Source organism: Platalea leucorodia (genome assembly GCF_965183815.1).
Source record: "Platalea leucorodia genome assembly, chromosome: 1".
Lineage (NCBI taxonomy): Eukaryota > Metazoa > Chordata > Aves > Pelecaniformes > Threskiornithidae > Platalea > Platalea leucorodia.
Genome location: NC_138823.1, coordinates 66,030,277 through 66,142,862, shown reverse-complemented (window position 1 = coordinate 66,142,862; position 112,586 = coordinate 66,030,277). Strand labels below are relative to the sequence as shown.

The 112,586-nt window shown below is 45.8% G+C and overlaps 2 protein-coding genes across 4 annotated transcripts; one reads left to right on the top strand and one right to left on the bottom strand.

Moving 5' to 3' along the window:
- Positions 1 to 21,001: 21,001 nt before the first annotated feature.
- On the top strand, positions 21,002 to 91,665 carry RIPOR2 (RHO family interacting cell polarization regulator 2). 2 transcript variants are annotated; one of them, XM_082322115.1, is made up of 22 exons: positions 21,002 to 21,280; positions 55,255 to 55,381; positions 56,635 to 56,790; positions 57,425 to 57,503; positions 57,722 to 57,745; positions 58,788 to 58,841; positions 61,744 to 61,893; positions 62,846 to 62,909; positions 67,066 to 67,109; positions 68,506 to 68,631; positions 69,892 to 70,040; positions 71,102 to 71,231; positions 73,279 to 73,968; positions 76,619 to 76,803; positions 78,660 to 78,828; positions 79,866 to 80,001; positions 80,945 to 81,106; positions 82,103 to 82,261; positions 83,320 to 83,522; positions 85,056 to 85,139; positions 87,194 to 87,284; positions 88,715 to 91,664. In XM_082322115.1, the coding sequence occupies exons 1-22, from the start codon at positions 21,217 to 21,219 to the stop codon at positions 88,813 to 88,815; spliced, it is 3,147 nt and encodes a 1,048-aa protein (XP_082178241.1). In that variant the 5' UTR covers positions 21,002 to 21,216; the 3' UTR covers positions 88,816 to 91,664. The 2 variants fall into 2 exon arrangements, with proteins under 2 accessions (XP_082178241.1, XP_082178242.1); XM_082322116.1 differs by lacking the exons at positions 76,619 to 76,803; positions 78,660 to 78,828 and having other exon boundaries at positions 88,715 to 91,665.
- Positions 91,666 to 96,246: 4,581 nt separating this feature from the next.
- GMNN (geminin DNA replication inhibitor) lies at positions 96,247 to 102,479 on the bottom strand. 2 transcript variants are annotated; one of them, XM_082322156.1, is made up of 7 exons: positions 102,406 to 102,479; positions 101,778 to 101,841; positions 99,856 to 99,954; positions 99,337 to 99,475; positions 98,566 to 98,648; positions 98,381 to 98,491; positions 96,247 to 96,769 (listed from the first exon to the last, which is right to left on the bottom strand). In XM_082322156.1, exons 2-7 carry the CDS (start codon positions 101,832 to 101,834, stop codon positions 96,566 to 96,568), a joined length of 693 nt encoding a protein of 230 aa, XP_082178282.1. In that variant the 5' UTR covers positions 101,835 to 101,841; positions 102,406 to 102,479; the 3' UTR covers positions 96,247 to 96,565. The 2 variants fall into 2 exon arrangements, with proteins under 2 accessions (XP_082178282.1, XP_082178281.1); XM_082322155.1 differs by lacking the exon at positions 102,406 to 102,479 and having other exon boundaries at positions 101,778 to 101,897.
- Positions 102,480 to 112,586: the final 10,107 nt, after the last annotated feature.

Genomic DNA, 112,586 nt, shown 5'->3' with positions numbered 1-112,586 from the left:
GGAGGAAAGCCTGTTAGACTAGTTAGAGCCCAAAGAAACCGTCACTGGCTGTGACAGTCTTGAAGAGAAGTTTTTCTACTTGGCTACAACTGGGTTTCTGTAAACACAGATTGTTGTTTGATGGGTTCAGGGAGGAAAATGGTGGTAAGGGAAGGAATGCTTGTCTCCGAGTATTGAATTCTGCCCTTATGTATCTTTAAGCAACACGAAGATTTCCTTCTTCCCCCCCTTTTTTTTTCCTTTTTCTCTAAAGAAGGTGTTGCCAAGGGGTGTGCTATGACAGCAGTATCCTGCAGTATGTTATTTGCTTCCTTCCTAATCAAAATATTATGGAGTTGTTATTGCATATCCCTGCTGTAATTTTGGAAACGTAATCCCCAGCATTTGGGGGATCACACTCCTCCCTGCCATGTAAACTTCCTAAGCAAATTCTCTGCCTAGCTTTCAAGTGTTCCAATTTCAAGTTATTTTGATCTTATCTCTGTTGTGTTTCCTTATAGTGTCTTGTCATTAAAGGTCATAAAAAATTACATACAATTACACTCAGGCTCTGCGAGCACAGGCCATGCAGTCTGGAGGTCCCACATTTAATGAAGACGGAGCAGAAAGTTACCTGGCCTGCTCCAGTAACTCGGTTTGAGGAGAGGTACAGACTTCTAGCTTCAGTTTGAACTGCTGGAATTTGGCTCACCTAACTTTAACAGAGCACGTGTTACACGTCTAGATGGCCCCTCTAACTTCAGCTAGTTTGGAGTATAAATCTTACTAAAGATTGCTAGATTTTTCTAGTCTAAAAGCTGCAAAGTTCTGCCAATAGAGCCATGCTGGCACAGATAAAAAAAATGAAGAAGTTTTGAGTTGTGACTAGCGTCCCTGGCACAGGTTGCCCAGAGAGGTGGTAGATGCCCCATCCCTGGAAACACTCAAGGTCAGGTTGGACGGGGCTCTGAGCAACCTGATCTAGTTGATGTCCCTGCTCATTGCAGGAGGGTTGGACTAGATGACCTTTAAAGGTCCCTTCCATCCCAAGCTATTCTATGATTCTACGAATAACACAAATAGGTAACAAATGTCCCTTCCTGATTCCTAAAAGCTTTCTGTAGAGGTAGGGTGGCCTGAGGGAATTCCCCCGGCAGCTGCTTTTCAGCAGTTGTTGAAATGCCTGCCATGCGTAGCAAGGGCGTTGATGGTTTGAACTCCCTTCACACAAACTTGCCCGTCAGCCGTCAGCTGCGCTGCTAAAGACGGCTCCCGTTGGTGCCTCCCGGCCGCGCGGCTTGGAAGCACCAGCAGCAGCTCTGGCACAGCTGTGCTGCCTTCGCTGCTTGCACACAGATTAATTCACAGCCAGAGAAGAGCATGTAACACCCCCAATCTTTATGCTGATCCTGGGGCTTTTCTTCCTTAATGGGAAAGAACTTTGTGTAGTTTCGGATGATTTCATATTTGATGATTATTTTTTTTTTAAATATCTTTCCTGAACCGCCTGCTGTTCTGACCTCTTTCGTGGATATGAGGCTCTCGCAGCCTGGTGCTCCCGCAGCAGTACAGAGCATTGAGTGGCACTGGGAAGCACACTCATCTTGGTGAGACTCAGGCGGTGTAACCCAGGTATTCATTTGCACTCACACACTTGGAGAATTATTTTCACAGTCTCTGTTAAATTCAGGGATTGGCATACTTGATAGGAAGCATACCTTCTAGTATGGCTGTTTAGAAACATTCATGGCATATCTCAGGTCAATGAAACACTTCACACACCAAAATGATGTATTATGCACAAAGTACACTTGTGCAGATGTGTTCAGGTAGACAGAGGCAAAAACTATAACCAAGAAACTTATGGAAAACTGGCTTTAGGAGAAGAGCTTTGGCACCTCTGACCATCCCACAGAGCAGGTAGGAATTTCGGGCTGCTAAGGTCCCAGACAAAAGCACACAGTAAAAGCAGAGGGCTTCATTTATCTACCTTGGAAGCATTTCAGCTTGCTGCTCCAGAGTGCTGATGGCACTTGGCCGTGGCAAGGTGAGCACCACATGCTCAGCCAGACACTGAATGAGAGGCTGAAGAAAATACTCATACGCAGTAGGACATCTGTAGCTGCACCGTACCACACGCTAGTGAGGAAAAACTACTCACATCCCCCACAAAAACTGGGCATCACACCCTCATGAAGCAAGCAGCAGCAGAAACGTCCACATAGTTATTCTGAGTCCCGCCTCTTATTGCCATACAGGAATGGCTTTTCAATGTTTTAACAAATGTTTTACATCAGCTACAATCTTGATAATGCACAGAAAGACTCTGTTTGTGTCAAAACCTCCCTGCGATACTGAGGAGGCAAGCAAAACATTCATTTAGGAGAGTTTTTCTTCCCTGGGGGCTGCTGGGGTTGCTGGACCATACTTTGCAATTCGTGGGTGAGCGTTCCCTTGTTTACACCATCCTCCCTGGGATTTCAAACCTTGTGCAAAACAGCGTTCTCCTGCTGGGACTGTCATGTAAATAAACAACTTGCTGCTATTTTATAACTTTCCTTGATTTTCTCAGTGAGACGTTTCTAAGCAGCAATTAAAGAAAGCAATACCACATAGCATCATCTATTTGCACTGTTGGCTGGAGTGTTGTAGTGCTTGCAGCTGGGCACTGCACATTCCTGAATGTGTGCTGACTTAGATACGAACCTCTCTGCTTTTCATTTTCTCTATTACTGGTTTTAAGAAGCCTTTACTTACGTATTTTGTTTGCTTGTGAAAGCTACCAGCGACAGATGATGTGTGATGCTATTTAGACAACTGCCAGCGACAGATGATGCGTGATGCTATTCAGCTGAATCAACCCATTCATTCCCCACCACAAGTAACACATTTTTTGCCCCTCTTTGTCATGTACAAAAAGAGCTTTCCCACCAAGACCAACTCAAAACTGCTTCACCCAGACACGGCTGCTCTCCATCTCTCCCTGTACCTCACAGCAGCTTGCATCCCTGTTATACCTCATGTACGATGCGATATCAGATGCTCGCTAGCATGAGTGGCCAGCAACAAGCAGAGCTGAACCAGTGCCAAGCACGAGGGCTGCGGCAACACTTAAGCATCCGAAACCTCCCCTCCTGGCAGCAACAAGTATCAGGTGTGGTTCAGTCTTCTCATGCAAACCCAGCTGTGAGGTCAGGGCAGGACAGTGCGGGAGGAGCCCCTGGCAGGGCACGGAGAGGCGCTGGGGATGGGAAGAGGTGCTTGTGGGGTGCCAGGCAGCTCGGGGCTGGGGGACTGGGAGCAGCTGTGCCTTGGTTTCAGCAAGGGGTCCACTCACCCACAGGAATCGTCCTGCTGCCCTCCTGGTTGGGGTCCCAGAGCCAGCCACCCTGCAGCAAGCCCGGCCGGCCAACCCATCGCATCCACCCCTTGGCAAAAGCCCAGCTGTTTCTGCTCTGCAGCCCATTAGTATTGTAAAGTTGAGGGTATGATATGAAACCGCAGCATTCATTTCACTTCAGAAAGGGGATGTTTGACTCAAAACCATAACTCTTTTTGAAACGTGAATATTTTTGTTTCCTGAATCCATTTTTGCTCTTGTGTCATCCCTTTGACAAGTGACTGCCAACAAGAAATTCAGGGGAAAGGCTTGAGATGATTATTGTGAATAAAGGCTTCCTAAATATCTTGCTCAAGAAAAGTAAAGAAAAAATCCCTAATCAATATATTTCCTTTAAAATGCACATAAATCTGACATATTTGCTAAACGGTAAATATTGCATTGATGTTTCATCTTAAACTGCAGCAGGACAGAGCTAGGTTAGACTTTAGGCAACCTCTTCTCGGGTGGAGACTGTGGAGCAGTGGGACAGGCTGCCAAGGAAGGCTCAGATACCCGTCACCCAAGGTCTGAGGGAACAATTTAGCCAATATCAGTCTAGAGTGGTCTTGCCTTAGGGCAGGAGAATGAACTTCTGCAGGTCTTTTCCAGCCCTATTTTAATTTTCTACACTTCTAGATTTTTCCTCTGTACCTCTGTCCTTAGCTGATGTCCCCAGTCAGCGTTGGGTGGCAGCCACCAGCAGCTCCTGGCCCGGTGCTGAGGGGGGAGGCGGGTGCCCTGCAGGGCACGGGGGGGGGGTGGGAGGTGCTCCCAGGTGCTCACCTCCTCCTTGAGCCGCAGGGATGGCGATGGGCGCAGAAACACCGTCTCCCGCTGGGGAGACGCGGCTGGTCTGCACCACGCGTCGCGGGCTGGGAGCCCACCCCAGCCAGCACCGAGCGGTGTCTTCACCGCCTGGCTGGGCTGCTTTTATAATCAGTCATTTGTTGTGCTGAAAAATGAACACAAATACAAAACCATTCTCCTTTTAAGTTACTCCATGAATAAGATGGTCAGCTTTTAGTGGCACTTTATTTTCCTTGGCTGCCAAAAATCTGCTGACAAGGAAAAGAACCGAGGGTTTATTTTGTGACGAGAGGGCACACAATGTAGAACACACTCTGGGATTTCCATAAGGTGGCTGAGCACATGCTGCAATAATTTGTAATTATTTTACTGTGTCATCTTTCAATATTTTTCCTGCTCATTAAAGACTGACTGACTGTCAGGAGGAATAAAGTGTTTTCCATGAGGCAGAGGACTTGTTGTCTGACAGGGGCCTCCTGGCAATTGTGCTACCAGAGATGACTCTCGGCCATGGTCAGGTTCTGCCCTGAAAGGACATTTTGCCAAGTAGCTTCAGCAAGAAATCATTCTCTTCCATTCACTACCATGGATCTGTCTGATGACTGTGGGTAAACATTTTCCTGGTCCATGCCTGAGTTTTCTCAAGTCTCAAATGTTCACAAGAGAGTTATGTGGCTGCTGAGTGTTTGCTGGTAAAATGGGCCCTACCAACTGCACACACGACCACAATTTTCAGATTGAGTGGAAATTATACCTGATGGTCATTTTGGCTCTACCAGAAGCTGCTTAACTTCACTGAGATGGTTTTGCAAGATACAAAATTTCCTGTCAGACAGTTACTGGGGATCTTCTCCAAGAAAGAGATTTTCAACTTCAGGTTAACTTTAACTTTCATTTAGGATTTCAGCATCTCTTTCTGGCAGGAGTTGACTCTCTGAGGTCTCCTACCCAACTGCCAGCTCTCAGCTGGGCCAGAGCCTTTATATTTAGCTGATCCTACATGACTAGTTCTCCAAATTAATTCCTTCCTTGTCCCTTTTCTCTTCCTCCTTTCCTTCAGGGGAAAAATCTGGCACAGATGTACCCACAGCTTAGCTGGGGTACCCATGGGTCTCACCCACTCTCCTTGTGTCATTCTGTAACCCCATCACTTATCTATAAATTATGAATTGTTTTCTTGACAGCCATGTTTCCAGCCCATCATCAGATTAAGTGATTGCATAGCCAGTACGGGCTGGTGTTTGGCTAACGAGAGTGTGCTAACACAAGAAGCTGCGCTCACAGTTTTCCTCTGCTGGGACGCTCCCCTTGCCGACGAGCCTGCCAGAGCTGTCGGCAGGGCTCATAGCCCCCATCCGAGGTGCCGTCGCTCGCAGGACTGCACAGCCGGGGCATTAGCAAAGCTCTGCTGGACTCCCAACTGTGAGAGCAGGGCACAGTGATTTCATGGGATTTAATGGGATTTGCATTTGCTCTCCAGCATAGTGGATTTGTATTAGTTCTGTCACAGGCAGAAACAAAACCCTGAGTAAGAACGTTCCCAAACCAGGCGATTTTGAACTCTACATTGCCTGTACCCAAACGTAATGTCTTCTAACACTTCATTTGGATTTGGGCAGTAGATAGTAGACAGGAAAACAAACCCAGGTCTTTAAGGTAAGGATCAGATTAAATCTTTCATTTTATACTCTGTGCAGATTTTATCATCTCCTACATATTTGATTTTATCCCTTAAATGCATACTTCTTGGCTCTTCATTTTGCAAGGGATGAGAACAGAGCTAGTCTAGCAACTGTATATCTTCTGAACAGATCACACTGTATGCTTATGCTGGCAGTCATTGCTTCCTGGATGGAGGAAATGAAAGAAATCAAGTTTTTCACTGTCTCGGTGATAAGAGAAATTCAATACCTTCATTGCCTACGCAAGCAGAGTGTTTCTTTTTAATCACATAGTACTAAAAGCAAATGAGTCTACCTCCAGATCTCCTACCATGGATTCATAACACCTCCCACATTCATCACATAGAATAATGAATAAATAATGTATGAAAAATGCCTCCTAGCTATGAGTGGCATCCTTATTACAGGAACACATAGCATTTCAGACTGGGGAAGTCTGAGGAAACTCACTGAGATGAGTTCTAAAATAGCTGCCATAAAAATTCACAGAAGGCTGGTATGAAATAGAGATGGCTTTTTCCCACTAGAAACATTGCCGGGCTATTAGCAATGTGGAAAAAAGCTATTATAACTATCACAGAAATAGCAGGAGTAAGAGCCAGCCAATGCTGCGAGAGCACCTCGGCTGCCGCTTTGCTCCCGGCACTGCTGGTGGATTCACTGGGTGAGGGGTACGAGTTCACCCTGTTCCTGCAGCTGCTTCAGTCCTTGCTGGGAGGCAGCAACCTGGCCACTAGCTGTCAGTCACGCAGTACTTAGGCCCTTTATTACTACATTTTAATTACAGTATTCTCCGTAAAGGGGAACCTCCCTGTCTCTAATTTCCACACCCTCTGGATAAAGCAGTGAAGAGATGCCAACCTCACGTGAAATCTTCCTGGCTTTAACCTCAACAGTGGCACCAGGAGCTGGTGCACCTGGCTTTTATTGGTATTTTTAGGTTGTGACCTGGGTGCTACGCAACTGTTGCAGCTTTCTTTTGCCTCTCTCCAGCCCCTTAGACAACAAGTGGGTCTGCCCTTCTGCAAGTACTGCCGATGGCTGGTCTGGTGGGGCAGAGCCAAGGAAGGGAGCTGCAAGGAGATGCTGCGTGCACAAGGAAAGGCTGCCCTGTGGGCTGCGCCTCTCAACCCGCTGCTGAGCTACTGCCTTGGCAGGGTTTGCTAGGAATGACAAAAAAAACCCAGTTGCAAAAGAAAGCTACATTAATGCGCTGCTTAGGGTTATTCATTTATCTGCTGTTGGGTTTTGAGCAGTGAAATTAATAAAGACAATAAATGAAGAGTAAAATTTAGTATAGGTGGTTTATAGGTCATTCAGTCAGAATCCTATACACTGTTGTATGCGGAAAAGTACTCGTAGTAACGAGTCTTGTAGCACTTTCCTTGTTCATGAAGTTTGTGTGTTTCTTTAGAAAATATCTCCTCTTTTGTTGGTTCATCTCTTAAACTAGCTATGCCATATAGGCATCTTATGTTCCTGACACAAGCATAACTGCCTCGCTGCCATCTGCCACCCACAGTGCTCATGAAAAGGGTTATTTGTCCCCAGCTAGAGTGAGTTACTTGTCCAAAGACTGAGTCCTTCATGAGCTTCTATTTGTATTTTGATAATTCATCAAAGAAATTATTTAGCTGTTCACAATACATGAAAAGTAGCATCAATACAATATATCAACCCTTCCTGCCTTAATACACTTTACTCAATTTCCCAACTACCAGCTGGCTGCATGTCAGAAGGGAGTGACACCGCAAATGAGCAAAGGCCTCACTGCTGATGGAAACGAGTGGGATGATCCTCTGGGCTGCTGGAATTCTGACACTTTGGCAGACCATTTCTAATTGCAAAATAAGACGAAAGGACTGAAAAGGGATCTGCTGCTTGGTGAAGTCTGTACTACTGTTACTGAGAAATAGCACTGAAAATTGCCTTTGCTCCCGAACGGAGTCAGGATGTCACTGCATGGGGATCAGCTCATGTTGGCTGAGCCTCTTTCACAACAGCCTTTGGACTGAATGGTCTCAGCTTTTCACTGGCATATTGCGAGAATCCAAAAGGCTTTTTTATGTTGTTCTGGTTGAAACAAAATCTTCTCCTTGCTGAAAATTAATTATTGAGCCTTCTGCTGCTTTATAATATATTTATGTGCTCTTGGGAACCTCTTCCTTTTAGAGCACAGAAAGCATCATCTTAAGCACCGTTCAGGCAAGAGAAGTGCTCAGCTCTGCCTTGCGATGCCTTTCCTCCAAGCAGTTCAGGACATAATGCTATCCACAGACAGTGCTGTTATGCCCGGTACCAGAGCTTCTGAGCGTTGGCTATGAAACTGAAGATAACCCTGATGTTCAGGATGGGCTGCTACTCTTATGCAAAGCGCTTTGCTCAAAGGGCTTTCCTCAAATTCAGGTTAAGTGAGCACTGTGCAAGCCTGCAAGGAGCTATATTCCATTTTCTGCTGAGGTTCATGGCTGGGCTCGTGCCTACGGTGAGTGTGCCCTTCCAGGGACATGCTAGGCGGCGTGACTGGCATCTGCCATAGCTCCCTTATTCTCTTTTCCTGTCCCCAAAGGGGCAAGCGTGTGCAGTGGAGCGTTTTGTTTTGGTGACCTGTTTGCTTCCGGCTGTCAGGGTTTTTTAAATGAATGTAATTATACTGCTACGTGCGTGTTAGGAAAGGCCAGCTAATGAAGAGCAGTTCAGGCTGGCGACTGCGTCAAGAAAGCTCGCCAGCTCTTGCAGTAGTCCTCTCCATCGGCGTGGGGCAGCCGCTGAGGAACCTGCGTCTCTGTCTCAGACAGGTTCTGCTCTGCTCATTGGGCTGTGGAGCAAGCAACGGAGGGGTGGGAGCTCACCCGCAGTCAGGTCTGAGGGGCGGAGGCTGTCCTGCGCAGCCCAGCTCTGCTCTGCCTTCCCTGTTCTCAGAAAACAGGGCTTGAGCAAGCAAGGGTTGCTCACCCTTGCTTGCTCAAGCTCGCTAGGGCCAGGCGGAGTCACTTGGCTGTGACTGAGGGTGCGACTGAGATGAAGGAACAGGAGAGCATGGGGTAAAAGCTCAGTGTATTGCTGTTCTCGTAGCTCCCAAGAGAGAGAAAAGCAATTAAGAAAGTAAAACCCATAAATTCACAGGGCTGGGTCAGTCCTTCTGTTGCTGTTATGCCGTTAACATATTTTGTGATCCTCCTACACTGAGTTACTCTCTTCTCATACTTAACCTTGACCACTAAGGAAAAAAAAATCTGGCAGCTTCAAATTTGGTGATTCATTCGACACGTTATTGCATCTTCTAAAATGCAATCTACTCTAAAGGCTTAATTGCAGGCTTATTGCCTGCCTCAGAAGTTTAATTTTGGCCTTGAAAATGGAAGCAGCCTTACTCAGGCATCCTTACGGAGCTAGGCCTGCAAGCACAGCAGTGACGGATTGCTGACCTAACTGCTAACTTAAGTGGGGACTAGGGGGGATTTCATTACAACCTTCAAGACAAGACCATTTGCCTTGCTTTAATGGATCACAAGTCCCCAGACTCGGCGCAGGGACAAGCAGGCACTCTGGGAAGAAGTGTTTGGATGAGTTGGCGTCAGGCAGTGTCCCAGCCATGGGGAGCGAGGAGAGAAGAAAAAGAGTCAGGCTGTCAGTCGGACAAGGCACTCAGAGGGCAAATCTCAGTAAACGTGAAGAAATGAAGAGGAAAAACTCTTTGGAGACTTCAGTTTCCTAAGCCCTTGTGTGAGGAGGCGCACAGGTGTTTCCTTCCCACCTCCAGCTTCCCTGCCGCCCCCAGTGACGTCCTCCCCGCACGGCGATGCCTCGCCTTGTCTGCTCTGTTCGTCGGCTGTGAGTTGGAACAGCAAACCTTTTGGGTGGTGATAACACTGCTTGGATGCTAAGAGGAAAAAAAGCCATCGTCATTTGCTCTTAGGAAGGAAAATACAGCAAAAGCAGAGGGCTTGGTCCCACCTGATTCTTTATTCAAGACACAAGCCCTGAATATCAGCTTCTGAGTGTAACCAGGTTTGGTTCCTGGCCAGCTATGTACGCCTGGCTGTGTTCCAGCGGGGGGGCTTTGCCCGCTCAGCCCAGGTGTGAGCCCCGCACAGGAGGTCTGTGGGGCTGGAGGGGATCACCCCACGTTTCCCACAGCAGCCTCCCGTTTCACAAACAGCTTCCCAGGCACCACTGGCCACACCTGGAAACCCTAACATAAATTTGTCTGCCTAACATCTTTCTTTAGCCTCTTCTAAGTTTTAAATTTACCGGAAAACTTGCTGGCAAGATTCACAGACCAGATTGAGATTAATTTAAAATTTGGCCGACGAAAGAAGGCTCAGACGGAGCCAGCGCTGCACTGAATATGTCACCAGCTGCCTTTCTTCTCTGCTCCGCTCTGCTCTGCTCCAAAAGACAGTCTATCTACTTCAAACAGGCAGCCTTCATTTTCCACCTTTCTCAGATGTTTTTGAGCAACCTATTTTCACTGGAGAGCAGTCCACGGGGGTTGGGGTTTTCTCACTTTGAAAATGTGAAACCTTCTGGGCATCAGCTACCAGGAGCACGCCAGTCACCAAAAGCAGGCAGTTTTGGACAGTTACCAAAGCTGCGGCGGAGGCAATTCTCCATGGGGAGGAGAAAGGTTCACAAATTGTTCTCAGCCAGCTTGGTCCACACGGTGAAGCCCTTGCGAAAAGGAAACGGGCTTCCTACGTGTCAGTTTTGACATCGCCATCCTGTTTCTTGCCTGTATTTCAGCATGCTAATTGCTTGGAAAGGTGGGGGGTAAAAGATCTTATACTTAGATCTTCGTGTAGGTGCTGTTGCTAAGATGCACGATGAAAAAAAACCCATAAAACCTTTTTTCTTTTGACCTTGTATTTTATCCCCATCCTGGCCAGCCCCTGCAGAGGAGCAGGGAGGAGGGGTACCACCCCTGTCCTGTACCAGCTTGGGGTCCAGCGGGAGGGCAGGGTGCCACGGTGGGGGGCAGCCATCCACTGAGAGGTGGGGAGAGGCTCTCCCCGGGGCTCTGCCTCACACCGCAGTGATGGCAAAGGAGCCCGTGCCCGGGCTCCTCGGTCCCTGCCGCCCTCCCCGCCGCCCTCCCCGAGCGGTAGCATCACTCTGCCTGTCTCCAGAACTGTGTGGGCAGCACAAAGTCAATTTGAGACAAAATATACTCTTCTCCCCGACTCCCCCAAAGCTTTTTCACAGACTGTAGCACTGTCTGTGCAGAGAGCATGAAGTAGGGCATGCCGGTGTGTCTTCCACAATAGTTTCTTTGTCGCTCACTGTAAGTCGCCACTTTGCTGTCACCAATTTCTTGTCCCTTCTGCAACAGCGAAGCCTGTACCGAGGCTGTTACATCAACCACAGCACCGTTCCGTACTAGAGCAAAGAGTCTGTCCACGGAGATACGCTAGTTTGTTTCTGATTTTCCTTTTGGCCAGCTCATGTTATTTTCTATCAACCAGCCGTGAATATTATTTCTGAACTGCCTGTTACATAAAAAACTATAACTCATTAACACTTGTACTTCAGACTGAACCATTTTTTGTTTACTTTGAGAAGCTAACTGTTCCACTGCTGTTTAGGAGAGCCTTTCACTAGCCTCAATATGTGTGTGTGGGGGGGTGGTCTCTACACAAGAGTTAAGCTTGCTACAGAAAGAAAATTCAGGAGATGCAGACAGGAAAAAAGTAATAGCATAGAATGCCACATTTTGCTGAAACTGTTGTTGCTATTTTTATTTTTCTGTGTTGTTAGGCTCCCTCTGAAGTAGCTCTCTCAGCAAACAAGGCCAGGATGAAAGACAGGCTGATTAACAAAATCAAGGCTGCTGAAGAAACACTGATGCAGTGGGTGGTGATCTTTTCCTGAGCCAGCTAAGTATTAGTGCAGCAATGCAGCAGGAGGGAACCAAAATCCTCACCACGTACAGTCAGTGGAAGGCTTTAGGTGCACTTTACAAGTGAAATTTGTTCAGGATACCATGGTCAACAGCAGCTGACTTACGTACATGCTGATCCATCATTTGAAGGTGGGAAAGCTGTTCTTCACTTCCCGTCTTAAACTACTATGCCTTTGTGGGGTAGAGAATTGCAGATGCATGTAAATGTTTGCAGGGATTTCCACATTCTAAGATCCTCTACAAGTATTACCATTGCTTGTTCACCCAGCTGCCAGAATTTCTTCTTGGAAGGTATGAATGTAGCTTTTCACTTCTTTCTTTTGATGGGCCCCAAATTCACGTCCCTTCTTTTGACCCGCTGTGCTTTGCAGGGGAGGGAGAAGTGTTACTCTCCAATTAAAAGTAAGCAAAAACACAAATGCCAAATCATTCTGCTGTGGTCATTACACAGTTTCTGAGCTGCTAATCACTTCAACAAATTGCAGAAAGTGAGACCCTGTGCTAGAAAAAAAAAAAAAATAAAATAAAAAAAAAAAAATCCTCTTTCCCCTACTTTGTAGGAGTAAAAATGAAGCAATCCCTCCAGGAGAGCTATTACCAGCCCTGGCACATCCAGTCCCCGTGCATGCCCTGTGTCGCTTGCTCAAGGAGGAAGGCAAGCAGGGCGGGGATCCCTTGTGGTGAGATTTCCTTTACCACAGGTTCCGTTCTCAGCTATGCTTTTATTCTAGGGCTTCAGAAAAAGGAGAAGTAAATCCTGCTGTTGCAATTATTTGGAGAACTCGATCCCAGAGTGGCATCAATGTACCAAGAGATTGCAAATACAAAGCGGGGACATTTTTCAGAAAAAGTTCTCGAAACTTTGCCTGAAAACCAGAAGAGAATAGACCCATCTCAGCTCTGCATCCTTAATAAAAAAGCTCTCCTCTGCTATGACATGCAAAACAGGCAATACAAGAGAGTTTTTCCATCGTTCAGAACTGTTTGTTTATTTTTCTATAACCAGGATGCTCCGGTTTTAACGCAACCCCACAACTAACTGTGCCATGGTCACCTGCAGTGCATAGGTTGGAAAAAGCAACTGCGGAAGGATCAAAAGCTTGAGTGTTGGCATTGCTGTTAAGTTTGGACTTAAATGCTCAGACCCCCCTGGGACCTTGGCACCAGATGTGAGTGACACATGGCCTGGGAGAGAGCACTTAAGTCAGGACCGGTATCAGCAAAGGTTTCAGAGAAACAAGGCTGGGCTAGAAACCAAACTACCTCACTGGCGTCTCCAGCCTGTGGTGAAGCTGGTGTCACATCAGCTTTGCAGTTACCTGTGTGAGCTAGACTGAAATGATGCCTTTCTGCAATGCAGAGGAGGTTCAAGGTTTAGGGTTGTTCCAGCTCTTGCAAATAGAGATCCTGACAGAGGAAACCCTGCCAGAGAGGACCTGTGGTGTTTGAGCCCTCTCTGTAATGTGGTTTGGAAGCAGAGGCATGGCCTGAATTTCATACTTCTGCCTGGAACATTATTTGCAGCAGCAATTCCTTATGTCTGCCAGGCCCTGCTAAGTGGTGCTCTGCAAGAGAACTGCAGAATCACATTAAACAGGAATTTATAGCATTTCAGGGACTGAAGAAAAGAATTCATTGTGGGTGAGGGGGAAATGCTGAGACTTGACAGTGTCCTGGTGATGGAAGTGGCTAAGTCAGGCTGTCTTAGAGAAATGCACGCCTGCTCCTTTTGCAGCTGCCCCAGGCATGGTCTGAGCCATCTCACAACTGAAGCTGCCCATCTTACCCACAGTTTGTGGGAATATGGGAGAATGTCTTCAAAAATTCCTTTGGCAGAGAAAAAAAACCCACATTGTCTTGCAAAATGCCTGGGGTCAGTACTGTCAAGAACCATCTCACAGCCGCAGAACGAACACTGTGCTGGTTGGAGCTGGAAGAAGCAGAGGAGATGAGGGGAGAAGGCTGACTCCTGAACTCCTACCAGCAGCTGGAGAAATTGGAAATGGTGTACACAGCGAAGAGCCCCAAAACTGCATAGTCTACAAGCAGAATTAATTTAATGTGAAGGAGAGGTACTCATCTACAGGCACCATTTGTTTGACAGTGTGACCTGGGAGTCTAAAATAAACGACCCAGAGCTCTCACTCCATTTCTAATAGTCTACCTAGAGGGAAAGAAAGGGAACTCGCATTTTTATGGAAATATTACTGAAATATTGCTGTGAATCAACTTGCAATATACTTTGCCTGGGATGGAAGACGTACAGCTGAACAATGAGATGAGTTTCTTCCCTGTATTTCCTCCAACACCCGAGAAAAATACTATCAGGGAAAAAATGTTTGATTAACAAACGCTATGGTAGAGAAAACTAGGAAAGTCTTGCAGCTTTGGCATAGGCATTAGGAGATGGCATAGACCTCTTTTGTCAATTTTAGAATTTGTTCAAGTTGGTTAAAAGATCATATAATTGATGTGTAGCCCTTAAGGGTACAAAGGTAACCCTTAAGACATAAGGTTTTGACGCTTAGCAGGATTGAGCGTATTTGTTGGTTATGCTGGGGACAGCATCAGCTAGTTTGCGTGTATGCAGACTTGCATATGCAGACTGCTTCTCTGTAAGAATTTATGGAGACAATCTGAAATACTTCTGAGAGAAACCCATGGGATTTAATCATCAAAGGATGAAAAATCCATCATCTGTTCTTTGCTGATGACAATGACCTCACTGGATCACAGAGGAATAGGTGTGAAAATAACTAAGAAGAAAGAATGAAGGCAAAAGCAACCAGATGTGAAGATTTCTTACAGAAGAACAGAGGTGGTAGGAATACTTAAATTGGTTGAAACAGTGAAGATATTCCCATCGCAGCCAAGAGCCACTGGAATGTGCTGAACCCCTCAAGCAGTGGGACAACTTAGCACTCAGCTAAGTGTCACTAAGAAATAAATCCAACAAGTAGAAATCCAGCATTACTCAATAGCTGCTCTAGCAAAATAACATTGAGCCTAACCTCAAGACATCCCCTGCTCCCACCGCCCTTCTCTAAGGCAGACTCTTCTATTCTTATATTATTCCTAATAGCTACTTGTCTACTCTGTTCTTCAAAAGCTCTACAGATGCTTTGTAAGTCAAAGCAGCACTCTGATTCACTCAGCACTGACTCACCCAAGTACTCACTTTTGCTGCTTCACTGTCTTGACTGTCAGAAAGTTTTTTTCCTAACTTGCTTCTTCCTAGTTTCTGCTAGTTTGCTACTTAATTTGTTTCCTAATTTGCTTCCTCCATTCTGCAGCCTAAGTCTTGTGCACCACAGAGGTGGAGAAGGCGGCTTGATGGCTGCTTTTATCTCCTGTCTTGATCTTGTCTCCCTCAAACAAAGCAGTTCCAGTTCCTCCTACCTTTTCCTTAATTTCTTGTTTGCTAGCCTTCTGAACAGTCTTGTCGCTCCTCTCAGGACTGTCACCAAATGGTCTCTATCCTCCTTGAACTGAGACGCCTGAAAGCCGTGTCCTGCCTTGGCAGAGGCCTTGCTAACCCCCATCACAGTGAGAGAATCACCTTGGGTCTCTGCCTTCGATCACACCTGATGGCATGTTTTCTGCTGCTTTCAGGTGTTACTGCTGACTCACATTTGGCTGCCTCCAGCCCCTTTTCTGAAAAAAGTGCTCCTTAAGCAGCCATCCCTTAGCCTGCATTTAGGAGGTTGATTGTTCTTGCTTGAGCACAGTACTTCACAGCTCGCTCTCTTGAACTGCATTTAATTTTTTCCAGACCACTTCTACAGTTTGTCAATATTATTAGCTTGAATTTTCATTCTGTCCTCCAGTGCACGTACACTCCTAGGCAGCCTGATATCTGCAAATGTAATGAGTGTGATCATATCCATCTAGGATATTAAAGGATATATTGAATAATACCAGATCCAAGGCTAAGCCCTGCAAAATCACACATCATAGAATCATAGAATATCTGAAGTTGGAAGGGACCCATAAGGATCATCGAGTCCAACTCCCTGCTTCTCGCAGCACTACCTAAAAGTCTTTTGATAATGAACCACTGGGAACTACTAACTGAACACAATTTTCCAGATTATGTTCATTCTGTAAGGATTTCATCTAGGCTGGTTTGCTTCTTCCCTTTGAATTGAAACAGTATTTTGGTATTAGAAGGTAATGATTTACTTTCATAGGCCAAGTGATATTGGAATGAAAAATGGCATAAGAGAGTAGAAGAAAAAAGCCAAAGTGACCTCTGATGGGCCTGGCGGGATGTGCTAGGTATTGTGGATTGCAGTGACACACCTGAATTGACACACATAACACTTACCTCCAGGGTATGTGATGGGTTCACAGCATACAACATGGCGGGGAACATGAAGGGAGACAGTACACAACCAACAACACGTGCGTCATGGTTCCTGCTCACCACAATGTGCATGTCCGCTGCGGCATCGACTGTAAGGCCGCCCACAAAACTCTCCCCAAGCCCCCAAACCAAGGTGTCCAAGATGGGTGTGGGCACCAGCTGGGCTAGGGGAGCCAGCCTGCGGTTCTTCAGCCACCATGGCTTTTGCATAGCTCAAGTGCATTGAGCTACATCCCAAACTGGCACCATAACCTCCCTGGCACAAGAGTTCAGTTTTCCCAGAGGCCAGCTCATACACCCATCTCATCTCCACCATGTAACGCAGTACGGGGTCCTCGGGAACTGCTGTCCTCTCCTCTGGGTGAACGGTTCCTGGACCCTGCCCTTTTTTCAGCTCTCCAAAATACACAGCGTGTATTTTATAGCCTCACAAAGACTGTGCACAGGGCTCCTAAGGTCTGTGAAGCTGTGTGGAGTGAGTCATGTCTTCTACTGTCCTGGCCTGCTGATTCTCCTCCCAGACAGTAAGGGAGAATTTCTCCCAAGTTTTCTCTGGAACCGACTATCCCTGTCAGCCTAGTTTTTGGGGAAAAAAGTGCAAAAAGTTTCAAGAGTTTGGCGAAGAAAAAATTATACTAAGCTCAGTCAGTTACTGATACAGACTGTATAAACATAATCTAAGTCCCTGGAGTCCCTGCAACTTGCAAATGAGTTAACAACTAGACAAGCTATTATAACTCTGTCCTTCAGGTTTCTGAGGAGGATGTTTACCGGGAGAGCTGAAACTGCAGCAATATCCAGAACAAAACTTTTACAAGTGCTCTAAATCTATGTGAACACTCCCTTTCCCAAACTGACCAGTAACTGATGTCAACCACCTTTTCCTAAGTCCTTCATAGTGTATCCACCTTAGGGTCGTCTGCCCTTCCTTTATCTCTTTTTTTTCCTCCTTGTGTTCCATGTAGGTTATCCCCCAAATGCTATCTTCACCCCCAAAATAGCCCCAGAACAAAGCAGGGCACTAACTAACCCTCTGACACACAACTTTCTGTATCCTGGGAATCCTCCTTGTACTGGAGCAGGAGGAGACGTCAACAGGGCAGAAGCTAAGACACCTCCCTTCTGCACCAGCACAGCAAGGCAGAAAATCGCCAACTCGTCTCTCCTGCTGCTTGTGGAGGTGTTGATAATTTAAGGTAGGGACGAATTAAAAAAACCCTATCCAACACTGCTAAATGGCACAATTTTTTACACTTCTTTTTCATAAAGAATGTCTTGGCTTTTAGTCCTGTATCTGAAGAGAAAACAACAGAACACTTGATTTTTCTCATGGGTCAAAAATTCTAATAAAGTAAGTTGCAGGGGAAGAAGAGTAAGATTGGGGTGATTTAAAGGAGCTGTTCTAAAAGCTGCCTCCTCTTGCTTGATCCGCCCTTGTTTTTGACGTTTCCTCAGTCTCCCCCACTTTTTGTTGACAGGTTCTTAGAGGATGGGTGGTGGCTTTTTCTGAGAGCAGCATCAGATGTGGCTACAGCAAAAACACACGTGAGAGCTTTGCCGTGACTGAAAAAGTGATTTGGGGGTTGTTTTTGGTGTGGAGTGGGGCTTGATTAGCCAACAGGTGAAAAGAAAGGTTACTGTGTTTTGGAACAGCTCAAGAAGAATGAGATAAAAGTACTTCTTGTGGGTACAGAGGGCAAAAAAAAGCTGAGATGCTGCAAAATGAAGTAGGGAGGAAGCCACTTGGCTAGGCTGGATGGTTGAGATCAGTAAACAGCAAAGACACAGTCACGCAAACTGGCAGGGCAAAGTTATGCTGCCCCAAATGCAAAGATGGGGCAGGGAGAAGTGGGGCCCAGGCATCCATGCGAGGTGGGACGTTTTTGTCCGTGTTAACTTACCCTGTTTAGAGGAAAGATCACCGTGCTCCCCTGGGGGACAGATTTCTAGAGGAACGTCTCATGCTGCGGGCGATGTAGGTGAGGCTGCCGTCAAGGGACGATGGGGCAAGCGGGAATGAATCAAAGCGACTCCTCTTTGTGCATCTGCAATGGAGGCTGAGTCATTACCATTCATCACCAGCCCAGCTGGTGTGTTCATTCTGGTGACAGTTGTTTTCGGGAGAGAGGACAGCTTTTGATGCCTTTTAATTCCCGAAAATAAAAAGAAAAAAGGGCTGTGAAGGTAACAGGCATCCGGAGATGTTGACTGGAAACAGCGGGTAAGGAAATAACTTTAAGTCCCAGGGAAATGCAGCACAAAAGGGAGCTGCCACAATAACCACGACAGCGTGGCTTGCTCCTTCGTGTTTCTGAAGGAAGCAGTAAATGGCTAAAACTTCCCATGCTCGATTTACAAATGAGCTCCCATTGCAGGGCAACACAGGAAAGTTAGCATTGCTGTTGCAAGGTATTTTCTCTGGGTTTCTTCCTGCTAAGCTGGCTATGAATTTTGAGTCATTCACCTCTGTATGTGTAGCATTGCTAATCTTACATCTTACTCAAATAAAGACCAAAAAACCTCCCCCGCAGGAACAGCAAAGCCTCTTTTGGCCCATGCCATCAGTCAGAGACTGATGTGCTCCACAGCACCCATTGACTTTACAAAGGGCTCAAGATTTCTCCCATCCACCTCCTGCTATTTCAAGGAAACAATACAGCAGCGGCTGCCCATTGCCAGGAGCCGCTCTTGCCGGGAAGTTTTCACATGAGGTACGCCCTGTGGCTGCCTTTCCTTCAGCACTTCTCCTTTCCCTCACCCCCGGCAATCTTCTCACATGTTGGCCCTGCCAGGCTCTGCAAGCTCAGCGGTTTCCATCTCTGGCCCTGGGTGTGCTTTAGGAGGTAGCACCCAGGGAGGTGCCGTCCCCCTGCGTCAGCATCCCCTCCCTCCAGATCAATGCTTTTCCTCTGCAGCTTTCATGTCTCCATCTTGTTATTCCTCTTCTCACACCTCTCTTCTTTTCCTTACTGATCCCCTCTTCTACTCTGTTTCCCCTCATCACCCCGTAATGGTGTTTCTCTTTTTTTACCACTGTCTTCATCTACTCATCACCATGACAGGAGGGCCTTACTGAGGCAGAGGGACTCTCCCATTAAGTGCAATAGGGTGCAGCTACCACCTAATCAGAGATGGTCCTCTCCTGAAGAAATCACTTCAAATAAGCAGGGCAGAAAAAGGGGTGAGGGGGGAAGTCTAGAAAGGAGAAGTGACTTCCCCAAGCCTGTCCAGTGGGGCCAGAAACAAGTCCTCTCTCTTACCCCTTGGGCCAAACTGTTGTCTTTACTCCACAGGGACTTAAGCAAGTGTAATTTTAAAGCAAAGCAAAGCAACAGAGGTGCCTCCTAGGAACAGAGTTCCTCAAGGAGTCTTGCTGCTGTGGTGGAGGAACAACCAGGCAGTCAAGCCCCACTGCCCCACCAAAAACCAGTCCTAGGAGGCTCTTGGTGTCAGCCACATCCACCCAGGAAAACACAGCTTCCCAGCCCCGGCAAGGCAGCAGCCCCCACGTTGTGCAGCCGAGATGCCTGAGGTGACAGCAAGGGAGAGGCACGAGCTCCGTGGGATGCAGTGCCACTTTCCATGGACCGGGAGGCACCTTACCCTGCATCCACAAGAAGGCTATGCTTGAGCTGGGAAGGGGATTTTCAGCTTCCTACAATGACCAAAGTGCTGCCACAGGATTTGCTACAGGAGCTAATGCACACAGCTCTAAGGCCTGGGCCGGGATTAGGTCAGGTGCTCCAAATGGACCTGTCCCGTCTTCTGTCTTGTCTTCTCCATCTGGACTAGTTCAAGTTGTGCACTGCCTAGGAGACTAGCTGTCTTCTTTTTTCAGCCCTGCAGAAACCCACTGGTAGAGTTCTATAAAAAAAGCCACAGTAATTAGAGATGAGCTCATTATATCTGCTTGTGACTCATCTACTAGAAGCTGTAGTGAACACCGCTGCTGGGCTGGGAGTCTCGCTTTCAAGGGTGTGGCGACACATGCAATTACTAGACTGAGTAATCAAAACTCGGTACAGGTTTGCTGTCATTACACACTAATTTCTGGTAGCAGAGACGTGAGGAACTACCGGTGTTAGGCCCCACACCTGTATGTGCACATGAATATTGCCTGAGTGGTCCAATGAAGTCAGCAGGACTATGCAAGGCTCAGACATTACCTGAAGCCCAAATGTATTTTTGTGCAAGTCTAGAGTCAGTTAGTCTGTAGGCGTGGTCCTCTCATAAACTGAGAGACCTGGCAGGAGGGAGTCGACTTGCTTTATCCAATTCAGAAAATGCAGCCACTGAAGGGACCAGTGTGATGCAGAATTAGTAGTGACAGGGATACTAAAATAATATGCCTACTAGTGACAGAAAGCAAGTTTTACTTTGATGTTCTTATATTGTTCACCTGACCATCAGGAACGTACTTTGGTTTGGTAACTCACCAGACGGTGACTCAGGAAAGCCTAACTGCAAGGATCACGTCCCTGCTAGTGCATCTGCCCATGAGACAACTGGTGCCACCTATGGCTTTCCAGCTTGTCCACATGTCCTTTGTCATGGGTCACCCCAGCGTAGGTGAGAACGTGCTGTCATTGCTGCCGTGCTAAGTTAAAAAAAAATACTGTGAATACATGGCACTGAAAGAGCCCTGGGGGGTGACTCCGGTCAATCTGTTCCTTGGGTGAAAGCGAGCTGCTCTGCAGACGAGGAGGGCGAGTTGTTGCCCGGCTCTACCTCTGCCACCAGAAAGGATTCACATTCATATGCAAAAACCCTACACCCCAGGCTGACAGGGCTGCCGCTGCGCAGTAGCATTCGAGGCAACAGGGCAGGGTGCATTTTGAGCCCGTCCTGCCTTCCTCTGCTCTCAAAATCAACTTCCCTCTCAGCAGTAAGGACACCCCACCTCCAAAACTCATCTCAAAGGCTGTCCGTAAAAACAAGAAGCGGTATTCATATGAATGAGACTATTTTCATAAGTGCAGATGCGGAAGCTGTTACCACCACAATGTTTAGGAAACCGGTGAAAGGAAATAGTCGAGCTGTAGCGTAGGAACCAGTTCAAGCACTCGGCTCTGGCTGCTCCCCGAGCTGCGTCCTCACCATGATGCAGCACACCCAAGAAGATCCGACTGCACCCGGAGAAGAAGATGATGCCTTTGGGGAAGGTAAAGCCATCTTTTATTAAACTAATCCTTCTCCTACTCAGACTAGAGACTGATTTCTAGCTTGGGTGGTATTTCTTGGGTAAATCTGAAGTTGTCTATGGGCTCCAAGGTCACAGGGTGACCAGACTTCCTTTTTTTCCTAAGGGAATGGAGAACAAAAGCACCCCAGATACAATAAAAATAACTTTCACACTGTTTCAGCAGCTTTCTTCCTCGGCAAGGAGGTTACTGCAGAAGAAGAAAGCTGGGGGGACACCAAGTGTGTTTTCTACAGTGGCTGCACTACGCAAAGTAGTGTGTTGGGCATTCAACACTGCTGGTGCAGCTGTCATTAAAGTAGTAGGGGCTCTTTACAGGGGCTAAAGGCAACTTGCTACTTAAATTATCTGAGCAAAATTAGCTATCTCCTATCTGACTGCCACAACCCAGGGCACAGAGGCAGTGCCATAGCTTCTTATTCCTAAAACTTTCTGCCGGAGCTTGATTCCTCGCTGTTTGCATCCTGTGCCGCCGTTTATGCATGTACTGAGAGCTACCCGGTCAAAACAGCAGAGAGGCAGATGAGATGACCCAAAGGAGGAGGAAGAATCTGGCCCATGGTGTCTAATTTCTGCCGTTGCTCACTGCTCCCCTTTGCACTCGAGCAGGGGCCGGGGGGAGAACTTGCTCATGCAAATCTTCTCCCGGCCCCCTGCCCTCCACAGTTTCCAAGGGAGTTGAAGGCACAAAGAGCTGCCTGGATCCTCTCCAAAGACCGTGAACCTTTAAACTCACTTTCAGCACAGCTTCAGCAAACCTCATTTAAACAAAGCTCAGCTGCGGTTGGTATGGAAAACTTAGCAGTGAATAGCGCCAAATCAAGTTATCTGAGCCTCAGTGAAAGGCATCAACACAAGAAAGAAAGCAGCTTCAGTGATGTACTGTCTGTATGCAAATACATTTCTCACATATATAGGCCCCCAGTCCTCACCCTGTGTCCAGTAGGGCTCAGAAGGGCAATGGATTTGCAGAAAGGAGAGGTCAGAGTATTTGCATTCAGGAAAAAATCCTGATAGTCCAGGGAAGACCTGATGCCACTGGGCAAATTGCCTGGCATTGAAAGTACCCTGTTGCGTTCCCTGCATCCTGCCCTCACACAGGTGGATGCTGCTTCTCAGGATAACTGCCTCGATACGGACATTTTTGAGTGCTCTGAAGAGCCAGTGGGCTTTAGGCTTCCTTGCTGTTTCTGAAACCTCTAGCCTATGTTCTTAATCAGAAACGTAGGAGGGAAGGAGAGGAACGTGTGCAGGTTATTCGACATTTATATTGCATTATCTGAAGGGAAAGATACAGTGTTTAAGAAATCCTTTCCAGCTTCTCAGCTAAGTTGTTTCTGGCAGGGCTGATCCAGCAACAGCTAGAGGAGGCTGGCTTTTCAAAGGCAGGAACGTTTTAAAAACCTCTCCGTGACCCTCCTTGGAGCAGGAGGTTGGACTAGATGACCTCCTGAGGTCCCTTCCCACCTGCGTCATCCTACGAGCCTGTGAGTTGGTGGCAGCCTCTTCAATTCATCTCTGTATAACCGGGAACAAATCTACCCCAGCTGCTCTCTCGGCCAGAGGGTCTGTTGGCTCCCAAACCTGCCAGCTGGAAAGCCCAAACAACATAGGCACAGTGCTAGCCGTCCCCTTCAGCCCCCTCTCCTCTCTCTTGAATGGGTTAGCCAGGAAACATTAACTTTTTGGCTGCTATTTCTGGAGCAGTGTTGACCCTGGACAACCCAGCGCGCTCCCCGGGGCTGGGTGGGATGCGAGCGGGGAGGAGCAGCTCCTGTTTCGGTCGCAGGGCAGCCCCCACCCTGCTCACGCTGCAGAGACCCAGGCGCCGGCCAAAACCGAGCTGCAGATTTTCAGGTCAGACGGAGGCATGTGTCAGGTGCTGAACTCCAACTCCCAGCTCCGCACAGAGCACAGCTCTCAGGGCGTGGGCTTTTTTGGGTTTGTTTTCCACGTCCGGCTTGATTTGGAAAGGGGTGATGGCAGATCTCCCGTCCACCTTTTTAACTTGTCGCAACGGTTAGCTGCTCTCACAGTTGAAGACAGCTACATCTGACTTCTTCTAGTGTTGCTTGTCCAGTTTTTATTGGAGTTTGTTGCCCTCTTGTCCAGGAGAGCAAGGAACTCACTATTGCTTTTACATATATATGTATGTCTCATATAACTATCCACAGACTGTATTCAGACTGCACTTACCCTTTGCCAAGCAGACTGTTATCAATGACTGTTTCTTTATAAAATGCGAGTTTTAATCTTTTAAGCATTTTCATGGTTCTTCTTGGGACCATCCCCCTGGAGATGTGGACACCAGCATGGAGCCCTCCACTCCAAAGCTTATACCAGCAATAAATCCAGAAGTTATATGATCTGTTCACTCATATATATGTATATATATATATATCTCAAGATCAGTTCAAGGATCAGCTAATATGTACAAGGACTGCTTGAGTCCTTTTGGGTCCCAGCATCACGTGAGGGTCTCCTCTTCATCAGATTTTCCTCTGTAATCCTCAAGTCTTTCAGCGACAAAATTTCTCAGAGCAGGTTCAACACTATCCCGTAATTATGGCCCACCATCTCCTTTGCTCCCAGCTATGCCCATACTAAAACCAGATAAATCAGCCCACTTTCTCAAGTATCCTGTTCTTGGAGTGATTTACCACTTCCCCAGACATTGTGCCATCTGCATATTCAGTCACTATTTGAAGTTCCCTTTCAGGTCACTGACAGAAAGAGTTAAATCCCATAGGGACGGAACCAATCTGTGCAGGTCCTCACTAGAAACTGGCATCCCTGATGATTCCTCAGCTGTGTTATCTCTGTTATTTGGACTTAGTGTGGAGTCATTCAGCATGTTCCAAACTGATCTACTCCATTTCAAGTTTCTTAGTCAAGGTCTCATGCAGTACCAAGTCTTATTTCTTACAAAAGTCCAAGTACACTATCAACACACTTATTTTCTATAAAACCCTAATGAGTGCCGCTGATTGCATTCCATCACCTTTAATTTTGCTTATATGAGTCCTATATCAGCTATTCCGTAACGAGGCCAGGACCACTGCCGGGCTATCGCACCATTAGTGACACAACATTAACTCATAGCTCTCTGGAAATCCTCTGGTGTTTCAAGTTTTTCAAAAAAATCAACAAAGAGCTCCTTGGATACCTCTTTTGAAAGCTATAGTTTAAAATCCTCCTTTGGGAAAGATAAAGGGAAAAAATATTTTCCCATTGATACAGACCGTAAGCTGGCACTGATATTTTCCCACATGTAAACAAAAACATTTGTTGAAAAAATCCTTTTTCTGCACCATTATTGATAATTCCACCATTTTCATCTATTTATGCTCTAATAGCATCATTTTTCCTTATTGTGCATTGAAAACCCAGGTCACAGAGCTGGGTGTGACAAGCTATAGTATACATACCTTCACAAAAAATCAGGCTGACTCTTGCAATAGCTATTCAAAGCCTGAAAGTGTTCGTCCTCAAAGGAAATCTATTAGTTCATTTTCTTGTTTTCTAACAACAACCTTGCACTTACATTGTGCTATCTCCTTCAAAGGATCTGCGGAGACTTTGCGAGTGACTGGTTTCCTGAAGCACAACTCCCTCTCCTCTGCAGCGTGGCCATCGTTTAACAGGGCACAGCTGTACTATGCGAAAGTTTAGAGAAGGAACTATTTTAGCCTCTTGAAAGTACAGGCGGTGATATGTTTCGTTTCTTTTATGGCCTTACTCGCTGTGTTAATTCAAGGCAAGTGACTTCAGTTAGTCTTACACTTCTGTTAGGTCGAAACACCTACTTTGGGGAAAATGCTTTTTAATTTTTAGTGACTTTGAGTGCCTGAGATTCCGATGTTATATTTTGTTAAAAAGAAATCACTTCCACTAGCACAAGGCTTCCCCTCATCACTGCAGCCAAACAGGCGTGGGTTTTCCTTAGCTGTGTCTAAGCTGAAGATCCAGGAAGGCTCCTGCAGCTCCCAGGCCAAGGGAGGGAGGAAGATTTGGGCACGAGTCAGCTCTCTTGGCAGACCCTGGTTTCCCCCGGGAGGAGAGCTGAGCACTCGCACGGAGGCATGACGCCACTGCCCCAGCACAGCCTTGGACCGGGGCCGGGGGCTTGGCATAGCAGGAGCTGCCAGGTCGATGCAGACACATCCACGCACAGAGTTTGCAAGCACTCAGCAAACACAGCAAGCATATGGGTCCAGGCATTTCATTAGCAGTGATCAACATATCCAAACTGAGAATGCACAGGAGAAATAGAAATTAGACTGTGATTTATTGCAGATCTTTTCATACAGCTGCTCCACACCAACCTCTCCTCACATCTCCATCCCTGCACTTGTACCCGCGGTAACCACGACCAGAGGCCAGAGCCGACACAAAATCCCATCCATGTTGCCAAAGTATGGGGGAAAAAAGCAAAGCTGTCTTTTTCATAACATTCAGTAAGTAAGTGGGTGCTCCAGTTCAGTAGACCAGAGCCCGGCTGTAGATGGTGCGCTGCACGGTGTCAGAGTCCCAGGGCCCTTCTCCTTGCCCAGGACTGACACGCTGCCAGGGCACACAGACACGCTCCAGCACCGCCACCCATCGAGGCTCCCAGCAGAACAGTAATGGCATCAAACTTTTAAGGCACGGTTCAAAAAAGTACCAGATGCCTTTACATCCTTGTAAAGCCTGCCTGTCCTTTTTAAGAGAGAAAAGAGTTTTAGCTCCGGGGTTTGGGATCAGCTCTGAGGCTTAGCTGAAATGAAAGGTAGCTACTGTTCATGGTTATGTGAACCGCCTGGTGTATTGTAACATCGCTGCTGATGTTAGAGAAAAATGAGGATAAAGTCTTGGATGTTAATTTAAAGTTGAGACATGCTCGTTATTCAGCAACAACTCATGTTAGGCAACCTTTCTCTTCCCCTAAAGCAATACAAGACACTATGCTTTCCTCGGACATACAGCTGCAGTGACTTGTCTAAAAGTCACACGGGGACATCACCCGCCACCGCCAGCCCCACTTTGGCGAGAGCCAGCTCATGTATGTCCCCTCCCCACGGAGCGCATTAAACTGATGCAACTTTAAGCAAATTAGTCTTCTAAGGATATTTATGTGTACATATCGGTATGGTATTCCAGCAGATGTGTAGCTCAGAGATATACAGAGATACCATTTGTCCTATGTTTTCACCCCAAACAGTGTTTGACATATCTACTTTTTCCAGCATACGAGTGCCTAATTATCTGCAAAGGCTGTAGTAAAGATGAGCAGCCTTGCAATGGGAGCTTCTCCTCCCCGACTGCTGGGAGACCACAGACCGTTGTCCTGAAAACGTTCACAGGTCTTACCAGCCCTACCTGTCCTTTCAGTTTATCTCGCGTTCCCAGAGACGGAGAATGCGAGTACCACACTCGCTGCAGCCCAGAGTAAGAGAAGTCTCATCACTTCATCACCGAGGCAACAGTGTCTGCCTCAACCAGATAGATAGATCGTAGTAAGAGATGTTTGGCCTATAAACTCAGATTGAAGCACCTTTCTCCAAGAGCATGGGCAGACCCACTTAGCATGCTGGACAAGGGCGGCGTGGAAAAGAGGGTGTGCTTTTATGGAGCATTTTTGCTTATTCCTGTTTATGTTAAATGCTTTGCTCACCTGCTTCTCGCAGCTGCTTCTTTTTGGTTGCGGTCCATGGGCAGATACAGAGTTATGCAGATGGGTGAGAGAGCTTTTTGTGGTTGGAGGAGGCAGTGCGAGGCACCCGTCCCCACCCCGGTCACCCCCGCACCGACCCACCCGCAGTGCTCCGGCCCCTCGGCTCTTCCAGCTGTCCTGGGCAGCTGGAGGGCTATTTTTAACAGGGCATCAAGCTCCATAGTTGAAGCAGAAACAATTGAGTCCATGAGGCCTGAAATTAAAAAAAGATTGAAATGAGAGACACTTTATGCTTTGTTGTCTCCCTGTTTTTTAATTAAAGATCTTTGATCTTTTTGTTTTTTCCTTCTCCATGTCTTGAAGGCAACATGTTTGGTTTGTATTTGTCGACAGTATTTCTAGATCACTAATAATAACAACAGCGAGTGGAAAAAACAGGTCAAATAAACAAGTGGCATTTAACCAGCCCTCAGAGAAAAGAGGAAGGTATGTACAAGCCGGAGAGAAACCACTGATTAGGTGTGCTCAGGCCACCTTCTAGGCTTTCAAAACAAGTCTCTCACCAAAGGCTGAAGCAAAACTTCCTTCTTTTGCCCCCTCTTTCCCCCTCCTGTTTTTAGACAGTGTCTTTACAAAAAGTTCCGTGAAACACAAGCTTTTTGTCATCCGGTCCCATCATTAAAGTCACAAAATAAATGTGGCTTGGCTAGCATGAGCTGGTGGCATAAACAACTTCACCCCTTTAACAATTCGAGGCACGGCTCAGCCGCCTCTGAAATGAGCTTCCGCCTGCCTGGATGCTAAAACCAAAGCCTTGTGGTTGGCGTATCAAGGGTGTGACAGTCGCAAAACAACCGCGTCAGGAAGTGCAGAGTTAAAAGGCGAGGAGTGAAAACAGCCTGAGAACATGAATTAAAGAGAGAGAGGAGAGTAGTCAAGCACTTGACAATGTCACAGGGGCGCTAAAAAGTCGATGGTGGGATGATTTTCCCGTGGTAGGATTTCTCCTACATCTCACCATCGCTTGTGGGGTAAGGGGTGTTGTCAGGCCCCATGGAATTTTAAGTCTTGATCCGGCATCTAAGAGCAGGGAAATGGTTTGAAGAGGGGTCCCCCTCTGGCTGCCACCTAAGCAACCCTTCCTCGCTGCTGAAATTCACAGCTCGACCTACAGACCTTCTGCTAAGGGGGGGGTGTGCATTCGCACACCCAAAAAAGATCGGGTAGGAAGGGTGCAGGAAAACATTTACGCTGCGAAGAGCCACTGATATTCCTGTGTCTTTGGCAACTGGATAACAGGTGAAGCAAAACCGCTATGGAAATCCTGAGCACAATAGGCTTAACGCTGCATAACTTAGGGGGGCTGACGTTGACTTACTCTGGTTTAATTGCAAGTAGTCTGGGAATTGGAAAGTTCAGAGACTCAGAGCTTGGAATTGATGCCTAGAGTTTAAATAGTTGGTGAAAAGATGGAAAGACAAAAAGTGAGGTGGAAAGAAAGGAAGCCACAGAGAGAGAGAGAGAGAGAAAATAAAGTGCGATGTGGGGGAAAGTCCCACTGAGACCCAGCCCCTGCCTGAACAAATGGCAGGGGATAAACACAGCTGGCTGCACCCAAATTGGGGCAGTTCGAATCACCTCTATTCCAACTTTCTCAGATAGTTAGGGTCCTAAGTCCTCAAGCTGGCTTCCTTAAGTTCCCCTTATAGTCAATAGTGAGTGCATGTGTTGTGTGTGTGAGAAGGAGGGAGGGCAGGGGAGAGAAACAAGAAGCCCTGCTAGGTGCCAATTCAGAGCATGGAAATGGGGATCCTTTCTTTAATTACCTGCTGGAAGAGCCTGGCTCTTTCCCTGCCTGTGGCAGTCCCCTGCTGCTAGCCTGGCAGCAGCGGGCACAAGCATGGCTGGTGTCTGTATGGCAGCATGCATGTCCGTAGGGGTGGCTGGTCCCCAGGCAGGGTGACGGGAGGCAGATCCACTGCAGGAGCCAGGTAGCCTCATTTTTGTGGTAGCACGTCCCAGCTAGGAAGCCCTGCGGCAACCGCTTACCATTAAGGTGATGCTCTACTTGTAGTTTGCCTCTAAACGGGGCTCAGTAGCTAGGGTATTGCCTACACAGGTCCAGGGTTAGGTTCCACCAGTGCACAGCAGTGCTTTTAGTTTCGCCCCACGAACTGCTGGGAAAACTGCCTGCGCTTGGTGCTGCCTTGTGGCACCGTGGTGGGGGAGCTCAGCGCCCAGGTTGCTCCTGCAGCATCGCTCACCAGACCTGTGCCAGGGCATCGCCTGGCCTTTACTGCCCATGTCACGGCATCGCATGAACCTGCCTATAAGTAATAACAATCCATCCCACAGAGAAGAAAAGACACTGAAAATACCCCAGCCCCACAAATATTTAAGCCCACAATACCCTCCCCGACCCAGGTGAAATGACCGCCCTGGGAAGCAAAACCCAAAACTGCCCCAAAAACTCGAGACGAAACTGTCTGAGGCATGTGTAGCATCGCACACAGAGGCTTGCAACACCTCCCCTTTCATCACGCCAGGCTCCTCGCAGGGCCAGCCCTGCCTTCCTGCCCGCCCCACGCCCGGCCGAGGGGAAGTCGCCCGCAGTGACGAGCTTTTGTGCAAGTGATCCTCTCTTCATGCCATGCAACACCAGTGGGAGAAGCTCCCCGGGCTCCCCGGAGGAGCACAGCTATGGGTCGGGAGCAGTGGTGACCGAGCGGCGATCCAGGAGCTTCCCTGCAGGGGTGTCAGAGCCGCCCGCGGCAGAAGAGAGAGGGACAGCCTCTCTGAGGGGCTCGGCAGGATGGCTAAAAGCTCTGTGAATATATCGTCATTACCATAGACATTAAGTTTTCAAGGACTCCTCCTCCTCCCTCTTGAAGATGAGCTTATAACATCTTACATCTTTGCCCTGTGGCTCTCTGAAGTTTGTGATTAAGATGCCGGTGGCTAATGAGGCTGGCCAGCATTCAGGCTCCACGGCACAAATGGAGCTTCATTCGCATCCTTCTCACTTCATGGTAGCTCGGGGCAGTGGAAGAGCTCTGCTGTGAACATGGATGTGACCTACAAGGCACCGCGTTCATTTTAGCAGGGTGGTTGTGACTGTGTAGAAGTGGGGTTTGCCAACCGAGAGCTCCCTCTAAGTTGGAGTCCTGCTTGCTGGGTTTTCTCACTCAAGAAGGAAAAAGAAAAAGACAGGACAGGGCCCAGGTCATGTCACGGAGCTAACAGAGGTAGCACCGAGCAAGTGAGATCTTTTTCTGTCTCAAATATTACCCGCCAACCAGAGGTCACTGCAGTTTCTTAGTGGTGGTGATGTAAAGAGCAGAGAGAGCACAACCTGCTTCCTCTAGGGATTCCTTGAGTTACGGGGTGGCATCTGGAGAATCTGCCTGGTTTGTAAACTGGATGATTTGGGGAGTTTGGGTTACATCCGGACTGATGGATCAGGTAATAACGTGCAGCCTTCACACTGAAATTTCCTTCTCCTGAGCGTCTTGGAGAAAGGAGAGATTTTATAGATGTAGATAGATTTGAAGCTAGATAGCGTCTCTGAGATCCTCCTACAAACACGTGCAAGGAGTGCCACGCTAGCATACTAGCATACAGTTAACAAGTGAAGCCCTTTTTTTATTGAGAGGGGTGGGGATGTTGAAGAGGGTCCATATAAAAACATTCTCAAAGCGAAACAAAGCCACCCGAGGAGCAGAGCCCTCCAGCACTGCTGAGCTCAGCTCTGGAGTTGGATGGCTATAGTTTTCTTTTTAATTTTCCCATGGAAAAGCTGGCAGCTCGGGAGGTCCCGATCTGCTCTGCCTCTCCTGTCACTCTGGGGAGCTTCCTGCCCTTTCTATTCCTGATGCCTGTTGTGAGCCAAGGAAGAGTTAGCTTAATCAGCAACACCAGCCACTGATTAGTGCCAAGCTGTTATCATTAATCACTTCAAAAATCACTGCACTGAAAATAGTACCCAGGGTCAGATGTTCAAAAACTGGCGTGGCTTAAGCGGTGTCATTTCACCTCAGCCACACCCCTAACGAAACACTATTTCTTTGCTTTACATTACAAATACATTTGTGATTTTTTAATTCAAATCCACTCACAGCCCCATCGACGTGGCATGAAAAACTGCTCTTCACCTTTCCTAGAGGAAATTACTGCTGCGAGTGGTTAAACACCTCCAGGTGAAAGGCAGGATGGACTAGCAAAGCAACCTGTATCCCCCCAAAAAGACGCATAGGGGTACAGGCCTGAGGGTTTGGTCATGACCTTCTCCATGCTGCAGACCCCCCCCTCCTTTGGAACCTCAGTCCAAATATTTGGCAGATGCACTTGGGGCTCATCACGTTACAGAGGCAGCACGTTCGTTGCACTCCCCCGAATGGCATTTCGTGTGCGCTGCACTTGTTTTCTATTTGCTACATGTAAGCCACAGAAATATGCGCTGATGAGGAAAAGAGGGCTGCGGCGGTGTCTTGGAGGCAGGAAGGGAATGAAAATCATTTCTCAAAGCTGCAGTCCTCTGTGCAGAACGGTGGCCCAGGAGAAGGAAAGAGGAGCGCGGTCAGCTCGGGTCGCTGGCTGCACTGAGGACCCGGCTGGGTCACCCTTACTGCTGTCCCTCTGGAAATGATTTCAGGGCAACTCTGGTTTTATACTAGCGTAACTGAGGATGGAAATTGCTTGGAGCCTTTGCCCCAGGGGACTCATCCTGGGTTTCTATTATGAAACCACCATGTTAGGAACATGCAGGAATGTGCAGCACTGCAGGGTTCGTACATGGCTCTTGATTTTGAAACATGTCTGGTGTTATTTGCTCCTTTCCCTCCACCCCAGCCTTTGCGTCCTTCTCCTACCTGACCTTCATTTTCTCCAGACCATGCTCTTCATCCCTGCAGCTCCTCCCCTTCTTGCCGTGACCTGTGGGACAGGCGGAGCAGGAGGAAGGCAGAGGCTGTCTCTACGCTGCTGCTGGAGGGCACAGCAAGGCAGGCCAAAGTCCTGGGTGCTCCAGACCTGCTCTTTCAATCATGGACCTAGGATACCTTTCGTGGTGGCTAACATGTCCCACAGTGTCTCGCCCCATATAATAACTGTCCTTCATGATCCTTGGTCCTTCCAGGCCAATTGCCTGCTTCATAGCATGGGGTGGACGAGGATGGGGCTGGCCCAGCCATGCCGGGACTGCTAATCAGAGTGTGCTTGGGCATGTACAAAGAAAGGCTTTCTCCTCCTCTGTGCTTCAGAGCTTGCCTAAAATTTGCCTCTTAAGTGCAGGTGAGGCTGCAAGGGGAGTCTGGAGGTGAACATGGGCTGGGTCCACATTTGTCCTGCAGTCCTGATGTAGCCAGCAAGTTTCAGCAGCAGGCATTACTGGTAGAGATGGCATCAGTCCTTAAGAGACACCCAAACACAGCCTGCTGTCGTGATGGGAGGTGAAGTTTGTGGCAGGGAGCCAGGTCTGGGCACTTGAGAGCCAAGAAACAGGAAAGAGCCAAAAGATTACTTAATCAAGAGGATCCCAGTGAGGAAGCTGGGATCAGATCGACTTTCCGTCTACAAAGCCAAATCCTTTCCTGGAGACGGTCTAACAGGGCCTTCTTGATCTTATACATATTGGTTGTACTGGGAAGGGCAGCCCCAAGCAGGTATCTCATGTGCTGCAGTCCTGTGGGAAGCACTGCGTCCCACTCTCCACACTCATCCGGGCGAGGCGGGAGAGAAGGATTTGAGGCTGTCCAGCAGCGAGACTTCAAGCCAGCCCATCATCAACAGCATGGAAGAGGTTGTCTGACAGCCACGCTCCCAAAAAGCAGGCTGACAGAGCCATACCTGCCACTTCAGATCTCTGATCACTACCATAGCTTTGATCATCACATTGCGTAGCTGACTCCCAGCTGTCCAGGAAAGCAAAAATAAGTTTCCAGCAGTTTTTCATGCGCCTTAATTAGAAAACAAGGAATGCTTTTCAAAAACAGGAGAGGGGAAAAAAACAAGGCTAGAGCTGCAGTACTAGACATGCCATCCACACACTTGGCGCGCACTTAAGAGCGGCTCAGCTGGCCCTGGTTGCTAAGCAGTCTGAGAAACTGGAATGTGCAGCTCCCTCCAACCCTCCATGAACATTGCCACCCAAAACCTGCCCAGAAGAAGCATCGGGGCTGATTTTGAAATGGGGACAGTTCTGGCGGAAAAATATGCAATCAGTGGCTCCTTCGTCCTGCTCCCCAAGTTATATACGCGAGGGCAGGTAGGGTGTATGCTTGTGCATGTGCCTCCTGAAGTTAAGTTGCTATCTTTGAATGCTGCCAGAGGCACAGGCTATCGGTGGGAAGCGTTCTTGCTCTGAAGGCAGTTATCTCAGATCACCACAAATGCAGCAAGGTGGGACAAAGAAGAGATAAAAGAAGGATTACCTGTGGAAAGCATTCTCTCTTGCAGTATATTAAAAGCTAAAGGCAACTCCCCTTTCTGTCCCTAGCCCTCTCCCTCGACACCCATAGCTGTTCCTTGGTATACCAAGTGTGTCCTGACCACCATGCCACAGGGCACAGCCATTGCATTATACTTCAGTCCTTCCCAAAGATCCAGCTGTGCTGAGCATCTGGCCAGAAGTCACAGAAGATTCAATCTGTTCCTGAATCACTGCAGAAGATCGGCTCAAGTAACTTTTTCCCACAGAGTGCCCCAAGAGCTGCAGGTGGAAAGCTTTGCAAAAGCGACATCAAGAGAAATGAGGAACTTGAGGGTGGAGCAGCAACACAGTGATGGGAAGTAAAAGGGGGGAAATGGTTGCACAGTGCTTAGAGGATGTCAGCAGTGAAAAACAAGTGGGTATGAAACTCTTTCAGAGGGAGAGCAAGAAGTGTTACAGGATGACGATGAGCGAAAGCCAGATGTACTGGGCAGGCTCAGCTGACAGAGAAGGTATAAATATCGGAACAGAGTCAACCCAAAGAGCAGCATGGGCAGGGTGTAGTATAGAGAGTAGGAGAGTTGTGGCAACACTTTAATATGTTTAGCTGGAAAGAGTATTGGTGAACTCGCGTATGGTCAGCAAGTTAAAGCTCGCATCTTGCCAGTTGCTCATGACAGGGGTCAGGCTCTTGTCTTTTACCTCTCCCCCCTTTCCAAGGGATGGTTCTGGCACCCGCCGTGCTCCCCACTCTCAAATATGATCATTCACCTCTTTTTTTGGACCAAGGTCCCCAGGTAAGAGCACTCAGGTTTGCTACCTGTGTTCCCACAGAAGGCTTGCCTGGGTGTGATACCTGCTGGAGACATCCTATGAGGCGTCCATCAGCGATACAAAGCTGCTGCGTGCTCCCAGGCACCCCCTTCTAAGCAAGGGAGTTCCACAGAAACACAGCAAAGAGGAATTACAACAGAAAAAGCCCATCTACAAATTGTCTTCCTTAAAGGCTAGAGCAGGCCTGATCTACCTCAGACATCCAAAGCTCAAAGCCATGGTCTGCCCACCCGTCCCCCTGCCTCCGTTGGCCTCTTGCTGATCAGAACATGCTATCGAGAGACCTCCATGCGAATTGCTATCTGCATGGTCTGCTGAGCATCACCACCCTCCACCAACCCTTGCTTTCAGGTGAATGAAGTCACCCAGGACTGGGCTAAGTCTTTGTATCTGCATAACAGACATACATCCCCACGGTCAGCAGGGAAATTGCAGCAATATCCCACATTTTCACGGGGGTCCTCACAGAGTCCTCTCGCGGAGCATCTTGTGGGGGAAAGAGGGTTTCCCCCAGACCTCTGTCCAGACTACCGGATCCTGCTCCCCCTTTCCAGGTTTCTCTAGACACGTCTGCAATGGACCTGAAAGCCAGGTAGTCCTCATGCTCTGCTGATCCGGGGGATTCAGCGGGCTGCAGCCTGTAGAGCGATGGGAAAAGTGAAGGACTTCTCATTATATCCACCCCCCAGAGCGATGTGTAACTGATGCATATCAGCCAGAAAATCCTGCTCAGCCCTTGTGAGAAGCCTTCCAGGTGCCTGGGAGGAGCAGAGCATTTAGATATTCTCAGACTATAATCTTTTCTCTGATAATCCTGATTTACTCTTTACCCTGGGAGCAAAGGCTAACAGAAAGCAAAGTGCTCTGGCAAAGCCCAGCAGGTAATTTAGGAACTCTGGCTTAGTTGTCTCAAGTATAATGTGGGGTTACCGTTGCTGGGAATTAGTGTTTGTGAAGGTGCACTGGAGCTGGCACGGAGATGGAAGTGCAGCATAATTGGCAATTACTGGTTCGGAAAGGTCACTGTTTTCTGGAGACAAAGCTAGAATCAGCTGTTGTCACTTAGGAATTTCACTGGGGACATTCATGCTGACCTATTTTTAACGTAACAGCAGATTACACTGCAATACAGTGAATAATTTATAGGAGTAGTAGCATGATCACAGCCACAGTACAACGGCAGCTTTGGTTCCTGCCTAATTACGGAGGGAGGTAGAGCTCTCTGGCGTTTTCCACTGAATTAGCAAAACAAGACACACGTGGAATGACCAACCCGAGCCTTTCAAAAGGATGTGTGTCAGGATGAATACATGTCCGGAAGGACTAAGTGGGGCAAAGATTTTTATCTAGAGCATCCGTAAACCTATTCAGTCTCCGGGCAGTTTCGGCAAGCTACAGCACTGGGAGCAGGGAAGTGGGAATGTGTGTAGGGTTGGGGATGATGGAGAGGAGGAAATTAGCTTTCTGCCTTTGCTATGCAAAACTATATTGAGAAACCAAGAGAAACAGCTCATACATCCCTGGCACATGTATTTGCATAGGACAGAGAATATTTCCTTGAAAGAGAAGGCTGCAAATGAATGAGCTATTTGCATCTGCAACCTTAAGTTCAAAAAATCTTCTGCAAGATAAGGCCAAAAGGGCCAGAGGGAATTTGTAACAGGGGTTACACATCGAGTAATTGCCAAGAACTACTGTAGGAGGCCCAAGGTTGAAGTAAGATGCTGCAATTAGTATATGGCACTGAAAACCTTTAACAAATTAACCAGGCTTCCACAGTGAGAGCTGCCACCCCCTAAAAGGCTGAAATGGACTCAAAAGCATATTAAGTATGCATGATGAGACATTTATAGCTTTCAGCATTGCCACAAATATTCCCTCTCCTCTTCCCCTGGCATTCCATAGCCTGAAGCGCACAGCTGCTTTTTCCAGAAAGCAACTTCTCCGCCTTGGCCTCTGAGTTCACATCCTATGTGAAACACATGAAACAGGGGCGTAGTCGATTCAGTCAGAGACACAGAAAGGTCACCCTAAAAATTTCGCCTCACAGCTACAGCGCTAGCACTGTGTCGGCAGCAGTCCCTACATTTTTTCCAGCGCAGAAGTGGGTGCCTCTGGAAAAGCCACTGCCGTGATTGCTGTAGAGCCCATCTGAACTCAGAAACCTCGGAGGCAGCCCTTAGGCCCCAGAGCTCTGCATGCCGGTGTGAAGAGCATCCTTTTTCTGCTTTTACTGAATCTGGAGTCGTTCTCTCTCATTTCTACTTCTTAAGGCTACAGGGTGCTGTTTATTTTCAGCATACAATATAAATAACACATGTTCGTTATTACTGCTGAAAATTACTTAAGATGATAGGTCAGCTGGAATTGGCAGCTTGGATTCTTTATTCAGTGAGGGGTTTTTTTTCCATGCACAATGCTCTGTGAAACCCCAACTCTTATTCTTCATTGTCGTTTCCTACACTGCTCCATACAGTATCATCCTACAGGTGACAGGTCTGTGTGCTTCATGAAAAACATTTGCATTTGAAAGGGTGAGTCTTCCTATCCTGACCCAAACGGGGAAAGATACAGGCATGTAGGGAGAGAGTATCAGTATTGCCTCCCCAAGCTCCCTTCCAAATTGTGTCCATTTACCAAACCCATGGACTTGCCAGGGCTTCCCTCTGCCCCCCAAAAAGGAGCACTTCCAGCTGTTTAAGAGCCACAAGGGAGAGCTGGTTGAAGGAGCTTTAAATGTTGGAAGAGGGACAGCAAATCATATAGAAAATACGACATGGGTGATGGCTGAAGGAAAGTCCAGCATGAAAAAAAAGCTGCAGAAGAGAAATGGAGAAGTCCTAAGGCCAGCAATAAATATATGCAGAGTCCTGACCTCTATAGAGAGATGTATTTATAATAAGTAGGACTATATATTTTGGAAGGAAGACTGAATTTGAAGGAAATACCCCACAATCCCTGGGAAAATACAGCTTTCCTGGCTTTTTATCCTGCTCAGGGTAATACAGGAAAGATGCTCAAAGGAAGAAACGTAAGCTCCATTCATTGCAGTGTTCCTTCATTTATATTCATCTTTAACTGCTGTCTTCAGCCCTCCCAATATCCCAATTTAGAGCCTGCTTTCGCACACGCTACTGAAGGCAACGGTGGCTGCAGCGAGTAGCCCGCTGGCCACGGGGAAGGGGAGCGGCAGCCCGTTCCCTGCACCCTTCCCCCGGGGTATTTTGCGGCTGTCCCATCTTTTGGCCAAACCGCAAAAAGCGTCGAATGAAAAATGGCAGAGCCCCGCCGCCAACGCCGCTCCCAAAAAAGGTGCGGAGCCACCGGCAGCGCCGGCTCCGCTGCTTCCCGTCGGGGCGGGCTTGGGGGGGCGCCCGCGGGGGTCCCGCACCCCTCTGCACCCCTCTGCACCCCTCCGCCCGCGGGGGTCCCGCACCCCTCTGCACCCCTCTGCACCCCTCCACCCCGCACCGCCCGCGGGGGTCCCGCACCCCTCCGCCCCCCTCTGCCCCCCTCCGCCCGCGGGGGTCCCGCACCGCCCCGCACCGCCCGCGGGGGCGGGCCGCGGCCGCGCAGCGCCGCGCAGCAGCAGCACCAGCACCAGCAGCAGCAGCAGCGCCTCCTCCTCCTCCTCCTCCTCCTCCCTCCCGCAGCTCCGCAAGGAAAAGCCGGCAGCGGCTGCGCTGGCTGCCAGAGCGGCGGTGCGCTGCGATCGGGGACGGGCTGCCTCCCCCCTCCTCCTTGGGTTTTTTTTTGGTTTGTTTTTTTTTTTAATTTTAAAATTTTCAATTACTATTTTTTTAATTATTATTAGCTACTATTAGTTTTCCGGCTGCCGCCGGGGATGGGGGGCCGCGGGGCCCGAGGAGCGCTGGGCAGCGGCGGGCGAGCGGCGTCCCGGGGCGGGCTGTGAGCCGCGGCGGCGGCGGGCAGCCCCGCCGGCAGCAACAGGTACCCGGCCGCGCTGGGGGGGGCAGAAACACGCGTGGGGAGGACGGGGGGGCTCCCTGCTCCCCCGGCGGGACGTGGCCCAGCTGAGCCCCAGGGCTGCGGGGCTGAGGAGCCGCTGCCACGGCGGGGGAGGCTCCCGTCCCCTCTCCTCTGCCGGCGCTCCAGGTGTTTGAGGAGGGAAGAGGGGCTTCTGGGGGGCTGCTTGCGTATGGTTTTTGGGCTGGGAATGTGAAGGAAATCTTGGTTGCGGGTGTTCGCTGAGGGATATGAAAAGCTGTGTGGGGGGAACTGGTTTAATGTTTTCTCATAGCGTGTGGAAGTGTTTAGCCTAGTTTCCATAAAAAAAAAAAAAAAAAAAAAAAAAAAAATCTCGGCGTTTCCTTAGGTCTTGTCTTTCTATTTCCAGTGAGCTTTTATGGTATTACTGGTTGGAGGAAAGCTTAGACCCTCTTAAGTTCTCCTTTCAGGCTCTGGCTCATTCCCAAGAACTGATGCAAACATATTACACGCTGGCATTGCACTTCAGTTTACCTTTGAATGCCCTAGTTACAAAAGGTCATCCTAATCCTATGGCTGATCTTTCTGTTGCTGTGTTAACTGAGCATTTTGCTGTCTCTCATTCAAACTTTCAAAAAGCTTTCTGGAAACTGTGTGTGTGCGCGTTTGTGTGCGTGTGGCCATTCTGCCTTTGCTCCCTTTTCATACATCTCGCTGAGAAGAGCTGAATGTATTTTCAGCGTAATTTCTGCATTCATCAAGCTGGCCGTGCGTTCTGCCACGCTCATCTTAATTACCGTCTCTGAGCTGCTGTCACGCAGCTGGAGCCCGGGGCAGGGAACACGCTCCCAAACAGAAACATTAGCTTCATCTTCTCCAGTGGCTAATTAGGTTTCAAAAGCATCCCTCTCCTTCTGAATAAACGAAAACCAGCGGCATACCCAAACAGGGGGCTTGAGGAAGGAGGCAAGAGGAAGGTGTCTTTCCTGGAAGATTTCTCTGCTCGCTGGGCAGCCGTCTCTGAGATCTTCACACGCTGGGAAGAGAGATGATGGGATCTGGTTTATTGTGGCCAGATTCGAGGAAGGTATCCACTGGGATGGGTTAGGAGCCCTGCTTTATAACCGTAACGGGCAAACATGACAGGTTGCTCCACACTTAAGTAAGTATGGGTGGGTATGTATTAGACAGTGGGAGTCTAAAAGCAGCAAAATCTATCTTTCGTTCCGTAAATACAGCATTTTCTCACTCACTTAAGATGGTGTCTGTGCTGCTTGTGAATGCAGATAAGCACGTGTGCAATGGGGACTTTTAAAATCCCAGCATCAATAACCTCATGCTGGTTTAACTTTCGACACCCAAGCGGCACTTCTTGACAAGGCGTGGGCTTTGGGGCCGGTTGGTTGGTTTGATTGTTTTACTTTTTAAGATGCAACAGGTTGAATTTCTTTCCAGATCCTCCTACCTAAGGAACAGAGCAATTGGCTTTTCCATGTCTCTCTACTCCTCTCTAGAATGACAGTACAGTTATATCCTAGAGGTATTTCTGTAGCAGAATTAATATTTCTTAAACACTTGGGAATGTGTAAGGGGAGAAGTGTGTGGTTTGTGCAGGAGCATCCCTAAGTGAGAAGGTTGCTTTACCTCCTTGTGGTCTCAAGCCACATGACCATGTTATTCACCTGTATCACAGAGCAAACACTCAAGGTAAGAGCGGTACAAAGCACGGCCTCAAAACTCACAGCATCACGTTTACATGCCGTGCGGGGTTACCTTTCGCTGTTTGATATTTTTAAACCCAAGCAAGCAGAAAGGTAACTTCCGGACAAGGCACACTGCTGGGAAAGGTCCGGTTCTGGGGGAAGCTGCCTTGCTTCCCCACTGGGAAGAAGTGGGAGCGAGAACTAAAGGCAGCATTGGCTTTTTCCAAAAAAGGGATGGCTGGTCTGACTTTTTTTTTTTTTTTTTTCTCATGCTATACATGTGGCAGTGACAAGCTGCTCACAGACAACCCACTTACTGGGGTAGTTTTCATCAGTCAAGCTAAGGTGCGAGCGGGGGGAGATCGGCGGCTCGTGTCTGAGGCCATTCAAGCAGCGCGGAGCATCAGCTGAAAGCAGACAGGGAAGGAAGCGAGGAGAGCGATGCCTGAACGCACGCTCCTGGCACGGGCTCATAGGGCTGGGACGTGAATTAGTATCGCATAGGGGCCTGTCGCATCACTTCCAAGCTATGTGGTTCCTGGATGACTCTATTAACAAAATGGGAAGAAACCTGGTTATTTTCCCACTTGGCAGGAGCTTGGAGATCACTGTTTCGTTCACTCAGCTTCCCGTGCTCACTGCTCTTCTGGTGGCAGGGTTGTTAAAGAAGTTTCTCAGTAAGAGATTTCAAAATTAATCAGCAAGAGCATGCACTGACTGTTTTTTTTCCCTGCCAGTTTTGCACAGGTTGTGTCACTGACCCTGAGATGTGCTTGCCCTTATAGAAGGCAGAGAGAAAGAACTGGGCCCATTGTGAATTTAAAATAAAATTTCAAGTCTTTTGACAGCAGAAGCAATTTTGCCTAGGGGGACTTTGCAACCCGTGGTGGCTCCACTTTGTATGTGCAACAGTGTAAACAAGAATTTAATTTCCTCCCTGTAGCAGTTGCCAACATCTTCATTTCCCTCACTGTCCTTCAGAAAATTTAGTTTTGCCAGAGAAAGGCAGGAGGGCCGTCTGTGTGCAGAGGAGCCGGGCCGCTGCCAGAGGATGAACGGTGGGATGGCCTTTGCCAACTCCCCGTGAGAAGACTGGGAGGAGAGCGGCAGCGGGAGCCAACCCTGGATGCAATAAACCAGATCATGTTATAGCTCTCTGCGTAACATCAGGCATGGCTTAGCTCAGGCTGGGCAGCCAGCTGACTTTGAGCCCCACGACCATCCTTCCCCGCATACCCTGGATGAGAGCAGCAGCAGCAGCGTTCTCCTGCTGCAGCTGCTCAGCAGCTTCATTTCTGCTTCTCGGTGCAAACGCTGCTCTTGGCCTCACTTACCTGCACCCGGGTGGGCTGTGCGGCTGGGCTAGGGCTGGCTCACCCCTGTCCCGTCCCGTCCCGTCCCGCAAAGCTGGTGCTCTGGTTCCTGCTCCAGGCAGGTATTTCAAGGGGAAAGAAAGCAGCGGGTACCGGGTAATCCTCTCCCCGGAGCTGGTTTTACCCCCCATTTGGCAACCTAGAGACAGCTGCCATGCCAAAACCTGCTCGAGCATCCTCCTGCAAGTGAGCACCACTTGTTTGCTCCCTGGAGCACCTTATGCTCTTGCTTTATTGCGAGTGGGCAGCAGTTTTATCTCGACTTTGTGCCCGTACAGCCTAGGGCTGCATCCAGGGGATTTGGGTTCAATCCCCCGAGTTTTGGCTCTCCAACCCTAGCTTTGAAGTATCTTTGCTGCTTGGTCTGGTGCTGTTGGGAAGAAAGAGAACCTCCCTCTCCGACCAGGTCCCAGTGAATTAGGAAGCGGCAGTGAGGCTCCAGGAACTGGCTGTATCCCAGCTGTGATCAAAAAGCAGGTCCCAGTACCCGCTGCCCCGCTCACTGGAAGGCACGGAGAAGAGCAGGCTCCTTGGTGCTCCTGAGTTGCTTTTTGGCAGCCACAAGCACAGATCTTGCCTTGGTCTTCGCATGCAGGCTCTGCACCTGGTGGCCTCAATAGGAAGCGAGTCCTCTAAGTGTGACGCAAAAACTAACTGGTTTTTTTTTTCCTAAAGTTGCCTTTTTCTACTGTGTTTTTATATTACAAGGGTATCCTGTAATTTTTACCTCCCAACCAGCACAAAAGAAATGAGGGATTAGCACAGAAGTACGCGAGCATCTTTCTTCTTTTCAACAGGAGGAACAAATTGAAGCTGACAGTTCCCTGGAACCAGCGCAATACATGAAGTAGTCACAATAACACATTTTCTCTTCCAGCCCTTCTAAAGCATCAGAAGCTCTCCGGTCTCTGATGCCTCCAGTAAGCTGACCTTGGCTGGCAGAGCCAGCCACCTCATTACTGCTGTCCCACTGCTCACAGCCTGCCCTCCCGGCCCTCAAACAGCCCGATTAGCTGCAGCAGCTAGAGCTTCCCAGGTCAGGCAGCCTGCTGGTAACCCTTCACTGACACCAGATCTGTTTCAAATAATCTCTTCTGCAAGAAACCACTTTTTTTTTTTTTTTTTTTTTTAATTCAAAAAACCCATTTAGCTGCAACACCCAGAGATTTGTCAGACTAGATTTTGTCCTGAAAACATCACTGACAGGAAAACTTCAAGCCATCCATCAACTCCAAAAAGCTCATGGAGTTGCAGCAGAGAAAATCTATCTAGTCGTCATTGAGGTTCTGGTTTTAGCTTGTGCCTTCACGTCTACAAAAGACCAAGCTAGACTGACGCTATTTATTACTATTTAAACTTTTCTATTTGAGCTGACCAAAGGAAGGAACTCAATTACAGCAAAATCTGTTGGAGATAGACAGGCAAATAAGCACCTGCAAATAGCTGCAGGAGGTTCATGTTTCAACAGACGGGGCAAGGTTGAGCACCGCAGCTTCCTTTCTCTTTCCCCAAATTATCGTCCCACTGTCTGAGCAGCCGAAACAGCTTGGTTTCTCCCTCAATGAGGCGTCTTTCTTCTTTGTCAAATTTATCTTGCATCTGCTAGAAGTCTGAGGCAAAACAGAGGTAAAAAATATGGTTTGTAGTGAAGGTACGCCTTGAAGTTGCCTCAGAAGCCTTGGGGACTGGGGCTTGTGCTTGGGATGGAGACGGTGGCTCTGGGCCATGGTGCTGCCTCAGGTGGGACGGTCGATGTAGCTCTGCGTTCAAAGTCCGACAGGCATTTTCTAATTGTGTAACATGGGGGAAAGGGCCTTTTCCATAATTAAGCAACTTGACATCCTCTGTTGGTATTTAATTTAAAAGTGTTTAGTTTTAAAACTTTAATTGTGGCACAGAAGTAGGGACGTATGTTACATCTTTGTGCAATAACATCCCTGCAAGTAGTCTTTGGCCGGGGAGTCTCCCCAGCTGTGGAGACACCTTTTTCTCCACTCATCCCTGCAAGCATCACTGGATTATGGTAGCAACATCTACCCCTGTGCACTTTCCTAACCATACAGGCACGTCTGTGGGTGACGATGCTGTTGAAAAAATGTCACTGCTCAATTAAGTGTATAATGTGTCAAGTCCTGCATGACTGACTGTCCTTTCCTTGTCTCATTCGGTACATCCGCAAAATACCATTTTGTTAGTTCAAAGGAGGACTTGGGTTTTTGCACAGGGATGATTGTGGGATAGGAAGCAATTGGCTGTGAGATGCTCTTTGAACCATGAGGCATTTTCCTGAATTCAGTGTAACTCTCGCAGGCCACATCTGCTTAGATATACACAAAATCTTATTAATAAGAATAGACGTCTGCTAAAGTAAACAGAGATGATGATTGTTTAGTTTATTAGATGTTCAGGTTAATAAAACCAAGAGCTGGAAATGCTCACTAAGTCATCTGTGCTACACAAAGCCAAATCGAAGCCATATTAAAAATGCTAAGACTTCAGCTGAGGCTGGAGAATAATCAGCTTAAAATGCTGCCTGCATATACTAAGGTTTTGCTTTCTTTGAAATCAGAGGGAGATGCTGCCATCATCTCCCCAGATGGCAGCTGGACCACAAAGCCTTGTTTCCGTGCACGCAGGTGCTGGATTGGAAGTGCTTGCAATATATTTGATTTCCATGCCCTACGCTGAAAGCAGAAGCTCCCTGAAGGTTAAATGGCTTTTCATCTGCAGTTATCCAACAAGGGGTTGCTTTTTCCCCGTTCTTTCCTGGCTCTACCCTTAAAAAGAAAATAATCCTCCTTCTCCCTGGTAGAGAACAAGGCACCGCTTGATCCAGCGTAACAGCTCCTATGTGAGCATAAACCAAACGCTGTATGCATGCTTTCTCCAGTATTTCTTGTGGACGTGTCGTGCTGCCACCAGGGGAGGAAGACAATTGCTTCCCTTGGCAAAAGGACAAAACAGTTTTCCATCATCATATAAAACCATTATATCCTCCTTTTCCTAAACCCAGAATGACGGTCCATTACTATTATGTGAATCAGAAAATGCAGAAACCCCAACAGAGAAGGAAAGGAGAAAAGAGTGGGAGGGCAGCGGAGGACAAACTGGGGGGTCATTCCTATAAGCTGTTCATTAGCCTGCGATGGCCCCAGTGGGTTTTTCCTTTCAATGGTAGGCTGTGGAAAAGCAGGGCTGTGCCGAGATGCGTGCAGCCTTAATTTGTGCAATGAAAAGTTACGCAAGATAATTACCTTGTAGTTCAGCGACAATAAACGCTGTCAGATCTGTTTAATCCACGCTTGGTTTATCCGTAATGTCTCTGTATCTAAAAGACTCAGGTGGTAACTAATCCTATAGCATTGCTGGAGCGTTTGACATTTTAAACTCAAGATTTCTTTTTTTAACGTTCGCTACAGATTAAATTTACCAATTTAACCTGGCTAGATCTACTTACCATCTATTTAAGTGTTTCATCAGGTTTGCATTGGCTGTGTCTTTGACAGTAAACTATGGGCGTTGAGGATTGATCTCAGGCAGTAATGGCAACACGCACAGACCAGCCTGTATCTGTGGCAGTAAAATCCCCTCTCCTCCAAAAGAGGGAAGCACATGGAGACTGCTTTGGGAATGGTCCTTGGCCCACACCGCTTCCCAAACCATGCCCAGCTAATTGACCCAAGTCAAAATCATGCCAGCGATTGCTCAGATGGTGTAACCTCCTTTGCCCCAAGGAGCAGAAAGTCCTTGCAGATTCAAGAGGGAACAGCTTCTCTATAGAGTCTTCAAAGTCTTCTGAGAAATTTGACAGCTACTGAAATTAAACATGGTTTCAGAAAGTGGGGGCAAGGAGAGCGGTTCCCCATAAAATTCTAGATATTTTTTCAAGCGGTCCCTTTAAACGCTTGGGTGTCTATAAAGCTGTCCTGCTTTTTGCACTGATGGGCTGCGACTGCTCCATGTAAAACAGCAGCGTGGGGACAAGGAGCTGGGATACCTGTGCCTTCTGGCAGTCCGCACATAGCCGTAACCTTCCTGGTTTTGCTCAGCTGCCCCATTAGTTGCCAGATCTCTTCTCCAGTACCAGCCTCATTAACACAAGCTTTTCCAAGCGGTACTCTTTACCTAGCACAGACTCCCCTTAACCCTTTATCCTGCATCAAATCTCTTTCAGCTGCTTTTCACAGCTCCTTTAATGATCCTAGCTAGAGAAGATGGTGGCGTTAGATGTGCACTGTTGTCTCCTACACCTTTGAGAGTTTTTAAAAGTGAAAAGATTTTAGCTAGAAGAATAATAACCTCTGCCATAACTTTAAATAAAAGTTTTAGAAGTCATATATGTAAGATCTTCTCTAGCACAAGATTCAAGTTTTGAATTTAAATCAACTGAAGCCAAGAGACGAGAGAGTTACATGAGAGCACACAGCCTCTCTTGGTTGCGCATGGACGGCATTCAACCACTTCACGTACTAGAAGAAAGCTTCGGACACATGCTATTGCCAAATATAAATGAAGTAACGCAGGACTTTTATGGCAGTGCTCTTGAAATGGCCACACTTGTGAAGTGTCAAAAAGATTAAATAAATATGTTGCTGCAATATTCGTATCTGGGACAAGAATGTCCAGCTTTAAAGATGTTCTGTCCTAAAACATGTAGCGATGTGTCTTCAACAATATTTTAGTAAGCGATGTGCCATTAAGACACACCTTGAAATAGAAGGATCGTATAAACATGCAAGGCATTTTAAGTCACCCTAATCCCACTATTTAAAGAGGAGCAGCAAAGCCTTTGTATCTCATTAGCGACTGAAAGGATTTGACAGCAATGATGTTTTACTTTCCTTTCAGGGATGAAATGCCTGCCTTATTTGTTTAATTTAGCTCACTCCTGCTTATATTAGAGTGTACCTGGAGTGGATACCCAGTACAGCTACAGTTTGTCTGTCTTGGCCGAAGCAAAACAACTAATCTCTAGAGCAGCCCACTGGTTACCCAAGCCATCCTACATGTGTTTACTTGATGCATTTACTTTCCTGCAGATGCAAAGAGGTAGTAGCCTCAGCTCGCTGTCCTTGCCCGTGCTGCTGCCATCTGCATGAAAGGAGGGTTGTAAACAGCAGAAATACTGGTGCAAAGTAATAAAAGAAAGCAGCATTCTTAAGGATGATTTTATATGAAACACTGCTGGGTCATTGCTCTTCTCTCCTGCCAGTGAGAAGGTTTTCATGTTCATTGCTTACACAGTCTAAGAAAGTGAAGTCACTCTACTGCTTAGACTTGACACACAAATTTAGGTCACTGCTCACAGTCATCATGGATTTTGCCAAGAGACTCCCACTGGAGTTGCATCTATTGCCATCAGGGCTGGCTTACTCCACGTGTTCTCAGATCTTACTCATGGGCTCATCCAAATGTTACTGTTGGTCAGCAAGGGACAAGGGACACCACCAGCACCACTCATGGTTTCCTAGGCCTCCCCTACTGCTGATGCTTGCAAAAGTGCAGAACAGGTTGATCACTTTTTGTGATCTGAGCTGAGAAATTGAAATTCCATCCAACGCGTGTGGAACCCAACAGGGCAGTGTTCAGCGGCATATGCCGAAGGAGGTAGAGAAGGAGCCAGGCTGCTGCTGCTGGACAGAGTAATTCCCACAGCCCGTTTTGCACCCTGCTAGTCTTACTACTTCTCGCAAGATTGCTCCTTGTAGTTTATCTCCTAATATAGGGATAGATAACAGAGCTGCGTGGTCTTCCACGTTTACTCCCGTGTAGCGCTGCCGAAATGACAGCGTGATTCGTTATGTGCGCAGGTCACTCACGCTGAACTGCTGTTACGGATTTGGTGCACGGTGGGTTTAAAGCACGAGATGATCGTTCTCAGTTGATTTTCAGAAATGCTTTTTCTTTAGATTATTTGCTGGCACTTGAACAGCAGGGGGGCTTTGTTTTTAATTAATTCTTTAATTGATATAAAGAATAATCAATGATGAGTAGAATTAGAGTTGACTTCTAATCAAAGATAATTCTGCATACGGGGGTGGGTTTGAAATGAATGAAAGTCAACTCTAATTAGACGGCCAGATTCTGATTCCTCAGCCACGCTCATAGGTACTGCTACAGACCAAATTTTGCTTATCCACGCTAATACCAGCTGAATACGATTGCTCTGTATTCCTAGTGCTGTAAGGGAACGGCATTAGGGAGGGCACCGCGTGGGGTTCGTACGCACGCTCACTCCAGCTGCCAGCGCAAGACAAATGGTGGAACTGAAAAAAATGAGGTCAGCTACCGCGAACCCATCTGTTGTGCGCGGGAGCCATTTAAGATCAAATTTATTTTCCTTGGGTTTATTACAGTGAAATAACTCATTTGCATTTCCCTCTCCTTATGTTTTCGGCACGTGCTATACCAAGGGTAAGGAGCGGTGCTGTAGGTGTTTCTGTGAGGGGAGGTTAAGCAGAGGAAAGGGCACTTTGTGACTCCCTGGCTGGGGAAACGGGGCAGGTACCAAGAGCTCTGGTGGAAGGGTAGCTACAAAAAGGGCAGGAGGAAAACTAATTATGGTACAAGACAGAAGGGTGCTGCTTTTGCCTTAGCCACCGTCAGTCAGTATTTTTGTGCTAGTGAGGCGATGAGAGTTAGAGCCAAAGGCACGTTTTACAGTAAAAATAAAAGATGAAGTTAAAAGTCCCCACCTCGACTTTGACACCTGGACCAGTGTGAAAGACAGCCGATGCTTACTGAATTTATGGAGCTATATTGTGGTGGGATCAAGTATCAGGTCCTATACATTTACAGTCACAGATTCCTTTACCATTTTGCTATTGACCTGGATTGTTAGCTTCCTTCTTATTACTATTATTATTGCTTTTTGGTTTATGTACTTCATCCAATTTGGGTGGGAGGAGCAGAACAAACAGCATGAGCTATTCCAGATGGTAGACAACTTGTGTTTCTGCTTAGGGTGTCTAGTGATGAGCTAGCAAATACTGTAACATTTGAGTTGAAAATGTCCTTACATAAAACATAAAAAATGTTCTTAGGGAAATGAGACCATAAAGTATAAGTCTTGCTATTAGTATCAAGTCTTGGGAAAAATATTATTTGAAACAAAAGCTAAAATTTGGTACGGAAGTACCCAAAGCTAACATTTTCATTTATTAGAAACAGGTAACGGTGCCTTGTCCTCACTCGCAGGGATTTCTGCATGACAAAGTAAAGCTCCCAGCTACAGGCTTAAGTAGAGCTATAAAAGATGCATGACTTACATAAACACTTCTTTGTGCATTGTAAAAACTGAATCCACCCAAACTGAAGGTATTGAAATATGACTAATAAAAGAAGGAATCACTGCAGGCGGCACTGACGCAGATAAAGCCGTCAGTGAAAAGCGAGCATGAGCCTTCAGAGAGATCCTGCTGGATAGTCGATGGTGTGAGAGGCAAGGCTTGGATGTCCATGATGGGGGAAGAGACCCACCTCAGGCTGCCAGCAAGGGCAGCACAAGCTGCAGTGGGTTAAACTAAGATTCTTGTTGCTGCAAGAGATGGGGCATAAGTTTGCCTCCGTGTGCTGGGGCAGGAATACGTGGGTACCAAAGGCTTTGATGCCCACCCAAGCAGGACCTGGCTGCTCCCACCTCTCCCATTTGAAGGAGAGGGAGCCCTCTCTGGTATAGCTCCTTCTCTGTGCAGTACTGCTCTCTGCAGCCATGCTGGTAAGCCCACGTGGCTCTTTTTCTGTACACTAAAATTAACGTTTGAAGCTCACAGATCTGCTGGCCTTTCACCGGCTGATGTAGGCTTGGGAAGTGTGCTTGGCAGTATAGCCATATGCTGCTATTTAGGAATATCTTGGACTTTGATGGAACAAATGCACATGATTTTGTTCTGGCAACCAAGAATAGTTCTTCAGATGGAGCTCACATGTCTGTGCAACTCTGGCAAATGCTACCTCTCACAAGGAAGGAGCAGCCCAATCACTGGGAGCATAAAACGTGCCATGAAAGTCTTAATTCATGTAATACAATGACCAACAGCAGACACCCTTCTACGGGTGCTTCCAGGAGATCCCATCCCATGGAAGTGTTCCTGGCGCATTCAGGAATTATAAGCCTGTGCACTAATGCCTAAGAGTTTTTGTCCTAAAAGTGTAAAAACTTTTGTGACAGAATTAAATTTCTTGTGAAAGTTTTTATAATGCTCCTGAGCGCTCTTACCCATATATTATTGTCAATTTTTTATATTAAAAAAACATCCACAAGAACATCTACATTATCATCCAAGATGCATACCTCTGTGCCTTCTAGGAGTCTAGGGAAAATGGAAACCATAAATTCCAGGTGCTTATTTGGGCTACTGGCCATGCTGGCCTCATATCGCCAGGGCGATTCAATTAAGTCAGAAAGAAGAAGTTGGAAAATGAATATTAAAAAATGACTAGACTTTAAGCTACAAAAGCAAGTGACACCAGCTGAAGGTGTACTGAATGAGCTTAGAATTGAACTGAGCTTGAGTAAGTTTAGAATTGAATTGTGCTTTTTGGGTTTATAAGTGCAAAGCAGAAAGAATTGGCTGGCTGGGAGGAGGACGTGACTTCTCATGTATCATCAGTTTCTTCCATTATTGGATTTATTCTTTTGGAGATGCATGCTCCTAAATGGATCTTATTGCAATAAAAAGGTTTTATCTTTGTAAGCTGGCCAGCTAGTCTGATAAGCAGAACATAGACCTTGCCATAGACGAGAGATGAACATATTCTTTTCTTTCATTATTCAAGAAGATACTAGTTCATTTGTTAGACATACCCCAGGGTTTGCAGGTAAGAAATGTTCCTAGCATGCAAAACAGAATCAGTTGACTTCTGTAGCCATCCATTCGCATCAGTTCAGTGGACCCTCTCAGCTTACCTTAACCTGAATAATTATAACCAATTTTTAGCGGACAGCCTGCAAACCACAGATCAGCAGAAGGAACAACATACAAACCATCTCACTATAAGGATTGCAGCTCCTCAGATTCAGAATGGACCTTGAAACATGTGTCACACAAAAAAATAATATAGGAACAAAGGATTATCAAGGGTCCCTTCAGTCCTACCCCCCATTCCCATTTAATCAAGGGTTACACATAATCCCAAAGTGTCCTTGAAGCCTCTATTCCATGAACCCGCAGCTGCAGACAGCTCCCTAACACCCTACAGCAAACCCTAGGCCCAGAGCCATAACCGTAGCTGCTACAAGGAGAGAACAGGAGGAATCAGGGGCACCATCACTACTAGTACATTTATTGCAGCTTTACATGGTTGCTAGCACGTGTATAGCAAAACCAACTTCTCCTCATAATGTGGTGAACAAAAAATATTGGTCATGGGGAAAAAGCAAACAAAAAGGGACCGTGCAAAAGTCAGTCTAGATTTAGCAAATGTGTTTCTGACTGAATTTCCCCTCTCTTAGCTTGGATTGAAGTCCACACTGTTTATGAAATATTGCAGCATTATGGGAGGTGGAGGTCCCTGGTGAGGGTGATGAAGAGAGGGCAGCCCTGGGGAAGTGGTGGGCTCAACGGTCCCTTCCCCTCTCATTAGCTCAGGCTCAGCTGTTTCCCTGTTTTCAGACTGAAAGGAGAGCTGGGAGAAGGGACTTTTATTTCCCTGGGGACAGAGACATCGTCAATTATCTGCCAGTCCCTGCTGCAAGCTGTCAGTGAATAGGGCAGAGAAAGAGTACTGATGGGATTTCACCTTATCCCTTGATTCTGCTGATGGGCTCATCATTCAACTGCCATGCACTTAGCACGGGCAATACTAATTATATTACTTATGCTCCTACACAGCGTGTGCTTATATTATTAGCATTAAGCAGACTGGTGAATTTTTAAAATGAAACATCAGTGGTTCATTAGCTATATAGATTTAAAAATGGAAGCGTACTCATTGCATCCACTGCTGAGGTGGATCTCTTGAAGCTGAAAAGCATTTAATACCATTTTAGATGTGCGATATGCTTTATATTGAGAGCAAAATGCATACTGTATCTAGAAGACAGTAGCATTGTATTAGGTAACTACTAAATGCAGACTTAGAAACTTAGTCACTGCATTGGAGTAGCACCAAAATCCCCTTAGTAGTGTTCATCTGTAGGGATACTGGTCAGGCAACAAGAGATCTGGGTAAGTAAGTCCCTGTGGCCTGAGCCTTATTGAAATTATACTGGTGACTACATCTATGCGTATAATCAGAATACAACTGTATTATTAAATTCAGAGGTAGATTTATTTAGTCGATAGCACAGAGGCCTGTGAATGGTTTAAAAGACAGGAAAATAAATCGCCCTCTACAAAGTATATTACAACAAAATGTGACAAATACTCATCACTCAAAGTGTGTTTCCTAGATGTAGATATCATAAATACTCCATTGATGTGGTGCCCGTATGGGGCCACTGTCTGTGAATCTGGGCTACGGGGCTGCTGCTGCTAGGCAGAGTCAGTACGATTTTGAGAGGTCAGTTGGAAGTATCATCTGAGATGTCAGCAATGTAATTTTAAATCTTAAGAACAGAGTGTGTTTGTACAACGGAGTCAAGCTCTAACCTAACAAACTGAAAAGTAACTGAACAGAACTGGGAGATTTCATCAGTTCTGATTCTGTTACCTCCTTTTATCACAGTTTTCTTCTGTACAGAAATGAAACATACATTAATCACCAAGATTACATATAATATATATAGAGAGAGCACAAGCCTATCTGACCTCTGAGTTCTGACCATTTTATGCAAAAGCAAAGCAAAAGTAGCTCCAGGCAGGTCTTCAATTTGCGTTTCAATTGCACTTCTTCCACATTTCCTTCTGGTATCTTGAGGAAAGTCATAGCTACTAAAGCATTACAAAGCCATCTGAGTGCTTGAGCAAAATAAATAAGTAAATCCTTTTTCCAAAAATTACTATTTTTTTAAGTTTCCCCAAAGCAAAAGAAAACCTAAGCACTTCCGCTATGTGTGCACATGGTCATAAAGATTTTGTTTGAAGCAAAACCCATTCATCTTTCATTCACGTTAATACAGAAGATATTCGTTGTGTGGCAGTTGTTAGCATTTTGACAAGAGTTTTGAATCTAAAGTAATTATGTTTTTATAGCCAATGTGGTCATGACAACAACAACAACAACAACTTCAAGTTTGTTTTTATTCCTCTTGTGTTTTGAGGAATGGCTGATGTTTATGCAGTTAAATCTCCTCTGACTGTCAGTATTATTTAGCTTCTGCCCTCATAGGTCTCCACATGCTGTTGGTGGGGGTGTTAATCAGGGCAAGTGCTGAACACTTGCAAGGCATTTTCTGCTCCTTGGCACTCTGGACCCAACTTCTAATGCAAATCCTTGTATGCAAATGGGAGCATACAGCACGCAGCGTAACCGTCTTAAGGTTATTTGCAAAACCAAAGGGAACTTGCTGCATGGCCCCCCAGAGTACTGTGATCGGGTGGTTTCCACTTTGTCTCTTGGGAGCTGGTTCTCAGTGGGGTTTGAAGTGTTAGACGGCAGCTGGCATGGGTAGATGCTGTACCGTCTACTGGGATGCGGGGTTTGACCCTGGAAGCTGCAAAGTGGCTTCTGCCAAGAGCTGGGTATTGGCAAGCCTGAGCAGAGCTCAGCCCTGCAGAGGTGTGCTGAGAGCCTTGGGGAGCTAGGGGTGAGTGTAGGGCCAAATTTGGGCTCTCATTGACTGAAGACTCGAGTATCTCCGGCTGTGGCTGGAGCATGTTTATCCCTGTGCGAGTTAGCCGAAGCGCATCCTCACTGCGGTTTCTCCTGAGCCTGCAAGGAGCAGATGCTCCCGAACCCCTCCTGCTCCCACCCTCTCCCTTTCCCCCATCTCTGCTGGCCATGGGTTTCTGCCCAGCGTGGGTGCTCATGGCCCTGGTCTGCCCAAGAACAACTGCGTCCCAAGGGTTTATCCTTGATGTGGTTAAACTGGCTCAGCCCTGAGCTGGCCACGCTGCGTCCAGGCTCAGCTGGGGACATGAATGGTAGGGCACTGTTATCTGCTGGCCACAGTGGAGGAGAAAACTGGCCTTAATTGCAGCCCAGGTGGTATCTCTGAGGGCTGTCCAGTCACAGGGGGCAGCCCTCCTTCCAAAACAGAAAGATGTACACTGTTTTGGTTCTGCAATAGAGAAAACTTCACGTTACCAGTAGTGCTGGGACTGGAAGAAGTATTTCTGGCAGAGCTCTTGCAGAAATATTCCTGACAAAGCAGCTCCTCAGGCAATGCAGTCCTCTCCATGGAGAAGCAATAGCTCGCCATGACATCTACTGCTACCTCAGAGTATTTGCCCAGCTTAGCACTACAAATTAAATATAACTGGACGGCGCACAACGTTGCCCCACGTATTTGCTTTCTCCAGTGAGTGTTTGCTGTGCCGGCACCATGTAGCTCTGGTGCTTATCTTTAATAAATATGTTTGGTTGCTAAGGCTTACATTGCAAATCTGTGGCCTTCACAACTGGCTGCTTTTTTGGGCACTCGTGATCATTCCTCATCTGTGGGGATGAGAGGGTGGTTTAGACTCGCTGTCACCCCCTCAGCCCCGTAGGTCACGGTTTCACAGAGCATCAGCTCCATCGCCTGCAGGCAGCTCCAGTCCCTGCCACGCCGTCCTGCCTTGGTACCAAACTCACCCCTCAGCCCAGCTGTTTGAGTGAAATGAACGGGGGGCATGGGGCATGCCGGGTCCAGCTTTTAAAATAAATGGGGAAAAAAGTATTAAAAAAAATCCCTTTTTCATTTTTTGTCAGGTTATTTTTAAGCTGGCCTAGTTTCTCAATCCGCTTCGCAGCACGGCGGCGTTAGCAGCCGTGCTGGCATCCCGGGAGGGAAGGAGGCGGTGAGAGGACAGGTCCTGCGGGGCGGGGGACCCGGTCCCTGGCAGCATCCGCTGACCAGTGCCCTCTTCTCCAGCATCCCCCTTCCCCTCCCGCTCCCTGCCCTGCTGTCTGGTCTCAGCTGGCCGTGATACTCAGGTGGCTCGGTGAGGCCATTCACCTCGCCAGAGGAGCACAAAACCAAGGCCGCGGAAAAATCTGCTTTGTTGTCTGCCGAGGGCAGCAAGTGCTGGGGTCGAGACAAGGAAAACAGCTGATCAAAGAAGAAAGGAAGAAAGAAGCGTCCCCCTTTCCGCTCGTGGCAGCAGCAAGCTGATGGAGCTGTTGTGAACCACGGCACTTGTTTGCTATTTCTTTGTGGGTGGGTTGAAATCATCTTAGTTGGGTGCAGATGCCGAGCTGAGCATTGAAAATGAGCACACAGGCAGAGCAAGGGCTTCTTCCCGGGGTGCTGAGGCGACCCCTGGACACATGAAATGCACAGCATATGGTGCCTGGAGCTTGTTTACTCGTCTCTTGTCATGGTGGGGAGCATCCCTCTCTCATCACGGCATGCCGTGGCTGCGCGTACACCCACCACATCTCCTTCTCAGCAGCCAGGTGGGAACAACGAGCAAGGATCAAAGGGGAGCTGCAGGACTTGATTCATGCTGAATGAACCCTCTTTTTTTTATTTTATTATACGTAATAACACTTTGCGGTCATGGTGAGTGCCCCCTAAGAGCTCTGCACACTCCCAAAATAATCTCCAGGACACCCTGATGTAGCAGATGGGGACACCAGGGCTGGGGGAGAAGCATGCCAGGCATGGCAGAAATCAGGGATGGCATTGGGATTATCATGCTGAAGCATCTGGTTTCTAGTCCCACATTCAGACCCTCTGTGCCTCTGGCACATTTTCAGTAGACCCTGGGCCATAAGTCAGAAGTGAAAATAGGGCCATTTTATTTTTGAGGCGGGACAATTTGGCAACACAAACAGATTCATGCGCTGGCTTGCGGCCCCTCATGGGGTTCAGTTGCCCCTTACCATGACTGACGGACACCAGGCAGTCCCTGCCTCACTGCCTGTCTCGTACCCTCCATCATCACTGACCTGCTTTCTGTTGTTTTTCAGGAATATCTTACAGGCTCCCCGAAATCATGTCAATAGGATCACATTCATTCTCTCCAGGAGGTCCTAATGGGATTATTAGAAGCCAGTCCTTTGCTGGCTTCAGCGGGCTTCAGGAGAGACGCTCCAGGCAAGTGCTGTGCTCTCTAAGGGGAATTTCCAAATCAGGCCCTAAGGGAGCCCTGGGCTTTAGGGGGTGAAGGTGGAAAAGAGGCGAGAGAGGACTGCCTTTTCTCTGACTTGTCAAAGAAAGCCTTCTGGGCTAAAATCTCTCTACGTATTGTTTGTATAACTAAGCTGTTACCCTCTGCCTTAGCTACCAAGTGCCTGTTTGCCTCTCCCCCATTAATGCAGGGCTTCCTCACATGCTTCAGAGCTGTGAGAGAATTTCAGAGAATCATTTTAATTTACTAACTTATGCAGTGATCTTTTCAACATGTGAAATGTGCAGGAACATGATACACTTCCCACCGCCCCCATTTTAAGACCGTTGCTACCTAAAAGACAGTTTTCTCATTGCCACGCTGCTATGAATTCAAAACAACTCTGTTTCCCTTGCAGGGCTGCCTTCATGTCCTGCTGGAGATAGGGCAGAGCTCGGCTGCAGAGCCTTTCCTTGCACAGCCCTTTAGCTAGACAGGACTGAGGGCTTTGAGTCATGCACTTGCCAAGTCATACAGTCCCTGATGCCCCCAGAGGCTACTTTACAATTAATTTTAACTTGTGTAAAGTCTCCGAGTGCCAGACCACCAGTTGGCAATCGAGGAGGAACGGCAGGCAAAGGGTCGCCTTCCGTCATCAGCTCAAGTCAGTGATGGTTGTGAGATGCTGACCTACCCCCAGCAGAGCCACCAAAAAGAGGCACCTATATGCGGCACAACCATCCTCCCTTTGCCATACAGAGCTACCTATGGTCCCTGCTCAAGACCAGCGGCGTGATGCTGTCCTCCAGACATGCTCTTAACCGAGCCCCAGTCTTCCTTAGGAACCCCCAGGCTTTACGCCTGAGATTATCTGGGCTCCCCTTTGTTTTTAGCACCTGGATGTGGCTCAGCCCTTTTATGGCTGTGGCTGAGCAACGTGAGGCAGGGCAGGCATGGTATAAGACAGAGAAACGTCTGATGAACCTCGGACTCAGCCCGGTGTTTCCAGACCAGCATTCGTATCTCGGCAAGGCAGCTGGCACATCAAAAGCTGACAGCGCATGTCCCAGGCTGCTCAGACCTCTTAACCTGTAAACAAACGCAGTCCTTTAACTGACAGGCACAGAAGCAGATTCGTTTCTGCTAGCAAAGATAATATCAGAAGATTTCTTCAAGCTATGCTCCTTTGAGATCATTGTGATTTATAGGGCTTTCCTCCTCTTTAATGTTCATTTTGCAGGTGTAACTCCTTTATTGAAAATTCCTCTGCCCTCAAGAAGCCCCAAGCAAAGGTGAAGAAAACGCATAATTTGGGCCATAAGAACAGCACCACGCCCAAAGAGCCCCAGCCTAAAAGGATGGAAGAGGTTTACCGAGCCCTGAAGAGTGGCCTGGAGTAAGAGCCTTTATCCTGCTTGCTGATTGAAGCTTTCTGTGACATTTTAGAGCCTAGAGAAACATCTCACAGGAACAGGGATCCTTATTGATTGGAGAGGAAAATATACCTCTTGGAGCCTGGATTGTAAGACCTAGGATCTGAAATATTTGTACGGGAAACGGGGCAGAATCTCATTTCCATTCAGATTCCTAGGAAAGCTCCCAAAGTCTGGGATTTCAACATTAGATTTTTTTTTTCCCCTCTGAATTTCCTAGTGTTCTGTCAGAGGCTTGTATCGCCCTTAAGATAACGTCCCAGACGATAATGGGGCTTTTACCAGCCAGATACAGGAGCAGCGATTGGAAGGCACCAGCCCACAAACTAAGCAGCAGATTAGCTTCCTTGAAATTGGTTGTTCAGTGTAAGGAGAACACCGAGCTGTTATACACAGCTAAATAAGTGGTTCCTATTTATTCCCCCAAAGGCAGCAGGGAGCTGCTTTTAGGACAGATCAATGTAAATGACTGTTTGTCTGAAAACGGATCCAATGAGGAAAGCCATTTGTTGTCCAGATTTTCTTTTAGGGTGGTCAGCAGCCAGCTCGGTATGTGCTACTGAGCTCATGCATCCCTTCTCTGGTTTGTGTTTACAGCGAGTATCTGGAAGTTCACCAGACAGAGCTGGATAAGTTGACTGCTCAGTTAAAAGACATGAAAAGAAACTCACGCCTGGTACGTGTCACGCTTTATCATCGTGCAGATGCACAGTAACCTTCTCGAGGTGCAGGGGCAGCCACGGGGTGGGAGCGGGATGCAGGGAATTGGCATAGATGCTCTTCTTCCCTTCCAGCCCTGGTCTTGTTTGTGATTTCTATTGACTGACACACATTACTTTCTCGTGGTGCTGTTATGTTGCAAAATTAATCACAGTTTTATCTTCTCTGTTGCAGGGAGTCCTGTATGATTTAGATAAGGTACGTTACCTCCTTTTGACACTGGTTTTGCAAGGAAGCGTTAGTATCCGTACGGTGTACGTAGCTGGCATGGGAAACCTCTCTCAGCCGGATCTACACCCAGGCCAACACCATCGAGGGAGAAGTTACCCGACAATTTGCACTTACAAAGGAAGAAGTCCCGCTCCCCTCCTCTTCCCAGGGGCTCTGGTATTGCCCAGCGCCTCCGCCAGCCAGCTGTGCTCACTAACCCAGCATCAGACGTACCCCATCAGCCCTTCTGCAGCGGCTGTCGAGTTAACCTGGCTCTGGGACAGGCACAGGGAAGGAGGCAGAACCCTGCCAGGGGTGGAGGGAGGCGGAGGAGCGAGACCTCCTATTTCTGTTAGCTGCCAGCCGGTGAATCCATCGCCTTGTGCGACTTTGCCCTGCCAGCTCCAGGCGGGTGGCAGGCTGGCAGGGGCATGCCGGGGGTGGCTGTGGGAGCCAGGTCAAACCCCAGCTCATCCCTGCTCCTGCTGGTTCTGGGGAAGAAAAAACTGAAAATATTTTCCCCTGCAGGAAAATTTGGGTGAAAGAAAAGGAAAGCTTTCAAAAACGTTTCCTGAACAAGTCTGGCTTTTTTTCAGTCAAAATGCCAAGCTTGGTTTTGCTTTCAAAAACAGTTTGCTGAGGAAGAGGATGGATTTTGAAATGCAAAACCCCATCAATTTTAATAGGGGTTTTCAGAGTACTGAGAGTACTATATTTTGAACTAAAAAAGCTCAGACCCTTTTTTTTTTCTGAAGAATTCAAAAAACTAGGGAAATCCCATCAAAGTAAAACCTTTTTTTGTTCAAAAATACATTAGGTACAGAAGTCAGCAAGCTCCATTGTCAGCAGCAGATTAATGGTAGTAAGGTGGGAGAGCTAACTCCAGATTCATGGGCAACAAAACCCTGCATGTTTTAAGGAGGAGGTTCTCAGCCTCATGGGGACCTGAAGACCCGAGCAGAGCTAGCGTGGTGATGACTTACTGATTTATTTCAATCTGCCTCACCCTCTGCCTCTTGCTTTCCTTCAGCAAATCAAAGCGGTTGAAAGATACATGAGAAGGCTGGAGTTCCACATTAGCAAGGTAATGAGTGCTCCTATCATCTTTCTTCTGCATCTGCTCCTATGTTATTAGGAAAACAAACCCTTGGCCTCCTGCTACCCCTCCGCTCTGGGGAGGCCGCCTTGATGAAGCCTCTCCCAGATTCAGTATTTTTACTGCGATGGGCTGGTGTTGGAGCCAAAGAAAGGGTTTCCATGTGTTTTGTAGCCCCTGAGGTCCAGCTGTGCCACAAGACACTCCCGCCTGGCTTTTAGGTACAGAGAGAACACAGGGTCAGGCGCTTGCTGGGAAACATCTATCTCATTGCATGCTTATTGTTAAACCATAGGTAGAGGGAGAGTTGCATCTGAAAGTAATTTAATTCAGCAGTTGTCTCTGCTGTATGCAGCAGCTAGATTGGATCTGTTCCTGGATTTCACTGCTAACGCTTCTGCTGCGCAGTTTGGGGCCCACATCCACTTGATTACATTGGTGAGAATAGTCAGTAGAGGTACTTGTGATTTATACTAATACATTTTAGAGCTGGACAAAATCCATGGCATGTATTCTCTTACTTATAAACATATCTGCTAGCGATTAGTTGCTTTTCTGAGCCTCACAAAAGAATGAATTATTTTTGATGGATGAAATGTCTTTTGAGTGTCATTTGAAAAGCGTTCACACAGCTTGAACTGCTCCAATTATGACAACCCATCCAAACCTTTTAATTTCAGTCTTCTCTTACTCTTGGAGCTGAAAAAAAATATATAAATCATTGGGCGATAGACTGAAATTTGTTCCCCAAACGACCTCCTCTCTTGCTGGCAACATGAATGGCAAAATTAGTGCTTAAAGAACATTTCCATTCAAGTCCTTCCCACTCCATCCTGCTCAGAGCTAATGGTTTCAGGGCTTATAATAGGACTGAAAAGCACTGAACACAAGAGGTAATGCTGGTCAGTATTACTCAAGCTTGCAGAGTACATTAGTTCATTTTCCGTAACCCACAGCAACAGAGACAAAAGGAACCGAGCTGTGCTGCATTAAAAGGTACGGGCTTGGGCAGGTAAAGAAACATCTTTGTTTCCAGTGATAGAGAAGGTCTTTTTCAGCTGTACCAAATCAGGGCTGTAGTGATGCCTTCTGCCGTCTACCCGCCGGTGCTCTGTAGAGGAAGCAGAGCGAGGAAAATAGGATGCGCAGCAGCAGACCCCAGGTATTTAGGGGGGCAGATGAGTGTGCCCTAGCCGCGCTCGCATGGGCAGGGGCAGGACATCAACCCTGGGCTAACACTCCACCCGGTTGGCAGAAGTAAATACCAAGTGAGAGCTATTTATAGTAGCTGTCTTTAGCTTGCTGACTTGCAAGAGAAATAGGAGTGGATATGACTCCAAGAAGCTTTTTTTGTAACTTTGAAATGGCAAAATGCTACCTGTGCCTCCATTACCCTTTGCTGAACTCTTTCACTTTGCAAAGCAGTCCCTGTTTTGGTTAGGGATCCCTCAAGTCAGAGGCTTCGGCCACTGGGTATCCAAGCTGGCCTTGTAAAAGTCAACCTAACACTTTGAAGCTGTCAGGAAGAACAGTCCAGCTCCAGGCAAATAAGCAACAACAAGCATTTTGTTAGAGGTTAAGCAGGCTTGGAAAATGGGATTTGGAACACGCCTGGATTGTCACATCAGGCTCATCTCTAATGCAGCAACACGAAGTTGTAGATTGAGGAAGCCAAGGCGCTGGAAGCTTTCACAGAGAGAAACTCTGCTGTGAAAATCCACTACTGAGCAACAAGCACCATGGGGCACAGGGTGATGGCTTGATGTCAGAGATAAAAAAGGAAAAAAGTTATTCTAGGTAAAAAACAAATATCGTCCTATCTTAGCAAGGACTTTAGAAGCAGAAAGAAGAGACAGCTTCCTCTATTCCTTTCCTTCTCCTCACCCTGATAAAGTCAGATTAGAAAACCTACATCTCCTGTATCTGGCAGACTAAGTTTATGTAAATATATACCACTATATATAGCTGGTATATATACATAAATATACGCACCAGCTATACCACTGTAGACTCCCACCAAACAGCTCAGATGGAGTAAATGTATGCATTCAGTGCGGGGATCAGAGGGAAAAGGGAAACCAAAGCATGAGACACACGTAAACCCATTGCACTCTGAAGCTAGATCTGGGTGAGACTTTAAACTGTGTGTGAGTAGGTTTTGCAAAATTGCCAGAGTGCTTATGAAATGTTGGGTGCCTGAGTCGTGCCGAAGGACTTTAAGAAGATGACTAGGAAATTACGTGAACGCCTGTGGAGCTGGAGTTCAAAACTTTCTTAATTTGACATCAGCTTTTTCTAAGTCCTTTACTTGTGCTGATTCTGACTATGACTCCCAGTTTCTGGAGGACGGGCAGTGAGAATTAAAAAAAATCACTCCCTGCTTCCAATATTACCTATTAGTCAAATATTGCAACAGCCTCAATCCACAATTGGCATTAGCCATACAGGAGATATTGCTGGCCCTGTTAAATGTGCCATTTATGGCCAGTCCCCTTTGGCAGTGTGGATGTTGCAGTTGCCTTTGAAAGAGCTCTTCCACACCGATGTATTTGAGAAGCTTGCTGCATGCCTGCCCTACCGCTATGATTGTACGTAGCCCAGATAGGGGGGAAAGGGAGTAGCAATGGTTAAAAACATGCAGGGCAGGCAGGTGAATTGCTGGCGGCATCTGGTGTTGCTGTCATGAGATTTTTACAGTGCAAGTTATTTTTAGCTTGTGTTTCTTTTTCATAGACTGTAACAGTATCGCAGCTTCATTTGCTCATCCCTTCCAATGGATCTAACAGTTTGGCTTAGTTTTCTTGTAAAGCAAATGACTTCATTGTTTGTTAGTTTTATTTCGTTGGGTTTTCTCAGGTTTTTTTCAATGCACCCTCATTGTTTCCACTAGGTGGATGAGCTTTATGAAGCCTATTGTATCCAAAGACGTCTCTGTGATGGTGCCAGCAAAATGAAGCAAGCCTTTGCAACATCTCCTGCCAGCAAAGCAGCTCGAGAGAGTTTAGCCGAAATCAACAGGAGTTACAAGGAGTACACAGAGGTACATCCTCATCAGTTTAGTCTTTCGCTCTCACACTGTTTAAAGGCCATGGGAACTTTGCCACTGATTTCAGGGAGAATTTCATCCAAGGAAAAGAATTAAAAGCAAACTCAGCAAAGAAGAATCATTATTTATTTGTTTGTCTTCAGGTGAATACCTGATGACTTACAAAGACAGGTTACATGGGCCCAAAGAGTTCCTTGAAGTAATGTTTATGTTCAACAAGAGCAGGGTTATACCCAGGACCTGCTGCACATGAAAAAAGCCTAAATCTGCCCCAAACCTATATGTATTCTAACTATGTCTTTCCTACCCTGCAGATTTTGGGATGGTAGGTTGGCTGGAACCCATGTGTCTACAGACATCTGCTGCATCCTATCCAGTTTTACGTGCTGTGATCAGCATCTATGTTATTAAACAGGCAGTAGATGAAGAAAGGTCTAATAGTGTTGCAAACATCCCAGCACACAAGCTGTGATGGCCTTCTGAAATCTGAAGGAAGAACTAGAGAGGGTCAGGTACCCGTCTCCCACAGTCTTTTTTTTCGTAATGTAGTCCATGTTTCTTGAGAGATGAAAAACATACTGGGAGCCACTTTGGCATGGAGCTGCTGCTGGCACATGTCCTGACTGGAGAGGACTGGGACAGTGACCAGGTTATGCTTCAAGGGCCACAACTGCCCTCTGCCAACAGGAGGATTAGAGCACAAAGAAGAAGAGCACGGGGTTACATTCAGCTTCGGTGCGAGCAGCCATAGCTCAGCTGCTGTTTCTAGGGCCAGACCTAGCTAAACAGCAAGGATGGCTCTGGCAGATCGATTTCATTGCAAAATATCTTTCATCTGCATAACAGAATCTTTCCTTCCAAATAGACCTTAAAAAAAAAAAAGAAAAGAAAAAAAAAAGGCAGAAAGAGAGTTTGTCTGACGTCACTGTTCTCTTTTCCAACACAGAACATGTGTACCATAGAAGCAGAGCTGGAAAACCTATTGGGGGAGTTTTGCATCAAGATGAAAGGTAATTGCCTTTTCACCTTGCCCTTCTTTCTCCTGAACAGCAGCAGTTGCTGCACACCTTAGTGAGGGCATTGAGACATGCTGGTGTGACGTGTATTTATGATAGGTGTGGATTTCCCCTACCACACCCATTGCTGAGCCTTCAAACCCCCAACTTACACCCCTGCCCAGTGGAAACGATCACAGAGCCAGGAACATCAAAGCTTACAGAGAGACTTTCTGAGATACTGCTTCTTGTTTTCAGGGCTAATTACCTACCTCAAATGCTCCTCCCAACAGCCAAAGCAATTCCATTTCAAAGGCTGCTGTACCTTTTGCCTCTATGTCCATAATCCTTTAAGAAGATGGCTGGGAAATTATGTGAATGCCCACGGAGCTGAAGTTTAAAATACTTTCTTAATTTGACATTAGCTGTTTCCAATTCCTTTACTTTTGCTGATTCTGACTGCTACTATGTTTGAACAAATGTAAAAAAGCAAAGAGCTGGGGGTAGTTTACCATTTAAACACCTAGATAACTCAGTGGTGGCATTCACCTTTCCATTTTATTCCTTGTCTTTACGACAGGGAACTTTATGGGTTTGAATACAATGGAATCAGTTTTACCTGAAGCCTCAATGAATCACCAGGCATTGTGAATACTGTTATCCCTTTAAGACTCAATGTCTTAAAGAAGAGACTGTGAGGGGATATCTTTTTTGGATCTTCAATCACCAGCATGAAAATAGTTCTATAAAACAAAATCAGCATCTGAATATTCATGCACTCTTAAGTCTTCACTTGAAATCTTGCCATTTAAAAAATCCACAGTATTGCTGGTGGGGTTTTTAGAGCTCACAAATCTCATACAGGGTTTGGAGTCTGCCTGCCTGTAAGTTAGTTGTGTCCCGTGGTGGCACTGCATAAGGCCTGATCTATCTTAGATTAAGTTAAAATAGTTACTCCATGCTCCCATATTAGAGAAAACAAGTGCAACAGCTGTTAGAGTTCTCCTACCTCCATCCCACAGCACCAAACCTCAGGTTTTAAAGCCCCCACTCTTCAGTACTGGAAAGGCAGCCCAAGATGCATGATGTAAAGTTACAAGATGGACACACAGAGCCTGAGCCAGATGTTTCTATACAAAAGCCCACAGCAGAACCGCAGCGTGGACATGCTGAAGGAAACACGAAGTCACGCAGTGTAGAAAGGGAATTGCATCAGGCCAGGTCCCTCGAAGTGTGTCCTTACTTGCTGTAAATGCAGTGCAATGTACAGTTCCTGACAGCAGGACATGTTACAAAGGTGTCCGGGCATCACAAATGACTGGGCTGAAAAGGTCTGGCCCCTTCTTTTTTGTATGCCCAAATCCTCCAGCAAAGCTCAAGGGCCCTTGAGGAGCCAGGTGCTGCACTCACATGCGGGAGCAGAGCACAAACCCCAAACAAAAGCTACTTCTGAACACAGTTGTCATAACATAAAGAAGCCCAAATTAGAAAATTGCAAAGAGAAATGGTGTATCATTAAATATTCTGTAATTAGGACAGCTAAGATTTCTATTGAGATAGTTTTCCCTAGGAATAGGAATCCAATAGGACAATCCAGCCATTGCTATTGCTAAAGCTCACAACAGCTCTAGCACAAAAGCCTACAGATACATGCAGCAAGCTTCCCCCTTATGTTATACTGCAGCATATCCAGCTAACTTTAGGATCTAATTTAAAATCAAAGCATTCTTCTCCCCAAAGCTTATCTGTTCCTAGCCATTCCAGTGAAAGTTATTTTTATTTTCTGCCCTCTGTCACTTACACTTAAAGCAAGCCAACCTACACAGTGCTGTCGGGAAGCAGGGGACCCACACTGTGTTTTTATGACTGATATTTAAAAAAAAAAGCCTAATCATTTTTCAAAATAAAGATAATAAATCAAATCAAAATAAAAATCAAAGCCAGCAGGCTTTGATTACTGCTCAGGATTAATCAGCTGTTGAAATGAAACAGGGAAACCCAGTGTGGAAATTTAGGAGTCCCTGTATGGAATCTGCATGTCCTCTTATGATGTATAGGGAAGTGCCCCTATACCTGTTGGAAGTGCCAGGACAGCAGGAGGTAAAATGCTCGGTCGTTTCACCTGGGGAGAGCAATAGGCTGACCTGACACACCAGGGGCTCTGCAACATGGAGCCCAGCACCAGCAACCACCATCCACGTGTCCAGCATCCTGCACCTGAGCAGAGGTGTACATGTTGCATGAACTTCAGGTGGCCCTCCCAATGAAGGACGCTAGTGTCCTGCCACCTTACCACAGCCACGTAATGACCCTATCCCCTAATTACTTATGCTGACACCCCAGGAGCAACCTCCCATCTGACCTGCATTACAACCCCAGGACAGTGCTTTTACAAAGGCGTGACGTTTGAAATGGCACGATAGAGCCATTGGCTCCTGCCATACATTTAGTCCCTGAGAGCCATTCAGTTACCAAAAAGTTGTTTCCTCTGGAAGTACCTATCCCCTGTAATCAAGTCAGCACTTAGCCCCCTCTTCATCAGGCTGAAGAGGCTGGACCAGCGCCTACCACTGCAGGAGCTCCCTTCCAGCTTCACCTCTCTGTGTTGCTGCTTCCTTCCATGTCCCTCGGCCCAAAGCGGTGCCTGGTTGGGCCAGTCACTGCTCACAGCACTCGGCTCCGGACAAGGTCCGTGTGGCGTTTTAAGCCATGTTTCCCCTCCCACCCCATCCACTGAGCGAAGAAAGGACCTTTTATTTTCCTCAGATACTTTCAGAGATGTCCCAGCAGAGATCACATTCACTTATAAAAGCGTGCCTGGGGAGAGAGAAGCAGCAGCGGAGTGCTAGTAAGCTTAAATTATTTATAAACAGTAAATAAATTAGAAAGGAATTGGTAATACGAGCTCTGCGCAAGGGCCTCTCTGTTCTGCTAAACAGTAAGATGAGCGAAGAAAATGCTTTTCTGGTCAAAGAAATGGAAGAGGAGGATCAGCAGATCACAGGGACAGGCCATGACTGCATGCAGGGGTCTCGTTGCTCCTACAGTCCAGCTAGCAGGACTAATTCAGCCCAGTAAATAAAGCCAACATTAGGGTTCGTCTTACTTGCCTTGATTTTAACACACCCATGTATGTTCAACCACAGCATTTTAGGATAAATGCAGCCCAAAGACCCCGGAAAGTTTGTTTTCATCCCTTTCTCTGCCGCAGGCTTTGTATGTGTCCTCAGACTGGTTTCTTTGGGCGTCGCAACACTAGAGGCATAGTTTTAGGCTTACCCAGGCAAAGCTGAGTAAATTTTTGTACCAAAACAAGTGCAATAGCTAACTACTGAGATCTGTGAGAAAGGGGAGGTTCCCTCTATGGAAGCAGAGGGCTAGATTAGTGAAAACCAACCAGTTGCATCCAGTAGAAGAAGAGATCACAAGGCCAGGAGAGGGATGGTAATGTTCTTGGGATTTCAGGATGGTCACAAGCCTCAGGAAACTTTCCATTTCATATGCATGGTGCCAATATAGAAATAGCAACATTAATTTAAAAAAAAAAAAAAATCAAGCCAACATATACCACAAGTGCTTTGCTGCACTACTTCTCCCCCTCTGGGGAAAGATGGAATAAATCTCTTATTACAGGTGTCAGTCTTTTTCCTTGATGCACTTACTAGGATTGTATGGGAGCGATAATGTTATGGAAACGCCAAACAGGAGCCCCTCCTGTGTTTCTATTAAGATGAACTAAAAAGGAATCTGTGTTAAAATGTATAGCTTGGTCTGATTAGTGTTAAGCAGCAAGAATTACATGGTAATCAGCAGCTCGCCTACGCATCATGATAGTGAGGGTGCTAAGCACGGTTTCTGAAGCCAGATGACGTCGGGAAGCTGTTTCTTCTTTTTCTATAATTATTATAGAGTAATTCGTGCTGTTGTGGCAAAAAAAGCTGGAAAGTTCAAATCTTTGATATGCTGGAAAGCACAACCCACCTAATTGTATACAACAAAAAAAAAGAGAGAGAAAGAAAATTAATATTGGGGGGGTTAGTCTTGGTTTGGAGGGCCCTAAGGCAGCAGCAAGAGGGGGGTCAAAAACACCTCCCGGGGGCGGCCCCGGGGCACCCCACTGCCCTCAGCTGCCCAGGTCCTCTCACAGCCCCTCCGTTTCTTTCCTTCTCAGGTCTGGCTGGCTTCGCTCGGCTCTGCCCAGGAGATCAATACGAGGTACGTCTGGGTTGGTTTATGGTTTGTTTAATAGCAAAAGAATCAAAAGGAAAGCAGATTTCTGCTGCTTTTTACATTGCAATGAATAAAGCCTTTTCACATCAGCAACCCAAGAAACAGCTATTATTTTTCCTGTATATGCTCTGAAAAACCTTGCAGTTCTCTTTATGTCTGCCTATGTCAGGGCATCTGTCAGAAGCTGTCAGAAGACCTGAAAATTATATTCAGAGCACTGGATGATGGCTATTCAGAGAACTACAAGCTATTTTTTTTTTTATTTTAAAAATTTAAATTAAAAAAAAAAAAACCACAAGCAAAACCCCCTTATTTTTAAGTGTCTCCTAGAATGAGGGCATGCTTCTCACTGTCTTATTCATGAAAAACATTTCTAATTCCCCTAGAAAAAAACATATGTCCCATCACATGCACGCCGAGCAAATCAAACAAGTCCTTGAGAGCATCCTTTACTGAATGTTTAGACTTTACATCATCATAAAGCAGAGTAGCAGAAAGGCACAGGATAACCATTTCTTGAGACCCAGATGTTACCTGCTGTAAGGCTGTCTGGATCTCCAGTCACTGCGGTCTGCCAGTGGAGAACATCAAGACCAGGTTAATCAGAGATGGATTAAAATAAAAGCCTCCAGCTCTATCCAGAACAGAGCTAACCCTCCAAGAAATTCACAGTGATAACGGATCCCCCCAACCTGTGCTTCCCAGCTGTCTTGATCATCAGTTCATTTGTTCCCACTCTCATTCCCTGTGACAAATCTCTTCTGCTGCTTTCACACCTGCAAGCAGCGTATGCTTCCTCTGCGGGGGCGATTTGTTGGTGCAGGTCTCTCCTAGCTGGCCCTGCAGCCCAAAATGGGCTTGCTGCTCTTACCACTTCAAATTGTCTTACTGCAACTGTGGGTCTCTCTCATTTCCATCACCGGCCAGCCAAAGTCTTGCAGCTGGGGAGGCCTCTGGTGGGAGATGGTCAAAAGCTCACCTACCCTCTTCCCTGCCTGGGAAGGCAGCAGAGCCAGCAAGCTGTAGGTGTTAGGAAAGGCCAAGGGGGCTTTCATCCTGCCCTCCCAAATCTTCCCCCTGCCCCCCACTGCCGCTTTGCCTGTAATTAGAGTTAAAACTCCTGCAGCTTCTTTGTTATGAGTCATCCAGTTATGTGAAGGTGAAAGCTGGGGTGAGGGGTGCCTTACCAAAAGGAGCGATGAGGAGAGCCGAGAGGCAGAGATCCTGCAGGACAGACCTTTTCCTTCTGGAAGCAGAAGGGCAGCACCTATACCACTAACTCTTCCAGCCTAATTCAGACCCTTTCCCCAATTCTGTTTCTGATATTTGTGCATCAAGAGAGCAGACTTCTCAAGAAAATAAGAGGATTTTTCTTTTTCAGATTTTCATGCGTTATGGTCGCCAGCGGTGGAAACTGAAAGGCAAAATAGAAATGAATGGCAAACAAAGCTGGGACGGAGAAGAAATGGTTTTCCTCCCTCTCATTGTTGGACTGATCTCCATTAAGGTATGCATGCTAACTCCTTTGCCTGCAAGCAAGGCAGGAGTCAAGAAGCTGCCTTCTCATGCACCATCAGCAAAAACGCAGCAGCAGATCATTAAACTCTTTGGAAATGAGCCATCATTAGTATTTTTAACACACCTACTAGAATGAAGTGCTATAGTATTGTCCAGTCTAGATGCTACAAGACTGTAATCAGTTTGGGAGCCCTGTGGGAGTGGTTGTCCTAACTCTCCCCAGACTGGTGGCATAGCCATACGAACACGACCCTTGCCTCACATCGCTCTCCAGCAACTCAGATTATTTGCACCAAAGCAAGGGAATGGTAGACACCTGTTTGCTAACAGTATTCAGGAAAACAACAGCAATGAAAAACCCCAAACCAAAAAATCCCATTACTGATGAGTAATAAGAGAGATAAGAGAGCAGCATCTGCTGATCTGGAGAATTACATAGGGCTCTCATTTGAACACACACAGGGCCAGCTGGGCGTAAGCTGGAAGAGTCCTGAGGTCCAGTGTCACCACCCTGTGCAGCACAGCAGTGCTATGCTGTCAGGTAGCAGCGCGGTGATGTTTCTGCTCACAGTGAGATGGGGGTGCATAGAAAAACCACTCCAACTTTTTGGCAGCTTCCTAGAGCACAGCAGTTCACAAAATTTCATAATGAAAGTCCCTCTGACTCCATGCCCAGTCCCCCAGGGAAAGAACAACTTTTGCAACTCCTAGCAATCAGCAGCAATCCTCCTAAACCGGAGTCTTTCCATCACTGCTCCATCCCCTCATTGCCCCAGAGTTACAGGAGACAAATACATAGTATAGGGCTCCCTTGGGAATTACTAAGTAGGCCAGCTACATCAGGAGATTGCCTGACATGAAAATTGTCAATTGCTGAGAGAATATTAGACAGGAAAACATCCAATATGCTCTCCCTGTTCCTACTCTTCCTTTGGGCTCTGCTTATGGTCACTGCAAAAGACCAAATACAAGGTCGGATTGCCCCTTGGTCTGAGCCAGTATGGTTGTTCTCTTCTGACACCCATAAAAACATAAAGAAAACATAGAAGCATATCATATGCAATTATGCATTTATTAAAAAAATAATAAATCTGAATTTTCCCCTAAGTTATGAAGATGCAACAAACATAGTCATACTTCAGAAGCCTTTTAGGAAGGGGTCCAGGGCAGAAAATCAAAACCATTGCCTTGTAATTAAGGATTTCAATGCCTCGTGTTGTCCTAGATATCCTGTTCTTGTCTCTTACAGGTCACGGAAGTTAAAGGACTTGCTACTCACATCCTTGTGGGAAGTGTTACCTGTGAGACAAAAGACCTGTTTGCAGCTCGGCCCCAGGTGGTTGCAGTAGACATTAATGACCTTGGCACAATAAAGCTGAACCTTGAAATCACCTGGTAGTAAGTAGAGTTGGCCGGTCGGTCAGTCGTACCTGCACGCATGCAGTTGTAAAAATTCAACCAAAGAGAAAAGGTCCACGTGATCTTTTCTCTCCTTTTTTGCTCCCTGCTGAGGCAGATGGGGAAGGAATTGTGGCCCAAATCTGGGAGATGAGAAATAGTTCATGGTCAGCCACAGTATTGCTGTATTACCTGTGGCAAATGGGGTTGTACCCAGTTTCTTAGTTGTGCCTATTTCAGCTGTTACAGTAGGCCTGGCGAGCACTGACATTACGAGAGATATGAAACAGATCATGATGAGAGATCATAGAATTGACTAAAGTGTATAATTCTTCCCCAAGCTCAAGAAAAAGACATGACTGAGTCCATACATATTCATTATTTTTTTAAAATATTAGTGTCAAGTTCAGTGGAGTTGCCCTGGATTTATGCTAGCCTAGCCAAGATCAGAAGTTGGCCCACCTTTAAAAGCTGGCTTTTATGGGCTTTGTACATGGCCTGAGGGTGGTGGGAAATCTCCTAGCGTTGTCCATCTGTATTGCTGAGCATAGGTAAGCTGGTGGCATTAGGATTCAAACCCAATTCTCACAGCACTTTAATAAAATCGGTAACTGTCATTTCTGAAGAAGCATTGATGCTTTTAGCTTTTACAGTCATGCATGCTGTTTCTTGTAATGCAATAAACATGAAGCCAGCAATAACAGCTACTGGTTTCCTTTATAATGCAACAGTTCTATTAATAGTAGAGCACCTTTCTCATTAGTATGTGTGACACTTGCCAGCTCAAATCCAAGAGTACTTTTCATGTGAGAAGAATAACATCAGACTACGCTACATAAATGATTTCTGAGAGTACAATACTTTTATCAGAACCGAAAACCACACTTCTGAGCCTGCTGTCTAATTAACAACATTTTCTTTTAAACACTTCTGTTAAAAAACTTGCTACCTCTGGGTTTTGATGTGCTAATAAACCACCTTTTCAAAAATCCTTTCCATGGACCTGAAATTCCTTCTTGCTCAGCCTAACAACCGTTTTTTTCCTGCTTGTGTGTCTGTAGTCCCTTTGATGTTGAAGACTTGACCCCATCCACTGGAAATGTGAGCAAGGCATCTGCTCTCCAGAGGAGAATGTCCATGTACAGCCAAGGCACTCCAGAAACGCCAACCTTCAAGGACCACTCATTCTTTGTAAGCTCTCTTTGGCTTCATTTTTATGCAATGAGAAGCCCTAGAGCAGTTCAAACACTGCAAACGCTTCATTGCCTTACATGTCTAAGCTTTTTTTCCCTGGTTCCAGTGGGTTAGCCTTACAAATACTTATAAAGCAAGTGCATTTCTAGCTGCTAATCCTAAAAGGTGACTATGATCCTGGCATCTTTGAAACTATGTGGCTGATTATTGCATACCTATTCTTCTTGCCTGACTGCTATAATACTTGAATAATCATTATGGAATGTGTGTTCATTTTGTAACAGTAACAACCATTATAGCACTAGTATTTTTAATGGTCAAGTTTGCCCCTGTACCAAAGATATTCACAGGCTGCTCTTCACATTTTGCATGAATCAAATTCTGAATGCTTAATCAGGAATGTGTATTAAGCTGAATAAGCCATCTGTACAGATATGAATTTTACAAGTGCTGCATCCCATGCCTGTAATTTAGTACTCTGCTACAAAGCATTCCTTTAACTTGCCCTTCCTCACACCCTGTTTGCTTTAACTGTTGAAGAAATGGCTGCATCCCCTGCAAGACAGGCCAAAGTTGACAATCTTAGATGCTCTGCAAGACACTTTCTTTGACAAGCTTCGTCGCAGTCGCTCTTTTAGTGACCTGCCATCGCTCAGGCTAAGCCCAAAAGCAGGCCTAGAGCTATATGTGAGTCCTGGTTTTCATCTGGTGAAGGATTTTTTTCAGTCCCTGTCTGGCATCTCCATTCCCATGCATGCTTCACGTGTTGCTCTCTGTTGCAACTCACTCGTTTTGCTGACTGTTTAGAGGGGAGAACATGACCATGAGAGCCCATGCTGCTCGCATTAAATCAAAGTTTCTCTTGGTTTCTACAGGGATAATGATCAGAAGCCAATGATCTGTGGGTGGAGAGCAGGGCAGGAATACAAGCCAACATGGTATTCTTAAAAGCGGCCTGTACACTGATTGATGTTATACATTTGCCTAGTAACGTGACTTTGAGATGCTAAAAGTACACCCATGTCAGGGGAAAGAAGAAATGAACCTTTCAATAAATTATGTTTAGGGAAAAAAGCGGCTAATTGTGCTGGGAGAAAAAGATGCAAGTTTTGGACACTTTAACCTTATGCACCTTACCAACATGTGAATGCCTACAGTTCTTTCCAGGAAATTGTCAGCAAAATAGTGGTTGCCTTTCATCTGTGCTGTGCATTTCCATGAGCTGACCACATAACAAAGCAAGATTTGTAGGTCAGATAGGCAGGTTGTGACTCCTGCAGTGATTTTTCCCCATAGGTCAGTCAGAGTGATGAACATATGTATATGCTGTGATCATTTTTGCATCTGTGTACACTGGTTTTGCTTCCTAAATGATCAATGTCCCGGTCAATACACCACCACAAAAATTCTTCTGTTTCATTTTGGCGGAAACTCGTGTTGAATAGGACTCCTATGTAACTTGTGTTCAACAATTATTAGAGATATCCATGCCACATGCAGAACATACTTTCAGCAGAAAAGAAATAGCGTAGTAACATCACCATTAAAATGCCATAACACTAGAGAAACTTTTGGGGCAAACTGTGTTAAATTTTAGGGATTGCTATTTTAGAAGTCAGAAAATAAACACAACGGAAATCTATAACGGGTATGAAAATGCAGCCAAGGTGGCTTAAGTACAACCCCATTAAAAAGAGACATGCTGCAGGAACTAGAGCAGTGCAGTGGAAATGCTGTCTGAGGGAATCTGGTAGGACGAGCAGAATTCAGGTCTCTGTTCTGCGACTCGCTTCTTATAGCTCTCTGCTTACCAGAGAGATGCTGAGCCCAAGTTTTCCAGCAGTTTTCCCAGCAGGGAAAAATCAGGAGCCATGCCAGATGAAAGCAGAAGTTGGATTTGAAATATTTTCCCCATCTCTCAAGTCTTGAATGCTTCTTTAATCTTTTTCCTTGCATTTTTCTTTCCCAGGCACATACTGTATTTTTTTTCTCTTTCCAGTGCTACACGAAAAACATTTTCTCTCTTTCACTATTATCTTTTCAGTCGAATTTGCCAGATGACGTCTTTGAAAATGGAACAGCAACTACCGAGAAGCGACCTCTTTCTTTCACTTTTGGCGACCTGCCTTACGAAGACCGCATGCCCCCTGCCAACGCAGCAAAGTCCTCTTCTGCTCACGTCAGCTCCAGCCCTGAGATCACCGCGACCCCCACCCAGCACCGAGCTCTCAAGTCCTCCAAGAGCTCAAGCCTGGACTGTAGCAGCAGTGACTCCCGCAGAGACTCTGTCGCTGAGCCGAAGGACCTGCCGTCCCAGGGAGAGGGAGCAGCGGTTGAGAACAAGGCCACCCCAAGGGCAGCTCCTGAAGTTTGCCAAAGAAACTCCGATGCTGGGAGCGATCGTGTCTTTATAGAAACAAGCGTCCCGGTGTCTCTCCTGCAGGACACAGATGAAGGTTCAGAGCTCAAGCCCGTGGAGCTGGATACCTATGAGGGCAACATCACGAAGCAGCTGGTAAAAAGGCTAACGTCAGCAGAGGCACCCATGACCCCAGAGAGGCTGCCGTGTGAGGGATCGATTAGTGGGGAATCAGAAGGATATAAGTCTTATCTCGATGGAAGCATTGAAGAAGCCTTGCAAGGGCTTCTCTTAGCTCTTGAGCCACATAAAGAGCAGTATAAAGAGTTTCAGGACCTGGACCAAGAAGTGATGCATCTGGATGACATCCTAAAAGTGAGTACGTTTTCGGAAAATACTACCCTAAAGAAAATCTAGCAGGTCGAATCTCCTCCCCTGCCTCACAAACATCAAAGCAGGGTTTTTGGAGATCAGTAAAATTCCTTAGTAGCAGTTGATTTGCTCCTGCTTGGAGCATCCTTTCACAGTGTTGCATTTTTAAACTTGTCTGGAATGTGCTTACCGTAGCCTTGTACCCTCAAGCAATGGATCTTTTAATCTATTTGAAACCTGGGGGAAAGAGAAAAAGGTGCAGTGACAGAGGGGTAATTAAATTATACCATTCTGTGAAGAAACCACTTGTGAACCCATTGCTTGTGCCATACTGGAGATCAGATTGTATCTAGCCTTGTCTCTTTAAAATCTGTGGGTCACATCATCCTCAGTGGGTTTGCTTTAGCATACTACTCCTGCACTCCGTGGAGCTGTGCAAAACTACGCCAGCTGAGGATCAGGCCTTGTAGCCATACAAGCTGGATTTTCTAAATTGCCAAAGAGATTTAGAAGCACAAGTCTCACTGAAGGTTGCCATCCCCATATAGCCTAAGCTTTTTCCAAGCCTTTTCCATTTCCCCCATCCATTTTTAAAATGAGAGACATCCTGTCATTACACCAGGATGGACATAACGTTGAAAATTAGAAAGAAGAAAAGGGTTTTGCATGTGTGTTATTAATACGTTTACTGCTGATCACTGTGACTCATGTCTCTCCCATGAATAATAACTCATGACGCATTACTGTGCAGAGTGTTACATGGGAAATAATCATTTCAAATGCTTCATATTCATATGCAAGTTGGTCTGCTAGTCGTTTAAGCCTCATCATTTAAAAACATGGCTGAGGAAGAAGGAGGGAAGCATTTATCCTTCAGCATTATCTTTTTACAAAGAAACTTTGTTAACATCTTTGTTTCCATTGGTGTTTGCAGCTGCATGATACTTTCCCAAATTAAGTGTTTTTTGACAGCCTGCAGCCCCTGTTTCTTGCGCTGTTTCCCAAGGAGGTTCAAGCAGGCAAAGCTACTATTACTATTATTTTTTAAGTTCTTGGCTGCTCCGCAGCTTGTACAAAAGAGGTCAACTATCCAAACAGTGGAGGGACAATGGAGACTGTTTATTTACACTCCTTTTATCAGAAGTCACAAAGGGACAGACGTGGGATGGGGGGAAGAAAGAGGACGGACTTGTGCAGACAGGATTCCTGCACACTGGAGAAGGATGCCTTTTCCAGATCTGCTTAATGTCTGTGTGCCGCCTATTGATCAGCTTGCAGACCAACACTCAGCATCGCCAGCAGCCGTGCTGGGCTCCCCGTGCAAAAAGGCTGAGCTGGAATCCAACTGTGGCTAAAGAAATCTCTCTTGGCAATATCAGACCAGCAGAGAAAAGGAGAAGCCCACATGTTGCTGTTTGCTTTTGCCTGAAGAAACTGCACTACCAGCCCTGAAAGAAGTGGTTGCTAAAACCATTGGTGCCGCAGAGGAAGCAAGATACAGCAGCCACCTCTGTCACAGAGGTGTTGGGAGTGTGTTTGATCAGCTAATTACTGTACGGTCAGTTTAAGGTGTCAAGCATCATAAGTGCTAACATATGACCATTATAGCATTCATACTGTGTGCAAATGAATTGGAAACAAAACTCCAAGCCTCCTCAGCTCTAGAGGAGCTGGTGCTGAGTCTGAACTTGGAGACCAATGCATTTCTTCCTACAAACGGAGACAAAGTCCTGGCTCCTGCCTGGGACTGGACGATGTGGCTTGTGGAATGGCACCGGTCGCTCCTGGCTGTTCTGGTCAAATAATGACATAGTGTTAAAGGTGTTGAAGAAGTCATTGCACAAACCAAAGGAGGTGATCCCTCAAGTTACATCTGATCCTGCAAGGTGACCCTGGAAGCAACTCTGTGAGCGCATCTGGATGAATCAGCACATGGGACCAGGGCCTTTGGTACGTCCTACAGCAGCAGCAGGGCTTCAGTTGCATTTCTTCCCAGCGGTGAGACAGGATGGCTCCCCCCATCTCTAGCGCTATGAATTTTTGAGTTACAATGCTGCCTTTCTCTGTCACCTAGGAACGTGATGCCTGATCGGCTTTCCCTTGATAAGCCATGTAGCTTCAAAGACCACAAAAGTCCGCTCATCCCGTGAATAAATCTGCCGATATGGCACCAAATTCATTCCTGGCTAAGGTCCGTTGGAGTTACATCTGGAATAAATCCGGTTGTGCCATTGGATATGTATAAATTGGCTTCTGTAGCTAGAACAGCAATTACGGAACGTGCCTTCCCCTTTCAACTTCCAGTGTGTGAATTGCCGTCTCTCCTTTTGGAGGATGCTGAAAGCTGCATCATTTGGATTCAAGATGTGCTTCTCGTGTCTATAAAACACATCGAATTTTTGCCTTTGAGGGTTTTCCTTTGGGGAAGAGAAGGGGTAGGATGGGGAGGGGAAGAAGAAGGGAAGGGTTTTTCCAGTTCTCAGGCTTTGATTGTATGTGCTATGAATATGAAGGTTTGAAATGAAACAGCCAATAAAATGAAGTTTTAAAAATAAAATGAAGAATTTGAAAGTTTTAAGCTTTATCCTTTTTTTCTTTTCTTTCAGTAGTAGCTAATATCTGGGGTTTTCATTGGTTTGTTCTGCCTTTGCAGTGCAAGCCAGCAGTAAGCCGAAGCAGGTCCTCCAGTTTAAGTCTAACAGTTGAAAGTGCTTTAGAAAGCTTTGATTTCCTGAACACCTCTGACTTTGATGATGAGGATGGTGGTGGTGTGGAGGTTTGTAATGGTGGAGGAGGTGCAGACTCAGTATTTTCAGACACTGAGATTGAGAAGAATAGGTAAGTTTGTAGTAACTGCCAGCTGTGCTTACGCCAAACTGATACCTAGCTCTGTGTCGCTAACAGGGGATCCCGGTGCACACATTATTCAAGGAAGACTGAGTAATCCTTGATGAGTTTCATAGGGTCAGAGTGTTCCCCGTGGCTGCTGCATACAAAATCTTTAGCTTCCAGGATCATTTTTTTCCTGTTCAAATATACGCAATCTGTCCTCCAAAGGAGAAGGGTAAATTAAATTAAGTTGACATCAATACTGGCAGAGCCTCTTCCTTGACATAGGTTTGGACCTGGCTTTCCTTGGATGTAATTACTAAATCCTCTGTTGTTTTTCCCCCCCTCCCTTTGTCTTTTCTCTCTAGCCGAATGAGTCTTTGCAGTGGATTAAGCTTGTCAGTAACAATAACACAGGGCCAGATTTAAGCAGCATGGTGTAGGTTTCCTTTGGAATGTAAGAGTGATGACTGGTACTCTGTTCATGGCCCTGCGTGTTACCTGCCCTTCTTTCATCATTTTTGGTCTTTCTGAGAGAAAAAAAAAAAAAAAAGAAAAAGCTGTGGTGTTTGTGCCATGGTCTGTCATTGTCGTGTGACCTTATGATGCTGTGTTTCAATCATTAGATCCTAAAAGCATGTTTGCATCCTCGGAGCTGACACGATGCCCAGCAGGCACGTAAGCGGCACAAGAGCTGGGAACAAAGAAAAGAACATGGTTCCCTCGCGCCCCATGCTTTCCAACCAGGGAGCTGTCCTTCTTGCAGCTTATCGTGGCCTGTTTAAAACAATTTTGAGTGCAAATAAGCAACCACCATGCAGTTCCCACCGTCTCACTGCATATCCTCTTTACAGAATAAGACTTGGTGGGAAGAAAGACTTGGAGAATTGTGTTGCTTGCTAAATTGGCACTCTGAGCTCGGTTCAGTCTGCATTGATTTAAGGATCTGGCTTTAACCAGGCACGTTTGCATAAATTTAACATAAGCAGCAAAAATTTAAGTAAGTTAGTTATAAGCTAACTTAGAAAGCAACTAAAATCTTTTAAGTTAAAGTAGAAGTTAAAATTTCCTTTTTTCCCCTCTGGCTCATCCCCAGACAGTGTAGATCCCTGCTTCCATTTTCAGATGTGTAAGTGTGTGACTCAGTGTAAAGATTGCAAGTGTTGAAACTTCCGAACTTACAGCCAAATACACTTGCCATCTGGGGACTGACCTCGGCCTTTACATTTAAACACAGGGAGGACCATTTGGACAACAAGACAATGTTGGAAATAATGATTTAAAACACAGTGAAACTAGCTTTACGCTCTTACAAAAACGATTGGCAAAGTAAGCTGTACACATTGTGCCTAAAACAGTACACATTGTGCCTAAAACAGCGTATGAAAACATCATGTCTCTTACTCCAGCAGTGGTTTTCCTTTCCTTCTGCGATGAGCATTAAAGCTGGCAGCAGGAGGACACCAGAAGCACTGAGCTGTTCTTAGCAGCTCGGTGCTCGGGATGGCACAAATTGTAAGGGGGCTTAATCCAGAGCGACTGGGGAGATGATTTATCAAGAGATGGGGGAAAACACTGTCACCACCAAGCGACAGTAACCGGCGGTTAAAAAGGCTTGCTGGTGAGGGCATCGCATCGCTCAAGGCAAACCAGTCAGGGGCCAGAGGGCTGTACCCACTTGAGGGGACAGCCCAGCCAGGGCAGCACTGCTCCTTTGCGATATGATGTATTCATCGCGAGGTTTCTGGCTGCTTTCAGCTCTTCTGCCGTGCTCGTTGCTCGTCACCCTGAGTGAGCCTGCGTGCGTGTGTCTGCCGGGTCGGCAGTCGGCCGCGCACTGACCTCCCTCCCTCATCCCTCCCCAGTTACAGGACGGAGCACCCAGAAGCCAGAGGCCACCTGAGCGAAGCTCTCACCGAGGACACGGGCGTGGGCACCAGCGTGGCCGGCAGCCCTCTGCCCCTGACCACAGGGAACGACAGCCTCGATATAACCATAGTTAAGCACTTGCAGTATTGCACACAGCTCATTCAGGTACCGGGCCTAGCTCATTTAGGGTGTGTGAGCTGGAGAGATTGTCTGCAACACGCACAGGGAAGGCAGTGCATGACAGCCCCCCGGGACATCAAAATTCTCTGTTTGTGCTCGAAGCTAACTAGCACAGTCTTTTAGAGGGGTTTTTTTCAGAGCCCAAGCACAGCAAATGTGATTTTAAACCTCCAGCAAGCCACCCTAGCAAGGGAGGGCATCAGGGTTTTCCTGATGAGTCAAAACATACTGCAGCTTCCTCTTTGCAATTACTTGGCTTTTCCATCTTAGATATAATTACTTTTATTTTCCCAAAGGCCCACTGAAGCAATACAGAGCGAGTCTGATTCCAGCACCCTTAGTGCTGAGCTGGACACTTTGCTGACTCACAAGTATGAGAAAAAGGGAGGTTTTTGGCTTAAGTATAAGAGTACACAGCAAATGTGCAGCTGGGGGAAGTGAGCTCGAACTGTGTCCACACACGGAGCAGATTTGACATGAACAATATTTACGTGGACTGCTGAAGAAAATGCAGATGTCAGCAGCAGGAAGTATTATCAAGGAAAAAGCACCAAATTAATAAAGACACCTGAGGAGTTGATCAGAGCTGAAACGGAGTGGAGAAAGAGTGACCTGCGGTCTGCCTCCAGGCAGGCATGTCCTGGAAGTCCGTGGCCTATGTTATGTGAAAGTCAGACTAATATTCTTTTCTGGCTTAAATGCTTATGATGACGGATTCCTTTAGCTTTGCAGAGTGTATAAATCAGAAACTACTTATGCAAATGGCTGCTTGGATACTCAAGTGCCTGGATCTGGATGTAGATGTTAAAGATATAAGCAACAATGCATATCAATGAGGGCCATAAAATATCCCAGAGACAAAAAGCTTTTGAAGTTAAGGAGATCCCATGGTTCCAGGCAATGAATTTGCCATTGCACTTTTTCAGATGCCAGGTGTTTTGGAGGTTTTTTGTTTTCTTCTGAGTTTTTTTTTTTTTTTGCTCAATGACTCCTTTTCCTCTCTTCCCATTTTTCTTCACCAGCAAATTGTGTTCTCCAGTAAAACACCGTTCGTGGCAAGAGACCTCCTGGATAAGCTGTCTAGGCAGATCCTCGTGATGGAGAATATCGCGGAGATCAGCACCGAGAACTTGGGAAACATCACCTCCCTTACTGATGGTAAGAGGCAAGTTAGAGGTTTTCCTTCTGAAAAAGGTTTGTTTGGGCATGTGTGCCTGCTGAAATAATCCCTGTGCAGAGCTCACCACCACTGCAGGAGATGCCACCGTAGTAAGGTCGACTCACAGTTACCAGCAGATGTAGCAGTCACCAGGGTTGGTCAGGGGCCTTGTTTTATCTTCAGCGCTGGCATCCAGAAATAAGCAGGTGAGAAGAGAAAGGACTTATCCTTATCCTGCTTGATGTGCAGAAGATGAACAGAGGTCGTTGCTGTGGTGGGGTGGGGATGCTGCCACTTCTGAAGAGCCAAAATCTTCCACTCCTCTTACCTCAGGAAAGAGGGGATCTGCCTTATACTATCAGAGGCATAATACATCTCCTTGAATGGTTTATCCAAAAATACTATTTTTTGTCATCTCTGTGGAGAACTATTTAAATATTTGTGTTGTTGTTGTGTCTATTTTAATACCTTGGAAGAGTTTGACAAACACTTAGTTACTCACCCTTGTGAACATTCTGGCAGGATAGGCAAATATACCATGGTGTATTTACTTTGCTTATCAGAAAACTGAGGCAAAATTGAGTGACTTTTACCCAAGGCCACAGAGCAGTGCTAGGACAGGGACCAGTCTTGTGTGGACCATTTGCAGTATTCCCCTAGTATTTCGTCATATTTAAAAGGATGAGACATCAGTGTCCAGAACTGAATCAGGAGCAAATTTTCTCACATTCTACCATGGGAAACAGAAAAAACATGTTACAAGCTTAGGGTGCACACATGATCATGCTCTGTGAAGGTAATGGCACAGGGCAACCCACCAAACAGTAGTTGTCCATCAGTGGGCTGGGTGAGATTTCCTCCACTTTTGCCATCTTTTCTCTTCTGGAAGTTGATGCTTCCAGCACGGCTTTGTTTCATTGTTCATTTTGTTTTCTCCTCCAGCGATTCCAGAGTTCCACAAGAAGCTGTCGCTGCTGGCTTTCTGGATGAAGTGTACTGGCTCTTCAGGAGTGTATCACACATCTGCAGACAAGATGATGAAGCAGCTGGATATCAATTTTGCCACCACAGTGAATGAGGAGTGTCCAGGACTTGCAGAAACAGGTACCAACTGATGCAAAAAAATTGTGTCAGTCATCAAAATGGAGAACAGTGGTATACTGGGCTTTACTCAACCTTCATTGCTTTGTTTTCCAACCCCTTGGAGGTCTGTTTGGCCATGGCTCCAAGATCTCATGTGAAAATTAATGCTACAACTCTTGAAACAGTTTTGGTCCAAAATAATCAGATCAGAATAGGAGAAAAGGTGAGGTGAGCAGAAAAGAAAATATTGTTTTAAAGTTTATGAGCTAATGGGAAAGTAAGTCTGTTCCCATATACAGGTTTGTAAGTGATTCAATGAAGTAGGAATCCTCTCACTTAATTTTATGTGTCTGTATGATGTCTGTACCCCATTACGGTTCACTGGGATGGAATTAATATGCAGCCAAGTGAGTCTATCTGAATATAGGTTCCTATTTGAAGTGAGATGTACCACACTGACTAGCTCTCCCTGGGCTAGAACGGGGATGTAGTGTGACTTGCTCAGATGTGGGCACCCGCATTGCAGATGCCTACCCAGGGCAGTGTTTTTCCTCCTGCTCCACGCTACAGCTCTCACAGACAGTGCCTCAAACTAGCTTTCTGCAGGCCATGTGCTCACGCAGGAACATAAAAACAAGCAAAGCCAAATCCTGCTTCTGTGCGCATCCCCCCTACTTCCGTCGCATCGCGGAGATGCAGCTGGCAGTGCATGTGGGTATGTGTTTAGCGATGCAGGGTATCATTTGGGTAGAAAGGATGCTGTATCGGGTAGGAAACTGCACTAGCCATCCGTAAACTGGCAGAGGTTCATCGTTAAAAAGATATCCTCTGGTGATGACAGCTAGACAGGGAGAAGGTCTGTCTAGCTTCTAACCAAACCAACCACAGTTGAGGAGGTTGGGAAGTATCTGGCTTGGCAAATAGGTTTCTTTCTTTCTGGCTTTGAAGTGGACTGCAGCATTTTGCCCACAGCTTCTGCTCCCACTAACGCATCCCTTTGTTTGTGGCTGCCTGCAGTTTTCAGGATCCTGGTGTCTCAGATCCTGGACCGGACGGAGCCTGTCCTCTACTCCAGCATGTCCTCCGAGATCATTACCGTCTTTCAGTATTACAACTATTTTGCCAGCCACAGTGTTAATGACCTTGGAAGCTATTTGCTGCAGCTCGCAAAAGAAGGTAGGGTATATAAATTCTGGTGGCTAACGGGGGAGTACATCGGTGTCCTTCTGAGCTCAGCACAAAACAGTTCAGCCCTGAGGCTGATTTTACAAAAGAAGGGGGGAAAGGAGACAAAGAAGTGCCTTGGATACTAAGTCTGAATGCACCTGAACAGTTGTACATATCAAGGGAAAGGAGCTGATGCAGATACACCCTCAGTCATTTCTATTTCCGTATTTGAATGGGAAAGAAATATGTTGAAAGAATTAGTTTTTAGGAAATGGCTGATGGTGGTGGGCTGGGCCTAAGGTCTGGGAAGTTTTCTGTGCCCGCAGCTTGGATGACGTTCCGGTCTTTCATCATCCTTTATGGAAAGACCTTCTGAAGTGCTGAGATCTTCTGAGGAGCAAGGGATCACAGCTCCTCGGTGTTTGGCAGGCTCTGCCACTGAGAGCTAAAGAGAGAAGCAGACGCTCTGCAGAGTGTGCTAGACTGCAATCCCTGGCAAGCCAAGTGTTCTTCTTCTCTATTTGAGAGGGAGCTTGAGAAACCTTGCCTAGTTTTCATTTTTATTTGAGCATACTGGGGAGCTTTTACTCAAAAACCTGGAAGGAAAAAGGCATTTCAGCCCACCTCTGAAACACATTAGCCCTGGCTCTAGGTGGCAGACATCAATCTGCCTAGGAAAAGCTCTCACAAAGATGCCCTGGAAGGCAATACACTGACAATATTGGATTTCACTTGTTATAGGGAGGATTTACATGTTCCAGCAGAAAGTGAAGTTTTGACAGGCAGGCCCTTAACTCTGGGTGGGCGTAAGTGCCGCAGTGTCCCACCTAGCCCATCTACTCATCTCCTCCTTTGGTAGAATATCTGAGAAACTGGCCCAACTTAAAGCCCAGTCAATTCCCCATGCAGACACACCGCAATACGGATCCATAGCAATTGCTCAGATGGGGATTTTTCCTGTCCTTTGTGTGTTTAGTAAAAATTGAGGATTGCTAGCAGGGAAATGAGCAATCTGAAATATCGAGAAGATAAAATAAGTAATAAGAACCTTCCTTTTGCACTTCTAGCCTCTGTGGTTCAGGTGCTGCAGTCAGTGAAAGATGGAAAACTGCAGCAAAATGTGGCCAAAATAAACTCCAATAACCTTCCACCACAGCAAGAAGTTTTGAGAGCTTTGGCTTTACTTCTCAATGAAAATAAAAATGAAGTCAGTGAGACTGTGGCATCACTTCTGACAGCTACCGCAGAAAACAGGCACTTCAGGGAGAAGGTAAGTGGCAGAAAATCACCTATCGCATAAGAAACCTGTATCATCATGACATTTTTTCCGCCTGTATGTCTCAAATGTCTATGCGTATAAAATAGTTGCTCCAAGCTTGGTTTAAACTGATCCTGAGGGATTTCCTGTCTAATTTTTCTGCAAATACCCAGGTCTGTTTCTGTCGTTATGCCAGTCTGCTGCTACCTGTCATTACACTGAACAGGTACTAACCAAAACTCTGCAAATGCTTAGTTAGTGCTGTGCTCTCCAGCTGTCTTCCACACTTCAGCATTTCTGCTGGCCTGTCTCAGACTTGGCTTCAGCCCAGGGCTTCAAGGCAACAGTCCCTGTCATCGTCAACATGCAAAGATGTAGGTCTGAGATTTTTACATTTTTCCCAAAGGAGGCTGGCATCTATGGGACCTCCCACCATTTCTGGAGGGGATGGACTGCCTTGGGCCACCACAGCTCAGCTGTGAGATGTAAGATTTGAGTCAATCACAGATACCAAAGGCAACAAGCAGGGCCAGATTAAACACAGAAATTAAAGAGAAGGGAGAAGAGGAATAAGAAGAAATTAGGGGTTGGCTTCTACCCTTTCATGGCAGACCTTTCCCTACTATCCTTCTTGTTCCCTGTCAGGAGAGAGTGAAAGAAAAGGCAGCTGGAAGAGGAAGAGTGGTAGAAGGAAGGCAGAGGGAGGAGAAAAAGGAGCTCACCCTTTGCTGTTCTTCTCTGTCGATCCAGTCCCCTCTTTGCTTGCCCTCTCGCTTCATCTTCCATTTTTGCAGCCTCTTGGTACCTCATACCATCCTCCCCCCTCCCCAGCTTCATGGAGGCAGCATCTCAGGCCAAACATAACCTTTTCCTGGAACAGGTGTGTGTAGCTGATAGCTGGTTCACTACCTGCAGGAAGAACGACAAGGTGCCTTGTACGAGGGCTTTATGCAGCCTTATGCTGCAGATATAGATAAGTTCATTGCACAGCCGACTGCCACCAAGATTTGCTGCTCACACTGGCTTTGTTTGCTCAGTAATAGCTACTAATTTCTAGGACCAAGCAGTAAACTGGTCTAGCAGCTCAGGCTAACCTTGTAATAGTTATTTGCAGTCCCTCTGGGGTCCATCCCAGCCCATTCATTACTATCCCTACATTAGAGAGACCATCTCAAGGGTCAACCCTTGAGCTATTTAGACTCTAAGGCCCATTTAAAGCTCTTTTGCAATTTATGCAGAAAGGCCTTCAAGGGTGCCGGATCATGCTTCTCACTTTAACATGAACTTTTCCTCACCAAAAGCTGGCCTGAGACTACAGACTCCCACTGAGCTGTAACTAGTGGCCTGGCCTGGATCTGCTGTAGGGAATTATCCCACCACATTACCTGTAGCAGGGGCTGTCCCTCTCTGTCCCACGTGCTCACTGCCAGGGAGGCCGGCTGCAGTCCCTCTCTCTTTAGTAGGGTAGCAATGCCTCCACGCTCACCTTTCTGCTCCACACAGGCACAGACATTTTCATTGCTACTCTTCTTTATCTGTTTTCAGGCCTTGATTTATTACTGTGAAGCACTAACCCAGCCCAACCTCCAGCTGCAGAAGGCAGCTTGCTTGGCTCTAAGATACCTCAAGGTAAGAGACAAGGAATTCAGTTGTGGCACTTGGCTTTACTCTAAAGAAAGGACATCTGAGAGGTACAAACAACAAAACAGAAATTGCGATAGCAGCAGCAGCAGTGCTTTTGTTTTGCATTACCGCACTGCATCCTTTTACAGATACCATGATGTTTGGGAACAGTTTAGAAGCTTCATTTCAAAAACAGCCAGGCTCTGTGATGATGATGAAGTTTATGTTTTCCTCCCTCTCAGACTGATTTTAGGAGACTTACTTCCACATCACAGAGAAAAAAAAATTATTCATCTGCAGACTACTGACTGGCAGGGGAAAAAAAAATCATCCTCTCCCAGGATACAATTAGCTGTAATGCACATGGGTTGCAGCGGGAGAAGAGAAAGGGAGAGACCGGTCACAGCTCATTTTGTGACACCACACAGAGCAGCTGTAAGCAGCAAGTACAAACCACACGGACAAACAGCTGGTACATCTGGGTGCTACAGCGTCAGCTAGTGTCTGTACCATTTCTGCACTCCCATGACGGGAAGGAAAAATGCTGCTTTTGTTTTGGCTGTACAGAGCCATGGGAAACAGCAGCCGCCTAAGCCCGACTGGTACAGGACACTGAGCCAAAAAAACCGTTTCCATCAGACAGACCCACCACAGACTGATTATTTCTCCCTCAAAACTGTCCCCTGGAGAAGACAGCTCTAAAATGGAACTTCATCCCAGCCAGAACTGATACCATCCAATACATAATCCAATATTGTTTAAATAGGGAAAAAATGTTTTCCCTTGAACGAGATGCTGGCAGGAATCTCTGAGAAGCAATGGTGAGGGGGATTACACCTTTGCTGCATGCAGGGCTCAGTGGGGTTTTTGATCTCTCAGGAAAGGGCACACTAGGAACCAGCGGTGGGAACTGGCAGTGTGGCTCCGATGCATCTTGAACAGTAAGAATGGCAATTGCTGCGAAAAAAAAACTACTAAGGAAAAGGACGTCTGTCATTTGGGATCTTCAAAAAAAAAAGCTGAAGCCTTTCTGGCAGATATTATTTCACGGATGGGAATGCTCCAACTGATAGGTGACTGTGGATAAGCTGACCAAATGGCAGTCTCATCCACATCAAACCATGTCAGCTGCACCAGGTCCCATCTGTGTTGCTGTGGCCCCATCACTCACGTCAGTGTTCGAGCTGTAGTCGCCAGTATGCACCCACTGCAGACTTGCCCTGAGTCAAGCACAAGTGACCACGTTTGAGACAGGGTGGTGAGATTTAATGGCTGCAGTAGCTAAGCGGTGATTCAGAGCATTGTAGACTAGACCCGTGCCCCCCGGATTGAGAAGGCTCATAACAAATCCTGTCTCTGTGGCTCAGAGCATCTTCTATGTGTCACACCAGGGCAGTACCTGCCCTTCCTTTCACTCATCTCTCTTACCGTATTAAATAGCCTGCCAGAGACACTATGACAGCTGCCCTCCCCAAACGTCTTGACATTTTTGTAGCAGAGAACAGGATTATTGCTTGCTTTCTTCCCAAAATAGGAGAGGCAAGGCAAAAACGTGGACATGTTGGTGAGTGCAGGTGTCAGCGAGGAGACTGTGGTGAAGCAACTGGCCTGGACAGCCAACATGCCCCTGTAGACACAGTTAGCCTGGCAAGAGCAACCTTCTCAGACCTACCAGGTTGGACGTGCTCAGTGTGAAACTCATTCCCTCGCCGTCTGTCTCCTGTTCTTCTCCCTGCCATACCCGTGCCTTGGCACGTTTGTTGCCTTGTCCCATGGCCCATCACCCAGCCTATGGTCAGAAGTGGCTAATCAATCAGCCAGATTCATGCATGTAGCACATAGGGTAGGAAAATTAGAAAGGGTCCATGCTGACAACAGAAAATATGCCTTGTCCTAGGTGCTCCCCCTCAGGGAAACCCCATTCCTCATGTCCCCACCAAGGCCCTCCCCCTGGAGTAGGAAGGGCAATGCAGAGGGTGGCCACTGTTTCCAGACAGGGCTGTGAAATAAAACCGTGCTGTACTGTGCGGTGCTAATGCGGTTCTTTTTACACTTCCCAGGCTCCCGAGAGCATTAAAATGCTGGTCACGCTCTGCCAGTCTGACAACGAAGAGATCAGAAAAGTGGCGTCCGAAACCCTGCTCTCACTTGGTGAGTTGCCTGTTTTAGAGCAGCATGTAAGACACCTGAGTTATACAAATGCGAGACTCTTAACTGAAGCAAAACTTTTTATGTAGAGACTCAAACACATTAGAAAATATATATATTAGAAACCATTCATTTTGAAAATGATGAAAATGGACCAAAGAAGAACTGAATTGTGTGAGTCTGGAGGGGGAAGTAGAAAAGGAAAAATAGCAAAGGAGAAGTTGACAAACAGAAATAATTCATAATGAATTTGAACACCGAGCAGCCTTGAGGAGGCAGGACTGGCACACTGCCTGCTGCATATCCTACACCCTTCTCTTGGGGATCCCCTCCCGTCACCCCTGCAGTGCCATTGTCACACTCTCAAGTGCCATTAGCACTGCCAAGTGTTCACTGAATCTAAATTATCTCTATGTGCTTATTTGCACGGACCCTAGCCTGCAAGTCCTCCTTCACTCAGTACCTCAGGCACCTTGCACTGACCTTTGTTTGTCCTTGAGACGACAGATACCCTGTTCATGAACCTGTAATCTGGCTGCACAGCAGTACGTGACTGCAAGTGCGGCTGCACAGTTTCAGGGCCCCAGTACTTCAGCAGCACAGAAAAATTGTATTTATCTGGCCTTCAGGCTAAGCATGAATTTCCACTCCATGCGTGTGTGTCCATCTGTAATTGTAGTTCGGCAAGCTCTCCAAAGGTACTCTCTTTCATTCACCAGTTCAGCAGGAATTCACTCTGCTGCTGGACATGTTATTGCTGAGGTTAGAAACCAACTAGCCCAGGGACACTTTTGAAAACACTGGGAGATTTGTATGGCCATTCTTCTATATGACAGACAGAGAACATTTTGATTCCTAATGGTCAATTCAACACACTAGGCTCAATGCTCTCTTCAGGTGCGTGTAGATGACAGTACCTAAGAGAAAAGGGTTTGACAGAGACAAATAGTTAAATTCAGCCAACCTACTGCTTCCTCTTTTTCAGCAGTATGTAAGTAAAGATGTGGGTGCACTCATTTCTTTAAAGTGCTAGGAAGTGAGAAGTGGGTAAACTTTATATTGTCCAAAGTAGAAGTGGATAAACATCATCTGCCTCGAGTGTATCACAGCTGCAGCTGAGACCTTGACAAGCACCACAGGTGATTTGGTAAGACAAGTGTACAGATCCTGTCATCTAATCATACAAGCCACGTCTGCTTCTGTTTGTTCTAGATAAAACCAGCAAATTACATGAGAAAAAAAATTAATTAGAACATTCAGAGCATGCTTATTTTTTCCAAGTAATTTCTGAAGTTGCCTTCAACAAAATAATTTTTAAGAATGGGAATAAGTTACCAGCAGATCAGTACTTTCTAACAGCAGAGAATCCAGTATTTTAAATGTTGTAGGGCAATGATATAACACGTTATTATGCTTTAACATTTTGCATTCAGGTGAAGATGGGAGACTGGCATACGAACAGCTGGACAAATTTCCCCGGGAATTTGTTAAAGTCGGAAGCCGCCGTGGAACTGAAGCTGCCACAGCTTTTTAGGTGGAAAAGAACCTGCCGACATTTAACAGTCATTAAAGTAGGATGGAGCTGCACATCAGTGTGGGGAGCAGAAGGAAGGCTTTGAAGAATTCCATGAGAATGTCCCAAAATGTAGCAATTTACAGACTTTTTACGGAAAAGCAAAATCTAAAATCCAGCTTAAGGGTTACTATCGGCTCCTCTTTGCAGCTCATGATGGAACAGTTGGATGCTAAGGAAGAATACTTTCTTGACTGGTTTGTAACAAATAACGTAATTGCAGTTATTCAGCCTCAACAAACTGCTGTGAGTTTTCAGAATTTGGCATCTTCATATATTTTACTATTACATTTACTTCCTTGAAGTTGTCGTGAAAGCTTGAGATACTGTACCTAAGAAGGACAAGTAGGCCACCCGGGCAGGACTGCAGAGAAGCTTTCTCTTCAACCCTGAGCGAAGCATCTGCTGCCATGTAGTGTCCCCAGCAGCGCTCCAGTGGCAGGGTACACCACTCGGCTTTCTCCGTGTTGTCTCAGCAATGAAATACAGTGCAAGTTTCTTCAAGTTGTGCCTCCAGAAGCAGCATGATGTAAACCCCGGGAGGTGTCACTTGGATGACTCATTCTAAATGCCTCCGCTGGTCTTTTATTTCCTTTCTCTTGCCCTCCAGCAACGAACCGTCATTAATCCAGAGATTTGTGAGGGGGATCAATCAATCACGTAGGTTTCCAAAAACTAAATGAAAAGGTAAAGCACACGAGGAGGAGTGAACACAGCTAATTGCGCGAGTCCCCAAAGCCATTTGGTCCTGTAAGTTGCAGGCGGGATTGGATTTCATACACTCTAATTAGTGGATCGTAGCTTCTATAGAGTGATTTCAACATAGAGAACTAGAACAAACTGAAGTGGACCTCGGAGGCGGTAATAAACAGAGGGTGAAGTGAATGTGCCCCCCCCCTCACTGCAAGGATAAAAGACAGCGAGTGCTTCAAGCCGTTGATTATGAGCCTTAAGTTAACAGAGGAGGTGAATAGAATTTAACAGAAGAGTGTTCTTGTACTGTGTTCATTATGCATGAAATGCTATTTAGATGTCAATTAAAGTATCCAAATTTGCATAGACTACATAGAAAAGATTGCAAACAATTCACATCAAAAGGAAGCCTCGTGCGCCAAACACATTGGCATGTTTGGTTTTTTTTTTACTGTGAATGTTACAACAATGTACATATCTGTATATTTACAAAGATATATATTCTTCCTTTAATTAAAAAAGTACATTTTGTACAGTTCAAAATGCTTACTTGTTTACTGAGGAATATAGACTCTTTTTGCAGAAGGTGAAATAGCCACGTTATGGTTTTTATACCATGCCTATCCCATCAGCTGAATTCTTCCAAGGTGTCCTTTTGTATTGACTTCTGCTTTTTTTTTTTTTAATTTTTTTTCTCTTAGTTTTGTGGCATTTGTACTCACCATGTTTCCTAGCACATTTAAGTTATAATAAATATTATTTTTTAATTACTAAGCACATCAGTCCATGGGTATAGTCACTCTTTCTATCAGCAGCCCATCCAACCTTCAAACATCCTGCAGGTCAGCTGCCAGTACCGTAAGCAGCTCATTAAGAGCCACCTACTTGCAGCTGGATTTGGGGCAAACCATTAGGGAGCTGCTTAATCCTATTAAGGGAAGAGGCTGGTAGGGAATATTTGTCTTTTCAAGCCTGGTCACCAGGACAAGACTTTATGACAATCTCAAAAAGTTTAGCTAAATTATATGAAGTAATCTGCTAGATTTCTAGCAGAAATAATTTGTGTTTCATACCATATCAACTTTGTTAAGACTTAGAAGAACATTAAGATCTTAGAAAAACATCTAAATTGGAGCAAATGAATAATGTACCAAGGACTACTGCCTGAGGGCAGACAGAGAACGGCAGCTTCTCGTGCAGGGGGAGAAATGGTGCAATACTAGCTTGTGTTTTAACACGCACAGCTCGCATTTTCATCTTTCTGCTGGCCAAGGCGGGGTACGTGGCAAACTGCTTTACTGATTGAAATAAACACAAACCACAAAAGCAGGAAAAGTAGAGAAGGGATGAAACTATAGTGAAAACGACTGCTCCTAGTTGTACCTCTGTGAGGTGAACCACAGCACGTTTTAAAAAAGCCAGTTTTAAACTAAAATGCTATTTTGGAAGCAAGGGGAGGACTGTGCCCTCTCAGTGTTCCTGCCCTGGTTGCTTCAATGTGTGTGTGTGCAGGCCCTTGCTCCCATCCCAGAGCATCAGCAAGAGGCATACCCTATTTAAAAATAAGACGAGAATATTCTTATACTCCCATATCTGTCAAAAGCTCCCACCTGTAACACATACTATCTGTCAAAAGGTTGCTTGTAGTTTGTGTATCACTGCATGGAACGTGATTTTGTTAAAGCAAAAGCTATGATGTCGTCGGGCTGTAGGTGCTACATTCTGAACTGTCACTTAGGAACCAGTGAGATGTTTACTTTCAAGCAAGCACTAGTACCCTACGTTTCTAGCTACTCCTAGTTTAAGTTCAGAGCAACCCAGCTTTGCGTATCACTCAAGATACTTACCAAGCCAGGCTCCACAAGGACTAGCGGAAAATATGCTGAAGAGGCTCCCGGACTGTTACCAAACTTTCACCGATTGCTTCTTCCCTTCTGTGAAGACAGGCTCATCTCAGACAGAAGGCGCTCCTTGTCACACCACGTACCACGTCACACGGAGCTTATATCTACTTACAACTCCTTTCATCTCATCGTAGTTTAAATCCACCGTTTGAGAAGTTTATTAACCTAAAGCTGATCTGCTCACCATTATAACCATTAAAAAAGCATGTATACAGCTCGTATGAACCAGATAGGAGCAAATCCTGCTCTCAATAAAGTCCATGAGGAAATTCACAGGAATTTTAGTGGGAATAGTTCAACCAAATTTCGTTCCTGTTGTGGTATCTGAGACTGACAAGCTTGAACCTGGGATAGAGATGTATAGAGGCTAAATTTCACTTTGAGCATTAATACTGTTTTACAAAAGTAAATAAAACAATCACATCTAAACGCGATTCATGACAACATATGAAAAAATCACACTCAAATTAAGAACAAAACCAAACAAAATCCCATAACAAACCCTTGAAAAAATGAATGAACCTGAAAGCTTCCAAAACCAGAAGGCAAATAAAAAGGAACAAACCATGTATTTGTCTCATAACTTACACATTTTTATGCTTGCAGAGCTGACAATGCTGCCCTTTCCTACCACGCTAATGCAAGAGCTCTCCTTAATGGAGTAGGCAAAAACCAGATGCACAGAGGTGAGTGGAACAAGACAGATGCTTACCAGCTAGCAAAGCAGGAACCAGCAGGCAGTAATTATAAAACCTCTTTCTTAGCACTGCAGCAGGTTGACTCGAACAAATTTAAAGGTCTGGGCCACCCCAGAAAAATATGTTAGGAAAAAGTTCCTGTACCTGCAGCGGTGGAGACTGAAGAGATAGGGATTTCACCAGGAAAACTGTGCTCTGGAAAGGGGTTTGCCTGGTGGTTTTGGTGGTGGCTTATTCTTACCTCATGCTTTTCATGAGCTACGGTGGTTTTCCCTACCCCTGCCACGCTGTTATCGTCTCCCTGCGTTCTGCTGGGTAGATACAAACCTGTAGCGCCTCTGTACTACTCTAGCTACAGCAGCAGCTTAAGTTAGGCTGCCCAGAGTTTCACACTGCTATTAGTAGGACTCCTCCTGTACCTGGTGTACCTTCAGAAAAGCTGTCTACTATAGCTTTACCCTATGCTGCCGTCTGTTATATACGGATTATTGCTGACTTTAAGCATTCAAAATTAGGTCAGTACAACTGCCGGACTGTATATCTTAAGTATGGACCGCTGCTTTGCTGATTTGCAATGGAATTATCCTGATGATGGGATCCACAGCACCCCCCTTCAAATGACTGCAGTGCCCCGAGGGTACGACACAGGTATCGTCGTACCCAAGGGTTTGACCTTCAACACCGCCGATCACGTTTCATTACAGGCGGTTGTTGGCAGATCAACAAAGCAGCAGCAAATTAAAGTTTCTCAGAACACCATCATCATTCACTGAACTACTTGGTGTTATTAAAAGAACGAGAAGAGACAATAACATTTTCTGTTGAAGAAAACGTTGATAACAATGCAGTTGAGTCTCAACAACAGAGCACTGGAAACACACGGCCTTGGCAGATTTGCAAACCTTCTGCTCAAAAGCTCAAATCCAGTTCTGAAAAGGAAACAACCTCAGATGGCCCTTAAGGAAAAGTAAATGAATACGCAGTGTGCTTCCTTGCAAAAATCAATGCCCAACTTAGGCACAGGCTGCAACATAAGCTGCAACACATGATGCTGCTGTAGGCCCTCACGTAAGCAATACGATGCCAAACACCAAGTGGTTTCAGTTGCCCAGCCAAGTAGTTATTATTCACTTCTCCTCCACGCATTCTTAAATACAATGGGTGTTTCCACCAAAATTGGTATTTTTGCTAAACCAAATAAAAGTTTTTCCTCACACAAACCATCCACCCTCCCCACAGTTTGCTTGCCTCTGCTAGTCCTCGCGCAGCTGCTCCTTCTTGAAACATCTGACACCTGCAAATGGCCTGTCTCCCCACACTTCAGTCTTACATATCTGAAATTCTGTCCTGTTAGGACATGCACATTTTATGGGAGAAGTGCTAGTAGACGTATCGCACTTCTGAGCAGCCTTAGGATACTTCAGTGAAAGAAGAGATTGTGGCCATGGCCTCTGCAATGAAAAGGAGTCAGCATGGTGGTCAAGTTGGTGCACAGCAGCATTTATGACTTCTTGGAAAGAAGAAAAAAAAAAAAAAAAAATCACATTCTGCAGTTAGGTTCCAGAGCTGATAATTTTACTCTTCTAGACAGAATGTTCTCTGTAATTTAGCTGGATATGAAATTTGTCTTTAGTGATGTTGATTTTCAGCTGTTACATAGCTATGTTTCACTGGTAACTAAGAGTTTCCCTACACACTTGAACAAAAATAGAAAGGTCAGATGGTTGTAAAAACTAATTACACAGCTCTCTAATTTCTACATATTTGACAAGCCATTCACACATGCATACAAAGTTCCTATGCTTACTATTAAGATAGTTCTACTGCATCCATGTTTTAAAAAGTACTCAGGAATTTTCAGGACAATAAATGAAACTTGACCCCTTTAGAACATTTTTAAACAGCAATTAACGCTGCGTCATAAAACTTTGGACAACACTTTCATACATTAATATTTCTCATAATAGGCATAGGGAGATTGTTTGACCAAGGTCCAACACATCTGTGACAGAGCATGTATATGGTTTTTATTCCTATGCTACAATTCAGCTCTCATACCCAGTCTTCTCCGGCAGCGTGTTTTTTCAAGAGTTTATACAGCAAACTATTCTCTCTGCTAATGAATTAGAATTAATAAAACCATAGTAGCCTTGGTTTGAAGACTTCTGGTGCAAGTGTATGCATTATTAAGTGGCCCATGTCTTTTTCATATAAAAAGTTCTATTACAGGTGGGCCAAATGCTGCAATAGGTCCATCAGCTGGAATGAAGAACTTGCATGATTTATTCTGTACACAATCCGTTTCAACAGAAGCAAGCATCCAGCTACTCAAGGGACTGTCTTGTCTTTGTTGCTTAAATAAAATCAATCAAGAAAAAGCACAAGATTTAAATTTAATAAGCATTCTTCTTGACCATCTTGATGAAAATAAGGAAGAGTCAGATGCAGATAATGCATGCAAATTCTGGATTTGTTACTTTCTGGCAGTTTTGTTCTAACAGCAGCACCTGTATTACAGCAGTTCACAGAGCAGGAGGTGAAATGGTGGAAAAGAAGTCGCACTTGCCATCTCAGTTGGATTGGTCTGCCTGGCCAGCTAATTACGCAACAGTGCTTTCTTCCCTGCTACAGTCTCTACAAACGCAAAATACTCCTGACGTTAAAAATAAAGCCACCTTTGAGGAATGACCGTTAACTATGAATAACTTAAAACTAAGTTGCACTGCATGAAGGCTATTATAACAAGTTAAATTTTATGTGTTTCCTTGTTTACTATTGTTGAAGAACTACTGTGATATGAAAATTGCTTAGAATCTGAGATAGGAGAGGTTTAAGTCACTTGACAATACTACCTATTTCTTTTGAATAGAAAGCCAAGGTTACTCTACAAAGCAGTTATCCAGCATCCAGTCATTTGTTTTTTCTTAAACACAGCATCAGTGCAAGTTAAAGGACACACCTTTGTCACCATTTCTGCACTGTGATGGAAAGGATTATGTCTCAACACCCTCTGGAACACAAATTGGAAGGTGTAGTCTTTTGTTTACAAAGTTCCCAGGAAATACAATGCCTCGCCTTGTGGTTACCAGATTCAAGCCAGAAGGAATATTACTTCCTACAGTAGCTCTGACATTCCCCAAATGTCACAACTGATTTCAGTTGTGAAACATCTGTTAACTTACTGACACCCCCAGGGAGAGAATAAGATATGGAAGGAATCTAAAGGCGCCAGTCTGATAGCTCCACAGATGCGTTCACACGTACCCTGAAGCACTCATTTTGGCAAGGCCCAATAGATCCATAAACCAGAATCCCCCTGCCTCCTGAAAGCCACTCAACTTTAAGCTCTTCACAAGATATTGCAATGGCCACCATCTTTTAAAGCCTATCCTGGGAAGACCTCTTTACTTACAGGACAACTGCTGAGTTCACTCAGGACTGGAAAACCTGTATTCAGCTTACTCTCCCCCTTCTACCTCAGTGCTTTCAACTGCAAGCATTTCTCCCCACCCCCCCATATGGATGCCAGATAAGGTGCTCAAAGTCTTAAGAGTGCTTTTTATTCCTGTAAACCCTCCAGAACATTACTATCTTGGTAAAAAGGTGCCTCATCTCTTGGTAAATACCAAAGCAGTACTTTGAAAACAGACATTTCCTTTCAGAACAGCTCTGAAGTGTAGGCTGCTTTGTCTCCATCTAATTTTCAGTACAGTTGCTATTAAGAGCAAGAACACTCCACCTTTTCTTTATAAGCTAATAAATGTATTTCTGAAAGAGATTGTCTAATACCTCCTACTTACTTAAGCTCTCATCTATACATCTTGGAAAAAGCTCCCTTAAAAGACAAAGGCAGTTATTTAAAAAACCCGAGAAGCATAAATCTAACTGAACTTTAGATTTTGACTCTTATTACCCATTCTTGACTCTCTGAAGTCTCACCAAGAGCACACAAGTTATTTTCACTTTCCTTATCCACCAAAACCACTCTGTTCTCCAGAATTCTGCAAGCCTAACGAGTTAAAAACTGCCCAGGCACTCCCTAAAAAACTTGAAAGCTTCCATTCACAGTAGTCACAACTGACTTAGACCTAGAAGCAGCCATTCCCCACTCAAATAAGAGGCTGTTTTGGTAAGGCAAAGATTTATTTATCAACTTTCATGTATCATGTCAGACCAACTGGTAAGATATTTACACAACAGTGAAATACACAGTATTTGCATTTTATACAAGCAACTAAGTGCAGCCTGTAGTAAGTTTTCTACGCAGTATCCAGATACTCCCACTGCTACATAATTCCAGTTAAAAAACATCTGTCATGCTTCCACAAGAGTTTCTATACCTGAGAAGTTTCAGTATATCCTTTCAAGAGGAAGTCTGCAATTAAAAGCCACATACATAAGCCTATTTAAAGGATGTCATTCCAGCTGCAAATGATTTGCTTCCTGTGAAGCGAGATCTGATATATTCTCCCTTAAGTCACATGATACTTGTGATGGCCCTTCTTCAGAAGGGCTGTCTGCATCATCTCCACAGCTAAGCTCTTCATTTTCTTGTTTGGATTCCTCTAGAGCTAGACTCTCCAGTGTCTCAAGATTGTCAGGTGCTTGCCCAGTTAGCCTCTACAAAGAAACAGAAGACAGTGAACTTCATACTTTTGCTACTTAATAGCCAATGGAATAAGACTGTGCATATTAAGCAAACTAATTATCTTCATTTGGAGATTGTTGATATAATTAAAACATTCCTCAGTCACAGCAATCTTAGACACTTGAGTTCAACTCAAATTGCTACCTAACTCACAGACCACATCTGCTTCATTAAGTCCTACTTAGGTTCTTCAGTAGGACAGGTTTTATCTTAGGCAACCTGAAATATGGGAAACAGCTCCCCAATTTAAATATTACTATAGTACTATATAGGTTTAATTTTAGAAAAATTACTATACAACAGATTAAGTTCATAATTTTTAGTCAGAGATAATGAAGCTACATTAAGTCTAGATGAACTAGAAGACCCAGCAGTTTCTAGCACTCGATGATCAGACTAAAAGTTCCTCATCTAACCTGATCTAAGGAAGAACAGGACTGTTAGAGGCTGCTTTTGAGGCTTCTTATTGTTTGATGTATCACTTAAGGCTCGTTAAAGCCTCAGAAGTGAGCAGCTTACAACTAATAAGTGAACTGAACTGTTGAGGAACTGCAGTTTCCAACTACATTAGTTCTTTAAGTCCTTAAATCATTTAATTTCTGCCTGTGGGTTTGTCACTAACAGGCAACACTCCCTGAATATGAAAAAAAATTCAAGTGTAGCAAATTAGTGGAGTCTTGCAAGACTGATCTAAATAACTGCACTAAGTGAAAATTAACTTGACCAAGTTTGCTTCTTGATTAATCAAGTTGTTTGCAATAATCTTCCATTTTGTTTCCACTTCCCCAGTGTAATCAGAGAATCAAAGTATTTGCCAGGCACCCAGCTTCATATCCTAGTTGAAAGCTCAATCCCTACAAAAACATAGCTGATAACTTTAGTATCAAGGTTCCATGGCTATATATTTATCACAGCTTCAGAGGCTGTCACAATCTACTCCTGGTAGAGGAGTCATGGAACCAGTGACACAACTACCTGTCCGCACGGACTTCTCAGAGGAAGCTGTTTTGAAATGTACAAGTTTACGAGAGTTTATGACTTTGGCCATTAGCCCCTTCTGGGCCACAAAACTGGCAATTCCTCAGTGAAACCTTGACTTTAAAGGGCATTGGTTCTCCTTTCTCCCTCTCACTGCTCCACTTTGTGTGTCCCTGTTCCAAGTTTAGTTCCTCAAAGGACACAGCTAGTACAAACACTTCATTTAGCCTGCAGCCTCACACAACCTATTAAGCACTTGAATGTAAGTCACCTCAGAAAAGTGAAAATGAACCCTTCCTTCCCTTGTCACCATCTAACATGCAAAGCCTGTTCTGTTAAGACAATAGGTTGAATCTCTCCTTAAGAAAACATCACTCTTAGCACTTTCTCATTACTCCTGTGGGTTCTAAGGTGGAAAAACTCATCCCCTAGAAGGGGCTTTATGCCTCTGGATTAGAGCAATCCTGCAGGAAACAGGTCAGACAGTAATTTAAAATGAAGAGTTTTGTGAGCACACAAAACAGAAGTCATAATTCATTAAAAGTATCTTCACTGGTTTCTCACTTTTTCATTCTACAATATTAACTGAAAATTCCTTTAAGTACCTCAATCATGCTGGTCATATAATGCACATGCTCAGCAAGGGACATTAGCTCTTCATTTTCTTCTTTTAGGCGGGCAATTTCACCATCCTTCTGTTCGATTTCTTTGTGCAACTGAGTTCAAACAACAAAATGTTATAACAGGAAGACAACAGTCAGTGGTAAAGAAGTTATCTTTCACTAGCTACCTTTTCATTTTCTTGAAGCACTTCATACAGAGCCTTCCTCCTTTCTTCAGCCACTTCTTTCCAATATTGAGATGAAGGACTTCCTGAAGCAAGAAGCTACAGTAAGTCTGTGCTTAGACTGAATTCTTGAGATCACCTTAAGATATCCAACTTGTATACAAGTGCTCTACACACTGTGAAAATAAGAACTCACTCCATATATTGTTGTCCCAGAGATTAGTTGTAAATTTACAACTAGAGACATAAGCTTACAGAAAACAGAGATCCTACACTGCATTAATGGCTATACAGGCAGAGTCTTCAAGAAGCTGCAAAGTCTGCTGCCATGCTTTAGGCAAGATGGTCACATTTGCAAATGTCAGTCTTAATGTATACTTTATGGAAGACAGAAGTATTATTCCCAAGTCACTGTTCATATTGGGCTTAATGGTTCTGAGAAACTGCACACAGAGCACGCTATGCCAAAAGAGGGTTTCATTTCAGCTTAATTATTAGCCACTTGAAAGCTCATAGCCAAGCCAAAGTAGCAAACTACAGGACTTCTTAACACTGCTGCACACAATGGTTCTGAGCTACTGGTTACCATAAACTCATTCTTAGGTATCTATCCTGTATTTACTATACTACAGAGGATAAGCATCATTAATTCCTGCCAGTGATTACAAAAAAGCACAAAGCCATTATCTAACTGACAAACCATGTTTCAAGTTATATTCCAATGGGAGCACAGCATTTTAAGCACAAGAAAACATTTCAGGAATTACCACATACCTTTTATCATGAGATCTACAGCTTGAATGACATCATTCATATTCTCATTTTCTTGCTCCTTGTCCACAGACACCTCAGCTTTACAAGCCTTTGAGGTGATCTTGTTATTCCAGAGTTTCCTTTTGACCAAAGATTTCTTCTGCATAAAACACAGGCAGGTTTAACTTCAGAGCAACATTTCAGCTTTTTTAAAAATACAAACTTGTACGTCTGCTCACTCATGACTGCAAAAAAGTCTTTACAAGCCTTGCTTTCTCCACATTATACTTCTAGTTTACAGACATCTTCCTTGATCCCCATATGTTTAACAAAAGAAAAATCTTGAACGTTTTCCTGAAGTACTTGGAAATTACTAGGTTTTAATATTGTTTATTACCGAAATAGTAAGCTTAAGTTGTGTCACACTACTTAGCAGATTATGTGTTTTTTCAAATATATTAGTTTTCAGTTAAAAGCTCAAAAGCATTTCACTATGAGTAGAAATAAATACAAATCCACAGGTTATCTTTTAATTCATACCTCATTACGCCTGCCAACCAGGCAACCTGTTGCTGAAGGCTGAATCATTTTAAGAGTCCGTCTTGGGGCAACACTACATGTGGTGTCCGTGAGGTACTTCTAAAAAGACAAATTGACTTCAGACAGTTGCCACTCTTCTCTACATAAACTGAAACTTAGGAATTTGTCATGCTTCCATTAAGGTAACCCATGGTTCATTTTTTCCAAGACAAAAAGATGATACTTTAGTCTATGTTAAGGCTTGTGTAAAGAAGAGGATCTAGTTATTTGTAACAGAGATGGATCTTAATCATATGAAGCCATGCTCAGACCCTGCCTCTTAGAAAACGCTTACCCTTCATAAAGGAACTTGAACGGGTCTTATGGCAGAAATATTCTGACTAGATTTCAAGGCCAGTTACAGTGCAGTGACACATCTAAAGCTTAGCTGAAGCTCTCAAAGTTGTATTTGACAACAGCAGTATTAGACTTTGGGGGACAGAGACAAAAGTGACTGCAATTGCAAGTTTATGTGGTAAAGTCACATTATTTCAGGTAGTACCTTTTTTTTGTTACCTGTGAACACACCCTCAAGTGGTATTCATTTAAAGATATGTGTTGCTTGATTATCCATTAAAATGGATCCAAAGCTTCCTTGCTTCAATCCAGACAGGCTATTGTTTTGCATAAACAGTATGTTTATCACCTCTCCTGTCATGCGTAAATACCTATTTCCTGCATTAAAGCTTTCTGATTGGGCTGGTTACAGTGCCACCATGGGATAGCAAACAATGGCAGACAACCAAGCAAGAATAGCCAAAATACAATGCCACACCAGCGTGAGAAAGTTACCGATTCACACTGTACTTCTTCGTATGAAGAGTTCGCCTTTCCCACGGTAGTTTCTGCCACCAATTATCCTACTGTTGAACTAAAGGACAAACACTAACTACTGTGGGAACAAGAATCACACCGTGTGTCAGACACCGCTTGCTGCTATTGAAGGTTAGAGGTAAGTTTACTCTGCCAAGAACTTATTGACTAATACTTGAGTTAACCCACTGAAAGTGCAAAAAGCCACACTGAGGAATTTATACACACAGTAATCTTCTCCTGTAGTGACTCTAGGGTACAAGTCAGACTTATCAATTAGCAATTTTCATTAATACCAGAAGTTTTTATTACAATCACTCTGTCCCTCATGATAGAGGCTACTAGCCTCTATTTTTTATGGTGTTTGTACAATTCCAGTTAGGGCCTACATTAAAAGGTTTAACAAGAGAGTCTTGTAACAAGACTGGAATAGGTATAAACCTTAGTAACTTCTTACCAGTCACCTCTTGAAAACTTAAATCCTTTAAGCATTTCCACCAATTCCAAGGCAACTATGGTTCATGAGGGTGACTTGAGAAACAGAACTGCCTACATGACTTGAGCATGCTTTAACTGTAGTGTTCAAGACAGATTTAACTTTTAGTAAGTTCATCCCTATAAAGGACAGACTACAGAACCTACTCTACAACCCCTTAGCAGACAGACTGATTCAGTATCTGAACTAAGGCAGGTAGCCAGCACCTAAAAAAGGCACATGGAAAGACAGCAAGCTCAGTGTCAAAGTAAAAAGGACTTGCTGAGCAATGAAAGTATTCATAAGCACATATGCCCAAGCAGGACAGACTGTTCCCAAGCCACACTGCCTGCCAGGAGGTTACTCAAGCCAACAGGACATAAGCCAGGTGGAAGCACATTGCAACAGATCCCTTTGTATTCTGTCAGTGGATATAAAACTTGTGTCAGGCAGAAGGACCATTTCCCAGAGAACTGAGCACAAGCCTCAGAACAAAGCAAATTCTGTCTCTGATATACTCTTGATATATTTCATCTTCTATTTTCTGCCCCTTATCTGCTGCCATATTCTAGCTTCCAGACTTTAAAGCCTATACCTGCAAAGATCCTGATGATTTTTCCACATTCGGTTTCTGTTTCATTTTGGGATTCATAGGATCACTGCAAAAAAAAAAAGTAAAAATGAATAACATCTGCCTGCTACTGAAGTTCAGGGACACCAGTTACGGACTATTACGACTTCAGTTTATCAACTTTTACGGCAGCACTAAAACCTCACTCACGAGCCGCGTGGCCAGCAGGCTCCCCTAGAGCCCAGCCCCCCCCCCCGAGTTACGGGTTCCCCCCCGAGATACGAGCGCGCCAGAGACGCGCAGCCCTGAGCGGAGCCCCCGCGCCGCTGACACCCGAGCTGCCGCCCCAGCCCGCCGGGGAGCACCGCCCCGTCGCGCCTTTCCACGGGGACAGCGGCGGCGGTGGTGGCGGTGGGGTGCCACAGACCCGCACCCAAGATGGCGGGGGGGGGGCGGCACCCTCCGGCTCCCGCCAGCCGCGCCCCTCCTCGCTCGCCGCCGCGGCCAATGGGGAAGCGAGGCAGGAACCCGCCAAGACCCAAACCCGGCCATGAAAGCGTGCGGCCCGCGCGCCCCCAACGGCTCAAGCGAGACGGAGCGCATCCCCCTCCCCTAAACCCACCGCCACCGCCCGCCCCCCAGCCCCGCTCACCGGCAGCCGCCCCCGCACGGCTCCCCTCCCGGCACGGTCCCCCTCCGGACACAGACCCCACCAGCCGCCGCCGCCCGCCGTGCGGCTATAAGGAGCGCGGAGGGCGGGGGCAGAGTCACGTGTCCCGCCGGCCGCTGTCCGAGCCAATCGCAAGCCGCGCTCCCCCATCCCGCCGGCGGAGCCACGCCCCGCGCGCCGCTGGCGGGAGGACGGGGGCCTGAGGGGGCCGAGGGGGCCTGAGGGGGCCTGAGGGACCCTGAGGGACCCGCAGGAGGTAGGGCACGGCTGGGCGAGTGCCTCTGCGGGTGGTCCGGGGAGAGCCTTGCATCTCGAGGAAGGTGAGAGGAGTACAGCCCTGGGGTACGAGACGCCCCAGCTGTGAACCGCACACCCTGGCCCTGCCGGTGCCTCGCGGGGGGCGGTCGCGGGTCCCTGCGGCGCAGTCCGCCCCTCAGCCGGCGCCACCCGAACCGAAGCTGTAGGAAATGGAGCCCGCAAGCATTGCCTGGGGCTCTTCTTGGCCATTACAACGTGTCGTTCATTGACGTTTAGATACGACGCTAGTTTACTGGTGCCATATTCAAAATCTCCCTGTAGCTTGAAACTAAACACAAGGTCTCTCTACTGCTTTCCCACTCCCATTATTTGTTGTATTTTATAAATACATTGTACCAAAACAAATTTAAATCACGTATCGGCTTTATTGTCATCACTCCCATCTAAATACAGTACAATCTGCAAAACTGGGGAAGAAAATTAACATGGTTAAGCCACAACAACTGATACACAACAATAAATTGAACATATGATACATACTACAACTCTCTATTAATTATGCATAAGGTATGCTGTTAGGTTTGTTAGAGGCCGCTTTACAATTATGTTCTTGCAAATATTTGCACATTTATCTTTATTTATGCTAATAGTATCTTCTGCTGACTTGTGAGTACATGTTTGTAGAGTTAAGGACACACTCCTTGCAATCAAGGTCTCATAGCTAGCTTAGAGCAGCTATCAACATTTTTTTCCAGGCAATATGATGGAGCTATTAGAAAACAGGATAATTGCAGAGAGAAGTATTTATTTAGCATGCCACTCTGTCAGTCTTCTGTTTGGAAATAAACTGTGTGGCACTTATGAGAGTGTCTTAAGGCGAATGTCATGGTCCAATGAAAGAAAGAAAGGCAGGACCTAAGAAATGATGAATTAGGAAATCTTTAAACAAGGATAAGGAAATAAAGCTGATCTCTCTTGCATAAACTTGTTCAGTCTCCCACTGACCCATTTAAACTTTTATTGTCCTCAACATCCTTTGGCAAGTACTTATAGAGCTTAAATAGCCATTTTCTGAAGAACCCCCTCTTTTTTCTTTTTTTTTTTTTTTTCTTTTTAACCTGATTCCTATAGCTTCATTTGATGTCTCCAGTCCTTGTACTGGAAAAGCAGCAAACAATTGGTCCTCAGCCACTGTGACACACATTCCCGTCCAGTTCTTTCTTCCAGGTCTACTTAGCCATCCCTTACATGAAAGCTGTTCCATCTTTCTGCTCTTTTGTGAACTGTATGCCATTCAATTTGCCTTTTTAACCACTGCTGAACATTGGGCTGACATTTTCTGTGGATATGTCTGTTATAACTCTGAGATCTTACTCTTGAATGATGGTCAGTTCAAAGTCTGTTACTTGATATGTGAAATTAAGATTTTTTTCCTATGTATGTTCTTTTACGTTTATCTACATTGAATTTCATTGACTGCTGTATTCACCAGTTACTCAACTCTATACTGCCCTTCTGCAGTTTTTCAGTCAGCTCTGTTTCTATTACCTTCGGCTGGGGCTGCACGGCTAGAAGGCGCGTCCCCTGGGTGGTGGATAGGGGATCCCTCTCTGGAGGGTGCAACGGATAAAATTGAAGAAGGTGCCGCGAACTAACGCAGCCTAAGGGAAGGCCACCCTGACAGAAAAACCACTGGCCCTCCAAGTCATGGGGGTGGGCAGGAGGCCAACTACCTCCTCCTGGAAAAAAAAATAAAAAGTTGCAGAAACGACGAGCATCAAAACAGGGTGAAGCGGGGATCGCCAGTAATGGCAACATGACGACGATGGGTCAAAGCGTTCGGGAAGCTCAGCGTCCGATTAACGAAGTGAGGAGAAGGAGATGGAACTGGATCGGTCACGTCCTGAGCACGCAGCCGCAGACCGATCGAAGTGGAAGAACGATGTTCGCGCCTTGTGTGCCTCCTGGCACTGAGAGAATTCAGATTCAGATCTGTTTCTATTATTTCAAATAATATAGTGTCATCAGCAAGCTGTCACATCAGTAAGCTTCGTTTTCTATCAAGAAAATAAAAACAACATGGACAGAAATGTCTATCTAAATTACTGTTGTTCTGTTACAGTAGTAAAAAAAAAGTATTCATGCTTTTAAGTTAATTTACTTCTTGTTGATTCTAGAAGAAAAGTTGAAATTTCCATATTCCAAAACACTAGCAGATATGCTAAACTCTGATGAAACATACACATAAATCTTACAGCATTAAATCTCCTTTCAGAAAAGCCTGGATACAGATAATGTGTACATAAACACAATATCAGAACATTCCTATTTTTATGTTTTATGTATTGTTATATAGCAATAGAAATATGCAATATAAAAATACATTATACAAAACATTTAAATTATATGCATGCATAGATTTATAGACATAAAAGGCAATGTGTGTATTTTATGGTTGTGGTACAATTTTTTGTAATATTCATGTTTTCAAGTAAAACCTTCTCAAAAATTACCTTTTTAAAATTCAGTTTTAATTTCTAAAAAGTTTTCAGGTAGACTTACAGTTCAGAAGTGGAACAACTGCTTTTGGAAATGTTTATAATTGGAAAGGGCCTGAGGTAATGGGAGATGGTTCTGATGTGACAGTTCTGTTTGGTTTTCCTTTTAATTTGTTCCTTGCTGGAGGCATATGATCCGGAGGTTTATTACAAAGGTGCCACTCCTTCAATTTATCCAGCTGAAGAACATGTCCTGTTATGAACCACCATGTCTCAGAGTTTTCCTTCAGTTCAGTTTCTTCAGTTTGAAAGGTTTGTAAAGAATCCCTTCACCACGTCAGCAAGAACACTAAGAGCTTATTATCAGAAGCTTACTCATAGTCTTTAACTGTGGGAAACCAGTATAATTATATAAAAATCTCACAAAAAGGTTTCAGGTTACTTTATTGTATTAATTCCCATTTTTGTGGCTGAAGGTTAAATTTAAATAGGGGTTATGGCCTTTTTACATGTAAAAATCTGTCAACCCACTACTCGCAGAATCTATGTCTTCAGACGGAGTGCAATATAATGTACTTCAGCTTGTTTGTTTCATAAAAAATAAAACTGTCTGTCATGAATGAGTATTTGCGCTTCAAGTGAGCCTAAGCAAACACGCCGAGGTTTCCCACAGAGCTCAGCCAATTTGTTAGATTATTCATGGCAGTAGAGAATATGTCCTTTTTAGAGCTTTTATACTCCATTGCTATTGATAAATGTTATCAGTTTTTACAGGAGATGACAACAGGAAAAAAGCTTCTTGGAGGACTTCATGGGCCTGGGAACGTGGGAATAGGTGGGAAGGCACCACCTGGTCTCCAATGACCCTGGGGTCCAGTCTTGCTTGGACTCCTGCGTGTGGAAACGTCCTCATCATTAGACAGAGGGAGTTTGGACTTGGCTATCTGAATCCAGTACTGGCAAAACGGTATTTCTACTTGACAGCCACATCGTGCCTTTTGTCATGGCCTTCACTGTAATCCACAGATAATTATCTAGCTCTGGGGTGCTTAAGGACTCTTTATTTCTACCTGCTACATTAAGTGCAGGTAAATTACGGCGGTATTTTGTATATGACATTATTAAGTCAATATCATTACGAATACCGTAAATATCATTCCTTCCCGGGAAGAGAAGCCCCGAGGCTGGGTTTGGGATCTGGGAATCAGTGAACAGTGGCTCTCGGGGTCCCTTGCTGCTGTTCTCTTGGCCCTTCTGTCCAGTAAAAAGACCATTTACCGCAGGGCCATCACCGGCTCCCCGCCATCCGCCGGGTGACACTAGGTGGCAGCGTGGCATCGCGCTGCCTAACGCTTCCCCTCCCTCCGCGTCGTGTTTCTGGGGTATTGCGTTGTACAGAGGGGCGTTTCGGGTGTTACCGACAAGAAGTTCATCATTTGTCTTCTTTTTCCCTAGGTTCATCAGCACGGAGGGCTGCAGGCTAATGAAACTCTGCCCAAAGAATGGATTATAGACACAGCACGATCCAGGTATAATTCATAATGCAAGCCGGTTTTCAACGATGGCCACTGCTATTAATTAAATCTCTCCAGAGAGTCTGCAATTTTCGTGTATTAGAACAGAAGATTGTCCTGTGAATAGTGATCCTTAGTGCTTCAGTGGTGAAAGGTTAAAAGAAAAATCTACGTCTCACCACCTGGATTTTTCCCTAGTTAAGTACTGTGTGAGTCACTAGGACATCCCTTAAACCAGTTAGGTCCTAACCTTTTCAGCTATGGATTTGCCTGCAATAAAACATAATTTGTGTAGTGTTTTTAGATTTAAAAATGAAACTTCCTCTGTAAAGGCTAGGAATTGCTAATCTACAGCTACTTCCAATTCTGTTGACTACAAGTATTTAGAATACTTTTTGCAGACTGAATAAATAAAACACGTTGTTTCAAATTTTACTCTTATTCTTGCAAGCACCTGCTGAGCAAACAAAAAACCTACATTGGAACATGACTGTCTCTGGTTTTGATAGATCAGACAAGTCTACTAAAGACAAATGCATTTGCACAGCATTAAGCAAGAACATAAAGATGAAGCAGCAGCCCAGTGACAAAGAGTCAATAGTCTTTCAGACACCAAAACACTTTGTCAAATGGAATTTGAATTGCAGGTTTACGTACAAATTGCAGGCAATGTGCATTTCAGACATTTTCAGAATAAATGCAAAGTTTTAGAGACAGGATGTGCATTTGTTATACAAAACAAAGGGCCGAGCTGTTTAACAAATCATGACGACTGTACTCAAAGAGGCAATTGATTGGGTGTCAGTGTCTGGGGAAGCTGTCTTCTCAGAGAGGGCACTGAGAAGCTTTCGTTATTTTTGACACCATAACTGCACATACTCAGCACTCCGAAATGAGTCAGGAAACCACAAACTGGACAAGCAAAAAATGAAAACACACATAATCAAGTGTATTTAAATACATATATACACACAAATTATTAAGATGGAACAAACCCAGCAAGACAGTAGGTATAGTTCAGCCAAAGTGTAGGATCAATACCTCATGTGCCAAAGAACGTATGGTCCATTTTACGGCCACAGCCCTGCAACTAGAAAGCAGGACATAGGGAAGTGACGAATGAAGCTTAATATTGTAGCAATAGCTGTGCACTGGAGGTACAGTTGTCCACAGCATGATGTAAGGAATGTTTTCTGCATCAAACATTGCTATTTCTCTATGCAAAAGCATTCCTCTTATGCCTTAGAAACTAATGTTTGCTCTAAAGGCAGAAAGAGTGAATCACAGTATCCTCTGAAGCGCATGAAAGAGTTTTAATTGCCACCAAATTTGTCTTGTTTGAATTTAGAAAGGAATGCTAATTTATTTTTGTCTGATGCATAAACATTTGACACTGAATTAATCATAGTTCTGTTTTTGAAGCAAGTAGCTTCAGGGCTGATACTACTTCTAACATACACAGCCAGTACAGTATGCATGGAAAGTATAAACATAAAGATAACAGACTCCACCTCTTCTCTTCCTAACTACATCTGTAACATGTATCTATTTGCTACAATCTTTTAAAAACTGATTATTTGTTAGAAATGATTAAGTTTTAAGTAACTAATTATTAAGCTGGAAATTAAGAACAGAGGCATTAGAGTACAATCTTGCCCACATGCTTATGAGTATGTAAAACTGTGAAATGTGAAAACACAAAATTCTGAAAACACAAGTTAGAATCTGAAATCACATAAATTTTGGGGAAAAAATAACCAAGGTGTTTCTATAAAGTTATCGATCCTTTTTAATTTACAGAAAACCCCACATTTTATCATGCAACGTGAAGAAAAACTACAGTGCTTAACTTCACTGAAAACAGCAAGGGAACAATAATATGGCAAATAGAAAATACAAGTTTTTCAGAGCAGGAAAGGAAAAAATACACCAGCAGACATTCCAAACTTGCAGTGCTTCTCAAAACTACATTAGGCAAACACTTTCTCTCCTGAGGAATATATTTTTGTGACAAGGTCTCTCCCACCTTCACATGGGCTATTGCCCACGCTGCCTGACTCTGTATTTCTCCAGGACGACGGCTGAACAGCGTCACCCCCCCCCACTGCAGGGACCGAAGTCCCTAGGGATGCGCGTGCATTTGATTCCCCAAAGACTACAGGACGGCAGCTACACAGTAACTACAAAGTCCTCCTCACTTTGAGTGGGGGAAAGACTAAAGGCCACCAGCTTATTTGCCTGTGCTGCGTTACCCAAGCAGAAGCTGACCGACTCTACTGACTGTTTTGCCGAGCCTGGATTTAACATGCACAAGAAACACTATTTTTGCTGTGCTAATGGGATTAAAGCCTAAAAAAAGAACTATTATGTATTTTGCATATATTGCCACAATCTATTTGTCGGGTTTGTTTATATACCACCCACACTTCTTTCTCCTTAATGATAAAGTTTATATTGTTTTAAACTGGATTTGAAGAGAGGCAGTCTGTCATTAGACCAAGTATTATAATTGTAAAACACACATCAGCTTTCAGGCACACAAGCCTCTCTTATAAATGATACAACATTGCATAATCAGTAAGCAGCATAGCAATAATATACAATTATCTGGTTAAGAGAATTATGGATCGATAGCGTACAAATATTTATTTTGCCAAGTCTTAACTCTCCATTCAGTAAGAGATGTTACTTAATACATATTCTAATTAAGATGCTGATATTTTTCTACTATATGAGCTTCATCATTGTGCATGATGGAGGAAAAGAAGCACAATTGTATAAAAGTAGGACAAGACTCAGCTATTACTCATGGCTTTAATAGTGCAGATATTTCTGTACATATATGTGTAATAAACATACTTTGGTTGGTTGATGCACTCATTTGTGTAAATGTCGTCAGGATATCTTTACTAGCCAATGAGCGAAAAGAAAAAAATCTTCTCTGAGTTTGGTAAGGGAGGTAGCTGCCTATATAAGGAGGAGCAGCAATCCATACATAAGGAACCTGGAATGATTTCAGTTCCCCATCCCCTTCTGAAATGTTGTGAAAGGATTTGAGCAGCCTGAGCTTGCAGAAGACAGCTGGTGGCTGCTTAACACATAATACTCTGTACCCAATCTCCCGTTTCCTCTAAGTATATATATATCTATTTCCTCTAAGTAGATATTTTCCTCTTCTCATAGCTCTTCTAGAAAGTCCTCCAGAAGAAAAACTGTTCTCATGCCAGCACTACATTTGACAAAATTGTTTGGATGCGTTCCTCAACCTGGGGCTGGGCAGCTGCCCGGTCCCGTGTGACAAAGGGCAGCGGCCGTGGCTGCATCCCTGCACTCGAGAGGGCAGCTGGAGTTACTGGCCTGGAAGAAAACTCCTTCCTTTCTCCTCCGCAGGCAGGCAAGGCGCCAGCTCCCTCGGAGGGCCTTCTGTGCCGGGCAATCCCCGTGTCAAGCAGTGCTGCTGCGCTGGGCCTCCTGTGCATCGGCTGTGCCGGCACAAAGAGGGTCACAGGCCAAGTGTGAGTCACGGCTTAAAATAGCAGCGGGCACAAGAGGGAATTTCAGACTGCAGCACAAAATGCCGTACAGGGCAGCACGGCAAACAAGATCGCTTTGACTGAAAAAAGCGGGTATCTAAACACAGCTCTCGTTAAGGCCAGACTGATATTGTAGTTAAAAAATGTTGGCATTCTGAAATAGTCCCAGCAGTGCAGAGCTAATGTAACACTCCTGTTTAGATGCCTTGCTTTCTGCCTGCAAATACAGGGTTATTTTCACTAGGCATTGCCATTAGGAGTGAACAGCAGTCTGTAAGTGGGTAAAAATTCTCTGTTTCTGCTCTGTTCCTCTTCAAACAAGTATTCTGTGACAGGGAAAGCAAGATGGAGTGTTTGCATCAGAGGGCCTGACTAGGTGGGGGTTGGACTAGGTGACCTTTAAAGGTCCCTTTCAACCCAAACCATTCTCTGATTCTATGACAAATGCCAGGTGAAGGCAGTGAGGTCTGAGGGCTGCAACATGGCAGCTGCCTACAACGGGCAGGCAGGAGGAAAGTCAACAAGGTGTCCAAGGCAAAGCATCTAGAAGAGAGGTGTGCTAAACGCAAATAACTAATCATAGAATCATAAAAGTTGGAAAAGACCCTTAAGATCATCAAGTCCAACCGTTAACCTAGCACTGCCAAGTCTACCACTAAACCATGTCCTCAAGCACCACATCTACCCATCTTTTAAATACCTCCAGGGATGGAGACTCAACCACTTGCCTGGGCAGCCTGTTCCAATGCCTGACTACCCTTTCGGTGAAGAAGTTTTTCCTAATAACCAACCCAAACCTCCCCTGGTGCAGCTTGAGGCCATTGCCTCTTGTCCTATCCCTTGTTACTAGGGAGAAGAGACCGACCCCCACCTCACTACAACCTCCTTTCAGGCAGTTGTAGAGAGCAATAAGGTCTCCCCTCAGCCTCCTCTTCTCCAGACTAAACAAGCCCAGCTCCCTCAGCTGCTCCTCATAAGACTTGTGCTCCAGACCCTTCACCAACTTCGTTGCCCTTCTCTGGACACGCTACAGCACCTCCATGTCCTTCTTGTAGTGAGGGGCCCAAAACTGAACACAGGATTCGAGGTGCGGCCTCACCAGTGCCGAGTACAGGGGCACTATCACCTCCCTGGTCCTGCTGGCCACACTATTCCTGATACAAGCCAGGATGCCATTGGCCCTCTTGGCCACCTGAGCACTCTGCTGGCTCATGTTCAGGCAGCTGTCGACCAACATCCCCAGGTCCTTTTCTGCCAGGCAGCTCTCCAGCCACTCCTCCCCCAGCCTGTAGCGTTGCATGGGGTTGTTTTGACCCAAGTGCAGGACCCGGCACTGAGCCTTGTTGAACCTCTTACAGTTGGCCTCGGCCCAATGATCCAGCCTGTCCAGGTCCCTCTGTAGGGCCTTCCTGCCCTCCAGCAGATCAACCCTCCCGCCCAACTTGGTGTCATCTGCAAACTTACTGAGGGTGCACTCAATCCCCTCATCGAGATCATCAATGAAGATGTTGAACAGGACCGGCCCCAACACTGAGCCCTGGGGAACACCACTTGTGACCGGCCGCCAACTGGATTTGACTCTGAACCAGGGAAACCAGGAGAGACAACTAAGAGCAGAGACCAGGGAAAAAATACTCTGAAATCTACTGGAGTTTATTGGAGAGTGCCATCACCATGCTGTGCGGGCTTTGACACACAGCTCAGCGAGATGGACGGTGCCCACATTTGTCTTCCACTTGTAACCTTTGCAATATCGTTGTTCTTCTGGTGAGTGACAGGCGCCAGCTTCCCGAGGGAAGGCGGGAGAGATGCCTTCACCCAGCCCGGCGGCCTGTCTCGCGGCAGCACAGCCCGGCGAGCCGCCATCCCCGTAGCGCGGCGCAGCACCGGCCCGCGCTGCCGGGCGTTTTGGAAGCACCGCGGGTCTGGGTAGGTGCGGGTGGCGAGGCTTTCCCTGGCAGGCCGAGGGGAGAGAGGAGGGGAGGGCCATCGAATGCCGGGGCCTGGTGCTGAAGATGGCGATTCTTCCTGCTCGCCTCCGGCCTCCCGGTGTAGAGAACCCAGCTGCAAGTAAGCCGCGACCTCGCTTCTCTCTCGCTGCAGGGAAGGTGAAAGGTGGGGGGCACGAGCCTTCCCTTTTGGCTTAGAGATAAAAACACTTGCTTTTCTCCAAGGATTAGGTTTGCGTCTCTGGAATAGCAGTTACTTAGGGGTGAAGCTTAGCCGGTCTCCTCAGGCAGCATTGCGAGCAGTGCAGAGGAGCGCACACAGTTAACACGCGGGCTGTGGCAAGATCGGGAGGCAGGCCATCACCCTGCAATCTTTTAGTCAAGTGCTGGATTATTTTTTATTTATTTATT

Excerpts from the sequence above, each read along its gene's own strand:
- RIPOR2 (XM_082322115.1), top strand. The coding sequence starts at position 21,217 with ATGATGCAGCACACCCAAGAAGATCCGACTGCACCCGGAGAAGAAGAT. Across the intron at positions 67,110-68,505 it reads GCCCAGGAGATCAATACGAG|ATTTTCATGCGTTATGGTCG; the intron begins GTACGTCTGGGT and ends TTTCTTTTTCAG. Across the intron at positions 87,285-88,714 it reads CGAAACCCTGCTCTCACTTG|GTGAAGATGGGAGACTGGCA; the intron begins GTGAGTTGCCTG and ends TTTTGCATTCAG.
- GMNN (XM_082322155.1), bottom strand. The coding sequence starts at position 101,873 with ATGTTATTCATTTTTACTTTTTTTTTTTGCAGTGATCCTATGAATCCC. Across the intron at positions 99,955-101,777 it reads AATCATCAGGATCTTTGCAG|AAGTACCTCACGGACACCAC; the intron begins GTATAGGCTTTA and ends TTGTCTTTTTAG. Across the intron at positions 98,649-99,336 it reads TGTAGATCTCATGATAAAAG|GAAGTCCTTCATCTCAATAT; the intron begins GTATGTGGTAAT and ends TTCTTGCTTCAG.